At 39.6% G+C, this 107,264-nt stretch overlaps 2 protein-coding genes and 1 long non-coding RNA gene across 5 annotated transcripts; 2 read left to right on the top strand and 1 right to left on the bottom strand.

Moving 5' to 3' along the window:
• Positions 1-3,434: 3,434 nt before the first annotated feature.
• pde1cb (phosphodiesterase 1C, calmodulin-dependent b) lies at positions 3,435-72,585 on the top strand. Of its 2 annotated transcripts, XM_088429117.1 has the most exons (17): positions 3,435-3,900; positions 7,610-7,636; positions 43,897-44,010; positions 45,362-45,544; positions 46,180-46,246; positions 48,144-48,260; positions 50,072-50,212; positions 54,120-54,220; positions 56,255-56,383; positions 58,459-58,560; positions 60,272-60,392; positions 61,382-61,463; positions 61,818-61,938; positions 64,982-65,157; positions 66,713-66,916; positions 67,839-67,901; positions 68,971-72,585. In XM_088429117.1, exons 1-17 carry the CDS (start codon positions 3,800-3,802, stop codon positions 68,988-68,990), a joined length of 1,869 nt encoding a protein of 622 aa, XP_088285243.1. In that variant the 5' UTR covers positions 3,435-3,799; the 3' UTR covers positions 68,991-72,585. The 2 variants fall into 2 exon arrangements, with proteins under 2 accessions (XP_088285243.1, XP_088285242.1); XM_088429116.1 differs by having other exon boundaries at positions 67,839-72,585.
• LOC148415073 (uncharacterized) lies at positions 59,028-64,332 on the bottom strand. The gene is made up of 3 exons (XR_015867426.1): positions 63,263-64,332; positions 61,846-62,004; positions 59,028-60,468 (listed from the first exon to the last, which is right to left on the bottom strand). It is a non-coding gene; the product is annotated as an uncharacterized LOC148415073 (long non-coding RNA).
• A 14,884-nt stretch (positions 72,586-87,469) lies between the features above and the next one.
• neurod6b (neuronal differentiation 6b) lies at positions 87,470-90,550 on the top strand. 2 transcript variants are annotated; one of them, XM_088429562.1, is made up of 2 exons: positions 87,470-87,633; positions 87,805-90,550. In XM_088429562.1, exon 2 carries the CDS (start codon positions 87,810-87,812, stop codon positions 88,842-88,844), a length of 1,035 nt encoding a protein of 344 aa, XP_088285688.1. In that variant the 5' UTR covers positions 87,470-87,633; positions 87,805-87,809; the 3' UTR covers positions 88,845-90,550. The 2 variants fall into 2 exon arrangements, with proteins under 2 accessions (XP_088285688.1, XP_088285687.1); XM_088429561.1 differs by having other exon boundaries at positions 87,802-90,550.
• Positions 90,551-107,264: the final 16,714 nt, after the last annotated feature.

The raw sequence follows: 107,264 nt of genomic DNA, 5'->3' as shown, positions 1-107,264 counted from the left end.
ACAGCTTAAATTTTATTTTAATATTTACAAATTTTGTCTTGCGAACTGGCACTTGTAAATTGAGTTGATCCCAGTCACCATGCACTGCTCAGATATTTCTCAATTTTGTGTTGGCATGCCAAAGCAAAAAAATTGTCTGATCGACAGCTCAAATCTCAAAACTCCTTCAATGAGTTCCTCATAGTCCATGGCACCCTTGTATATAAAGTGCTCAAAGGAGGACCGGACATATCGTAACAAACAACAAAAAGAAAAATTGAGACCTCCTCACACTGACCTAAATTCCCCACATTTTTTTTGTTGTTGCAATCACTGTCGACAGCGAGCACAGGAGGGATTGATGTGATTATCTGTCACAATGCCGTTTATGGTGGGGTTGCCCGCATGGGAGGCGGAGATGCTCTCATTGGATCAGTGTTATCTCGGTCAAATCAGCATCAACGCCACAGTCTGTATGCTATTTAATCCTGTTCGGCTCTGTGTTTAATACAAGACACTGCAAATGTATTATCTTCATGTTCAGATGACAACAGGCTGCAGATTGACATTTCAATGTCAGTTCATGTCATGCTGGCCGACTATAGAGGTTTACTGTTGCTGCGTTGACATCATTTAATCCTGTGCTGTTGGGCATATTAAAAGTTTTTATTTCCTTGATCTGCTTGGAAAATCAAAGCTCTGTCCATCTAGCAACAAGTGTGATGCAGTTAGGCTGACCTATGTTTCAGTGACAGTTTGAAAGTTGGAGAAAATTTGAGGATTTTAGACCTGTTGCTACTCATGGCTGTATGGTTATCAGCATGCTTATTGTTGATATTCTAATAACCAGTGTTACACATACACCAAAGCATATTAAATCATTACATCCTCTTTCGGAGTGATATCACCAAACAACGTTCTAGTGATATTACAATAGAGTAAACACCATGAATCAAAATACACATCTGGGCTGTGTCACACATTCAGATTTAGTGTTCAGATTCAGACATCAGTGAGAGACAGAGAGTACTTCGCTCAGCTTTACTTAAGCTTTCAGCACTCATCACTCCTCCTTTCAGGCAGGTAAAAGTAAAATGATCTAGGCAGGATAGACACATTTACTGGGCAGTAATTTTGCGACGAGATTTTGACCAGCTTGTTGGCCCAGAGGTTAATTAATGAGACTTGCAAATAATCTGCTGCCTGTCAAGCCATTTTATTTTTTTCAAGAGGCCAAATGTTCTGAGGAAGCCTGGCAATGCTTCAAAATAAAGGGTGTGATATCAAGTACTGTATGAAATGAACGGCCTTGGAATGCTTTTATTTTAAAGTTCCTCCCGGAAGCAAGGTTGTGAAAACGATCTGCTACTTGTTCATCTTTACCTCCCAGGGTGAGCAGCGTGCAATGTAAACAATGCTGTGTTCTTTTTCTTTTTGATTGACGTTCTTGCGGTTGATGAACAATAGCTCAGCGGTCCCCCAGTCGACCTCAATGGACACCCCAGGTGTAGAATAATGTGTGAAGGCCAGCAAACGTCACATGATGAATAACGTGTGCCTAAACATTTTGAGCATTTTCACCCACAAAATTAAAATCCATACTGAAACCAATATTGTGACAAAAACACTGTATTGGCCACACACAATCACAATCGCTTTATAATATGTGTCACCAACCTTTTTGAAACCATGAACTACTTCTTTGGTACTAAGTAATACAAAGGGCTACCAGTTTATGTGAGGACCCTGATAGTTATTGATTTCTCACAATAATTAAGAAACAGTGTAGTAAATGAAGTATATGGAGTGAATCACGTGTAGTATGTAATGTAAATGTCATATATGCAAAATCGTTAGAATTCCTAGAAAATCACAATGTCTATCATGTGATCCACGTGCCGGGGGCCAATCACATGTCTTATAGAAGTGCCAATCTCCCTCTTGAAATCGAGTTTGCAGTGTCCTGCAAGACACTCAAACTTGATTTCAAGAGGGGCGCTTGTTACACAGACCTGGACTTGCCAGTCTCATTGTAAAATACACTGTTATTTCAAGTGTAAACTGTCATTGTTTACATGTTTAATTATGTACAGATTTGGCTTTTATTTGACTTCCGGGCGCCGCTAATCTGACCGCGACTACGCGAGACTTCAAAGGATGAAAAGGGGTAACTGTTGAGTTACTGTACAGTGTAATTTTTTAAATTTAGGATTTGAGTAAATATGTGTACTGCAGTAGTTCTATATCTGTGGCAAGTGCATTTATAGTTACCTCATCTGTCTGGCATGCAGGAAACTGCCCCCAAAAAAAATATCTGCAATGCACTGAGGGCGCAATAGGTTTAACTAAAACTCTCTATTGGGTGCAACTGTGTCAGCTTTCATTTATAGTGATGCAGATTCACCATGCAGTTCTGTCTTAAGTGACCGTCACTAACGACTGTTGTTTGTCTAGCCATGCGTTCCCTAAACAAAACAAAACCATATTCTTGCATCCAAAACCACATTTTTGCCACTGGACTGTTTTTTACAGTAAAATTTGGTAACTTACAGTATCTATGAAATGTTTGTTGTTTACTTGGCCAACTAGGTGGAAAATCTATTCTCACCAACTCCTGTGCTAAATCAAAAGTAAGAGACATGGCTGCTAAGATAACGTGAGTGTGTTTAGTCTTCACGGGCAGTACAGGGCAGTATGGCGGGAATAGGAGGGCCTTCATCGTCACTCTGAAGTCATCGTGTCTCGCAAGCCCTTTTTATCTGCTCAGACGGGGCCGGTGCTGAGAGTGCAGAACAAGCTAGGAATTCTCAGAGATCGGTCAATAAAAGAAAATAACACAGGTTGATGTTTAGGTTGACTACCGGTAGGTAACACTGTAACATGGTTCAAAGCTCCCAAAAGTTAAATTTCAATGGCAAGGTCCCTTTAAATTAGGTTTAACAAACTTGATATTCATAGTTTAGGCAAAAATACCTTTTCATAGCATAACCTCCCTAAATATCAAAATTAATTGATTTTTTTTTTAACTCGTACAAACACGTCTTGTCAACCACCCAACCAGTATTCTGCCCCTTGTGCAGAACCTCAGCTTTCTGATTTTTAGCTAATTGTCACATAGTTCATTTTTAACTTAACAAATTATTCAAATTAATTATTTATTGCCCAGCCCTGCATTGCTGTAACGTTTTGCTCCCTCCAGTCACCATTTTATTCATTTATTTATTTATCTATTTTAGGGGGTTAAATTTTTCCCTTTGATTTGTTTTTGTCCTTTTAACATTTTCATAGTAATCCTGCTCATTCAATACCGTCATCCACACTTCACTTATCCCCCCGCCCCCCTCCTCTTCTGCCAGCGGATGAAACGGAACATGGGTTCTCTTTATCAGCCATGACTCCTCCCCTCTTTGACTGCCACTGTTTCTCCTCTCCCTCCCTGGTGTGTGTGAAGAGCTCGTCAGTAGTGTGCGTTAATCCCGGATTGCGCTGCCCTGCCGTCTGCATCCCGTCACTGCTCGGCGAGCATGGCACAGCTCCAGGACCCCTGTGCCCACAACGGAGACGACGAGTGAACCTCCCCGAGAGTTGGGAAAGCGCATGAGACTCTCTCGCTGAAAAGAGGACAAAAGAGATTAAAAGAGGGGACAGAAGCATGCCGGCCGGCGTATTGCATCCGTGGGCTCAAATGTGAATGAAGAAACCTCAGGTCACACCTTGCCATCTCTCTCTGTCTTGCACGTGAGGGATTAAAGTTTTTCTTCTTCTCGGCTGATCCCTCGTTGGCACGGGTGTCATCACTTGGTGAGTGCGTGTGTGTGACATGGAGTCTCCCACCAAAGAGATTGAGGAGTTTGAAAGCACAGCCCTCAAGTACCTTCAGCCAGAACAAATTGAGAAGATTTGGCTTAGGCTCAGAGGACTGTGAGTATAAGCACTTTTACTCTTGTCAACAAGTGCATGTGAGTGTGTCAGTGACGTATGAATGATGCTGGACTGGGCTCACGAATCATAATAATTGGAATGAGAAGTGCGTTTAGGGTGTCGCAACAAAGGAAGATTTGAGAGTGAAACATGAAAAAGGTTCTGTGTTTTTGCTTGGTTTTTGATGTGAAAACACTTAGACCAAAGGATTTCTCAAATTTGCAGATGTGTATAAAGGTTGAGATTCAATTTCATACTCCCTGTTCCACCTCTGAGGCCAGGAAATTTGCGGCATACCTTCCCACACATGCCATGCTCAAGACATTGACTTTGCTCCCTTTTTTATGTTAGTGCACAATTTATGTTTGTAGTCAATGTTTAAGGACAAAAACAGTTGCTTTCAACACAAAGGAGCAACAAGTGACTTTGCTTTCTGGTACGTATTCCTTTATAGACAACATCCATCCGAACTTAAAAGCTGGTAAATCTTTCAATGTTGATGACTTTTACACGCCCAGTCTTCCCTCGTCCTTAACTTTATTCACTTTCTTTTTTTGATTACACATAAAATAGAAGACTTCAGAATGTGGACATTTTTACGAAATATTTTAAAATCAGTGCCTATTTGCCAACGAATCAAAACCTTCTCTGAACTTTCATGACTCCCAGAACGTGTGGTGTTGTGCACCCAAAACGGAGTGGCAATTAGCTTTATGGACGTTGAATGCTTCTCATTGCATTGTTACGTTGCCATTATCATAAAAGTCGGTTATCATACTTTTTCATTCCCGTTCTGAGGAATATTCCTTATTTCCCCTCTCTCTCTTGTTGTCCCCTAGAGCAACCTCCATTATCTCCTGCCACAATGAGTTTTCTTCGGCCAAGTTCCATTTTGTCACCGTCCTAAATTTGCCATCACAACAGTCTATCCCGTCCAGATATTTGACATTTGACGGTCAGCTCCAATGACTCTCCGTGTTGATTCTCTGAGTGTTCCATAAGCCCCTCAGACGTTAGTCGCTGTCTGAAATAAAGTAAATTACATCTGTTGACGACACCGGTGGACATAATGCATATGCGAATAGAAGTGTTGTTAAACCATATAAATTGAGACAAGAGTCCAGAACAAGACCACTGAGAGATGCAGCTTGATGGCTTTCTATTTTTAGTCACAGCTCATCTTAATATAGCAATGTTCCCCAATGTTTTGAGTGTGAGACAAGAACAAGTTTAAAGATGATTGATTTCAAGAGCAAAGAAGACTTAAATTAAAGGAGGCATATGATGTATTCTCCTTCAATTTAAAGCCAATAACAAGCTTTTTGTCAAAATAAACCAAGAATTGAGAAATACATCTTAAGAGCAGTGTACTCTATTATTTAACCCTATATCTTGTACATTGTACAATGTGAAAGAACAAAGCAAGCACCGCTAACGACGGTGTCAAGCTTCTGAGTACCTAAGATAGAAAAGTGCTATAAAAGTGAAAGTCCATATACCAACTATTTTTTTTTTCTGATGAAAGGAGGAACTTTATTCTTTCATTTGGTGGACTGGTGCAAATATAATCAATGAACACAATATCTTGGTGGGGGTTGAAATTGTACAAGCATTTTAAATATAGTATAGTTTGCAGTGAATGGGGTTTTAATCAATTTAAAATATAAATACAAAGTAAAACTGTGCTTCAAAATATGAGTTCTCTACCATTTTTCAATTATGTATTCCCAATGAAATATTTGTTTCCAGCCAAGTACCCTATCAGCACAAATCATTTTGGATTGGGAAGGGGGCAGGGGATTAAAACAGAATGCTGCACCATGCGTGTCTGATTTAATTAACTTTGGAGCTGCATTTGTAGTGGTCTCGCTATGTGTATTTTCTTTAACAGCTCCAAAATATTGATTGTGTCAGTTTTATTTCTGACTCTTCTGCTGGAAAATTACACGACTAATGAGTGTGTATCTATATCATACTTAACAAAATTAAGGCATACAAGGTTTTGCAAAGGAACTACGCAAACACAACCTAGCAATAATTTGCTTCATCTTCCAAATGATTTAATTTGAAAATTAAGAAATACTGTTTCTTTCATTGAATTAAATAGCACTAAGTTAGATTTGCTGACACTTTCCAAAACCCTGTTAAAATACCCCCAGATGTGTCTTCACATGTCAAAGGTACCCCCATTTGTGAACCACTGCTATGAAATATTTTTCTATTTCTATTTCTATTTTCTATCTTTCTTTGGTGTCCAAGAAAATACAAGCAATTTCAAGGTCAATTTTACTTCAAATCTCTCCTTTGAGACCAAAGGCTCATCTCAACACTTGTGTTGGTGGGGCTGTTTTTGACATATCTATGGTGATGTGGTGACATTTACTGTATGCGCTGTCAGCTGCCATACAACTGCGTGATTGGCCCGCCTGTCACGGCACTGAGGGTCCCACGGGGTGCACCAATCACCCTTAGATGGACAGTGAGTGCATTGACACTTCCTGTCCTTGCAGCGCAGTCAATTATGCAGCATCAAGCCTTGTGACATCCCCGACGAGCATGTTGGGCTTTACTACCACACCGAACTATGCCCTTCTTTGACAAGTTGCCCCTTTGTGATTTCGCGTTGTTTCCAATGAATTTCCATAAATAAATTAAATGTCCGCTACGGACCGACCTCACAGTCGCTTCCCCAGATTAAAGGAAATCAATGAATTATTTAATCACTTTATCAAGAGTTCATCACGGAAGGCTCCCTTAAGGAATAGGCGACTTTGGCTCAAGGTGGGAGACCAACTGATGGCAACATTAATGATTTGCAAACATTATCTTAAAAAAAATACCCCCAAAACGTAGTCGTGACATAACATGAAATGTCTAAGCACGGCCATCGTGGATTTGAACCCACATTTTGCAACTCGATGAAAGGGTCGAAGAATAAGATCGAGGTCATTTTTATTTCTGTCACAACTCAAGCAAGCATTGGCGCCATGAACACGACAGGCACTTTTGTGCATATCATTTTAATCACTGGACATAAGCCAGACAAAAGACAGTGTCTTTCTATGGACTTCCTTAACTCGAGAATGGAATTCTTCCTAGAAGGAAAGAGAAACAAATCAAACTAAGTGCTGTCAATTGTGCCTGAGCAGCATATTAATCCAAGCCCACGTGTTTTCGGACTGAAGTGGGAACCCCTCAACTCGTTGATGACGAGTGCCTTGCTGTAAGTGCGAGTACGGATTCGGCTTTTAGAGGCACGCTGTAGGCACCTAGCGGAGGCGTGGGTGTTTGTTTCAGGCCAAATGTTAGCGTAAGTGATAGGTGGTGTGTGGGGGCTTGCCGTTGTATAAAGGTAGGCAGGATGTCAGAGGGTGGAGTGTATGTGTGCATGTGTTTGTGTTAGCGAATGCTCATGTTTTATTCATGCAAGTCTCCTAAATTATCTGCCTAAGTAATTGCACTGTTGAGTTTACTGCGTCTACTTGACAGCTTATGCTAGTTCTGTTATATAAATATATTAATCTCAATAAATGTCATGCAGAATTGCTTTTGTATTCTTAACATTAACCTCTTTTGAAGTCTGTATTTTCAGTAAATGTGTGGTTATTGCATTGTCTTATGGATATTTTTTTCATTTGCCTTAAGTAGAAGTTCACTTTGAAACACTTTTCAGCCATTCCAAATGTAACTTGGTGTTTATCTCTGGCAGGCGGAAGTACAAGAAGACGTCCCAGAGGTAAGATTTGACAATGGAACATTGGAATGCCATCTTTGCTTTCCTGGTGAATTTCCATGCATCACTTCCATCATTTTGTTGAAGGATTATTGGGGCTACAAAAGAAAATTAATTATGGGGAAAAAACAAGTGTAAAAATGCATTGTTATGGGAATCAGGTATTTTTAATTGCAACAAACTTGTAATGTTGTTGTTCCGAATAAAAAGCAGTAACTTTTTTTTATTTTTTTTATTTTTAATATGGGATTGGGACACAGGACCCTAAGCAGGGAAGCCCAGACTTCCCTCTCTTCAAAAACCTTGTCTAACTTTTACAGGGGATTCTGATAGGGATAGTTTCAGGTCGGCCAGGAAACATCCCCAGTGTGTCCAGGATAGCCGTAGGTTCTCTTCCAGGTGAGATCTGTCCAGAATCCCTCATAAAGGGGGCATCTAGGGAGCATCTTCACCAAATGATGGGACAATATCATTAGGGTCCTCGAATGTGGAGGAGCAGTCGGGAGTACGCTGTGCTTCTCATCAAATTTGTAAGGTAGCGCGAAGATACCCTGCAGAAGAAATTATTAAGTATCTGGAACATGTTCATTGGTCATGGTCAGGTTACGGTGGGAACAAAAGTCGTCCCTAAAAATGAGCTTTGTCTTTCTTCTTAGCTCATTCTTCATCATGACAGATGAAGACAGAGTTTCCATCAATCTCTCTGTGGACTTTGTGCTCCATCATTCACTCACTTTTGAACAAGACCACAAGCTACTCCTCCTCACTGAGCAGGATCTCTACTATGACCCAGAAAAACACGCCTACTGATCACACTGGGCTCAGAGTTGGAGATGATGATTCTCATCCCATCCACTTTACATTAGCATTGAACTCTGCAAATGCGAGTTGAGGATCGTGGCTTGATAAAGCCAATAGAACTAAATCATATGCAAGAAGCAGAGACTCATATACTGTGGTCACTAAATGTAACTTCCTTCCCTTTCTGTCTGAGAATGCGTGGCAAAGGGCAAGCCTGGAAGGGTCCAACCCTCACTTTACACAAATCAGACTTACTTAGAGAACTGGAGACCATGTCGTTGGACAGCCCATCCTTTTCCTTTAGATCCTCCATATATAACTCAATAGCTATAGCATCTATAGCTCTATAATCTATAGCTTCAAATCGTCATTCTGGTGGTTGGAATCTCAGTTAATCAGAATAAGAAATAAACCTGCTTTTGCTGATATGCCCTTTGAAGTTTTCATGTACGGTCCATGTAGGGAGAACAGTGGACCCCCGAGTTGCAGCATCCCTGGCTTCCATTTTTTTCATGTTGCGATGTGGAATACTGAGTTTTTTCGTCCCCTCTTTACGGTATATTTCCGGTCCAAGTTTGCTAGTGATGTTAAAGAGAGAAGTAAGAAGATGATATATTTGGAAACGAAGCTGGAGATAATCAAGAAATACGAAGTTACCCTAGCCTAGGGTACCCTTACTAGGGAATATGGGCATAACAAGCGCCACTCTATATTTTTTAATTCATGATATTTTCTGATTGTGTGCATTTCTGTTATATATGCGTCGCACTTTTCTATTTTGGTACCAATTATTAATATGTATGTACAATTTAGAGGTTTTTACCTCGGGTTCTAAACGCATTAGCTATTTAACATAGGTTTGGATTGCCCGCCATACGGTGATTTCGCCTTACGAGCCCAACCAAGGAACGGATTAATCTCGTAACATGGGGGCCCAGTGTATTAAAAAGTATTCTTCCTTGTATTGCTCTTTAAATCATGTTCCTGAAACTACTATAAACTATATTTTTTTAAGAGCAAAAGGATTTATAAAATGAATGAAGACAATGTTTTATTTATGTGTGTGTCTGTGTCTGTGTGTGTGTTTTTGCTGCTAATACAATTTCAATGTCACAGATATTTACTTAAAAATCATAACTTACACGCATATGATGTGTTATTATATGCACAAAGCTGCTTTGTGGATTCCATCTTTTGCGGAGGAGGCATTTGGAACCCAAATGTACCTAAAAGATTAACCAGGAATTAATGTATAATAACGGATAGGGAGAAAATGTAGCCCAAAAAAAAATGGTTGTCCGACCAGTCTGTCTTCCCCTATCGATGGCCAATGTCAAAAGTCCTTTGCCAAATTTTCATCTCAGCGCAGCCCTGTCTATAATTACAAGTGCACTTTGAATGAAAGTGGCAATGGCATCTGTCCTGTGGCCTGTGTTTGTACTCTGGTGTTTATTGGCTCTCCCCTTTCTTGTTCTGCGCTCCTCTAAGTGGATGTTCCCTTCATAGATTAGGCCTTGGGGCTATGCTGTTACCAGCGTCAAATACATCTATCTGATCATTCAGATTCACTATGTTTTATCCCCTCGTCTCCATTCATTTCCCCCTGTGATGGATTGCTCCTTGTTGGGCAGACATTAAGAGACTTTATGTAACTCTTAAGTTGCAGACAACCTCGCCCATCCCTGACAAATAACCCTCATGCCACGTTATTGACACTTGTATGAAGCATTCTTTTATCTGTTGGAGATGCCCAAGGGAAATCAGACCCTCTATTAAATAGGTGTAAATATATTGGGTTACAAGCATAATTGTGAAGTTGTTGATTAGAATGAGTGAGTAATGGATAGTTAAGTATCATTTATAAGGGCTGTGTCTGTATTGATCTCAAACATGCCGTTGGTGGTCATTATTCTTTTCAGGCCTCTTAAGTGATTACTTGCTCGGATCAAATTGCATAGATTGAGCAATCTGGAGGACTTTTAGTTGTGATGTTTCAATCTGTTGTGTCAAAGTAGCAGCAAACTTTGATAAATTTAAAAATATCCCAAAATAATACCATATACAAAGGCTGTTGCAAAGGTAGTTCATAGTGAAGAAATTGGATAATGAACAGTCTTTATTATTGTCTCATAATGCTCAGGACAGTCTTTTTGTCCTACATCCAACCCTCCTGTACCCCAACAAAATGCCCAAGTGGCTTGAAAGCTTATACATATGAATATATGTTTCCAAATAACAGTTTTGCATGCAAACATTGATGGACAAGGCAGAATACACAGATTGAGCAATTTACAAATCTGTACCAACCTTAAAACAAAAGATCAGGGCCTCCAAATATGGTCCCAAACTTAGTGTGCAATTCCTGGATCTCATAAGTGGACGTGGCACCCAAAAGTTGAAGCGCCATAACTGAAAAACTGCTAGAGTAGAAGATTCAAACTTCAGATTCTTTCACATCGTAAGGCGGGGGTGCCCAAACCTTTTTGCCCGAGATCTCATTTTTCAGAAATCATTTTGTCTTCTAGGAATTCCACTCAGCCTCATGCTGCTTTCAGGTGTGGAAGGCAAAAAAAACGCATGTTTTGAATTGTGTCAATGTAGTTCGCACAACATGGCGCTGTAGCGCGTTGGGCTACGCGAAGGATGCGTATGGTGCGACGCGAGACAAAAAGTGACATAAAATGTCGCTGGTTTCGCCAGGTTACAAGAAGTTACAACATTTAACAACTGGTTTGCGGACACCCAGAGCAACCTCTTCTACAAAATGGCGGTCAGTGTGTGTGCATGTCTGCCAGGGGCACCGGGCCACTGCTTACGTCACTACAATGCTGGTCTGCTATTGGTCGTCACGTCACTCTTTTATTTACGAGGTTATTTAATGTTTTTACCTGGGGTTTTACAGACATTAGCTAATTAACATAGGTTTTGGATTACCCGCCATATAGCGAATTCACGTTACAATCCCAGCCGCGGAACAGATTAAACTTGTAAACTGGGGGCTCACTGTATTTACTTCCGTTTTTAACAGCTGTTGAACTGTAGTTACAGTGCCAATATAGGGACAAAGCAGCATTAACATAACAGTATTTAGCACAGTATCAGCCACTTGCCAAAGGCGAATGATTGTAATCAATAGATTTTTTGGATTCAGTCCGAACACCGCATGATGCTAAAGAATAATGAAATACCTCATTGACACATTAGCAGTTAGCATTTATTGTCACAGTCATCCAGACATGATCACACATTTGTTCTTGACACTCGACAAAAAAGTCTGACCAATAAAATGCCTTACCGTAGTTAAGGCAGACACATCAGAAGGGATAATTAATTGACTTGCAGCACTGAATCATGATGCACAGACTGTTTATTTTGTTCTGGCCATAGTTTTTAATTAAGTTTTAATAAAGATCAATTTTACTTAAAATAAAAATCCCCTTACTAGACCGTAAATAGTTTGGGTTTTGTGTGTGTGTGTGTGCGTGTGTGTGTGTGTGTGTGTGGGGGGGGGGGGGGGGGGGGGAGGATAGCATTTCTGTTCATTTTAGTAGAGAGTTGAGTCAGTGTTGAGTTACAAAGCATGGTCACGGAACAAATTAAACACGTACCCCAAATCACACCTGGTCACTGCAGGTGGTATTGGTTACCATCTGACAAAGCATAACCACCTGTATAAAATTACATTGCTGCTGTGCTTGAGGTCCAAATTGAATCTGCTGCTGGCTGCCATCTGTAGAATGCGTTGGCACAAAGTGCATTAAGCGAGAAAACAGGACATTGCAAGCAGTCCATAATGGTAGCTGCAAACAAAGGTTCGCGAGGCACCACTCTGATGCCGTTTTCAACGCGAGCCCCAGGATTGCTCGCTCAGTTAGGAGTAATTGAGAGATGCGGTACTGGTCGGCGCAGTCTGTGGTCTCCCTCTCTCTCTCTCTCGCTCATGGTGACGGGAGGGGCGGGTGGGTGAGTTCCTGTGTGGAGGAGCGGCATGATTGACAGCTCCACATGTGTCCGTGTAATTACGGCCGGGCTAATTGGCAGAGAGGAACACTAGGACATTGTCATTACTGACACACCAGGACAGCCTCTCATGCAGATGGAGAAAGAGAAGGAGAGAGAGAGGGCACTTCTTGCAGTGATGGAAAGAAAGAGAATTTATGCGGGGGTATATGTGGGTTGGGCGTTGGTGGAACAGAAACTGTTTACCGGTTGCTATTTTGGATTGCGTTTGATCACATAATCCCATTTATTGTCATATACAGTAGGATTATTCACAGTTTTCAAAGATCAGAGTAATTTAGTAGTATTTTTTTTTTTTTTTACTTGCGTTAACCCTCTGGACTCTGCAAGCCAATCCCTTTTTTGTTGTTGGTTTTTCTCATCACTTTAGCTTTGTTAATGCAAATGTAATGAAACTTTTGAAGGATTTATTTTTATTTGTTTGTAGGTTCCAAAGGTAGATTTTTAAAATATCAATACAATGCCATTTAAATGAACTTTTACCTTCCGGCGTGATCGAGAGTTATGGCTAATTAAAATCTATGGTAACCACTGTACATGCGACCGGCTCTGGCAAAAGGGTCCTAGTGTCAAAAAAAGAAAAGTTATTCCTGTATTCTTCACTTAATCCCTTTAAAATGGTATGCAACACATGGATTTACCTCAAAATGTAACAAAGTTACTGCAATGTAAATGATGCTAGGTTGAAATCCAAACTTTTCAGAGAAAAAAACCCCACACATTTTGGTACATACCTGTACATCTTTCAAAGATCCATAGAAACCAGTACCATAGGAAAAAGACTGACAACAAACTTTCAGAAACTGTTGAGACCACTGGAAAGTAAATTCCAATTGAAAGTAAGGATAGCGTTCAAGATTGTAAGCCTTTAAAAGCTCAAGACTTTTGACCTCTTAATGGATGAAATACAGCAAAAAAACAGTGTTTAGGACTCAACCCAAAACAACTTTTAAGACCATATTAAACATGAATTTCATTTCCTAAGGCGCACATGTGTGTGTGTGTGTGTGTGTGTGTGTGTGTGTGTCTGCATGTGTGCATGTATTTTTTAATGTCATATTTCCCAAATATGGGTATTTTATTCAGGAATTTTGTGTCACAACATTTTGTGCGGTTTAGTGCCGCCTATGATGAGTTGAAATTATATGAAAATCTCAAACAAATTTGGACACAAAAAGGAAATGAAAATGCTTTGATAGGAACACCTTAAATCACTTCAACAACACGCTGCATGGATTATTGGGTGGCGTAGGACCAATCAAGATTACATTTTCGTCTTCAAAACCATCACTAAAGGACGTTGCATGAAATAACTGCATTATTGCATTATTTACATTAACATTATTACCTGACATTATTGCATTTTAGGCATTACAAAACAGTTCCACTGAATCTAGTAATATGCTGTCAATTTCAGTTGGTGGGAGTTATTATGATCACATGTAAACACAACAGTGGAGCGCTGCCCTCACGTTCTTGACATACTGTAACTTGCTCAGATCAGATAAAAACATGTGAGCAATGATGCACATTGTCTCCTAATCCCTTAATTTCCTACACTTCGACCACAATTTTCACTTTTAAAGATTCAAAGTGATTTTATTGTCACATGTATAGCACGATACCACACACCATCTGGGAAATTGTGTTTTAGACAAGCGTCTCTTTTTTTGGAGACAGCCAAACAGCTGCTCTAGCTAGCTACGTAGTTGGATAAAAAACATGTTAGAAATGAGGCACTTTGTCTAGTAATCCCTTATTTTCCTAAACTTAAACTAGAATTTTAATCTTTGAGTAGCTGCAAGCACTAGCTATAAATATATAGCTATAAAGTTGGAGAAACACACGTTAGCAATGATGCTCTTTGTCTACTAATTGCATATTTTCCCACACTCCAACTGTGTTTTTATTCTTTTGGTAGCTGTGTAATGAAAATAGAAACCTTAAGGATTTTTTCCCTCATGGATTCTGCCACACTGCATTATGTTTATGAAAAATTAAACATTTTCAGATAATATTCTTAGATTTCCAAAAGATGTTTTATGCCAGACTGCATTCCAGTGGTGCTAACATAAGACACAATTTTGATAATGAGAGTTGGAGATTCATTTTCTAACCATAAGAAGATGTTGCCTGAAATTGTTATGATAACAAAATTGGTTTTCATGTACCGTGAATACTTTTAAAAACACATGACCACATGGCTCAGGTTGCAAATGTAACATGACTAAACCCTAAAAACAGCTGAGCGCTGATTGGTTGTTTCCTAAATCCTGAGCACGTGTGATGTCATTTTCAGTCAACAGCAAGTGGCAAAATGTTTTTTAAAGTAAAATAGTAAAATATTTTCATAGGTATAAGATGTACATGAAAAATAACTTATTCATCAAAAATAACTGTCAAGTTCATCCAATAGACATTTGTAGAAAAACACAGCTCAAAGAAGAAGCAGAGACACCTAATCACTTTACCTGCGCCAAGAGAACGGAACGGGCTCCAACCGGTAAAGAGCCCCACCGTCCTCAGTTCCCCTTTGCTTTTTATTCGACACAATCACATGTCAAAATGAAACATTTTTGCCCACTTATCAGCTCCCGACAGCGCTCTTCATGCGTCATCCAGGGCCTATTTGGCTGGGTTCTGTCCTCACCTTACAGTCGTAGATCTCGACAAGGGCCTCCTCGCCCTTAATGTTACTGAAATTCGACACCACCCAAACTTTTCCATTTCAAGCATCCTCTAATATGTTTAACAAAATACACAATCTCCCACTGCAAACAGTTTTAATATGTTGGAGCAAAATGTACAATCAATATACTGTATAATTATTCCTACAATAACTTTTACTGCTCAAAATGATTGTGTTAAGTAATAAGCAAAGTTTACTTTATGAAGTTGAAGTTCCCTCTGCTGTCTGCAGAATAGCTTTATTAGCAGTATAAGGAAAAAAAAAACTTGCAAAAAAAAAATAACACTCCTATTTAATGCTGATTTACAACCTGCTTCTGAACTGCTTGTTAAGAATACATATTATACATATTATACATATAAAGACGAAAAAAAGGCAACACAAAAATACACACACACGTAGCAAAAACCGGCAATGAACAAGCTGAATGGATCAAGAAATTAAACAGTGACTTGTGGATAAAAAATTGTTTTTTAATTATCTCCCCGGCATTATTATTGGGATAGTGTGTTTTTTTTCCCCCACCAGTCGGTGTTGGTTTCTTTTGAATGCAGTGTGTAATGTTGCACAGCAGGTGGCCTGATCATGAATATGCTTTTAATAAATGTTTTGATAGTCCAACCATTTTGCAAGTTATTTTATTTTATTTTTTTCTGCTCAACCTCCTTTGGGCTGCAGATAGAACTTTTTTTTTTTTTTAATTTCCTGAGCTAGTCGTGACTCTGCTCTGGCATTTCCAGTCGGCTTCACTCAATCTTTGTAATTATGAGTTTGCGCGGGCAGTGTTATATTGAGAATTGGAGGTGTGTGTTTCAGCATGTGATTTGTCTGTGACATTTGAGCCGACGCGATTGCATCCGTGTCAAGTGGTGTTGAAACAAATGAAGTCAAATGCCCTTCAAAATCAAATTGCAAGTCACATTTTCATTTTGATAGATTTATTTCTAGTACAAGTCTAGTTGTGCACATACTTTGATTAGAAACAATCTAATGATGAATCAAATATGAAAGTTTGGAGTAAACAAGTGCATTTGCTCAACATTTTGTTTTTTCAATTCTGATCTTCACTACGTAATCAAGAAAAAAAATACTCATACGTATCTTTTATAGCTCACTATTGCAGATAACACCAGCTGACAGCAACTCTAATGAGGATAAGAGGCGATAGAAAATGGATTAATGGACATTTTTTTCTAATAATTGAATATCATTTAATGAGTTTTTTTTTTTTTTTCTTTAGACTGAGAAAAGTTATTTGTGGTGAACCAGTAGTACTTTTTTCAGCCAAGTACTGCCTAACCAGTTCAAATCAATTTAGCATAACTTGCTTTATATCCCAATTAATTTGCTCTTAATGTGAAAATATAGTACTGATCCTGTTAAGGATTTAAAAAGCATTAAATTAGGCTCTGGCCTTCCTGCGTAGATTTTACATCTTTTCAATGACAAGCTATTTTTTAAATATCTATTAACAATTATGTGTTGTGTACTGAGCATTTCTATGCCACAAAAAAACAGTACAAAAAATTTTGATATTTTAACTGGTTTCAGACCATAAAAATTAGCATGTACAATAGTAACTGAGCATGCATTCTTACACTGCTGCACATTGCTCTCCTGAAAAACCACTCTTGTGCAAGGTTACTCCTTAAAAAAATATATATATATTAATAACATTTTCTTCAAAGATGGATCGTTTCACTCTTCGGTATGGCGATTAACATAAAAATAGCAACAAGAAAGCACAATGAATAAATCAAGACTTTGACAGAGATGAACGTGACTGGGGGAGCAGAAAAGCGACTCACTGGGGAGAATTGAACTCTGACTAATATCAGTCATCATGGAGAAAATTTTGCAGGCATTGGCTGCCTTAGAGAGCAGCCCATTATATGCTATTACCCAATGCCTCTTGTGTCTCCTGGACATTCGTCAGTCACTGCAAGCCCATCGGCTATTTACTATTGACTATTTGCACACTGTCTTGATTTCGTTGTCGTGTTCGGACAAGCTGCCAACTCCAGAAAAGGGATTGATTGTTGTAAAACAAATGATTGCCTGACTTGAGTTACTTTGTCCCTTGAAGGAGCCATAACATTAAAAGTAAACTTTTTGGAGCTTTTAACTATTTTCCAATGTTGATTTCTCACCCAGCACACTCAATGTGTTCATTTTTCTTCGTTGATGCATTTCTAAGCATTCCTTGCTTATTCGGCACTCTCACACTGGCCCCACCCATGCGCATGAAAACGGCTTGAAATACGCTCATGACGACAGGAGCCATTTGTACCTCCCCTACACCTCTCCATATCTCCTGTGCAAGAGAAAATACACACCGACTTTATCCACGTGTTTTCGTTTTGTAGCATCCATACTTGCCTCTACATCACAGCTCGGCCTCTAAGAGGTAACTGTCTCCAACAGAAAGTTTCTGTAGGCTCTTTTTAGCTTTCTTCAAAAAAGCCAGTGTAACCAAAAATCCAATTGAATGTCATTTTTCCCAATGAACCATTTGTATTTTTCTTTCGGAGCTCCACGATTACATTTTAACTGGATGGTAGGTTTAGGTAATGTTTCTACCTATAACAACCTGTAACAGGAAAAGTTAGCGTCTACATCCTTGTAAATGGGATATCAAAGCACAACTTGATGCCATTGGAAATCAGTTTCAATTATGAAAGAGACCAATGTGTCTTTTATTGTACCACTGTGCAAATAGTATGTAAGGAGCAATCAAAGAAAGAAACAAGAAAGCTAAAGACTTCAATTTCACCTATGACTGACATCCTTTCTGCACTCACACAAATAAATTATTGTAGTGCTTGGTTCTTGCACTAGTTCAATTTTAATGTTCTATTTTATCTTTACTTCACAAGAAATAGTCTTACGGCAGCCTTTATTTTACCCTTAATGCCCTATTGTGGAGAAAATGGGTTTTCTCATGGTTTTACGGGAATGATTAGACCTCCTGGCTGTTGTTTCTTTTGTCTTCTATTTCTTTTTCCTTTTATTTATTCCCCTGTTGCCTCATCTTCTCTCTCCTACCACCTGATGACTACTGGGGTAATTGCCCTGTTCACACCAATCTTAAAACTCCAGCTAATTATATGTTTTTTTTTCCCCCTTGGTCCCCATTTATTCCTCTTTCCATCATTTTATTTCCCCGTATTTTTCACACTCCATACAAGTGTAAGTAAAAAAAAAAAAATGTAGCTGTGCCACACTACCACAGCTTGTGGTTCGGAACCAAAAACGAACAACATTTGCAGAAATATTCTCAGAAGGTTTTGCCATCAGTAATAATCTCATTTGTTTGTTGACTCTAATAAATATACAATCAATGGCAATATTGATATAAAGCCTTTACTTCAAAGTGGATTTTGGACAGCAGTATTATTTATGATAGGTATTAGCACCTATACCTATACATTTTTATAATTATTTTGTCCCTGTTACGCTTTGACATGGTGTAGTGCACAGGTGGACCCTAATGCAGGGAAATTGGAAGCAAGGTGAACTCCAAAAAAACAGATGTTTAATAAGAAAAGATCAAGGTAGCAGAAAGAAATACTAACAACCAAAAATCCACAAATATACTCACTACCAACAACTAGATTTCAGGCTCAGGAAAACAAAGGAATTTAACTCACTAAAAACCACAGGGACTGGAAAATTACAGGGTCGATGACAGAAACACTGAGACAACAACCGTAGACGTAGACATAAGGCGGCACGACATTGATACGACAACAAACTGGAACAAAACTGGGGCTTACTGTAAATACATTGTACACTAAGTAGGAAAACACGCAACAGCTGGACAGGAGCAAGAGGCAGAGGAAGCTGATTGGACAACAAATGGGGGCGCGTACACAAGGACGACATTTGGAACAAACACCGCCAAAGACAGACATGAGGGAAACGCAACAAGAACCCATAACCCAACAAACACCAACAGAACGTGACCGTCCCACTCCAATTTGACCATCGTACATCAACATTATCAATATCTTTATGTAGCATGTTGGAGACAATTATCATTGAAGCAAATATATTTTGTCCCAGACCTAATTTGGACAGCATTGGTGTGAACACCTAACACATCGCGATACTGTATCATTAATGATACCAATCATACATTACATAGCAGTATTGCTATGTAGTACCCAGTGAATCCACCATCTTCACTCACTCAAGTGCTCGTGTAAGTATGCACAAGTATTTGCATTCCCTCCCGCTGCTGATTGCTTCCATGAAGATCATTCTCCCTTCTTTAGCCAAACACAGAAACCATTATTGAGCAAAGGGTATACCGCTTTTGCCGTGATTGATTCCGAGGCTTTCAAATGTTCGTCCCGGAGTTTAGGGCACAGCCGTGGATAATAAAACATCACAGGCCGCTCTTGATGCCGGTCCATCTCTCTGAGCTTCCCCTTCCTGCCGCCCGCAGCAGATAATATTGCAGATTTATGGTGGAGATTGTCTCCTTAATCTGGTTGTTTATATCCACCAACTCCTGCTTCTCCATCCCTTTACCACTGTGGGTTCCCACTGGCTGTTTGTCCACAGTTTATTACCCCAGGAACACATGCAGGTAGAAGGAGATGTTTAATTAGGACCTATTTTATTTTTAGTTTTCATTATTATTATTATAAACTTATATAATATTATATAATAACATTATTATTATTATTAAGAACAAGAAGAAGGAGAAGCAGAGGTATGTGTCACAATTTGATATATCATGTGGGGAAAAAGATCGGAGCTTTTGTTTAGTATGCTGAATGTGTGTAGTTGTGTATGTAATGCCCGACAGCCATCTGCTTGCATGTGTTTTTCCATTCAGCTGTCAGCTCACCTCATTCTTCTCCAGCTAACTCAGTGTTTTCAGTCATTGTCAGAGTCGCGGATTCATTTATAGGGTATTCAAATAACTCTGCTTCAGCACCTTCAAAATTGGATGAAATTCAATAATGCATTTTTTTGCAATAATCTGATAGAAATCTTAGAGAGTCTGCTTCATTCATTGTTTTCGTTTGTGTATCAGAAAGAAAGAAATGTCCCATACCTTTTTTGGTCTTTCGTAAAAACAACACCCCCCTTGCATATTAACGACTTTTAAATATCAATTACAGCTGAATGTTGTCCGGTAAATTAAGAGCTTTGCCTTTGGGCTCATGCTTCTTCTTTACCACGAGAGACCGGTACAGGGTCAGCATCACAGAAGACGTTACACCTATCTGTCTGTTGATCACCCGCTCCATCATGCACTCACTAGTGAACAAGACCCCAAGACACTTAAACTCCTCCACTTGGAACAGGATCCCATCCCCGACCAGGAGAGGGCACCACCATTTTCTGACTGAGCACCATAGTCTCAGATTTGGAGGTATTGATCATCCTAACCGCTTCACACTCAGCTGCAAACTACTTCTGTGACTCACAAAAAGGCCCTATAGTACTTCTTTAACTTGACACCATCCCTTAAAGCTGGCCTTATAACACCTACAACAGCCTTGAAGAGTTATTATTTTTTTTTTCCCCCAAGAAAATACAGTACAAAAGTACCTGATTCAATCAAAGTGACTATAGCTTTAGCAGTCAAAATGTAATTTTGGGTGATTTGAAACCCACTTTATTCCAATTTTTGCCAATTGGATTAACCAAAATGGGTCTTATTTGACAGCTAATTAGATATATATTAGTAATCAGGTGAGAAACTCAGCGCCATTTCACTCTGGTGCCGACGGCAGGCTGCTAAAAGTACCAGAATCACTCAAAGTGAGTATGGACCTCGCAGTTAAAATGTCATTTTTGGTTATTTCAATGTATTCAAAATTTTCGGATTTTTCAAAATGGTTCTCAGCTAAAAGCTAGCACGGTATATTAGAGGGTGAGAAAAGCAGAAGTTTTTCTCATGCAAGTATATGAGAATGATCGCCATTTAAAAGCTTTTAAGGTAGAATTGAAAGCTGAAATATTGGGATTGCGCCCACGAAACCAACTTTAGCGTCCTCATCACGTCCCACTCTCTTGCTGCGTTTAGACCTAACATGAAATACCGCGTCATTACGCACATTCGGTAGGCTTTCAGTTGAAGCTACTGCCCTTCTTGCCACTGCTGCAGGATTTGCTCGCTTGCTATTTCTTGATCTTATTGTTGTCTTAAACTTGCGTTTGCCCCCTGGTGGTAGGATGATTGAGAGTGCTTGATTTGACTCCTACGGGAGCCGGCTTTTTAAATGTTAATATCGCCAAGGATCAGCTTAAATAATCGTGGCAGCCAATATCGTGATTGCAATTAAAATTCGATTAATTGTGCAGTCCTACGACAGACTGATGATTATAATTTTCAGCTAGAAAAAGAGGCGGACCATCTGACGGAAGGGGGGAGAGGGCACTGACGATTGGCAGACCAGCTTGTAAAATGCCCACATCTGCCGAACACCTTAAAGCTTCAAGTCCGATCAGCTACCTCAAGAATAGAAGCGCAGACCATTGTCTCACTGTTATTGTCCACTTTAACAATAAAGTCCCCCAGCAGAACGAGGGAGTCCTCAGAGGGAACACTTTCCAGCACACTCTCCAAGGACTCCAAAAAGGGTGGGTACTCTGAGCTGTTGTTTGGTGCACAGACACAAGCGCAAGTTAAGGCATAGTGCCCCAGACAACTTACTGTAGCTCCGAGAATCATTGGGACACGCAAACCCTTCCACCGCGGTAAGGTGCCGGCTCATGGAGGGGCTTCAGTTTAGTCAAACTTGTCATCTTGACCATATGTCATCACCTTAACTCCGATTTCCAACCTTAACCATGAATTCTCCATCCGCCAACCCCTAAACCCGTAATCCTCTTTTCCTCATCACAACTATGACCTATGCCAATCCGAACTCCTGATTCCTATTCTAATCAGATAAACCACAACCATGCCAGGAAACCCAATCCACTAACACCATTCATCCATTTTCTAGAGCCTCTTATCCTCACTAGGGTCGCAGGCATGTTGGTGCCTATCACAGCTATCTGTAGGCAGTAGGCAGGGGACACCCTGAACTGGTTGCCAGTCCATCACAGGGCACAGACGAACAAACAATCATTCACGCACCCTATCACACCTAAGGACAATTTAGAATGTCCATTGCTATGTATGTTTTTGGAGTGTTGGAGAAAGTTGGAGTGCCCGGAGAGAGCTCATGCAGGCTCGAGGAGAATGTGCAAACTCCAGACTGGAAGGCTGGAGCAAGGTGGTTTTGAACTCAAGACTCTGAATTGTGAGGCGGACGTGCTAACCACTCTTCCTCTGAGCCGCAACCCCAAACACCATACTTCTAACCTAAATATATGTAACCCATGCCAATCGTTAATTAAAGCAGAAGGAAAGGGGGGGGCGTGAGGGGGTTACTCCAAGCAGCACAGGTTTCATGACATTGCACTATATTGGGTTTGAGAGTTAGGATAACTACCTGGTAGTTATTCTACACATTTGAGTTCACCCACCGAACACGAAAAACGCCAGCAAAAACATCGCAATACAACAGGAATTTACCTTAGCCTGTGGTTTGCTTCTATTGCGAATGGCCCGCTGCATGTTTGGTGTTGTTGTCTGTTATTAATGCTCATGTGCTGGGATCGCTGTCCTTGCATTCTACTTGAGTGGTAAGAGTTGTGCTCTCATTTTCTTTATGTCCGCGGAAGCCTGGGGTAACAAACCAATGTTGAAATATTCACACAGGTTTTGTAGCTTCCACCCTATTGTGCACTAAAACCAATGCTGAATTGTATTTGTATTGGCTTACTCTCTCACTCCCTTGAAGTATGCTTCCCAAGTATTGTCGTCTGTGACACGGTTGTGCACGTGCTGCATTCATGCAAACCCAGTAAACACAACTCTAAATTCTGCAAAATGCGTCTTTCAGTCTTAAATTAAACTTGTATGTCAAGGCACCACTATATGAAATTGTCATTCATGGTTGGAGATGCTTGTTTTGCACAAGTGATTTGGGCTATGTAGCACAATTGATTAGCCCGCTCTCCCACCAGCACTTTACTTCCATTTGGACCTAGATATTAAATCAGAGCGGTATCAAGCAGTCTCAACAGTGTTCTCGTCCCTCGCGCGCCATTCCTGGAGTGTAAAATGAAGCTGAATCACGACATTGCGACATTAATTTTGGAGTTCTCTGTCGTGGACACTGCTTTACAAGGTGCTTTACAAGGCCTAACGTTCATGATTTGAGGAAAGGTCCTCTACTTGGCGATGAAGCAATTATACTCAGCAGAATCTAAATATCTTGAGGAGAACGTGACAAATTGAGCCCACTTGCCACTGGCTCATTAGTCAAGTTTAATTTAGTTGCAGTATTTCAATTTCTGGAGTTAATCTATCTTTCTTTTCCTGAATATATGAAGCTCTGAACAATAGATCTTCTTAGCACTCTAATTAACGCTCATTTTCATTAGCGGTATTGACTGAGTTGTTGATGATGAAATGATTGCAGATTACTTTTCTGACCATGAACAAAACCATAGATTGACACAGCTCCTTTATGATAAAGTACAGCAAACTCACTAGAAACAGCTTCGTCAAAAATAAAAAAGTTTTGTACAAAAAAAAACCAAATTTGGGTTGCTTGTCTTAAACAACCCCAAAAATGAGCTTGTATTATCACAAAGCAACCCCAAATTGAGTTGCTTTGTACAAAAAGCCCTAAAAGTTAGGTTAGTTGTTTGGGAAGCCAAAGTCAGGACCCTTTTCACCCATTTTGCGTTTATTTTGACACAACCATGTCAAGCTTAGCTACAGTATAACCTTTACATAAAGAAGTTAGACTGGTAGTCACACGCTAAGTAACTTATTGGATAAACTGTAAACTTTAAAGCTGTTTTCATGGATATATTTTTTAGATTACTTGTTAAGAACAAACACTGCTTTTATCATGCCACTTGCTTTTTTTGTAATCCTTTGTTATTGTTTGCACAATATAATTATTGTTTTCACGATGTATTAGTTTTGATTTGACCAAGAGAGTTTTTATTGCATTTTTCTCCTTGAGTTGGTTTAAAAAGTATTAACTATCGAATCACCTCTGCTGACTGGCCAGAACAAAAATGGATGCACATTTTTCGACTATTGTATGGCTGTAGTCACATTAGCTTACTGGTTGTAGTCTTAATGTCATTCAATTTGTTTTCACTGACTATACTTTAGATCTAGATCAGACAATTACTAGATGGTGGTATGGTGAGTATGAGTTGTGCTGTCCTTATTTGTCAGAGATTGAAGGACGGACGATTGGTGACCTCACTCACCATAGTGCACCACTCTTCAGCTTTTATCGATTGATTGATTAGCGTGTGTGTGTGCCGTATGTGAGGCCACGCATGCGACAAATTCAGTGGCCTCCTCCCCGTCTTTCGTGTCTATGTGCAATTGCAATTAGCCACCTGAATCATCTCCTCTGTGTCATTTCCAACGGTTATATCTGCTATCAATGTTGCTCAGCCTAAGAGGATCGGCCTCTACTATATGCTCGTGCAATGGCCGATGCACATGTTATCTTATCATTGGCCGCTCCCCGCTACCTGGATTACTGTTGTAATAATCTGATAGACTCACAGAATTATACACTATCTTTTATTACATCTCCAGGATCAGCATCAAACCGATAATCTCATTGATGGCAACGGTTTTATCTTAGGTACCCACGGGCGAGTGGCCAGCATCCTTCACAAATGTGGTTATCTATAAGTAGCCTTTCAGGTTATGTACCCTAACCTTCACATATCATTGCTTTCCAGGTTTGCCTGTAGCGACACCTTTCTACTTAGCGCGTAATTTTAATTAATTCAACAGTTTTTGCAATGTGATTTCTTGCATGAGCACTATGAAGGCACAATGCAAAGTGTATGTGTGCCTCAATACTAAGAAGGCAAAGACAAGCACTACTTTGTGCCTAAACCTATTAATTCAGAACATAAATTAATCACGGAAAGGTGGCAGCATTGTATAGGTATCGGACACTCTTCGGAATAAACTGCATTTTAAATAGTAATGCACAGGTGTGAAACTTCAGTCCTCGAGGGCCGTTGTCCTTCTTGTTTTCTAACTCTCGTTCTCAAACACACTTGATTCAAACGATTAGTTCATTTTCAAGATCATGCAAAGCTTGCTAATGAGCTAATTATTTGAATCAAGTGTGTTGGGGAGAGACAACGAGAAAACATGCAGGATATTGGCCCTTGAGGACTGGAGCTTGACACCTATGTACAGTAGTTGTGTATGATACAAATGGCCTGGTTAAGGTTTTATTTTTAGGTTCTTCCCAGTAGTTCTTCCTCCTGACAACAGGCTACTTGATCTTAATCAGCTCCAAGGTAAACTATATATATATATATATATTTTTATGTTGTTTTTGTCGTCTGACTTGTGACTTGACTTGCAATCTCATGAAATGTTTGCGGGTAAGAATGTATTATGCACCTAATTAATGCAACGTGAAAAGCAAAACTGAGAAGGGGTGATGAGAAAAGACCCCATGCTTAGATAACTTGATAGCATGTTAAAAAGGGGCTTGGGCTATCGGCGATCCATTTAACTTGACACAAGTCTGGCTGGAACTGCGTTAAGTGCAGAGTATCTACCATTGAACAGCAAAATAGCAGGGCAATGTTTGGATGTCATTTCAACAAAAAGAAGTGTCTTCTGTGGTGTCAAAAACCTTACTGATTAGACAGGTAATCGGGAATCACATGCCCGTACTTGTTAATCAGGTCAGTGATGTTTGTGGGCAACATATGCGAGTAAATCAGCTTTTGAAGTTAAGCATTTAGTGCCTTTTTTTTAATTTTATACACTGTAAGTTGATGTTGATGGCATCAAAAGCAACTTAATATCAGTCTTTGGCATCTGATCAAAGCAGCAGCTTCCATCTCCACCCTGCCCCGTCTCTTCGATGCAACGCAGTATTTTCCTCATCTGAGAAATCAGTCTTGTTATTTTCATTGGCGGATTCCTGATCTGAGGTCTTTTCTGGCTTAAATAAATATCCACGAAAGCCCATTTTCGTCAGAATAGCCCATTTTAACAATGACAACAATGATCTAGTACATCATTCATTGGGGTAAGCAATGGCCATGAAAACGATTTGACATCCTTCGTGATTTGGGGCAAACTGATTTGGCAAATACAAGACGAGACACAAAAATTAGAACACCAGCTATTTATCAAACTTTACAATGTTGCTCCCTTTACCCATCAAGATCTCAAGTTGGGATCTCCAGAAGTACACTTTAAGAAAGCAGACTTTTTTGAAGCTTAAAGACAAACAGAAGAGGTCATGTTATAGCTTGACTTTTGCTTTTTTATGGGTTGCAAAGGCAACAACATATGCCAGTACTTCCAACGCATAGTTTCAAAACTGAACCATTTCAAGCCATTTATTCTTAAGGGTGATGTTAGATTGAATTTATGAATGATTTGCGAGCGGCGCATCAGTTCTCTGGGTACACGTGCACACAATCAGCCTTGATGAAAGTTGGCAGTTGGTTAGTCCTGTCTTTCATTGACATTATTTGAGTGTCACTCTTGAAAGCAGAATGCAATCAATAGTTAGCCTGATGAACCTTTTTGTATAAATCAACTGTTCACTTCTCACTTCTCAAATCATTTTTATGGTCATGCTTTTCGGTTTAAAGAGCCAGTTTCCAAATGTCGGATTTCTTGGCTAATACTGTCAAAAAAATTCTACTCAAACTGATTCATGCTGCTGCCATTGTTTTCGCTCAATTAATTGACTCAGACGTGTGTTCTTTACTGCCGCTAAGCTTTTAGTTACAGCATCATTCTACGCAGCATTTTTATCTTTGTCACAGTTGGAGATGGCATGCCCTAATGTGCCTGACAGATTGTGATGGCAGAGAGAGAGGGGAAAAAAAATGTTGAAATCATTATTACAGCATCAGTTTGGCAGCGACCACACCTGTTGTTGGCATCCTGTGTTGTGCTTGCAAATCAACATCCAAGAGCTACAAATGACACTGCATTATAAAACCATCTTTTAAATGATCCTGTCAAAATCATTACATCATATTGCACCGTGATCAAATTTGTCAGTGATGGATTTTTGAAGAGGGCAGCATCTGATTTCCTGCAAATACCAAGGTGTCTTGTAATGCGAGTGAACTGACATCAAGTTTTCTGACATATGAATCAAAATTTATCTGACTTATGTATTTATTGTTTTTTGCTTTGAATGGCAAACACGAACTAAACATAGGCGAGTGTTACTGTGGCAGATGATTCAGCTCAACTCACAACGAGCTGCAGATTAGGACTGTCACAAGCTAACCTTTTTAGAATTGAAATTTCCCTTGATTAGAATATTGATTTTTTTTTTCCTAACTGTTTCCAGTCTTCCCAAATATGTTTTTAAAATTGTCAAATATAATTTCAAGGCATACCGGCAATGTTTTTGTGGACCAATTTTTGTGGTCTTACCAAATGATTCTTATTTTATGGTTGATGTAAAAAAAAAGACATCAAGCTGCCACGCGCAGTTGGAGAGTAAAGTCAAATTTAACAATGAAAAAATAAAAAACAATCCTTTGTTCAAAATGAACAAAAAAAAACAACTTTATAAGAGTAACATAGCCTTGCTCAGTTTTCTCGAGCCACATGGGCTAACAATTAACATTTACAGCACCGGTCCCCAACCACCAACTGGTACCGGGCCACATAGACCACACTCAAAATAATAATGTTTTAATTCAGTTCATTCATTTGTGCTTTGGCTTGAGCTTTGTTTTATTGGCACCGCCTCTGGCATATACAGTGGGCCCCCGTGTAAACGACATTAATCCATTCTGCGGTTGGGGTCGTAAGGCGATGGGCAATCCAAATCTATGTTAAATGGCTAATGCGTTTAGAAGACCAGGTAAAAACATCAACATTGTACATACATATTAAAAATTGGTACCAAAATAGTATCGTAAGTGCTACGTTTATATAATACACACGTAAACAATCAAAAACATCATAAATAAAAAATATAGAAAGGATTTATTTCCCTTTGAGTGCCGCTTGTTATGCTCATATTCCCTAATAAGGGTTATCTCCAGTATCAGTTTCATATACAGTAAATCATCTTCTTATTTCTCTTTTTTTTACATCACTAGCAATCTTGGGACCCATGGCTAACACTTTCAACTTTGAAGCAGAAAAATGCAATATAAATAAGGTTTTGTAACCACTCAAAACCGAACAAAGCTTTACCGTTCCGACATTTTGAAACAAGTGAGGCCGACCAATAGCAGACCACCATCTCCGTGAGGAAACGCCGACCAATAGCAGACCAGCATTGTTGTGACGCGTTGCATGGAAACAGTTAGACTGCAATAGTAAATAAGTGCAATTACCTAACAACGCCAGCAGATGGATGCAAAATAACACAAATACAGCTAAGCCCCTAGGGTCGTGACAGTTGTTTTTGTCACAAAGCTGGAAAAATGTCATAAAGAGGGTATGAAAAAACTCAGTATTCAAGGTCGCAACATGAAAATATTGTAAATCAGGGACGTTGTAACACGGGGGGTCCACTTTATGTTGTATGTGTGTGTGTGTGTGTGTGTGTGTGCGTGTGCGTGTGTGTGTGTGTGTGTGTGTGTGTGTGTATATTACAAAAATCGGATGGTCTTTTTTCGTGCATTCCATTCATTTTGAACGGGTAAAGTATTTTGAGAAATTTACGAGCATGATCAAGGTACGAATTAAGCTCGTCTCAAGGCAGGCAGCACTGTTTAACAATTTGGCTTGCAGCGCTTGCATCATGACACATATTTGACTTTGGATAACTGCCTGCCTCCTCGCCCCCGTTCCACCTGCTTTTTTGGACTTGATTCATGAAGTCGTTTCAACCATTGTTCCCATGACTGTGCGCATTGTGGACCGGCGATTTTGAGAGTGTCCGGCCTTTCACCTCTTACGAAGATAGAGGTCACTTGCGAGTTGCAGGTGGCTGATTGGGTTCATCTCATTATACAAGTACAATGTGGTTGGCTTCAGTCCAAAAGGAACACTATCATGGTGAATCGGTGTTGGAAATATGTAGCTTTATATCACAGCAAGTGATATGCTTTTGGCAGGATAGTGATGTGGCATATTTGTGGTTTGTCATTCATAAATTTGCACACTCACTGAATTCTTGGAACTCCTGTTGTCTTTTAACAGCTGAAAAATGTGCCTATTGTGTGTATTTCTATTCAAGGTAAGGCCATGTTTAACATTGCTTTGGTGGTTTTGTGACATCCACAAAGCCAAGGAATTATATTGAATAAGAAATTTTATTCAGACTTGTCTAATGGAACAAAAAATATGTTTGGATGGGCGTAAGTTCCTTGCATAATTTTCAGATATGCTCATTGTGTGCAGTTTGTAGCCTGAAAACCATACGCCTTGATTGTTTTACACAAAAAAAGTTGTTTTGGAGGAGAGGAGGGGTGTATCAGCAAAATATATTTTGTTGTGTTGTACATAGCTCCTCTATTTGATGACGGCTAATTGTTGGTGATTCCATTAGAATTGAGTGCAAACGCCTTTCAAATGAGAGCAGTGCTTCTTTTGTGTTGCATTCTCATCTCTGAGGAACACTAAGAGTCCTCATAGCCACTGTGTTCAAATGATTTTCTCAAGGTCATCACGTGGCCGTTTTGAGAATGCGAAACCAATTTTTACGCTCTGATATGCCACCTTTGGAATTTCTAGCAGTGAAATGCATTTTCTCGAAATTGGATTTTTGTCACACTCTTGGTTGTGAATGGGTGGCAAACTGGTACTAAACCGGCCTAAGGGGCTGACATTAAAAACGGGAGTGTTGATAAGAATCACATATAACTTCTATTAATTATATTTTGCTTAGATTGTTTATGGTAATACTGCATATAAATTGTCCCTGTAGTTTAATGCCATAGTTTTTATAAAATTATTTTGATGTGTGGGTTGGCATTGGTGAAATGTTTCTTGAGACTTGAGCGCATCAACAGAGACAGAGACGTTTCGAGTTGCTCAGCTCATGTATTTTAATTGTAGCATTTCGAACTCCTTGCTCCCCAAAATGTTGAGGCAACCCAGAAGCTGATTTCATGGCGTTGTATTTGGGAGCGCCTCAAACGTGCACCGGTGGGGTGAAGATCCAAGATTAAGGGGCTACTACAGTCTAGCTTACATCGAGGGACGGGTGGGCGTAGCCTTTGCTGAAGTCTTGTTGACTTAGGAAAACAAGTTTGTAACAGCTGGACTTCAATGTAAATAATTTTTCTACATATTTGTGTCATCTCTTCATGATTCCAGTTTGAATTGAGTGTCTGTTTTGTTTAAGGAGTACTGTAACATGGTTGTAATGGTTTTTCAGTGTTTTCATTGAATGCTTTCAACAAAGTGCTTTATCAACATATGCATATTTATATCTGGAGGCGGTTGGGGGGGGGGAGCTTTGGGCGGACCAACTCAGCAGTGAAGTCGAGTGTTGTTGATATGACTTTATTTTCATCCCACTCGAAACATAAAGCATCAAGTGGACATTTGTGATGATGGTAATAATTCTGACCCGCAAATAGTGTATTTGTGACATGAGCCTAGTCATGTTTTTTCCCCAAAGTCATGTTTTTTCCCCAAAATCGCCAAAAATATTACAAATTTGGAGGAGAAAGTCCAGGGCAAAATGTTTACTTCCTGTTAATAGTTTCTACTACAGCACAGTTTAGTGCAGCAGCAGCAAACAGGTTGAATATGGACAAAACGTACACAAGATGGACATATGCCCATTACTTTCAGTTTGTCACAGATGAAGACAAAAAAATATAATAGTTAGGTGCACTTTGTGCGTGACATCTAAAGAGCTTTCCCCCTTACAAAATAGCACCAGTAATTTGACAAACCATTTCGAGCGGTGCCATAGGAACATGAAGTTGGCAAAAATAAGACACGCGGAGGATTGAGAGTGGGGATAAAAAAAAGCAGGCAAAATGATTGTTCTCTCACTCAGGGTTGCCACTTCCACCTCAAGTGGTTAGGAGAGTCATGGCTGAGTGTGTTGTGCATAGATTATATGCTGCCGCTTTCCACAGTGGATTCGCCAGCATTTTACTAGCAATAATGACAAGGTAAGATAACACTATTTTCTCTGTACAATTGCTAGTCTCTAAATAGTTGTAGGCAATGTCCATTAAGATAAAGCATACAAAAATTCATGTTAAATAAATCAAGCACAATAACGATAATTGGCTAGCTGCTAACGTTAGCCAATTTTTAAAACGTCTTTCCCTAGCCTAGCTGACTAAACTTGAAAGTGAACATTAATATACACAATGGAATGCAACTATTTCTGCCTAAAGCATAGCCCTATGCTGTGAAGATAAGTAAAACTGATTAAAACACAAAAAAAAATCTTGTATCTTGTCATGTTTTTAAGGGGTTACAATAGAATACAGAATAAATGATCTGTACTGTTTGTAGACTTAAGCCAGCCCTCCACTAGATGTATAATGAGTGACATTTAGAATATTCCCAGTTATGTTTGCGATAGTAATATAAAAGTAATGCAATATTAGTGTAATGCAATCCATTTGAAATACCCTAATATTGTAAAGTAACAAATTACTTTGCAATGACAGTAGTACATAATAAATAATCTATTACAGCCTTGAAGTAACCTGCCAAATATCATATCAGTCACCATCCTGATAAAATTTGTCTTTGCCACGCCACACTCTCGCTGTTCATTCATGTCATATTCTGTGAGCTTGCATAATTTGCACACCAATGTGCATTTGGCATTATATTTTCAAACTTGGACACATATCATAGGAGAGTGTTTGATAGGACAGCTTGCGACCGTAGGTAATGCCCTTTTGACACAAATCATGAGGCGGGATTTGGGAGATATTAGATGATATTTGTATTTTGTGCTGTGACTTTTCTTTTTTTCTCCGTTTTAAATCATCCCTTACAATAATGCATTTGATGTGCTGTTTTGCTGACCATGAAAACAAAACATATAGATGATTCATTCATGATTTCATTCCGGGTACATATGGTACAGTAATGATATGACGTGGATAATATGATAAAAGACTTATAAATATAGTATTTTCATCACCCGGTATGTTCATCATCTTTTCCCAGTTTGATGAGTTGAAGGGACAGAAAGTGTTTTTGCTAGGTCAATTAGTGCAGTCGGTTTGTTTTGTGTCAGGCCACTGAACTGAACTGATTACACTCTGAGCTATTCTCTCAGTTCTATTCATCATTTCCTGTGATTTGACAGTCTGTTGCGTTTGAATGGACTCCAGTTGTTCTCCACTGGCTTTGCCAACCAGGTAAAGATGCCAGTGAAAATGAAATGAAAAATGAAATCGGTCCTGTTTTTGTAAGTACGTACTCTACTGGCTGTAGCAAATGTTTTCGAGATTGCTGGAGCTGGAAAATGTCACAATTATAATATCAAAGGCAGTGTTTCCTGTGTAATAACACCGATAGAAGGGTTATGACAATAGCGTTGATCCTTGTTCAATTCAGGGGCTTCACATTTGCAGGCACTGATGCAAGTGCATCATTGCATCAAACGGCTGCAGGTCTTTAGGTTGAAACGAATTTGGGTACCCATGCAACCTAAATTCTCAATAGTACACCTAAAATAAACAAACAAAAAATGGTTTGCATCAGCATTTGCAAGGCCTTTCAAGGGAAGTGAAAGGTATTCATTTGTTTTAGATTGTTATTGAGTCTATTATAAAATATTTTTCTGAATAATAAAGGTGTCAGTTTTATGATCTTTATGATGAACAGATTATTAATTTAACGTTTACCAGTCAGTACGACCTACGATGACAGGTAGTAAATGTGTTCTAAAAGAGAGAATCCTATAAAGTTATTGTTGATCAGAATCTTATAGTATGCCATTAAGGTTGCAAAAGGGCACACATGAGAAGGATCAGCACAATGTCCAGAATTGTATTTAGCTATATCATTACTGTATTTTAAGTAGAATTATATAGAGTAGTAGTTATCTCAATAAAAGTGCATTGCAAATTCTTTTGTTACATTTTTTTTTTTTGGGGGGGGGGGGGGGGCAACACAGTCATTTACATTCATTTCAAAATGCTCAGAGTGTAAGTCTATACATTTATTAGTGGTTCTCTGTTAACTGCCATTATTGCTCTATTACTGTTTTTGTTGTTGTTGTTGTTTTATTCCCTACCTTATTATTTGCTCCATCATGGAACGTAGTCTGCTCGGGAAAGTGGGCAGGATAAGAATTTCATTGTATGGTATTGCTATGCATATGACAATAAAACTCTTGAATCCTGAATCTTTCCAGGGGGAACATTATTTCCCTAATGTTGAGAGAACATGCCAACGAATGTATAAAACTCGTTGCTCAAAGTGCCACTGTCGGCATTGCATCAAACTATGGTGACTTTAAATCCACTTTAGTCAACATCATCAAATATGTTTTCCTGACGTCAATAGTATCCCCCCCCCCCCCCCACACACACACACACACACAAACGCTCATCGCTATTGTTATTATGCCAGACCATGACGCAGTCCCACTGCTCCATTAAGCTCGCTGTTGCATTTTCTTTGCAGAACAAATAAGTTTTTCCTCAACCGTCAAAATGCTCTCAGGGATTAATATGAAAACATAGTTGAGGATTTGCAGACATGCGTTCATACGCATGCAACAGAAAAAGGAAAAGCTATGAAAAATAATTGTAATAACATTACACAAATTGTAATGAAACACACAAATAACCTTCCCTATTTTGTAACTGATGGCTGTTTTGTTCTCTTCAACCTCTCTGGATATTAAACCCAAACATCGTTGGAGCGCCATCACAATTTATGGTGCTTTCTTTCACATGGAAATGGCTTGCATGATGATAAAAGCCCCATATGCCAGATGAATGCTTGGACCTTTAAGAACGATGACTCGGCTGCTGTTAAATCAAACACTGACATGTCCCATTGCTTTTTATCAACTTGTGCAGCCAAGAACTCCACAAAAGTTCATTTTCTTGCAGCTTTGTCAGCAGATGTTTGTCACACTAGATGAGCTGTTCATACCGGATTGTCCTTGTGTCCGTCCAATATGAGAAAAAAAATCATCATCATCATCATTGTAGTGACAAATATTTATTTTTCTTTAAACTAAATTACCATGATTCCCCAAATATAAGATGCACCTGTGTGTAATTTTGGGGTCAAATTCTAGTATTTTCTATGTTACCATGTATTATACGCACCCACAGTTTGGCAACAATGTTAAAACCATAACAAAACAGAATAAATCTCATCTTTTGTAAACTTTTCTTGTGTTCATGTCCACAAGTTATATATTTGTTGCATGTTAACTCTAGCATGTTTCAGATATCCCACATTGTGAGCGGTCAGTGAATACCTCGCCAAAGTAGTGTTGAATACACTCAAAGCAGTTGTTTTTCCTTTTTCTTGCGATACGGTTCAAATTCATTTTACCATGTTCTCTAATCGGCGCATGCTTAGGTGAATCAGCTGGAAACATAATAACCTTTTCCTCTCGGTTTTCGTAATATTCCTGTGCGTGAACAAGGATGGACTCGGACATTAGTTCAGTCTACCCTCTTCTTTTTTTTAAAATAATGCTGTAACAACCTCAGCTAACGAACTGCTGGGAGCTGCAACAGGCACTTGATGCTAACAGCCAACTGGCATCACCTTTCTCTATCTTGTCCCATTATGGTAATTATTTTAAGTAAGAATACGGCTGATAAAAAATACACATCTCTTCGTCAAAATTGGACTTATGTGGCTGACAGATCAAGGCTCCTCGAAAGGTGTCGAACAGAATAAAAAAAACAATCATAAAAATGTTTTCTGTAAAATCACCATTTAAAGGACGCATCCATACGGAAAAAAAGTCTTACATTTGAGGAATTAGGCACACATATCATTATCTTATATCATTATCTGTTACCACAATGCCTTTATGGATTTCACCAGAGGAGCAGGTAGCCACTTTGAAGGTAAACTGACCTTTGTTAATAATAATGACAGTGATGGTAATATTGACCTCCATTTTTTTCTTTGCACATTTCAAGACCTTCAAAGTCACTGTAAATCAATAAAACAGAATTATATTATTTATCGATGATGAAAAACGGTGCATGGGACAAAGCCCTGGTCCACACCTGAAGTGACTTAGTGGACGGTTGAGCAAAAAAGACTAACTGGATGAACTAGTTAGTCTTTGAGCTATGAATCAATCCAGTGTAGACAATGGCAGCAGTTCAGATGTTTTTGAGCTGTGTATCGAGTGGTCTCTCAATTTTTAAAAACTCAGCTTGTTAGCAGTAACTCTATCTACATATTTCATACACACATAATTCTCTCAAATTTCTAATAAGACTGAGAAACCCTGAATTAAGAGATGGCTTTGCGTGTCCACATCCTCTTGATGAATCTAGGACCTCACCTTAAACGTATTGATGCTTTCTTGAGTTGGTAGGGCCCACAAAGGTGTCTGTAATTACTAGGGATGAACATTATAGATTAAAGTATTGACCACAACCATTTATGTGTTAATTGCTTGTTGATCAATGGCCAACAGTTCATTTTGTTACATTGTTAGAAGACAAATAATTTTCACTTTAAAGGGAACAGGGCCTGGCATTAATAAGCATTCATTTGGCTTTTTATAAGACTTAAGTGTCCCCGTCTTTTAACTTTTTTAGGTGCGTCTGATTGAGACTTTGACACGAGTGGGCCGCATTCAGCCGAGCACTGATCTTTTTTAAGGATTCTTCTGTAGCCCGCTGCGCTCGTCACATCTGTCACGCGCCACCTCCCACGGGAAAGGCTTTGTTTAGAAGCGCGTATCGGAAATTTTCAAGGAGTCGCCATTATTGTTCAATGAAGCCCACACAAAAAAGTCATTTAATCAGAGTGGTGGAAAGATTTTAGTCCACACAGCAGCTGGTTCCCTCCCAAGCTCAAGTGTGGGTGTCACTTTATCATGTTTATTTACGTAACACAACATTGAGGTATTCCCATTAGGGCTGCTTTTATTTTTGTGCCGTTCACACAGCACCTTGAGATTAAATCACATCTGCTGGTTCTCCGCGTCTGTCGAGTCACAAATCATGATGTAGCTGCAGGACCTCAACTCAGACATCATGTTTTTTCCAGTCCTTATTCCGCTTATCTTCTCACAAAACAGCCCCGCATGTTCCCCGAGCGCACAAGCTAATCTACACGGGTGATTACATTGACCCCAGGACATTGATTACACGCCGTCCAGGCGGGAATGTCATCGGAAAATGCAAGCGGTGACCAATTGCTAAACCCCAACATTCTGATCCCTCACCTCCTTTTCTTTCCGCTGTTGAAAATACTGCTGTCGGAGCTGAAAATGGCCTATTGTTATGAATGACTTTGGACATTTTCTTTTTTTTTTCTTGCTGAGATTTTCTTTTCTTTGCGAGTGACGGTGAAAACTTCTCTTAACTTTAAATTTTCAATAGATGGTATGGATTCAGCCAAGCCTTTTTTTTGGGACCCGACCCAATCACAGTAATGCATTTGATTGTCTAGGTTCCTCCCTCTGTGCTCACTACATATTGTGACAAAATTCTCATCACACATCACTACGTCTGTGAATTAACATAAGAACTTGTGTGATACAGTACACTTACTTGTAAGGTAGGTCTGGCTGGAGCTGCAGAGAATATCCAACTTTGAACAGAAAAATAACAGTTAACTTGATATTGTGTTTATATAGAAGATATTGCACAATAATGCTACATAGGACCGAAGCAGGAAATGAATCAGCACGTCACCCCATACAAAACAGTAATAGATTTGTAAGCAATAAAACCTAATCTGTGGAACAGTGTTTCACAAAGGACACTAGTAGTATAATGCAGCTAAAGATTAAACCCTGTTTTCACAAACGGCAGATTTAGTAACATGTTATGATGTTTTCTTTTTTGAAGAGGATAAAGAATAAAGTAATCCCCCCCACTGCAAAATAAGTGGTTTTTCACCCCACCCCGGAATTTTCATACATGCCTTATGTGGGTACCTGAAATTTTTAAATGTGAAAGCTATTTATACTTTAAATATTCAAGACAAATATTACTGCTGTGCACATCTTTAATTAAATCTTAAATTATTAGAGAGAGCCACGGTTATATTAGGAGTAGATGCAACTCCTGCCCTCATTGGTCGACGGTCTCACAGGGAGCGAATCACATGTCTTGTAGGAGTGCCCGTTTCCCTTATAAAACTCATACACACAGGTTAGGTTGACGCAAAGGGAGAGGATGAAAGACCAGTCCATCATTGAAAAAAGACTTGAGAACCACCACAATGTTGAAGCTAATTTGTTAGCTAAAATATGGCGTGTTTGATGGTGCACTAGCTCGCAAACTTTCCTAATTTAAATCGTTGGATTAAATAGGCATTAAATCGGTTTCACCATCACCGTTTAACTCTCTTGAGGCAAATTTTTGCACGCAGCTTGACACGATCAAGCAATGTGTCCTTTCCTGGATAACTGGTATGTCAGCTCACCCCTAAGTCAAGGTACCACTATATAAACATTTTATTAGAAAAAATCAGTTTTACAGTGAGGAACACTGAGGTCTTGTGAGATTTGTGAAACACTGCACATATGTTGGCCGTGTGTTTGTGAGCATCTGGCATGTGACGCGTGATTAGAGCGCATCTTCAGAGGGTCAAGCGCTTCCAGGCCGCTGTGCCTGACCTCAGCTGTCACAGCAATATTCAACAAACACACTCTCAAATGTGCACATATACAGTGTGCACACACAGGTATACTCTCTTACACACGCACGGTTGCACGCGCAAAAATTACACAAATATTTAAGACCACATGCGCTTGTCACCGCTTGGTTAAACTACTGCAAGGGTCAACCCGTGTCATGATTAATACTGTGGTAAGTGCAAAAACTCCAGTGTGGATCTGGATGTGCGACTTGAGCTGGGAGTTTGGAACGGTGCGTTGCTCAAGAGCACTTTGACAATAGTCAGCAAGTAGACTCGTTCTCTAACAACCAGTTGCCTTTTTTTTGGGGGGGGGGGGCGGCGCCCGCAGTACTTAAACCCGTGACGTCACAGATGAGCGCTACCACCACCCCTTGATCTCACACCACTCTCATTTTCTAACTTGGCTCAAAGCCCAGCAGTCACTTTAGGCCACTGTAGCTATATTTTTCTGTCCAGGCCTATTAACCAGCCTGAGAAGTAGGTGAAATGAGACAGTTTTGTATCCTTTGATAATTGTGACAATTACTCAGAAATCCTGGTACCAATGCTGTAAAACAGATTGGATTTTGTAATCTAATACAAGCATTTTTTTCTTCTCCTGATAATAAATATCCTGATTAAATTGTTTTTACTTGACACGCAGTGTTCCCATTGATTGAGCAAACATATTTCAAAAAGGCTACATGATAAAAGTAATAAAATATTATTTTAAAAAATGCTTTAGAAAATGAATATACATATATTGAAATATTCTGGATTCTCTTTGTAGTAAACAAATTCCAGACCAATTTTTTTTTTATTTTTGTTAAATACAGTGATACACCGGCTAAAAACGACCTACCCTGGCACATTTTCTTATTGGTTATATAGTGACTGTGATTTTTGCTTTTTGTCGATATGAACAGGGAAGCGCTGTGGCACACAGCTGCTCTTAATAACCATCATTAGTTCACCCAAATCACATGTACCGCCACTCCCTTCATCCAATCACTGCCTCACAACTCTTAAAATAGCCGTATAGCACAACACAGCAACAGGCAGCTGTGGACAGACATGATGAGATTTGTAGCTAATTAGTAAAGAACACCAGAATCTAGCATTAATATCAGCTTTAAAGGTGTCTGAGTTTGGCTCAACTAATCTAATTGTGATCATTCTAGGTAAGTATTGCAACTGTTGCTGTGCTATTTCATAGTTTTTGAATGCCATCTTCACATGATATTTTTTTTAATTTATATAAACACAAGCGATAAATTTATTTGCATTACAATAAACAATAAACAATTTTTTTACTGATTATACATGTTTTGGTCCATGCAAGCTAAAATAAAGCAAATGCACCACAGGGAAAAAAAAAAAAAAAAAAAAATATATATATATATATATATATATATATATATATATATATATATATATATATATATATATATATATATATACAGGCCAACTCCTGTTTTAGGTATATATATATATATATATATATATATATATATATATATATATATATATATATATATATAAATATATACAGGCCAACTCCTGTTTTAGGTATATATATATATATATATATATATATATATATATATATATATATATATACAGGCCAACTCCTGTTTTAGGTATATATATATATATATATATATATATATAAGACACTATATATATATATATATATATATATATATATATATATATATATATATATATATATATATATATAATATAATGTGTATATGTGTGTTTATACACTAAATTGACTTTTGGACAGGTGCTTTACCTAAAAAAAAAAAAAAAAAAACAACAACTCTGGGTGGCTTGCAGGATGATTCACCTTAAAGCGGGACATAACTTGGTGACACAAGCGCCAAGCTCGAACTCAGGTGTTGTCTATTAAAGGGCCAATAAGGGCTTCTAAAGCACAACTTTGTGTCTTCAGAAGATGATTCATCAGTCAGTTTGTTTCTGCCTCAAGCTTAACAAGATGGAATATTGAGATGATAAACTGGAATTCTCAGGGTCCATCAGATATTTCAAGGTTATTTTTTTCAGCCAGTTGTGATAACAGATAACAGATAAGAATTGGCTGCCACTATCGAACAGAGGCGGCCAACTCCTGTTTTAGGTGGTTGTTATTGCACAGCGGACAGTAAAGTGCTATCAAGTCCTGAGATTTTATGCAGTGTTCAACATGTGTATATGAATATGTTGATTGACAGTTGTAATTCTTTAGATAGCTGAGCTGAAGGAATTGTTGCATGCAGAAACCTTCAATTAGTAGAGAAAATATGTCTACTGTCAGGGCACCAGATCAATGGCAGCATCTGAAACCTTTCTGCTTAATAATTCAACAACATGCGTGCCTGCATAGGCTTTCACTATGAGCGATCACATGACCCTCCAGCTAAGTGGCAATGGCAGCAGCAGGTGGTTCCCAGCAAGAGGCTGCAGTAAATAAATCAAGTTTGTATCTCTGTTTGTATTTGCCAGTTTGTATACCCTGTGAGTAGCATATAGTTAAACATGAAACACAGAAGGCTTCGAATAGGTAATCAGTTGAACAATCATCCATCTTCTATAGCTGCTTATACTCATAGGGGTCACTAGCTTGCTGGTGCCTATCCCAGCTGGCTTCGGGCAGTGGGCTGGGGTCACCCTGGAGTGGTTGCCAGCCAGTTGCAAGCCACACAGGGAAGAACGAGAATTCACACACTCAATCACACCTAAGGGCAGTTTTAGTATGTCCAATACACCTGCCATGCATGTTTTTGGGGTGTGGGAGGTATCCAGAGTGCAAGGAGAGAACCCACGCAAGCTTGGAAAGAAAATGCAAACTCCACACTGGAGGCCGGAGCCAGCGGGAATTGAACTCGGGACACTGAATTGTGAGGCGGTTGTGCAAACCACTCTTTCACTCAGCCCCCCTGTTGGATAATCAATTTCCCCAAAATTTCAATAACAGGCTGACAGCCCAAATGTTGTATAATGTTTACAGGGAAAACAAAGCACATAATGAATGATCTGACCAAAAGAAAAAATAATAACAAAATACACTGCTCAATGAAAAAGTAATGTGACCCCTGTGTCATTGTTGACAGCTGTGGAAGGGCAATGACACTTTCAAGAGGTTAACGATGGTCGTTCCCATCAAGTATGAAAGTCATCTTCCTGCATCTCCCATTTGCAGATGGAAGGCAACTATTTTTAATGTTGTTAATTACCCCATCATTAGTAGGGACATCATTTAAAAATAGACTGGCTGAATTTGACTTTTCCCAATTCGTATTGCCTATTTCTGAAATTACAGTGGTACCTTGTGACACCTAGACCCGACTCAAGAGTTTTTTTTTCCAGATATGAGCTATCAATCGAAAGATTTTTTTTTTTCCTTTGACTTGTCCTGTATGAATTTGAGACGCAATCACAATAATGTTGTAGGTCAGGGGTCACAAACCTTTTTATCACCAAGGACCGCTCAATGCGAGAGATTTTTATTGTGAATCAAGCTCACTTGTTACAATACACCAAACAAAGGCTATCACTCTCTTTTCCCTCTCTTCAAAATCACACATTGCTATAACTCAATTACTCAGGTAAGGCCCATATGCAAGAATTAGATATCTTTAAAAAATGTACACAAATTACATTGATTACATCAATCATAACTGAATTAATAATACAACTCATTTCAATGCAAAATGTCAGACGCAAGTGAGTAATTATAAATGCAAAATATTTGCATATGCTCAAAAAAATATACCAAAGGGAAATACCTGGCACAAACAAAAATGCTAACGAGCTAAACGCATACAGGGCAGCACTACATAACATGCTAACATTAGCCAGCATTTTATCCACAGTAACAAGTTGTTGGCTCAACAAACAAACACATTTTGAGCATATTATCATAAATGACAACATTCTTAAAAAGAAAGTACAACGTTACAGTCACTCGTAGAACGGATTTCATAGAGAGACAGAACAACATGTGTGTCATGGAAAGTGACTGCGCTCAACTCAATGTAATATCAACAGCGGCCAGAGGTGCCACCAAAAAACAAAGATCAAGCCAAACATCGCACATGTAAAGCACAGATCTATAACTTTTAAAGGTTAAACTAAATCAGTTCCAAAAGGTGCTGCCCATGCGGACCAGTACCAGTTGATCCACAGACCGATACCGAGCCACAGAACAGCGTTTGGGGACTTCTGTTGTAAGTGATTCTTCACTTCACAACATGCACCGGTATAACACATCCGATATAATTTGAATATTCTTCGGCATAATGTGGTTTATTGTGTCACATAAAACAAAGAGAATTACACTTATGTTTTGAAAGTATAATAGGGAGGAAATTGTATTCGGCTCAATTTATTTTGTTTTCCACAATCTCACCTCATGCCTGCATTCATGCAAATAACACTACATCTAACTTAATGTGAGTCCTATACTTAAATGAATGTTTACAAGACTACAAGTGAGTGATTGAAGCAGATGTCTTTGTTAATTTATGCTTCATTAGCCAGCCATCGTTAACAAGCCTGAAAGAGGTCTGTTGGTCAATAAGTAGTTGGGTGGGAACTCCCTCATTAATTTTCCATTCAGTTGTTTAAAAAAAAAAAAAAAAAAAGGTACAGGTCTTCCTTTGCAGTCACTGTGTTTTTATTTTTTTTATGGTAGAAAAAGAATATTTCCTGGGAGTGATTGATCTTTCAAACCATCTGTTTTCTCCGTCTAGAAAATGTGTTTTCATCCTCAAAAGATCTTTGAGTCTTTCTATTTGGAGCTGTAGACAGTGTAACGTGAAGAGTTAGTCTCTCCGTAGAGTGCCATGTGCCATCTCAGTGTTTGCATGGTTTTCCCAACGTATGTATCATTGCATTCCTCAGTGCACCTGACTGCATACACAAGATTGCTTTTCTGAGTATGGGAAGGGCGGTTTTTAGGATGGACCAGATTTAAACTCCTACACGAAGGCTCCTTTTGTCTCCAATGTGGACGTCATAGTCCAAAAAGTCAGCTTGCTGTCCATCACGTCCACCACGAACATGATGTTATTGTCCACAAAATTGTGTTTGTTGTAATACAGATGATTTATTGCTTGTGTTTATTCGAAATATAAATGAGGAGTACCTTGAGAAAAAAAGAACGCCATTCAGTCCTAGTCTTGAATCAGCAGTGAACATTTTAGTATTTGTTTGTAAACAATATCATTCCAACTGGAAAATCGTGTTTTTTATTTTTTCTACAGTTGCCTGTTTAGGTGGTTCTCGACCTTTTTTGATGATATAGCCCCTGTGAAATATTTTTGGCAGCCAAGTACTCCCTAAGCAGTATAAAGTATTTTGAGACTAAAAAAAGAAAAGAAAAAAATTGTATTGTGCCCTACATGTTTGATTACGCTTTGGAACTAAATCTGTCGCGGTATCTCTAGGTGCATTTTATTGAGCAACTCCAGAAGATTGATTTTACAAGGTCATCTGTTTCATTTCTGGGCCACTTACTGGTAAATTGTGTCACTAATGACACTGCACATCCATGTACAACTTAACAAAACAGAGGCATGCAACGTTTTAATTTACTTTTAATTTAGTAGATTCATGTTCCAATTAGTTTGCCCTTAATTTGACAAGCGCAATGTACTGTTCCTGTCATGCCTTTAAAAAGCTTCATATTAGATTTGCTGATACCTGCAAAAACCCTGTTTAAATCTCATGCACCCCCCTCAAGTGCCCCTATGTGAGAAACACTGGTCCATTTAATTAAATCTGCGGTATCTCCGTGATGTACGGTATTATTGGTCATTCCCATGATGACAAACAAGTAGCAGAGGCAAACCAGATGACTCTAATATTAGCCAGTTCATGGATAATGTCAAAATGGCTGATGAGTTAATCCAGTTTGTTTACTGGTTTGTTGAATGTCTGTTTTAGATTAAGATGTCTGGTTAAACAGCTGGAGAGAGGAGAGGCTTCCCTTGCTGACCTCAAGAAGAACCTCGAGTATGCTGCGTCAGTGCTGGAGTCGGTCTACATTGAGGAGACCAGGTAAGCTTTGGAATCCTTTGGCGTATCACCGTGCATCTTTATGCTGGGTTAGGGTTACAATGAAATGGTATAAAAATATCATATTTAAAAAAAAAAAAATACCATGTTTGTTGTGAGGGCAGTGTAAGCTGAATTTATCATGCTGAAACTATAAAAATAATAACATTTACAGATGGTAGAAACGTTTTTGAGGAAAACATTAGAAAGATACAGATGATAGAAATAGGCAAAAAATAGAATATTGCTAAAATAGGTTTTTTTTTAATAAATGTTAGAAATTTGTGAAAAATAAGGACAAAAGATACACTTTTTTTTTCACAATGTGACATATTTTGGACAATATTAGACAAAAGTGTTCATGAAAATTATTGGGCTAAAACACGTTTTATGAATGTTGGAACAAAAATGTTGTAAAGTAAATCAATCATATACACCCTACAAATATTTTACCAATATAATAAAGGTACACTTTACAAGTTAAAAATGTTTAAAAAAAAATAAAACTATAAAACTATTGACTATATTCCACACATGGTACATAAAAATAATCAATAAACTTTAGATAGTACAGTATATGACCAAAACATTATTATTATTATTATTATTATTTATTACTGTTTGTTACCATTGTCAGAACACAGTAGTAGTAGTAGTAGTTGTAGAAATACAGTAGTAGCCACAATTACACTTTCCAGCCCAATATTTGGCTCAATAAAACGTTCTGGCTTGTGTTGTACAAAACAATACATAAATTTGACCCAAATATATGGTTGGTCCTTTTTTGACTCATAATTGTATTGTTTTTAATTTGCAACTTGAAATAGTAATACTGACATTTTAATGGCTTTGCTGTGTAGGGGTTTTGTTGTTGTTTTTTTTGTTTTTGTTTGTAAAGGTTTCATCCCTGATGTGGGGCAATCATAGTAGATTATAGAATGTGCCAGTGTATGCCAATGGTTGCCTGCAGGTCCAGAGTACCAGATATGTCCAAGATTATGGAATTATGTAAACCTCTCTGTCATGTGGATCCAAGCAGATTAGGGCCTCTGATAACACGACCACCCTGGCCGGGCCCGCAGATAATGCGACTGTAGGACTGCACCTGTGATGCGGTTGCTGTATTTGGCCTTGCCAAATTTCGCTTCGTTCAGACTTTTTGACTGTATGCCTCAAGAAAAACACTGGCAAGAATGCAGTCACACACAATTGGATTTGAAGAGAACATCATGGCGTTTTAAAACGACACGTTACATAAGATGTGATGAAATTTGATGGACATCACGAGGATTTGACTGATCCCCTTGTCAGACCGCCGCCAGCTGGATTTTACCCTTCCCCCTTCTCCTTTCAGGCGCTTGGTGGACACAGAGGATGAGCTCAGCGACATCCAGTCCGAATCAGTTCCGTCGGAAGTGCGCGACTGGCTGGCCTCCACCTTCACTCGCCAGATGGGCCTGATGCTGCGGCGCAATGAGGAGAAACCTCGTTTCCGGAGCATCGTCCATGCAGTTCAGGCAGGAATATTTGTTGAGAGGTAAATTGATTATTGCCACTCCCAGTTCAAAATGTATGTAAAAATAAATAAAGCAAAGAGAAACCACACATTGAATACTTAAAACACCTAAACTTCATCTTCTTTTGCCTGCTTAGTCATATACTAACAGCGAAAAACGCCATTGACATGCTAACAGTTAGCATCGAAAGTTGCAATTTTAGAATCATCAGATGAATAAGCAATGGTGGAGCAACACATTTAGACTAACAATCATGCATAGTGTACTTATTTATTTAAAATGTTCCCTCATTTTGAGGTGTACATACTGTGTTTACTTATTTACAATACACCAACCATATTTAGTATTCTTTTCATTGCATTGGCGCTCCTTGATAAGATTTCCACTTACACAAGCCAGTAATTTTTTTTTATGCTACTCATTGGTTTGAGAGTGATTATTTTGATGACTTCAGTGTTTGAGACTTATGTTTGTATTGTGATCTATGTTATATGTTCTATACATTAAGTCAAGCCGCATGCATCTTTAAAAAAAAAAAAAAAGAAACAGTGGCCATAACTACATTTTATGTTGTTCTGTAAAAGTGTCCATGTGAACTGTTGTTTGGTGCTATTTGTGTTTACGCACAGCGGTGTCTTTTATCTCATCTAAACAGGATGTACAGACGTACCTCCAACTTGGTGGGACTCAGCTATCCCCCGTCCGTTATATCTGTGCTTAAGGTATTAACACATGCCCTCCAAAACCAAGCACAAGCAGTTTGAGGAAAACCACATTTTGCACACAGTATTCCTACAAGGCTGGCATTAAGTAGACTTCATATTGTCACTGTCGGGCAGAAAACCCATTCACATGTGTCCAAATATGTTCAATTAACTTTTTTGTCTCAATATTTGTTATAATCAGTGTTGGGTGAGTTATTTCAAAACTGTAATGCATTATTTATTACTTATTACTGTCATTCCAAAGTAATTAGTTACATTATACTGCATTATTACTGTATTTGAAATGTAAGGTATTAAACTACTATTGCATTACTTTTACATTACTTTCAGAAACATACCAGGAAATATGCATTTGGCATTCTAAACGTAGCTCATTACGCTCAATACATATCCAGTGGACCTTAAACTAAACTTAAGTAAACGTTGATGCTCAAAATGATCCCAAATATTATGGCTCCTTTGGACTTATAAATGATGCCTAAATCGCTGGAAATATAAAATCAAAATGTACAAATAAACGAGCGATATAAATTCTCTGCATAACAATGATACACCAGCGCCATCTTAAGACAACCAAATAACTGCATATATGTTATCATGTCAACGGCTTCAATTGATATTATAAATTTAATAGATTTAGGACCATTTCTTTTTTCTTTTTTTTCTTATTTTTTTGGGCGTGTCACTGGCATTTGTACCGAGTAAAATGTTTTGTGTGTAATGTCTTACACTACCACGTTATAGCAAAAAGTCATGCATTACAGTAATGTAATTGTTTTTTTGAATTCATTACTCCCAACACTAGTTATAACAAACATTTACCATGGTATATATATTTTTATTGCAATAAAATCAAGTTTTTGAGAGCTGCACACCACAGTTGCCCATTAAGGCAGATAACGCGAGAGGGGAAAAAACATTTACCAGGTTTGACAGATTTGTGGGCGGCTCAGTGGTTCGCATGTCCACCTCATAGTTCAAAGACCCGTTTTCAATTCCAGATGATTCCGGCCTTCCTGTGTTGAGTTTTCATGTTCTCCCTGTGCCTGCATGGGGTTTCTTCGGGCATTCTGGCTTCCTCCTACATTCCAAAAACATGCATGATAGGTGCATTGCACACTTTAAATTGTTATTAGATGTGATGGGGTGTGTGAAAGGTTGTTTGTCTTGGTGTGCCCAGCTAGGTATCATTAAATTATTCTACATGGTGTGTAGCACTTCTCCGGAGGCGGCCATGTTTGTTATAGCTTCGGACAATGGTGAATGCAGCACCTGCACCACCTCCTGCTGTCCGTAGTGAAAAATGGTCTAAATCTTACACATTATCCCTTTAAGACACATTTGAGTAGGCCAGTTTTGTTCAAATCGATCTCTTTAATGCTTTGATTCAGAAGGAAGAAACAATCAGGCATCAGCACCTCCTCACCTTAGTTGGCTCATCATTTTAGTATTGCATCACTCATGGCTTAACTACAGACTTTTAAAAAGGAGTTTGGGAAGATCATCTTACTATGGTTGTTTGCTTTTGTGAAATAGTAAAAGCTGCTCGTGGTTTCGGCGTGAGCACAGTCATATGAACGGCTGGGACTGAAAATACAGCTTACCATTTTCAGCAACTATCACAAGATACTATCCACTTGTTAGCAAATGAAATTAGTTACTGAACATATTATGGAATAGTGTACAACAACATACAATAAGATAGCAATGTAAGGTCAAATACATACTTGGGCAAAGCGGTGTTGCATAACTCAAGCAAGACGACTTGAAAGTAATTTTGGAAATGCCGTGATTCTGTCCGACAGCGATTTAATACTAACTCCATTAATCCCAGATTTAAAATTTGTGTAAAAAAACAGTACATCAGTTTTTTGTTTTGTTTCTTCTCACACAGAATGTTGACAAGTGGTCATTTGATGTGTTTGCACTGAACGAGGCCAGCAGCGATCACGCGCTCAAATTTATTTTCTACGAGTTGCTCACCAGATATGACCTCATCAGTCGTTTCAAGGTAAATACACTGGACTATCCGTTATTTGTCGTATTTTAGAAAAGAAAGAAAAGAGAGAAAAAAAAACAAAACACAACAATCCTAAAAATAAAGACAATGCCTTTTTGTTTACATAATAATGATCATTAAATAATAATTTAGTTTGAAATCGTCTTCATTTGAATTAACCTAAAATATCAGAGTAAAAGTATGAGAAAAGATATCCGCCCAAAATATCAGGAGGCATACAGAAAACATTGGACAAAAATACCCACTTTTTTGTAACTAAACATAATTAAACATTTGGTCTAAAGATGTTCAATGCCATTCTTTCTCTAGACAACTTTTGTTGCTGTAAAAACAAAACGAGACGTCGCTTTCTCTGTAGAGTGCAGACTGTATTATGCTGGGGCTTGGATGCACTACTTCAGATCTGTGAAGCTCATTTTTTACCTTCACTAATAGCTGAAAGACACTGCACTCCAAGTAGTGACAGTACCTGTGTGTAAATGATTGAGGCAATGAAGCTTGCATGAATATGTAATCACAGTCCAAATGATGCACAATCCATTTCATGGCGCCAGACTTAGTTGCTTTGGGGCAACGGTCTGTTACACGATGTGCATGTACTAGTCATATAAATCAGGAAATGCATTTTTCAATGTCACCCACCAACATAACATTTGGTCGGTCTGACTGTCAAGTAGACTAGACGCAGACGACAAAAAACAAAAACAAAAACAACAATGCTACAGTAAGTCTGGCCCATTTGCGGACATCCTTCAAAGTGCAGGAGTACCTCTGCTTACGAACCTCTCTTTTTATGAAAAATTCTAGTTAAAAAATATTGCCACTTGTTACGAGAGAAAATACATCATATACATACGTCATCACAACCCACGATAACTATTCGTTACAGGTTTTGATGCATTTTTCTATTTTATTAATTTGCCGGCTTGAGAGACATACTAATGAGAGACACTAGTTATTTGCACCGTTGTTTTCACTTTCATCCTTACACGCTTCATCCAACCCAAGATTTCCCACCGTAGAACATAAAATTGACATTAGCCACAGCTAACATTGTACATATTCACATAAGAACACATACATAACTCTATGGGCAGTTGCGTTTGACGTTAGCGTCGTTAGCACGTCAGCGAGAGGGCTGAGCAACCTCACACGGAAAGCACTTTGAATGACCGCAAATTAAAGTAAACTCACATGCTCAAAATTCAGAAATAAATGTTATTGCTCATGTGGACTTGTAAATGATGCCTAAATCACGGAAAATGTAAAAATAAAAACGTGCAACTAAAATGACCTGAAAAGGTCTCTGTACTCACCATCTTCACACCAGCGACCTCTCAAGGCAAACCAATGAACTGCATTCATATTCATATTGTCCACTGCTACAATTGATGATTAAAGGGTCAAGTAGGGTGTTTTTATTATAATTTAAATGATCTACTTTGAATTTCATGATTTAAAGAGTTAGGAGTATTTTGGAGGGGGACTTGGAACATGAACGAACTTGACTTGGAATTTGGCTCTACTTACAAAAAAATTGCATTACAAAATAACTTCTTTTTGTGAGTAGAGGTGCCATTGTAGACTGCACCCAGAGATCTTCTGAGTTTGCAATATTGGGGTCCTGATGTGACCACCCAATCCTCATTCATTTGCAACCTTTTGAAGGAACGAAGAAGATAAAAAATCAGACCCTAACACCAGTTTTGACACTTTTTTTTTTTTTTTTTTTTAATGTCAGCACACTTGAAAAGCTGGTTCACAACCGGAGTTAACTTTTTTTTGTTGTTGTTATTCTCCAGATCCCAATTTCTGCAGTGGTGTCATTTGTTGAGGCCTTGGAAGTGGGATACAGCAAACATAAAAACCCCTATCACAACTTGATACATGCTGCTGATGTAACACAGACTGTTCATTACTTACTGCTCAAGACCGGCATGGTGGTGAGTATGCCTTATGCATATCGTACCTTTTGTTTTCATTTCAAAAACATCACAATAAAGGACAATTGTGAAAATTCACGATTGGTGGGGAAGAAAAGCAAAAGTCTGTGGATAGTTTTCAAAGTGATTTATGCATAAAATGGCTTCAAAGCACCATAGAGAGAAAGGATCAATGTGACATCACACTTTTGGCAGTGAGACACTTTATTGTGACCAAATGTAGACAAGTTGTAACAGCAAATTATTAATAGTTTCTAATGAATGCGGACGCTTTCGGCATGTTGTTTACAACAAACAGCCATGAAAAGAGTACACAAACTGAACACCAACTGTAGCGGGTTTCTGATCCAGATTGCCAGGACGTGCATCTTCAGTCTGCGTTCTATCCTTGTATTTTTTAAAGCTCTGCGTCACAAAAGTGCTCGCTCAAGATGGACATTCCATCAGGGACTCGCCTTTTCTCATGGTTGAAGCAAATTGGCGTTGGATGTCCTCTTGCCCGTAAATACTCGGTAGAGTCTGTTCTAGAGCACCCATTCACCTATCAATTTTCTCTCCTTCCATTATTTGAAAATATTAAACAGGCCACAGTGAAGCTTACTGGTGGCTGCTGATACCGAAACATCACACCCCCAAGTTCAACCAACCAATCAAGCATTAGTTAGCACAACACGCCACGACTTGAGCTACCCGGGTAGCTAGCCGAAGACCCTAGTCGCAAGTAGGCACTTGGACGGCTCCTGGTAGACGCTTCGGAGAACCCTCCAGACCCAGAACGTTTTTTGGTTTGAACAGAAAGGGGAACTCAAGCTACTATGATACAGTGGAAGAGTTCCTGCGCTGTGAAAGCAGCTAATGAATAAAACCTTTGCCACCAAGATTCAACAAGATAGCGCCAGAGTAATACGCAAGTGCCTTGAGATACAAGTGACCAGACCTAAACGTTTTTTAAGACACAAACTGTAATTCATTCTCCTTTTTATCTTTTGTGATTTCAGAGCTTGAGATAGGATTGCTGTACACTGGCAGAGAGCTCAACTAACCTGATTTCACAATTGTTAGGACTGCAAAATGTGACCTATTTTTCAAAAATAAGGCTTCTAGCTGTTTAATGCCTATCCTGGTTGAACTTTACTGTCATGCTAAGTGTCGTTAAATATATATTCTATAAGCAAACAAGCAATTCATTCAACACAATTGGCACTGCAAAATAAGTAGATAGTGTAAAAGTATGTATTTATCCTAGTATGAGTTCCAAAAAAATAGATCTCTTAAAAAAAAGAACTCCATCAATTTAAAAAAAGGTCCTTTTCATCGCAATGAAATAATATCATTGACTCTTTTTTTCCAAACAAGAAAAACTGCTCCAGCCTCTTTTCATGCCTGAATTCCTTCCAGCCACCCCCTGCTTACACAGTATTTTTCTTTAATCACCCTAATAAGATGGCCGTGACAGGCGGCGACATGCTGCCTTTTCTGCTGGCCATGCCTCGCACAGGAAACCACATTACTGTTGTGATCACGGGGCTCCTGGGAGAGCCGCGCAAGAGCATTTATCATTCCGCACGCCCTCCAGACTCCATTAAATCAACAATCAACAGGTCATTCATAAAGCAAGCCCACGAGCAAATACATCAGGGGACGTATTGGCCGTCTTGCTCCCTCTTCTTCTTAATGCCTTTCCCATTCCCCACTGTTGATTAGTCGACAATATCGAGCTGAATTCTCTCTGCATACTTAAGTGCGCTACGCTGAAATGCCCACTCACAGAAGTGTGTGTGTGTTTGTGTGTGTGCCCTTGATTTTTTTGCTGCATGGTGGGGACCAAATCCATGGTTTTGAAGTCTTTGTGCGGACCGCTTTGGACTTGCGTGGACCATTTTGATGGACCCCACAAGTTCAGACCTCCTTTTGAGGGTCGAGACTCACTTTTAGAGTATAGTTTTGAATCATCATGCCTATGTTTGTTTGTGTGTGCTTAACAAAAATGCCCGCATTGAATCTTAATAAAACCTCACACGTGCACGCTCACTCATCAAGGTAGAGTCAGGAATGGCAAAGTCAGACAAAGTGTATTCAATGACAACAACAAAATAAGCACTTGCAAAAAGCACATGGTGTAAATACCAAACTGATAATATTTAAAACTGTTCTTAAAGGGATAGTGTGTAAGATTTGGACCGGTTTTCTATACAGCCAGCAGAAGGTGCTCAAGGTGCTGCATTTACCATTGTCTGTAACTATAACAAACACGGCCACCTCCAGACAAGTGCCACCCCCCATGTAATATAATTTAATGATAACTAGACCTATGATTATATTTAAAACATACTGTTGGTCGTTACAAACACACCCATTTGCAAGTTTTAGAAATTTACAATTATTTAATTTATTCCTTTGTAATAAAAAACGGTCTAAATATCACACACAAAGTCCCTTTAAAGAAGTCCAAAGTAAACTAGACTTAGTTAACCATTTTCAGAAGTAAAAAATTCATCTTAAACTGAGCCGTGATGGGCAATTACCTGAGCTTGAGTAAATGTGGTCAGCAAGAGGAAAATGCTATATATATAAATTGTACATGAAATGTCATTTATCAAATTAAGTATAAACAATAAAAACTATGAATTATGTTACCAGTGAAAATGGCTAAATACTGTAAGTTTGGTTCCCTTTTTAACTCTTTCAGTATTAAGCATTATCAAAAAAAATCAACCCCGAGAGTGCCAGCCAATTTCGAGCAATTTCACTCATCTTTCAAGGCAGGTTGAATATTGCATGCTAGGTCTATGCAAACATGGGTAATACCATGTAAAAGATTTAATTCCATTCTTTACTTGGAGTATGATTCTACATTAATCCACTCATTAGTAATCAATGTTTGGAAATAGATAATATGCGTGACACCATGTGATTTTGGACAAATAAGGAGAAAATTTGCTTCTTGTGAAAAGAAGTAGGTTTTCTCATTGTTGTTGTTTTTTAACAGTGACTTTGACATTAATATTCTTTGGTTTGGTGGCATCTGAAACTTATCAACAGTCCTTAAAATATGAACAAAAACAATGCAAATGGCAAAATAACTGTTAGCATATGTATGTAAACAACAAAATTTACTATTTACAATGAATGTGTGCATGCATGTGTGGTTTTTAAACCCGATACTTGTTTTTTGTGTGACAGTTTGTGACACGTTATGCTGGATGCTAACTGATATTGCAAAATTTGCAAATCCATCTTGTTTCACCTACATCACAGGCCACTTGAGAGCAATTTGTTTGTTTTCTGATCGATTTACAGAAGCATTATGTTACACGTTAGCTAGCAAGTTAACGCTTACCTCAGAGGTTTCCACAAGGTTACGGGATGGTGTTCTACTGATATCAGTGGATCGGAATCCACTCATCTGACGAATCCAGCTCAGCTTCTCTAAATTTGCCATCCAAAGACGTTGAATCTTTGAAATTCTGCCACAAAACAATGCCCTGGCTATTTGGCTCTCACTCATGCACTTTCTCAGAATCTACTCCATCAGCTTTGTCCCCCCACGTAGCTGACAAGAATTCGTCCGTGGCACTGAAAGAGCTAAGGGCCCAGTCTGTCAACAAAATATAAAAATGACTTTTAGTATTGCTTTTGTCATCTGTAAACATTTCTTTTTTGCTCTTCTGACCTTTCCTTCTGTCTTCCCCAACACTCATTTGTTTCCATTCATCACAAACGCTAATGTATATCCTCCCACACATCTCCATAATGCAACCTTCCTTGCTTTTCCATTGAATGCCGTCCCATTTCTCATCGCTTAATTCCTGTCATTTATTCCCTCTTCCTTGCATTCCTTATGGCTGCCCTTTTCATTGTATCACCACCTACCCAAACCCACCCACCCCACCCCCTCCCATCCCAGCACTGGTTAACTGAGCTGGAGATTTTTGCCATGATCTTCGCAGCGGCTGTGCACGACTACGAGCACACGGGAACTACAAACAACTTCCACATTCAGACAAGGTAATGGATCATAAAATCAAAAGCGCTCAGCTCTTGGCTCGGAGATCGATGCCCTCATTTACCAAGGCCTTTACACACACGGGTGCTGGTGCAGCAGTAATATCAGAGGAAGGACAAGAGACCAAATAAGCACCCGCAGTCCATAAAATAAAGACTTTCACTGTGTAAAGGGGTAGGGAAAGGGCGTCCTTGCTTCTTTAACATTAATGCTCAATTTCGTATTTTTTCTTTGATGGAAATGTTCATCCAACTGGTGATTGATGAAAACCCCCACCTCGCAGGATTGGAAATAAGCAGAATCGTTGAGTCAAAAGACTGAAAAGTTACTGTATCATGAGGATGAGTTCAAAGTATGAGCATGACATTAATTGTCAGAAACGATATTAACGATAAGCACTGTTTCACAGCACAGAAATGTACATCATCTCAAAGTAACCCACAAAGTCAGTCAACAGCCACGCAGTGTCCTGAAGCAATGGCACGGAAATGATGCATTCATTTCTCATGGCAGTTATTGTTGATAACCACAAACTCCGATAGAAATGAAGTGACAAAATATGACCCCGTCGAGCTAGACAGATGCTGTGTACCATGAGGTGATGGAACATGCAATATGTGCTCGAGCAAGAAGTGTTCATCCTGCCAATTGGTCTTGCTCTCTACAAATAAAAAAATACAGAGGAAATAGGCCACACTTGTCCAGATGTGCAGTCATGCTGTACTAGCACGCTGCGTATGCAAAATCACTGGTTGTCAAGTGGGGTATGTGAAAGCACACTCATTGGGTACGGGGAATTTTAACAAGGGTTTCTGCGGGTATCAACATATCCAATATAATGTGTTTAAATTCTATAATAGGAACAGTGCAATTTTCTTTTCAAATTAAAAACAAATTGTTACGAGGCTATTTATTGCATGGTGGTGACTGCTTTGCAAAATGTTTTAAGCATTTTTTGTTAGGTTTAAGCACTTGTCCCTCTTTCGTATGTCAAAAAGAAATGTCTCTATGGCTTTTTTAATTGGAAAAAAAAGGCTGTTACACAAATCCGCATAGTGTAGTTTTATTCACCTACGAGCATGTCAAACCACTAGGTGGCAGTTGTCACCAAATTCTGCCCAATCAGAAAGAACCTCCTTCTCTTAACATGTCCGGCATTCGAAATAGAGTAGAGTGACGACGTTTATGATTGCTACCTGCAAACGCAGAGAATTTGGCAAATCTCCACTTTGTCCGGTGTTTTTGAGACCTTTGGTTTAAAAAAATAGATGAATAAATACCTTGGCGCGTATAGACGATAGGGCAAACCAGAAACATTGACCACCCTTTTGTAAGAACGTGACTATGCCTGCGTCATTAGTGACATAATTTTTTGGCATATAGCGATATCGCTACAAATCAAAAGATACTTTCTGCTGATTAGGGGTTACTTTGTTAAATAAAAATATTTAACGGGGTGCATTATGGAAAAATGGTTGAACCACTGTGCTAAAAGACCAGCATCTAAACAGGTCCTACCATTGATGCAGTTGTACCGCCCAACAGTTAATCATTCATTAAGCAACTAAAGAAATTAATCAACCAAGCAACACAAATCAAACATCGTGGAGAACAGATTAGCAATCACTTAATGACACAACTCTGCATTCCAGTAACTTCCTGAAAAGAAGCACAATGATCACTGACTTGCACAGTAGAAATGAACCAATGAACGCAAGATAAAAGCCTGAAAGTGGGGGAAACCGCAATGTCAAATTGTGAAGTAATTTCTATTTAGGCAGAAAAGTAGTGAGGCTTGAATTAAATTCTATTATGTTTTCACACAATTTAACCCCATTGATATGAACATTAGACTGATCTAATTCCTTAGGTGATGAAATTCCCTAGCAGCCAAAATGGAAAAATTTTGAAATGAGTTGCAAATATCATCAAAGCCATCTCTCTAATTATGCTGATTAAAATGAGACGCGGCAACATTAGTCGGTCACCGACGGTCATAAACACTTTAATGGACTATTTGCTTGGCCTCCTCCCAGGTCCGACACGGCCATCCTGTACAACGACCGCTCGGTGTTGGAGAGCCACCATGTGAGCGCGGCCTACCGCCTGCTGCAGGACGACGATGAGATGAACATCTTGTACAACCTCTCCAAGGATGACTGGAGGTCAGAGCATAGGAGAGGCAGCTGAAATAAAATGTAGTGCTCGCTTGGCTTACGTGTCACAACTTCAAGCTTTTTCCCGCTTGACTTACGTGTCACAACTTAAATCTTTTTTCCTAGTGACGAACCGTTGCTCAATAATTAATTACTTTTTTTGGCATTGTATTATGAGCAAGTTTCAGACGCTCGCAAAGTACTCCAAAAAATACCTCCAGACTCTCATAGAAAGACTAAAGCAGTGGTTCTCAAAGTGGGGTGCGTGGACCCTCAGGGGTAAATGGCATGACTGCTGGGGGTCCGTGAAATAATTTGGGTGTTTTGGAGCTGATTTAGTTTATCTTTTAACAATTACAGATTTGTGCCTTGTTTGGCTTAGTCTTTGTTTTTTGGCACCGCCTCTGGTTGCTGTTGTGCTGTAGTGCATTTTGTGGTGGGGAAGGACGGTGTGGAGCAGTTGCTGTTGGTGCGCATGCCTTGTTCTTCTCTTTGTGAGATCTGGCCCAAGAGTTCTTTCAGTTGTGTGTTTGAAAATGCTGTATTGACTAACAAATCCTTGTAGATGGCAATGTTGCATAGATTTGAGATCAGCAGAGCCTTTACGTTGAACATAAAGCATATTAGCGGGTAGCTCTGGACTTGTCGTTGAAAGGGCAAGAAAAAATGGAAGTCAAATAATTTCACACTCAAGCAGAATGTGTCTAGCTAGGTGTGGTATACATTGGATTCATGAAGTGAAGAGCGGACCACATACACTATCAAATAAAATAATATAAAATTCCCTGATGTTCAATTTGACCTATGCGGGGATTCAAAGTTGCTAACAATGCATTTTTTTTTGTTGTTTATGTGTGAATAAATTATTTAGCTTTCAAAGTACCCTTTCTTAGTCTTGTATATATTTTATAGTTTGAGATGACTTTGCAAGAATTTGAAAACAAATGCATAATCACAATTTTCCCATTTGAGTTGGAACGTGTCCATAGCGTGTGGTCATCGGAGTGAGCTCATTGGCTGGCTGTCAAGTGTGATATATGGGATCCTGGAAGTTAATTTATGTTTTAAACTAAAATGGTTCACCTTTCAATGTGCTGATACACTGCCTGAACTCCTGTGCACTCCTTTCCGATATGTTTGAATGAGATAAGTAAATTTGGTTTTGTAAACATATGACAGCGATAAAGCACTATATTTGCTCGTTATCTGCGATTTCGATTTTTCACTTGGAGTTATCTGCAAAAGTGCATTGAGTAAACCATTTGAATTAGTCAGATCATTCCTTGGCCAATGTAAATACTGATTGCGAATATGGACATATATATATTGGTACAATTCCGAGATCAAATGAGGTGTCACAAAGGAAAAAAAAAAAAGAAAATATAACATCAACGTCTGTTCTCTGCTTTCTGTGTTTCACACAAAGCTTGGTTTCTTTTGTTTGGCGAGATTTTGGGTAGAAATGAACCTACATATGTTCTGCTGATTAGTTAGGAATCAAAAAGCCGGAAACTATTTTTTTTTCCCAATACATACATTATAGTTTATACTATATATACTACAGTGTACTACTTACTATACATTATAGTGATATCTAATTTATCACCAGAATGTGACAAAAATTGTTGTTGTTTTTATCAGGTGGCTGAAGCTGATTAAAGACATTTGACTTAGGTTCACTGAGGAGTAATTGATTTGAAATGAGGCAAAACTGGTCACAATAGTCATTACACACACAAGTTACTGCCGCACCAAAAATAATACGAAGCAGCGATACAATAGTTCAGGCTCGTGACCTCCATGTACACATTACACATTCATCGTGCACTCACGTTCTGTTCTGTCGTAAATGACAAGTGCTTTCAAGGTCCAGCAGTTCTGCACACAGTGAAACTGTGATAATATATTAAAGAAGACAGCAGCAATTCAATTTTCATAGTATGAGCCCGGACTTGTCAAAGAAAGACATTTATAAATAGCTCTCAAAGTCTGTGCTGGCTGCCTTTTCTCTACAGCAAGCTTTTAATTCCCTGCCCCCCACTCAGGTGTGTGACACTTAATTTTGTTTTGTCATTTTTTCGTAGAGAACTGCGTGCGCTGGTGGTGGAGATGGTGCTGGCAACTGACATGTCCTGCCACTTCCAGCAAGTGAAGGCTATGAAGAACTCCCTGCAACAGCCTGAGGGGTCAGTTGACTTTCTACCAATTTAGGTCAGATTCTTGTAATACTCCCAAGTTTGCGCTTGGCTGTAGCGCATACCTTTCCATTTTTTTTTCAGGGCAGTTAGTGTGTTCTTTGGCGAATTGTAACACATGTCCCTTTTTTTGTTTGTTTGTTTTTTTAAACAATGAGACTGAGCAGGGGCTTCTCGCTGATGGATTGCCTTTAGCTATTGTAGATGTCATCTGATTCTTACAGTACTCACTGGCAAGTTTAGATTTTCTTTAACCATCCGAGAGCTGATCATTGGCTGAGCCATTGCCAGTTTGGATATTGTCCACTCCATTCGATAAGTTCTTTTTCTTTTTCTTCTTTGTCTTTCTGGTTTTGACTGCCATTTCAAAGCATTCATTATAGCTTAAAAATGTATGATTTTCCCCCCTTCCCTCTTTTATCCATTTCTTGTTTTAAAAAATGGTCTTCATCAAAGCATTGTCTTGAACGACTCATTTTACTTAATTTTTCAGGACAAATGTACAGCCAGGACCACTTGTTGTTACATCACTTTAATTCACAGCCAACAGCCTCCTTTTGAGCATATTCAGTAAGCATGCCATTAGTGTTTGAGAACTTAACTGCTTGATTTTGGAGCTTGTATCTTTATAAACAAGGTTGTTCATACTCTGCGGCGTGTCAATTGCGCAAGACATTTATTTGCACTTTATGAGAACGTTTATCTCTTAGCTGGAGTCAAGTCATCGTTTGAGCCGCTGAGACATCCCTGCATGTGTAGCAGGTGTGATGATAAGAAAAGTTCAAGGGCTGTGGAGGCATGGGGTGAACCTATTGACCTTCAAGGTGTCATTTCCGAAAGCGCTCTGAAAGCAGCGATAGTAGATAGGAGGCAGCTTGAGATCAGCTTGGGTGTACGTGTGATAGAGAACCACACAAAAGCTCCAAGACTGCTGACTGGAGGTGATCCTTTCATCACACACACACACACACACACACATAAATGTACGAGAGCGATTGCGCCGCGTAATGCTGAATGGACTGTAATGTAATTCGAGGCCGGCTGATGCGCTCTTGACGCAAATGGGATGAGGAGGGGAAACGAGAGCCCCCGTCTCACCCCCGTGTTTAACCTTCCCTGTGTGTTTTTATATACCTCCTTTCCATTTTTGTGTCAATGTGAATCCGTTTATCATGCGTGACAGGGTTTAAACGCTATCGGGCACCAGTAATGCTCGATAATGTGAAATGATCTTCACAGCGTATTTTAGTGAAACAAACAATTAGTCTTAAGCGGGCAGTCACATTGAATGGGAAATAAATTTGCATTTAAGACGTTTTTTTCTTTTTTGTGCCATGCCACATCGAAGACATGTCTTCAAAATAGCAGGTCAAAGCAATACTTTGGTGTCTTTAAAAAAAATAAAAATAAAAAGCTGAAGGTGGTGTGCAACTAAAAAGTGTGTTAAATGACCTACAACAAATTTGGCATTTAAATTACAGAACGCACTTTAATATTGTTTCTTGGTCCTGTTCCGGCACAAGGTGTTCCATTTTCATCTCTTAAGGGTCATTATCTATCATATCCCTAATTGGTTGTCTCGTCTCTCAATGTATCTGCTGCGTTTACTTCCTTTAGATTTTTATTTTCTTTTTTACCTAATCCACCTGCATATTGGCACACTGGTATATTAATGTGTCTCTCCATTTATTTTTGTCCGTAGCATTGATAAGCCCAAAGCTCTGTCCTTGTTGCTGCACACTGCCGATATCAGCCACCCAGCCAAAAGTTGGGACCTCCACCACCGTTGGACCACCTCTCTGCTGGAGGAGTTCTTCAGACAGGTGACCATTCATGGAACAGCTACACCTTTTTTCACAGCGTAGGTGCAGTTCTCATTCACGCGGAGTAAGTGGAGCACTAAAAAAGACAAAGAAAAAGCAAACGTGCCACAATTAGTCTTTTGACACTGAGCTGAAGCGTTATGAGGTTATGAAATGTCAATGACATTTTTGTACCTGTCCCATGAAACCTATTCCATTAAGATGCAAAACATCTTAGTTTTGAAAAAGTTCCTTTTTATTTGGATCTTTTACAGATAGTTTTTTGTCTCTCAGGATGCCTTTAAGGTTAATACCACTGGAGGGTGCCTCAATATTTTTTTGCAATAACCTAATTTTTCATTCACACAGTAGCTGGCAGCTAAATAAGCTTTATTTCTTTGTGTGAGAGTGTGAACAAATGCAAGACTTTACCATTATAATGATTTTGTAAACTATTGCATGTCTTTACCATTATTATGATTTAATTATGCGTTTGATGAGTACTTGTAGTTTGAAGGGCAACACATGGAAATTGTAGGACGCACATGGTTTCTGCCGAACCTTTTCATGTCATTACCGTTATGCATGCAAGTTTGTGTTAGCTGTTATGCAAGAAGTGCTTTTTGGAGGGCCACCATTATTGGCTCTGTCAGTAAGGATAAGAAAAAAGGCAATAGCTCTCGAGGTCAAAAGAACAGTGTGCCTTCATTCCAGGAAACTTAAACAGACACCAGTCATGCACTTCCTTCTATTATCAAATGCTCATGATGTCAATACAGCTTCTTTTGTGGTTGCGGTCACTTTCGGCAAGGTTCTTTTGCCTTGAGGGACATGCTTTGTCAATAAACAGCTTCTGCGATCCCTGCCTACCCCCACCTCTATATCTTGTGTTTTCAAAAAAAGAAAACGGAACATGTTGGTTTCCCAAAGGCAGTCGACGGGCCAAGCAGGTCATCGAGTCCATTGAGCGGTGCTTTGGAGAGCGCGGTTTTGACTCTTGTGTTTCCCAGGGGGACAAAGAGGCGGAACTCGGCCTTTCCTTCTCACCGCTCTGTGACCGAAAGTCAACAATGGTGGCGCAGTCCCAGATCGGTGAGTCAGAATAGCACCTACGTAACATATGGAAAGTTCACCTAGCAACGATGCATGGCTTTTGTTGTCCAAGCAAGGATGGGGAAAAAGAATCTGAAAGTGGCCTCTGGTGTATTTAAGCCAAACCGCAAATTAATCCCCAGGTCGGTCATCCACTTAACAAATGAATGCACCGCCTAATAAATTCCCTATTGACGAGGGAAACAATAACAAGTGATTTCATTGTAATGACATACCGTAATATAGAAAACTACATTTTATACAATGCATAGCAGATTATACTGAAATTGTGAGGCGCATATGGAAGACTTGCTCACCACTAACTTGCGGATGTACTGACGTGTGCTTGCGCAGGTTTCATTGACTTCATTGTGGTACCCACCTTCACCGTACTGAGCGACATGATGGAGCGCATCGTCACGCCGCTCATCGATGAGGCATCGCACTCGGGTCTTGCTGGCTTCCGGCGCTCCAGGTGGGCTTTGTGCCAAAAGAGGGACACCATATTCGGGGGCCATCATGCAATAGCAGCTAATCTAGTCTAACAAAAAATATGTACAAATTGCATCATGCGTAGTCCATTTCTGTTGTGTGGAATTGTTTGTACCTTTCTATAAGGCCAACAACTGCATAGCTTCGTCAAGAAGCCTATATTTATCTGGGTTAGATTTGATGTTGGGACATTTTTAAGGATCGCATAGCTTTTATCCAGATCCGGAATCCATCAGGGGTGGATTGGAATTTTGCGTGATTGCAATGACTATCACTGGACTCAGGCTGGAACCTCATAAAGTGACAATTGGGTACTTTTTTTTTTTTTTTTTTATGAATCCGTTGTATTGGTCCCTACACACATTCATCTGTTGTCTTTACCGATTATTGACTGATCTAAAGTGTGGAAAATGGCTTGATCTCCTTAATAATTCAATGCTCATGATTGAACAAACATGCCATTTTTGGGGTCAACTGAAAATAGACTATTTTGGAGGTACAAGGCTTCGGCCAGATGCCAACACTATGTGGGTGGCTCAATCCAGACCCCGCAATAAAGTTCATGACTGTGGATGGCCTCTTAGCTTCATTCGAAACCTGCATTTACGGTATCGGGGATGGACATGTATTTTAGTTTAATTAAAATAACTGTTAATTGCTGCATAGTTTTATCCAGAATAACTGAATTTATTTCGGTTGGAGAATAGATTTGAGGTATGACTTTATAGAAGAGAGACAGCATATAGCATTAGCTTTATTCAGCGCAAGCATGAGATTTCTGAGGGACTGAAATAACTGTGGGCTGCCACCTGGATGTAACCTGAACCCTTATTAGATTAGACTTTTTTAAAGGAATTTTAGTCAAAGCTTCCACTCTTATGTGTTGAATTTGATTTAATAAGCAATGCAAATGACTATGTTGTCAGCTTCAACAAAGGCCTGCATTTATCTGCAAAATAGTAGATTTTAATGAATATGCCGACAACAGCATAGCTTTTATCCAAATCCTGCATTTAGCCGGGTTAAATATAATTAGTGTCAAGAACTGCATCCAGAGGAGTCCAGAGCCACCGTTTTAAAAGATAAATGTATCCAACGACTAACTATCCAGAGAGTGCAAATGAAAAAGTTTATCTGTGTGAAGTGCGTATTAAGGCTCCCTTCAGCCTGCACATCAATATCAGCCTGCTTATCAGTGCGCTCAGCGGCCGCCATTAGCATCACTCAGCAGGCAGGAGGTACAGTGGGGGGTTTCATTGGAGCTAACCGAGCATAAATATCACACAGCCGTGCCGATTTTTGCTCACCTGACGGGCTGAAGCGAGTCACACATCTTCATCTTCCATCACCGCGCTTATTGCCGCCTTCAGTTATCTGTAACCGTCTGGCCGTTATCGCTCGCCTCTCATCGCTCAGACGGACACGTCGAGTCCAAAGTGAATCATCTCAACACATGCCGGATGGATTGCTTTGCCTCGCGCGTCTTCACATGTTCCCTTTCCCTAAAGGATGACTGCCGCTGACTTCAGTGACGTCCTGTCTTCTCTAATCCCATCACAGAGTTGTCACAAGATTGGAGGCCACATTTTCTAATCTATTCTATTGATGTTGGGGGGGATCTGGCTAAACTGATTTAATCTCACAAGTTAATAGGAAATTATCCAAGTTGGACACTGTACAGAACTTAACACACACAAACACAAATTTACTTGGTGAAGCAGCACGGGGCTTATAGATTATTATTTGCTGCGATCATTTTTCCACATGGACTGTTACTGCTGAGGCCTTAGGAGTAAAGAGTGCCTATAACGAATGGGGAAAACTCGGGATCAATTCACAATTAAAGAAGCCAGTTAACAAGCTAAGTTGAAATATCCTACTACCACTTCTCATAAATAACTTTAGTCTTGCCACCTTTTATTTTTTTAACTCACTCCCTTCACTAGACTCAGCTCCAAATTTTTAAGTCACAAGTAGGGCTGTACAATTAATCGAATTTTATTCACGATCACGATATTGGCTGCCACGATTAATTAAGCTGATCCTCTGCAATATTAACATTTATAAAGCCGGCTATACATGTCAAATCAAGCACTTTGTCATTCTACCACCAGGATGCAATGTTTCCCACATGTCTGCATGACCAAAGCCTCTGCTTTACTCACTCGAATATATTATTTACCAGCGTGAAATGGTGTTGTTTCTCACCTGATTCCTAATATACACAGTGCTCGGTGTCAATTGAGACCCAAAATTGGAATACATTGCCAATGAAATGACCAAAAATGACATTTTGACTGCTAATTGATTAAAAGCTGCCTAAAAATAAAGAATGTGCTTGTTTCTAAGTAGGCTTCATATTTTTCATTGGTTTGCACTTAGCAAGAAAGTTAGCTGTGTTGCCCATTGTGCCAAGTTTTTGCCATGTCTTGGTTAAAATTCTTTAAATTATTTTTAACTTTATTTATTTATTTTAGTGTATTATTATTTGTAAGTATCAAGCATTCAAACTTTGCTTGTATGGTTTACTGCTTGCTTAATAAAGGGTAATAAATGTTTGACCAAATGATGAATAATCGAGATTTCAATTTTGGGCAAAACAATCGTGATTATTATTTTGGCCATAATTGTGCAGCCCTAGTCACAAGCATGGTCATAGATAGCTACAGATGCCATACTGTAGATTGTGAGGGTGCTGACCTCAAGTGGACAAAAATTCACCCGCACATCATTCACCTATTATGTAGTATTACTGTTGGCACCGACCTTTTAAATTATTGCGGTACTGTACCAATTTTTTTTTTTTTTTAAATAGACAGTTTATTTTCACATTTTTCCATTTGTAAACAGGGGTTTCAATTAAAACCAACAGTGTGCACTGTAGGAAAATGCCCATGTCCACCCAAATGTCAAAAACACTTGTATGACCATTTACCTCAGCCCAACGTTAAACATTGCAAAATATGAATAGCACTAGGACTGGAAAAAATAATGATCTGAGCTTCATTCCCTGTATTTGCACGCAGCCTGAACAGTATTAGCTCGGAGGAGGCCAAGAGGCACAGCGTGAAGAGCATGGCCTCCGACAGCTGCTCGTCAGGCCATAGTCCCCTACTGGCTGTGGACATGAAGAACTTCAAGGCACTGTGGAATGAGGAGGTCTACCAGAACAGGGAGCGCTGGAAAGCCCAGGCCACCAAAGGTGCACCACTTCATTCATTTAAAAAAAAAAAAAGAATTAAAAATTGCTATGCTAATACTTAATAATCAGTAGGCAATGTCTTCTGCCTTAAGATCGGACTTCCTGGTCTTACGAGTTTTTCAACAAGCAAGCGATCATTTGCGTCGTTCTCAAACTTTTTAGTTGAAAAATACCTCGTACAGCTAACACCATTATGACTCCCATTACACATATAGTAACATAAGTCTAACTTGTCATCATAAACAATTCCATGCTTGTATCTATTACTGTAAGCTATTGAAAAACATTATTCACACTTTGGACATTAACAATGTGATTTAGCATAGGAAGCTAAAACCGCACATACTGTAAATAATATGCCAGTTTAAATGTAGAGTTTTGCTTATAAAAGTAGAAAAATATTTAGCAAATTATGCAAATTAAGATCACGTCACGCTAAGCTACCCAGCAAAGTCAGTCAGTCTACGAGTCATTTGCGTCACACGTGTATAAGGCAGAAAAAAGTGGCCGAATTGAACGCGAACTGAGCTCCAGAAAGGAGCTTTCATCAGGCTTCAATCTTAAGGATAATGTATGCGCATTTTTAGTAGTGCTCAAATGACGCTTTTGTGGGCTATTTGTGGCCATTTAGAGCCATTTACAGAAGGGAAGTTTCTGTAACGGCTAGTGGCCTCTGCTGGCAGAAACAAGCACTGCAGTTGCTAAGAAAAAACCTTTTCCTTTGAATTGCACACACAAACGCTCAAATGAATCCTATTACGACCTAAAGATTAATTAACTACAAATAAAAATGCTTATATTAATTTTAATCAATTAGCAGTGAAAATATTATTTTCAATCATTTCAAATTGAATTTATCCCAATTATGGGTTTCATTTGATAGCTAGCACTGTTTTTATTAGGAATCCGGTGACAACTCAACGCCATTTCACACTAGTATATAATATATTTGAGTGAGAAAAGCTGAGGCTTTTGTGATGAAAACATGTGGGAAACATTGCCCCCTGGTAGTAGGATAACAAAGTGCTTGATTTGACAAGTAAGACAGCCAGCTTTTTAAATGAAAATATTGCCAAGGATCAGCTTAGTCAATTCTGGCAGTCAATATTGAGGTCGTGATTAAAATTCGATTCATTGTGCAGCCCTACATGCGTGATAGCAGATTGACTGACTTTGCCTAGTAGCTTGGTGTGGCGTCATCCTAATTTGCATATCCAGATCCACGAATGCAAAGGATGAGATCCACTAATCCAAAGGAGAGAATCATGCAAAGACGTGAAGAGGTGTCTCGCGTGGTCATAGTCGAGTGTTGTATTCAAAATACCTTGCACTCGCAAGTTTTTAATTTGTAAACCTGTCACAATTTAAAGTTGTAGTCTTACGAAAAGAATTGAAACTCAACATAATCTAAAGTTGGACCCACACCAATGATTAAACACGCAAACGTCTTTTTGACAGCCATCTTACTCCATATACAAGCTAAATTTTTAATGATTGAATGCAAATGTGAGGTGCTGAACTAAATGGCTGCGTCGTGCCCCACGTGTAACCTCAGAGGCAGAGGAACGAGCCAAAAGGGAGGCGGAGGAGCAAGCTCAGCAGGAAGACGCCATGGAGCCTCAGGAGGACCAGCCCGATTCGACCGAGCCCAAAGACGACCAACAGGAAGCGGGAGACCAGAAGGCGGAGTCAAAGCATGACATCGATGATCCGCCGCCACCTGGGGGCGCCGCGCATAAGAGTCCCTCGCTGCAAAACGGTATGCTTGTCTTTAGATTCGATGAAGCAGCAGGTGGCCCGCTGTAGCCGAGGTTGTTTTTTGTGTGTGTGTGTGTGTATGATTGTGATCAACGTTAAGTGCAACAGGGTCAGCAACTGCCATGTTTGTCAATGGCCCTTTTTTTTTTTACTGCATGCTCCATACGGTTTCGAATCTTTACCTTTAAACTGCGAGACAGCCGTGGTAACCAGTCTGCCAGCGTGCTGCCCCTTGGCCAATCTAAAGTGTTGAAAATTGCTAGCATTTACGATGCATTGCTAACATTAGAACAAAATTCCCGATACAAAATGCTCATAACTCCAAAATCAGGACTTTGTCACCATTTCATATTGGGTCTTAATCCAAATTAGGACTGTAACAGGTGAATAGTTTTACAATTGATTATTCCATCTATTATTACTTTACAAACAAGTGGATAGGATGTTATTTTGTATGAAAGTGTTATGAGAAATAAATCCTATTTCTCTCTATTACTGTTTATTTACTAATGATTGTTCTTTCTTTGGCATAGCTTATTCATCAAAAAGGCCCAAACAACAATTAAACAATATCACACTGAAGGGATTGACGTCACACCAACGACCCTTTTGAAACAAATTCACTTAATGGCTCGGTCATTGTTTTCCGAAGTAAAAGCCGATGTATGCAAATGTCTGATTCTAATTAAACATAAATGATAAATAGTATGGTTTCACGAAAGATTACAAAAATCAGTGAATAATTACTCTTGTGAGGCTGAAATCAGAAGACTGGGTAATTTTCCATTAAACAATGGCTTAAAACATACTCAATTGATAAATTGGTTGTCAATTATCACGGATTCGTAGTCAAGTATTCAATTAGTTTTGACAGCCGTAATCCAAATAATGTATTTAGTAACAATAGCTCTTTGATGGTTTAGGAGAGTTGTCTGAAGGCGCGGACTCTCCGGGAAGTGAAGAGACCAAAAACACGGCGATTGATGGTGAGTGCACATCAACAACCTTCACACATCCTTATTGTGCTGTACTTTGGTGTTGCGCTGAAATTCTTCTCTTCTCAGAAGTTGCAAAAGATCCTCTTCCCCGCCTTCATCCCGCATAATCCTTACTGTCGAATTAAATAGTTACACATTGTCTGTTTGACCAAACCAAACGCAAATAACTTTGAGACTCCATTAGCCTAAAGCTAACACAAGATGCAAACGTCCATCAGAAGGAAACTAGCGTTAAAAAATGATAAAATACCGATGGGACCAAAAAAAAAATCTCAGGGCCTGTAACCTAATCTATAGAAGTGGGAATTTTTTTTAACTAGTTTTCCAAGTATCCTAGACTAATAAACCAGTAATATATGCCGGAATTTTAATTTGGGTTTTTTTGGAGAAAGGGTTAAAGTCGCACACATTCCGTCACATATGACAGAGTGATGATCAAGTGGACAAAATTTTGCATACATGTATGTATGCATATATGTACATGCATGAGGCCAAAGCTGTATGGCATAGGTGTCAAACTCAAGGCCCGGGGCCCACGTCCGGCCCGTAACATCATTTTATTTGGCCCGCCAAAGCAAATCATGTAAATTTCCATGACCCTTGCTAAACTTGAGTTCCGAAATTTCAACTTGTCGTGTATAACAAATAATAAAGTTGAGATTTTGCAATTTGTTTTTGTTTATTTGTCACAGTAACCTCAACAAATTCTGATTTCAAAACTACAACGTTATCAATTTGTTGTGTACTGCAATAATACTATGAGACTATTTAAAATGGACTTGGTTTCCTCATCATGTCGGCCCAATTAGAAAAATTGTAGTTAAAAAATGGTCCGTGACAAAAATGAGTTTGACACCCCAGATCTATGGCGTGCCGAATTTGGAAAGCGATCCCTGTTCTTCAAAGCATATTATTGGATGGATGATAGGAAATAAGAAACAAATTGTGTTGAATGTGTAGGTTCCTGTAAATTTCTATCTTTTAACATTTGTTAAGCGCCATAACGCATAAATAAATAATATTCTGCGTCATAATTTCCCTTTTATCTTTGACGCAGCCGAGGTGGCTATGGAATGACAACGGGGACGTGAAGCGCCGAAGTTGGGGGGGTACTTATCTGTTGGACTTTGCCGCCACCTGCAGAAACACAAGAAACCAACAAACTGACACCGCTTTCCTTAAGCGTCTCATTTTTTACTTTTTATTTTTAAATTCCGCCACACTTGTTTCGTCTCCTTTTAGGCTCTTAGCTTTTATTGTGTTGTTCTCTATAGTTTCAGGCTCTGTGAAATGTATATTTAAACTGCAAAGAGGAAAATGTTCATATTCTTTGTGTGTGTGTGCGCTGTTATTTTTTTGTTTGTTGTTTGTTTTTTACGTAAATAGCCCTTTGCTAACACAATCCCGCGTAAGATACTGTCACATAAAATGTGTGTGTTTTTATTTAAAACAACATATCACGCGCTTATTAGCGTTTTGGTTCTTCTCGATGCCTTCTCTTGTGTTTTGGGGCCATTGCAAAATGTCTTTTAACTGTCCCCCCCCCCCCCACCCCACCGCCAGCCCACCCGCCGCTCCGCAAATGGCAAGATGCAAAATTGCTGAATGTGCATATGTAAAATAACAAACCTTTGCTTTAGCTGTTACTGTAGATGTATACTTGCAGTTAAGAGCGAGACAAATGGGCAGTATTTGCATTCCCTTATTAAGATAACTGTGCACTTGTGCAATATTATTTTGGTATGAATCCATAGTGCCAAGATGTTGGCATGTGATGTGCTTCTTTTTGACAACTAGATATAAAAAGGGAGAATTTAACTCAAACTTTTGTAGGAGTAAGAACCTTGTGGATTTTCTTTGAGCCCTTTTTCCGTTTGACTTTGTTTTTATAATAGGGCAACGCCACTTTCTGTGAAATGTTACTTTTCTCTACTGACCTGTGTGCCTCTTACTGTTCATGTAAATGCACCCGTCATTGGTCCTGCAACCTGTTGACAAAGTTTGATGTGCTCTTGTGTGCCGTAACAGCTCTTTCTCTTTGCCTTTTCTCTTTGGCCTGTGCTTTTAATTTCTTGTACTTTTTATGACTCCGTGACCCTGTTTTTGTTTTTCAAAATGTATTTTCCTTCTTTTAAATTGCTGTTATTTAAAAAAAAAAAAAGGTTTTTTTTCCCCACATTCATTTTTTTCATGTTTAAAAAGACCATGCCACTTTATATTTGTTATTGTTGTTTTTAGTTTTACAATTCTATTATTTTTTTCCCATTTTTCAGATTGTTAATTGTCTTTACTCATTGCTCAGTATATTTAGAACTATCAGAGCATTTTGTCCCTAAAATTTTAGATACCGCAGCTCAGTTTTTCCTCTTTTTTTTTTTTTTTTTTTTAATCACTTACACATGTGTGACCAGTACATTTTAGGTTGCTTAATATTTTTTGTTGCTAACAAACTTCTGCATATCTGCGCTTTTCCACCTTGGGTACTCAAATCGCTTTACATTAACTAGTCATTTACCTACTGCTGTCGCAGCATCAGGAGCAACTGGGGATTCAGAGTCTTGCTCAAGGACACTTCAACGTGGTCTTGACGGTCGGGGGATTGAACCCGGAGCCTCTCAGCTGGGAGACGACCACTCTACCACTGAGCCATGGCGCCTCTGCCTCCACTTTTATTATTTACCTATTAGTGGAAAGAAAACAAAACAAAACAAAAAATAACGGCCAAACATAAGTGCCCTTTTTAAGAATGCCGCTTTACTTTGCTGGCTTCGTTGCCTCATCAGCAAGCAATTGTAGACACAAAACGTATTTGACAAATTTCAAAACTATTACTATTTAAAAAATATATTAAATTGATTGCATTATTGAAGAGTCATAAATGCTTTCACAATTGAATAACATTCACATGAAATTAACACAAAAAAATACATACACATATATATATATATATATATATATATATATATATATATATATATATATATATATATATATATATATATATCTATATATCTATATTGTTTTTATTTATTTATTTTTTTTTTATTAATAACCCAAATTATTTCATGGACCCCCTGCAGTCAGGCCATGACCCCCGTGGGTCCGCGGACCCCACTTTAAGAACAGCTTTTGAATTGGGTTTTTATTTTTATGTTGTCTATTTTTTCTGTTTAAATCTTTCGTTTCATACTTTGTTGTTTTTTTAATACCACACAGTTAGTCTGAGTACAGTGGGTTGCTTTGTTGTAATTTTATGGGGGGGTTTTTGTTCATTGAAAAACATTTTACTTCCTTTAATAATAACACATTTTTACTTTTTTTTTTAAACATCAATGTCCTAGGTCCACTTAAGTAATAGTGGATGTTTTGAATGTCTTGTGGGGGGGGGGTCTCTTTTTTGTCTTTTTTTTTTTTAACTCATTTTGTTCAATTCTACTGTATAGTTGGTTTGCATTGTCCATTTCTTAAAAAGTGTGTACTGTACGTCAGTTTTCCCCTCATTTTTTCCACACTCTTTTACATATTTTCTTTTTTTCACATTCCTCTGACCTCTTTGTAAACTTCCTCATGCTGTAAAGTGTTTATTTTTCATTTATTTATTTTATTTGGGGGGGGGGAAATAACTTGTGTAAGTGTGTTTCTATCATTTCTTCCATGTGTTTAGAACACTCGCTTGTGACATGGTCAAGTAGCCAGTTTGTGCTTTTACATGCTCTTGCTGTATAGCATATTTAGCAGGCGTCGTCGACATCGTAGCCTGGCGTCTTCTCCATGTGGTGTTTTGTAACGATTTGTCTTCATTTGCCTCCCCCACTTCCACTCCAGTCTGGACGACTGATCTCAAACATCTCGAGGTCAGGTGGATGTAAAAAAAGACGAGGTTTAAAAAAAAAAAAAAAAAAAAAAGGAACAATGCCGGAAATACTTTGCGTATTTCTGAACTCCTCACTGTGACCTGCTCTGATTAAGACTGCGCAGGAATGACTGTGAGCGCGCGTGTGTTTATAGAGATGTGGTGGACTGCTTGAAATTTCAGTATTTACAACCCTTAGTTTATACACTTTGTAGGGACGTTTTGTTTTCTTCTCTAGACTGTTGACCATAGACTGTATTTTCTTTTTTTTAATGTTTGTCAATGCAACACAAAATCCAGCAGACAAAGTTGCCTTGAAATTAGACTGCCCCGATTTATTGGTTTGATTTGGACGGTTCTTTGCTTTGACTTGCAAGCACAAATTTGAGAGATGAGCACTGCATTATATTAGGGAACTGTCAAACTAAACAAAAAAGACATTGCCTGAGGAAAGGTCTGCTTAGCTTAATGCTAACATATATTGGGAATGTCATTGAGAGGCTAATGGCTAGCATCAATAAATCTAGCTTTAGAAGCGATGAATGGTTGAACACAAATGGTGGAGCAAGAAATGTGGACTGATAATCATATGCAGTCTAATCATAAAAAAGAAAACTACATATAGCAGGATTGTTTGATTATTGGATGCCAAGAAAATTACTGGAAGCTAACCAGTCCACCAAATCTCTCAATGAGAGTGAGTGAGTGTGAATGTGTGCATGCAGTTGTGTGTGTCACTGTTTCATTGCGGCCGCGTGTGTGTGCCACCATGCTATGTGACTGCACAGCTGTATCAATAAAGTGGACTCAAAGGGCTCAGATCCTGTCAGCATGTCTTCATTTGTAACAATTGCCTCTCTCAGATGGACCTGTGATGAGTCCACTGCTACTGCCCTCACTGGAAATGTCTTTTCATCAGATTTTGATCCGATTTTACAATTTATGACTGGTTTTCCAATTTGATTCACTCAATGCCAGGAACATATTTTCACATTTTTTTTATGAGTATGGACATTACATTTCATATAGTTATGTATTAAATTGATACGTAAGCACATTAAGGACATTCATTTCCAGATACTTAAGTATTAAATCAATATTTAAATATTTGAAGAAAAAAAACGTCAAAATACGTCCCTGGCATTGAATGAGTTAAGATAAAACTGAACCAGTGAAGCCTTGGGATCATATGAATTGTCAAACGTTTGAGATACAAGCCATCTAAAGGCAATTACAGATAGAAATAAAACATTATTTTTAAAAAAAAGTTTTCATGGTCTTCAAATACAATTTCTTTTAGAGATAAGTAACAATTTGAGAACATTTTTTTTTTCTTTTTAGTATTTAACAGCTTGCTAATGTTTGCTAAGTCTGGTTTGGCATGTATTAGCTGTGTTTCTTTTACACTCCACTAGGTGTCACTGTTGTGCATAAAACCACACGCGTGCCCTCAGGCCTGCAGGCAATTCTTATAGTAGTACAGTACAAAACGTGTGATTACATGGCACAGTGCAGTCCGATGGAGTTCCTAGCACGCATGTGAAGAGAGAACACTTATATTAACTTGTGGTTCTTAAAATGCACATTTTGGTTCGTTGTATGCCACTGTAATATTAGGCAGTTTGAACATACCAATGTCTAAAGGGATTCTACCTATTTTTTTTACCCATTTTTACAATTATTTTTTTTCTATTTTCAAGTATTTGTTTTATATGTACATTGAATGCTAATGACAGGAAAATGAAGCCTCGTGAAATACTTGTGGCATGCTATTTTTCCCCCTCTGCAGTTTTAATGATGCAGTCTGACGCTAGCCTGTTTTTAAACCAAAGAAAAAATCAAAAGTGGTTCAAGAACCTTCATTTAACCCATTACTAATTACTGGTGACATGTGGTTTAATTTACAACAGTGACATCTAGCGGATGAAAGAAACTATACTAGTACAGTACATGTCAAAGCAAACATGTCCAACATCAGCAGGCAGTTGTCATTTCCACTTAGAAGAACACTTAGAAGAAAAAAACGTGTCCAAATTATTCAAAATTATCCCCCAAAAAGTTCAGAAACAAGATTGCCGTTAGATGGTTTGCATCTCAAAAATGTTTGAAGGTCTTATTGTTTCTGAAAAATATTTCATCAAACTTTAGGCAAAATATTCACTTTTGTTTTACTGATAGGATCCCTTTGAATATGGAAACACGAAAAGAGCTGTTGCTAAGGATTAGATTGTAACTGAACATAAAAATCATAGTAAATAATATCTAATTTTACAAAAATTAGAGAATAGAAAGTTTGAGTTGGCTTTTTTATTTGTCTTGCAACTACAAACTTGAAATAAAAGTGGTGGCTTGCGTCAGTGCCAAGAAAATGCTATATTTTAGGTCAAACACAAAGCAAACTGTATCCACCTATTTTAAACGCTGTAGTGAAATGTGATAATTTTGCGTACAGCTAGAGGGAGCCAACGTAGCATCGCCACACCTAGCCAATCACCCGTGAAGAAGCCACACGAGATAAGAAGACCCACTCGGTAACAATCCATAGTGGTCCGTATGCATATTCATGTTGATGTTCGAAGATGGCGGAGGGCGACAAGCAGAAGGCCAATGTTAATTCAATTACACGCCAGCTGTTCCCCTAAAAGCTCGTGTTTGCGCTGGAACACACGTCTTCTATTAGGCCACGAGCCCCTGCAGCAGTCCAAGGCAGCCTGGATGCCACCACTTCTTCTTCCCTTCCTCTTCTTCTTCGGGCTTGCGGCTGATTTACGGAGCCTTTGTTTTGCACCATTACTCTATTTAATAGTCAATCTGCTCGCAAGTGAGATGTGCAAATGAGCTTGTACGAGCCTTTCCAGACATGCTATGTGAGTGTGCGTGAGGAAATAAAGGCGTGCGCGCGCGCACACACGTACATGGACACTTAGTTTATATGGATGTGAGTTCACTCGCTTTATCCATTGCACGCTTAATAAAGCAAACACATATTTCACACTCGACGTTGCTGCTTTACATGTGCAATTGCGGTCCGATCACCCATCCGTGCCAGTGCGCGTGTGTAAGTGAGTGTGTGCGTGTGTAGTGCGTATTTGTGCTCCACCCTACCTCCTGTCCCGACTCGGGCGGAGCTCCAACGAGCATCTACCCGGTAGAGAGGACGGACGCTTGGCGAGGTCTCGTCCGCCAGGCTCTCCTTCTGTTGCACTTGTGCGCATGTGTGCTGGTCTTTCTCTTCATTTGCGAGACCGGCTTGACAATTCCTCGTTTCATTCGTCTTTTTTGGTGGCCAATTTCAAACATTTCGTGTGGGGCCTTAAGATACGAGTCCCCTTGAACTCAAAACATTTGTATTTCAAATCATCTTTTCCCAGTGTAATGAATGGAAATGCTATTCATAGACGTGATAAAAATATAAATATTGAGTAGTTGTCAAGACCGACAATAGATGACACAAAAAAGATGGCAAAAACTTGGTAAAGTCATTTCAAAAATTACAGGAAATTTCCTTAACATCAAAATGTTATTTACACTGAAATCGTCTATCCCAATGATTACAATTTACAATTGATTCCGCCGATTTTGTTAAACGCTCCCTTCACTCATAAGTCTGTCGACAAAACTGTGTCCATCTGTGACAAACCGACGGCCACCTGAGGTTAGTCTGATAGCTGGTTGTACTACTATTCATCTGCATGTGTCTAGTTTTGTTTTGTTTTTTTGCTGTACTAAGGCTTAAAATGTGTTACTTATTGCATTTTTTATTTTGTGTAACATATATTTTATTGTATTATTCATCTGCACGTGTCTAGTTTTTTTTTTTTCTGTACTGAGGCTTAAAATGTGTCACTTTATTTTATTTGTTTTATTGTATTTTGTATTCCTTATACAGTGGACCCCAGTGATACAACGTCCTTGTTTTATGTTGCGAAGTGGAATACTAAGTTTTTTTTCATCCCCTCTTTCTGACATTTTCCCTGTTAGATGACCAAAATAACTGTCATGACCTTAGGGGCTTGGCTGTATTTGTGTTGTATTGTCTCCATCTGCTGGCGTTTTTAGGTAACTGCACAAATTTACTATTGCCGTCTAACTGCTTTCATGCAACGCGTCACTACTATGTTCGTCTGCTATTGGCCGGCGTCTCCTCACGGAGATGGTGGTCTGCTATTGTTCGGCCTCACTTGTTTAAAATGGCTGAACGGTAAAGCTTTGCTCGATTGTGGGTAGGTACAAAACTATATTTATAGTGTATTTCACTGCTTAATTAAAAATTGAAAGGGTTAGCGATGGGTCCCAAGATTGCTAGTGATGTTAAAAAGAGAATTAAGAAGATGATTTATATGGAAACGATGCAGATAACCCTTATTAGGGAATATGGGCATAACAAGCGGCACTCAAAGGTAAATAAATCCTTTCTATATTTTTTATTTATGTTTTCTGATTGTATACATGTATTATTTATCCGTAGCGCTTACTATACTATTTTGGTACCAATTTTTAATATGTATGTAAAATTTTGATGTTTTTACCTGGGGGTTCTAAATGCATTAGCTATTTAACATAGGTTTGGATTGCCCGTCATACGACAAATTTGCCTTAACGGATTAATGTTGTAACACGGGGGCCCACTGTATTTTGTTATTATCATTATTATTTGAAATATGTATTTCTTTTTACTATGCTATATTTATTTATTTATTTATTTAGCACATTACTAAGTTAGCCGCCTGAAAGGTTCTGTGGATGTTTTAAATGCACAAAGCGAAATTCTCTGAGTTTTATGTTTGTGAAATTCAAGTAGGGGTTGGAATAAACTGCTTCAAGCCTCTTACTTTGAAGACTTGTTCACTTCTGCCAAAGTTCGTTAGTGAAGTGAGTTACTGCCTTGTTTCTCAAGTCTACACTCCAAGTTAGAGTAAAAAAGAAATCAGTTGAACAACAGCTCGTAAGTTGAAGAGGTGGGGGGGGGGGGGGGGGGGGAGGTGGAGTTCTTGTGTTGGCAGACAAGCATTTACTTCCTGGAAGCTTTTCAGGATGGAGTTGGGGGGGTGCATGCCAATTCCACTTCAGCACCACCCCCACGCCACGGAGGGGAAGCCCCCCCCCCCTCCAAACACACACACACATACACACACACAATGCAACTTTCTTTCATGCAGACTTCGTGTTGGAAGTCTGCATGGAAGTCACAGTAGATGTCTACAGATAGTATAAGACCTTGCTTCTTGTTCCTCAACAAACGTATCCACGCCAGGTTTCTCTGACCATGACTTGTAAAGTAGGTTGGGCAAAGATCCAGAGCCACTTTCAAGCCAGTAGATGTAGGCCTACTATCATTCATCCACTCATCCATCCATCCATCCATCCATCCATCCATCCATCCATCCATCCATCCATCCATCATCTACCGTTTCATCCCAAGTCATGGAGGCTGACTGAGAACCATGGTCTCAGATTTGGAGGCACTGATCTCCATGCCAGCCGCTTCACACTCGGCTGCGAACCGCTCCAGTGATAGTCGGACGTCACAACCTGAGGAAGCCAACAGCACCATCCGCAAAAAGTAGAGAGTCAATGCTGAAACTTGCAAAGTGGACCTCTTCAAAACTTCAGCTGCAACGAGAATTTCTGTAATGAAAACAATTGGCGCCAAAAGGGTAGCTTTGGTGGAGTCCAAGCCTCGCTGGAAACGAATTCCAATTACTGCCAGCAATGTGAACAAGACTCTCACATTGGTGCTACAGGAACTGGACAGCTCATATCATGGGGTTAGGAACCCTCATTCTCCCTAAGCACCCCACATCTGCTCTGTACCTCTCTCCAGACCAGACCCGTTGCACATGCTTTTTATTTCATGGTTTTCACACTTGACGTATGTATTACCATTAGAAAACCATGCCACAATGGCTGTGTACTTGGGATGTTTTTTTAAGTTAGTTTTGTGTTTTGCTTCTGTTGACTATAGCATGTTTTCTGTTTGTTGGTATGTTAGTATATTTGTGGTTATTTGAAGCACAAATGAACACAATGGTGCATGGATTTGCAGGCCGTAAGGGGACAAAAAGCAACAATTCCACAAGTCAAAGACACATTGAGTTGTGAATGAAATGGATACAAAGCTGCCTTGCTTTAATATGTTACTATCTGCAATATTTAATCATAGATATCAAATCACGCTTATAGGTCTTTCACCTATCCAGCTATTTTCTAGAGCCCCTTTTTCTCACTAGGTGCACTGGCTTGCTGGTGCCTGTCCCAGCTGTCTACAGGCAGTAAGTGGGAGACACCCTTAACTGGTGGACAGCCAATCACAAGGCACAGAGGGAAGAACAACCATTCACGCATCCAATCACGCCTAAGGATAATTTAGTGCGCCCAATACACTTGCCATGCATGTTTTTTGGAGTTCGGGAGGAAGCCCGAGTCCCCGGAGAGAACCCACACGGGCTCTGGGAGAGCACCCTTGGAGCCGCACAGGATGCCCGGGCGACCTGGAATTGAATCCCGGACCTCTCAATCCTTTGACGTACATGCGCTAACCTCTCCTCACGATGACGCAGGATACTGTATAGCTTTCAATTGACACTAATCCAGTATACAGTGTTCATATTTGTATTCAATTATTTAGTTCTTTTAAAACAATACAAATGAATTGAATACAAATTATCTGTATTGGTTATAGTCAATAAAAGCAATTTAACATAAACTGGAGAAAATTTGTTGGGTTGTTTTGAAGACGGAAGCGGCTTCCCATGTGTCAAGTGGCGTGTAACTGCCGTTATCAAGCTGTCACATGACTTCATTAAAGGCCTCTGAAGAGAGTGCGCTTGACTAAAAGATCACTTAATGTCACACGTTTTAGTCGAAAAAGTGGAGGAAGAGGACGCTGATGAAAAGCAGAGGAAGAAGGGGATCATCACATCCACACAGAGAGTGTCGATTAGGTGAGGAAGAACCTGTCAATCATCTCAGTGTCGTGTCTAAAACAAAAAAAAAATTGAAATTAAAAAAGAACATTTAGTTGAGAGCGCTTTGTTCTCAATGTGGTGGAATCTTCAACTTCCACTGTTATTTGATTACCACACTGCAATGTTATTTTATCCGCCCCCCCACTTTAAAGGGACAGTGTGTAAGAGTTAGACATTTTTCATTAAAAAAAAAGACATCAATTAAATGATTGTAAATTTGAATGTAAAGTTAAATGTGTTCTTAATGACCAACTATGTTTTAAATATAATCATTGGTCTAGTTATCGTTAAATTATTACATGGGGGGAGCACTTCTCTGGAGGCAGCCATGTTTGTTATGGCTACGGGCAATGATAAATGCAGCACCTGCAGCACCTCCTGCTGTCCTTCGTGAGAAACGGTGGAAATCTTCTACACTATCCCTTTTGGCACAGTTGACCTTACACTCACACTTTTTAAAGAAACCTTAGCGTGGTTCATGCTATTTCTAGGTCATTCACAGTTGAGGTTTATGGTAGTACTGGAACAAAACAGAATTGCATTTCAAAATGTCCAACCAATCTGTATAATTACATCAAACGGAAGTCTACAATTCCCCTCCATGAGTCATCACCTTACTGTGGTGGAGGGGTCTGCATGTCCCAGCGATCTAAGAATGATGTTGTCTGGGGTTTGATGCCCCTGGTAGGGTCATCCATGGAAAAACAGGTCCTAGGTGAGAGACCAAACAAAGCATGGCTCATTAACCCCTATGATAAATAAATATTTTGGACACAAGCCTCCCACCGAAAGGACAACTTGGGTCCCCTTCAGATGGGCTCAGCACCTGTGGGAGGGGCATGCATTGTGAGCTGGGCGGCGACCAAGGAAGGGGCCCTTGGCGCTCCGATCCCCAGCTGGAGAAGTCACGTCTCTGGCCTGGAAAGAGCCTGAACTTGGGCACGAGGTGTAAAAAAATCTGACTAGATATTGCCTCCACACACAGGTTGGGCTCTGGTAGCTATCCTGTGTCACATGGATGGGCCGTGTTTGTACATAGTGCCGGTGTGATCATTTTCATGCCCGTGTCCTACATCACTTTGTGCTCGCACCAATGCTGAGCCTCGCAAATGTTGTTTACTTGTGTATCATCGTTTAAAACCCTGGATTGTTTTTTCTTAATCTCCTGTGTAGAACAACCAATATTAGTGTCGTACTGAAGATCAAAGAGATGAGCTCAGACATCTCAATGAAAAGATTTTATGATTGACGCCTGAGTTGGAAGCAGGAGATTAGCAAGAACGAAATGCCAGACATTTCCGTAAGAATTAGCAGCATTCATTTGTATGCTGCCTGAAGAAAAACTGTTTTATAGTCTTTTGTTTTGTTTTTTATATTCATGTTATTGCGGTATGTTTCAAGTACAGTAATATGAAATGTTTATTTTTGTTGTTTATTTGGGGAAAGCTGGAACAGGTTAATGGCACTTTTTTGCATTTTAATTGGAAAAGATGATTTCACATGCAAGCGAGACTACAGAATTACACTCTTATCTCAGGGCACCACTGTTTTTGTACACAAGCTATTAAAAAGTACATTTTGTGTAATGTCTTCTCTAAGCTCTGCATGTGTTTATTACACATTTATGTTGTTGTCACTGCAATTCATCATCGACTTTATGGAATCCGTACATTAAACTCATTACCAAAACTCACTTAAATATGAGAAGATGACACGTTTTAGTAAAAAAAAAAAAAAAAAAGAAAAAAGTATTTATCTTGTCGCTCGACGAAGCGACAGATTGAGCGCGTGCGAACAGATTGCTTTCGCTTTGGGGGGAGAAAAAAAAAGGATGGCGCGCCCCCGGCAACATCTCACACGTCTTGCAACAAACATCTTTACATTCTACATTTTCAACAACACATCCATTATGCATGACGCCAGCCTGCCACACACCCACGGATATACCTGAACTGCCATCTACTTCATTGTCATATAGAAACGGTGCATGCGTGTGCGTGTGTGTGTGTGTGTGTGTGTGTGTGTGTGTGTGTGCGAGCGTTTGTGAGTGGGAGGTGTGGCCAGCCCGAGTGCCGCAGCATATGGAGCTTCTAATTGGCTAGAACAGCACAGCTGGATGACACCACAGCAGTGCAAGCCCTGACCCTGTGCTAATCATTCCCACAATCCTTGGCGCTCCTCCTCCTCGCCGCGACCACCACCGCACCAGCGGGTGGGCGGCTGGGTGTCGGGGTTCAGCAAAGCCACCGCTGCAGAAAAAGAGTTCAGTACTTCACAACTGGAACTGTTCACATTCAAATTCCTCTTTCTTTCGTGTGGCAGAAATTCAGACTACGCTCATGTAACTTTGCAATGTCGCAATAGCTTTAGCATCGATGCTAACTATGATGTATTGAGAGTTGTGCAGCACTTGCACAATTGGCAATATACAGAAATGTTCCGGCTTCTAGTATGTTCACCCATCTGTGATTTTTTTTTTTCTTTGACGGCTCCTCCAGGATTGGTCACCCTCCACTCAGATTTGAAGCACCCATTGGCACTAGCACACCCAGCACCAATCTTCTGGATGTTGTGCTGGTCCCTCCGTTTTTGTCTTGATCTAGCCCAGAAATAGTCATTGAAAACTGGGTTGTCTTATAGCACGTCCGATATGGTCCAAATTTAGTTCCAAAAATTGCAATTTTATCGACTGTGGCCAAACTTTTGCTCAAAAAGAGTCAAAGTTTAAATTTCTGTGGTGTTTACACTTCAGCGCGGTCCAAATTTTCTCTAAAAGTAGTTGAAAATCAAGGTCATTAATCGAGGTCCAAATTTACTTTTGTTACAAAAGACCCAGGTCATGAAACGCTTCTCTGGGAAAAATTTGGTCTCTAATTACGAAAGAAAATTCAGGATACGAAAGGCAACGTTGTTGGCGTCAATTCACACTTTTCATCTTTACATGCTTCTTCCACACTTCCCACCAACAGTTAATGACATATAACTACCAAACATAAAATAACATTAGCTACGGCTAACGTTGTATATATTCACATGAAAACACATACGAAACATACCACTTAGGGCTGTCGCATCTGACGTTGGCACCGTTTGCATGTCATTAGCACTTGTGCTTGTGGGCTGAATGACATCACGCAGGAAGCCCTTCGCATGACCACAAACTAAACTTAAGTAAACTTACATGCTCAAAATTATTAAAAAAATAAATACTATCGCTCACTTGTACTTTTATATGATGCCTATCACACTGGGAATTAAAAAACAAGTACAAATAAAACCAACTAAAAATGTCTCTCGCCGCACAAGCAAATCAGCACCATCTCAAGGCAAACAAAAGAACTGCATTCATATACGACTGCTACAATTAATATGATTAATTAAATGTCAGGGGTGTTTTTTCATCATTATTATTCTATACAGAATGTATTTTGAATTCCATGATTATTATGCACTAATTCTAATATGTATCAGTTACCATTTTTTGTGTATTTTTATCATTTTTTAATATTATTTAAAGGGTTTAGGAGCATTTGGGGGAGATTGGAACGGATTAAGCTACTTACACGAAAAAAGCAGCTCTGCTTACCAACAATTCACTTTACAACGTGACTTCCGGAACAAATTAATTTCGGAAGTAGAAGTACCACCGTACTTTGGAACGCTACTATAAGTGTTTACACAAATCCTGTCTATCATTTTAAACTGTCCTGTTGTTTAACGGATAGAAATGAAAATGTTGTATTTAAATCTGATTATTGGATCATTAAATCGCCCCTAACTTTAGACTCCTACATCCCAACATTTACACTTTTTCTCATGCCACTCCCCTTTATCCGCCGTGCACTATGATATGCCATTATGCGCGATCCAGCGCTCGAAGTGTCTCAAAACAGAAAACACATTTTTTTCTCTTCTTTTTTCTTGGCATTTTCGCTGACTTGATAACTCGACCGCGGCGCTTCACGCTCTGCGCCGCCTCCCCTCGGCGCTGACATCCATTGAGTAAAACGCGGCGTAAAAGCTGATAATGTGATAATTAAAAGCGCTGACAGGCGGGTATGCGTCTTTGACAAGCGCCACCCCCTCCCCGCATGTGACACCTCCTTATAGCGGCGCCGTCACTTTTTTGGTGATTGACGGCCGTCGACCTGGCGCACACCAAGACAGTCTGCAGGCGAAAAAAAGATCAGTCTCTCACGCTCTCTTCCCCCCTCTTCTTGAGCACACCGTGATTTATTACCTGAATAGACAAGAGAACTAATTAGCGGAGTAATTAATTAATATAAATTTGCATATTTGCATTTGCAATTAGTGCAGTGGACTGATTAGTCTGAGACGGGGAGTTGGACTCATCGGATGCTTCTGAAACACACGCACACGTATGCGCACGCACACACACATCCATTGTATTGATATGAAGGTATGTCTTTTGTTCTCTTGTCTTGTAATGTCCAATACAGCAAGATTGATACTGGGCTTTAATTGATTCTCCTTGTAACAAGGTCATTGGCTGGCATACGTGTGTGCTGTTGTGTGTGTGCGCGTGTGTGTGTGTGTGTGTGTTCCGCATAACTGAAGCGCGCATGCAGCCATATCAAGTGCCAGCTGTGCCCCCGGTGTGGTGTTGGCAGCCTGCCACCAGGCTTTTTTTTTTCTTTTAAATATATTTCTATCCGCAGGGTGCACTTAATGTTTGGAGTCCCGAGGAGATCCGGTAGCAAACACGCTCCTTCATCATCATCAGCTTACCTCATGCTGAAATCTACTCTACAGATTTTTAGCTGAAATTCTTGCCCAAATGAGTGAAGCACTATCACACATACTACGTGGAGGAAAGGAGTTCCATCGTGTTGATTGGAGCTTCGGAATCTGATCGAATGGTCATGACGTGGGTTCCTCAAGAGTCAATCCTCGGTCCTCTTTTGTTCACTCTGTGTGTTAGCTTTGGGCCAAATGCTTCAAAGATGTCAATGTTGCTATCATGCTCATGTGGATGACGCATAGCTTTATTCATCAATTTTCCTCAAACGGCAGCAGTTTACTTCACGTTTTGAGTGTTCCACCATACTTTTAACTCACTCAATCCCAAAGACAGTTTTACTTTTGTTTGATTTGTTTTTAATCAAGACTCCATATATTTATTCCAAACTACCCGTTTGTAATTTTTTATTCCTGTTTTTCTTTTTTTTTTCAAGTATTAGGCTAAAGAAGGGCACAAAAATTGATGGTACTAAATGATTTGAAGGGATAGTGTGTAAGATTTTAGACGTTTTTTTATTACGGACAGAAGGGGATGCTGCAGGTGCTGCCTTTACCATCGTCTATAGCTATAACAAACATGGCCGCCTCCGGAGAAGTGTCACGCCCCATGTAATATAATTTCATGATAACTAGACCAATGAGGAGTTTTAAAACATACTGTGGATCTTTGAGAACACATTCATTTGCAAGTTTTTGAAAATTACATTTTTTTTTTATTGTATTCCTTCTTAATGAAAATCTTACACACTGTCCTAATCAGTTACTGTACTACTATCATTCCTAAAGTAAGCAATCCCTTTAATACTCAGTGTTGGGAGTAATGTATTACAAAACTAATGTAATTACTGAAAGGCATTACTTTTTGTATGTGGTAGTGTAAGATTCAGTTTTATTGTTATATGCCTAGTAACACTACACAATGAAATTCATATTCTGTTCACTTCCCGGAGCAGACTTATATTCCACAATACAGCAAATAATAAAGTAGGCAAAAAAAAAAAAACATAACAGTAAAACAGCAATAAATAAGTAACTGTACAAGTAACTGTAAAAAAAAAAAAAGACACAATACTGTCTCCCTTTGTCATTCTGTCTTGCATAGCAGACTGAAGAAGTATAATGATTCATTGCAAATCTATAGATTGAAGCCGAAATCATTTTTAATTAAATAAAATCGTTTTGAATTTTGAACATTTTTTTAATCAAGAATCCATCCTGAAAGGAATCAAGGACCCAACAATCGGAATTGAAACATTAGACAGCCAAAGATAGCCACCTCTGTTTAATTACCTTAAATAATTGATAACCTCGGTACGTAATGCATTCAGCATAGTATTGAAATTGTTTAGCACTGGCCGTTTTTACACTGTTCCTTTAGTCAAACGCTTGAAAAATAATACAGTAAACAAGTACCTGGAATTGAATGTCTGGATTCATAACAAAACAACAACAACAACAAAAACATAAAAAGATGTCTTTGGGGTGAAAGTTAGTGATAGTTTTCTAAACATTTATGATTTAGTTATTCTAGAAAGCTATTCTATTTTAGGCTTTCTGTCACAATCTGCCAAACACATTGTAGATTATCCTGCATGCTTTTATGGGAAAATGTGCACCTCGCTCAGAGTAGAGTATATAAGGATTTACAAGGTCTATCAACGGCTCCATTTGAATTGTTTATGTATAAGCAACAAGGAGTGAACAGAAGGACCACCTTCATGGCATTCTTCTTTTGGTTTTACTTTCCCTCGTAAACCTGCCTTCAACTTACTGTGTGACATCATATAAATGCGGTACTGTGAGTTTATCAGGCGCACAGACTGAAACGTTACAGCACAATCCATGTTGTTCTTTTACTACAATTAGTATTTGTAAATAAGACGTTTTTGTTTGTTTGGTTTTTAAGAGTCCAGACATTCAATCCCAGGAGCTTTTTCATTCTTTTTTTTTTTTCAATGTATCGCTGAAAGAAGATCTAAAATGGCTAGTAGTAAATGAATGGCGTACTAAAGTAACTGATTACTTAAGTATCTTATTACCTAAAGTAAACAATTTTTTGAAGTGATAAGTACAAAATCCTTGATTACTTACTGTAGGTAATAAGTACTAAAGTAATCAATTACTTTGGGTATATAGTTAAAGTAATCATTTACTTTAGATACTTAAGTACTATGGTGATTATTACTAATTATACGAGCCATTTTTTTCCCTTTGGCAAAACACTTTACGTTTTTGGAAAACTAATAAGTAGCTGGGATTAAATGTCAGTGAAATATGAGAAAGTCTTTGGGATTGAATGGGTTACTAAACAATGTAATGTACATGTAGGCACCACGTAAGATGTGAATATACGTTATTTTATTTATTACATTTGCAATATTATATTTATTATATAAAGATATACTGTATGATATAAATACATCGATGTGAATATTTTTGTGACTTGAGAGCACAAACTTCAAATACAAGCAGTGTATGATGACAGTGCTCAGTTCTCTTCACATTATCATTTCAGTTTACTGTCAAACTAAAAGTGAAACGGCACCTTCTATCCCTAAAACAACAGTGTGTATTTAAAACAACCCTACATCTTAGCCTTGCCTAGCTTAATACTGTGTTTTTTGAAGTACTAAAACCGTTCAAACGGATTCTTAAAACCTATTGATCCATTTTTGGCACTAATAGGCTTTGTTTTTGCCATGTGACTTGTAATTGCAATAAAATAAGGATTGGCATTTTTCTTTTCAGGCACTTTGATCACTTGTTTATTTTTTTTTCAGTTTTAGACTAACTTGTGGGCAGCTCAGGGTGGTTAGCATGTCCGCCTCACAGTTCAGAGTCCTGAGTTTAATTTCAACTGGCTTAGGTCTTCCTGTGTGGAGTTTGCATGTCCTCCCCGAGCCCGCGTGGGTACTCTTTGAGAACTCTGGCTTCCTCCCAAAGTTCAAAAACATGCATGGCAGATGTAATGGAAACTTTAAATTATCCTTAGGGGTGATTGGATGTGGGGATGGTTATTCGTCCCAGTGTGCTCTGCGATTGGCTGGCAACCGATTCAGGGTGTCCCTCTGTCTAACAGTTGTTGGAAGTTGGTTTAAATTGTTTGTTTTTTTTGTTCATGTTAAAATATGTTATTTTTGCAAAATATAATTGAAAAGCATTGCTGTAAATCTACATGAAGTTCTGGTATGGAAAGTGAGATTGTAAATCAGCACACATGGTCATGCTGTACCTCCCCGAAAAGTGGGCAGCCATATCATGTGTGATGCGACCAAATGAAAAAGCTGGAAGCACCAGTGCAACCAGTGGAGACGATAGTGGCCTTTTAAAAAGAAAACCAATAAAAGATCAAATTCTCAGTTGACCCTGAGAATTAGCTGCACTTTTGTTTTCATATCAAATTGAAACAAAGGCACCGTACTATATGCATGAAAGTTTAACATCTGAGTCATGTTGATACTGTTAAAAAAAAATTAAAACTTTTAAAGACATGCAAGTGACACAAAGAACTCGGTTAGCTTTGTTTTCAAATTGCAAAACAAAGATGTTTAATGTCTAAGATAATAATACTACTACTAATAATGAAGTCCAATATCCAGATGTCAGGGAACACTAAATGGAAAGACCAAAATATTAGGAAGAGCTCTCACGCTTTAAAGCAGGAAAAGTGTATTTGTAATGAACGTGGGAAGAATGACATTCCAAGGTGCTTCACTCTTCTGTAAAAGTTGATTTTTCACATTGCCACGCATGGGCAAACATATACCTGCTATAGTGTACCTGTTGACAAGGCACACCCCCGTGAAATCTTGATTTGCAAGCCTCATGCTAGTTATCTTCTCTCTCCCGCTCTGCGCCATTCAGGAGGGTCCCCAGGGACCCGCCGAGCACGTGGTCCGGGCTGCCATGAGACGTCAGCGGCAGATGGCACCACCACCACCATGCATACCGGCTGCTGGCACCAGTGGCAGACAGTCCTGCAAGAAGAAGACGAGGGGGAGGAGGAGGAGGAAGAGCGGAGAAGAGAGGAAGGCTGAGTGCGTTCTGGTCATTATTGTTGTCATCTTTTGGGGGGGCGTAGGAGCGATAGGAGGTCTGGGAACATGCAGGCTGCACGCTGACCCCCCCTCCCCGCATGGTGAGTTGTCTTTTTGTGTAAAACTCGTGCTTTTCCTTAATCTTAAAAGAGAGAGAAAGAGAGTTGGAGTGTCTTTCGGGGTGCAAAGATGCCTGCCAATAAGTTTCCTCCCGGGTGGAATTACAGGGATGATTAAGTAAAAACCTTCAAAGCAGTTTTGTTTCTTAGCAGGAACTATGTTGACGCTGCCGTTCGACGACCCGCACGCGATGTGTGAGCCCGCACGCTTCGGCGCCGGGTACCCCCGCGGAGGCGCCCCGGAGGAGCGAGCCTCCCCCCCTCGCCCGCCCCATCCCCTCCACGACGAGGACGAAGACGACGACGAGCCGTGCAGGTCGGCGGGCGACGACGCCGCCTCCTCGGACCGGGACTACGAGCAGGACGACGGCGGCGGCGGCGGCCTCCTGCTGCACAAGAAGCGCGGGCCCCGCAAGAAGAAGGCCCCCAAGGAGCCACACGACCGCTCCAGGCTGCGGCGGCAAGAGGCCAACGCCCGCGAGAGGAGCCGCATGCACGGCCTCAACGCAGCCCTGGAGAGCCTCCGCAAAGTGGTGCCATGCTACTCCAAAACGCAAAAGCTGTCCAAAATCGAGACCCTGCGCCTGGCCAAAAACTACATCTGGGCTTTGTCCGAGACTCTCAGCGCCGGCAAGAGACCCGACCTGCTGACGTTTGTGCAGACCCTCTGCAAAGGATTATCGCAGCCCACCACCAACCTGGTGGCGGGCTGCCTGCAGCTCAACGCCCGGAACTTCCTCACAGACCACAACGGGGAGGTGGTGTTCTCCGGGCGGCCCCCTTACGAGCCTCTGTACTCCTCGTCCGCCTACCCGGGCTCGGAGCTGAGCGGACCCGCCGGACACGGCGGCTCCGGCCCGTCGGAGCCGGCCAAGCCCTTCCGCCACTACGGCTACTCGGGCGCCTACGAGCCGTCGTCCTACGCGTCCCCGGAGGCCGGCAGCCCGCATTTCGAGAGCCAGCTGAGTCCGCCCGTCAACCTCAACGGCATTTTCGCCTTCAAGCACGACGAGCCGCCGGACTACGGCAAAGGGGGGCACCACTACGGGGTGCGCTACTGTGGCGCCAGCGGACGCGCGGCCCTGGCGCACGGCTCCATGTACAGAGTGGCCCCCGAGGGCCGCTACCCGTACGACCTGCACGTCCGCGGCCAGTCCTTCCAGGCGCAGGGGGAGCTCAATTACCACAATTAAGCTGCACAAAAATCCCATTTTCTACAGCTACACACATGCGATTCTTCTTTCCCCGTCGGAAAAAAAAAAACTTTATCAAAAGTCTGCACTTTTGACTCTGAAGCACAACAAACTGTGATTTACAGACAGAAGTTCATTCGACTGTCCAAAAAAAAAAAAACATAATTCGTATAATGTCGTGGGGATCATAATATTATAAATTTTGATTGAGCAATAAAATTGCAATAAGGCTATGCAAGGCAATCGTTCAAATTAACATGACGGCGGTCAAAACATGACATCGAAATTGTTCATAAAATTCATATTACATGTGCGTGAATGTTGAGTAAATTGTCTTTTAATAAGGTGGATGTAAATCATGATCTTGTATTTATTGATTTATTTATTTGAGCCGATTTATTGACAGTGGATAATATATTGACATAATTATTGTACATTTCAAAACAGTGTTATGTGACAGATTTTATGTTATTGTTGACGTTCATTGAGGGAGAGTTGATTACTATTATTATTATTATTGTTATTATCATGTGTCACATGCCTTAAAACGGGACCACCATTAATATGCAATGACACGGATTTTTCGATGGACTTTGTACGCATTGTGTCACAAATTGTCATTTTAGGTGGGGGTGGCAATTCGTTATGGATCGAAACCTAAATTCGTGAAGTAATATTTGTGTTCTGTGAAGAGCTTGTATCATTGACCACAGTGAATGAATAAATTAATTATAGGGGGAACTCAAATATTGTTGATTTATTGAATTACCGCGGGGGAGATCCAAGTATTTGTTTTCTTATAAAAGCCACTTTTGGGCGAATTGCGCACTTGTAGAAAGGGGCTTGTTCCCTGCGCTTGGATGAGTTGGAGTTGCTGGATTGAGGCCAGGCTGCACAGACTGTGCAGGTCTTCCTATGCTGCACTTCTCTTCATAACAAAAAGGTAATAATCGTCACGTTACATTAAAAAAAGACTAGACTTAAACACATGACACAAATTTAGCCGAACATCTGACTATATTGACCTTGATTTTTAAAACAGTCACTAAACTCTTATATATAGTGTAAAAAAAAAAAAAAAAAGGAATTGAGTAGTTACAACGTTACAATGTATTTTACGACAGTTAGGCAAACTAAACACACTACAGAAAATAACTTTTCTGCGAGTTTTGGGGGTGGCGAAAATATACCGTGACATCTGTCAATAGTATTTGATGTATGTGGTAATATTTTATTGTATTGTTTCATTCAAATGTCCATTTTATGCGTCCTTTTAACTTCATTCCTGCAATCATTTAAAACCAAATTGTGTATTTATTCAGCTTAAATTGTGTGACATTCTTATTTTTATAGTAGAGCTAATTACACTGACAAATATGCATCAGTCACAAATGCTTGTAAAACAAAATCATGTTATCTGTATAAAGCCACATGCTTAATCATCTTTTGAATTTTAAACCTGTAACAAAATATATTTAATATAGATTTAAATTGTATACACCAATAATTAGGTTGAAAACAGCTCGGTTTAAATGTGAAATATTTTTCCCCAGAAATTAAAGAACGCAACAACAAAGATGTCACAATCGGTATTGTACTCATTGGTGTGGATGTTATTTCTTGGCATATTTTCTGTTTCACGTTTTTGGCGAGTGTTATAATCAAATACATGTAAGTGTCATTTTAACAATAAAGTTAAATTATGATTCTTTTTTTGTTAGAATGCAACAAGAGAAATGTTTAAAAAAAAAAAAAGTTTCCTTCCGCCCATTTCTCTGTCATTAAAACCGGCGGTCCCTCAGGGGTCCTGAAAGCACCTCTTTAGCTCCCCGACAAACACTCGCCTCTGACTGCATGCACATTTGTCCCATTCAGTGTCTTCCCCTCTGGCTTGTTACTGTGTTTGGACAGCAGAAGTGGAGTTTGAGTCCTTAGGTGAGGCTGGTGAAGTGGGTGGGTGCGGGGGTGGGGGGCGTCGACACCCACATGGTCCATGAGCAGGCAAGCGACAGTTTAACACGGGGTCAAACGTGTACACCCCCCCCCCCCCCCCCCCCCCCCCCCCAATAGGTTCCCATGCTCATTATACACGCAGCATCTGGCCCACTTGTGTGGGCGCTACGCAAAGACAAACACACTCCATATATTGTTTGCGTACATTAATGCCGTTGAACACTTTTGAAATGAATTTACTGGGTGAAAGAATACCAGAAGAAGCTGAGAAGGCATGGTGCAAATAATGGTACGAAAGAGAGAGTAAAGCTAGAATGAAGGAATACAGAATGAAAGGAAAATAAGAAGACAACGGGAAAGATGTGATGAGATGGAGAGCTTAAATGCTGCAGGAGGCCTAAAGTCTATCAGTGCCATTTGGGCCAGAAGAGAACCCGAAAAAGCAAGCGAATAACTAGAAACACATACTGGAGGTTTTTTTTTTTTTTTTTTTTTACCATATAAACTCTTTTGAATTAAAATTACTATTCATGAACAGCAGAAAACTGACTAACAAGAAACTAAGCAGAAAAAACGGCGTTGGTCAATATTTAATTTAATTCAAATAATTTTTAGAAACAAGGAGTACAGTTTTACCTTGACATTTTTCCACTTGCTGCCAACTATAAATGACAGGTGCTCAAGGCTTAGGTATATAATCGCCTGTTTTCTGGATCTTGTCGTGTGACCTGAGCCCCGAGTTATTATTTCATTCTCACTTGACTAGTAATATTAGTTTTTCAAGGGATAATTGTACAAGGAGAATCAGGGCCCCAAGTTCAAATCCTCCTGGCTCTGGACTTCCTGTATGGAGTTGACATATTCTTCCCGAGCCTGTGTGGGTTCTCTCCGGGCACTTCGGCTTCCTCCCACACTCCAAAAATATGCATGATATATTTGACATACTGACTTTTCCTTAGGTGTCTTGTGTGCCTTGCAATCAGCTGGGATAGGCACCAGCTAGCCTGCGTCCCTTGTGAGGATATGCGGCTATGGCTGGATGGACGCATGGATGGATGACTTCTCAAGAGACAAACACGTCGAGCTATGCCCGATGTCAAATACTGAATGCTATATAAACAGCAATACTGTAGCATGGAACATTTTTTTGTTGTTGTTGTTCACCAGTCTTCCTACTCTCATATGTTGACAAATGGCGTTCCTCATACTATCAACAAGGGTCCTCAAAATTCCATGCCATTCCTAAGCCCCAGATGGCGATGGTGGCGGGACGGGGACACGTTTTCCCCATTAAATTCCTAATAATCATTTGGAATTGTGGATGGGAGGGGGAGTTGTGTGCCCATGTGTTTGTGTGTGTGTGTGTGTGTGTGTGTGTGTGTGTGTGTGTGTGTGTGTGTGGTGGATGTCTTGGAAGTGAAGATGGGGCTGTTGGGTGAGGGGAGTAGAGGGATTTGGTGGTTTAATTAGACAGATTTAGGGAGATGAACCCCCCCATGCCACCAGCACCCCCCTCACAATGTGTGGATGCATGTGTGAACGAATTAAACATATGAGTGTGTGTGTTTGTATGTGTGTGTGTGTGTGTGTGCGTCAGGTCATAGTTGCGCAGTGTAGAGAAGGTTCGACACCAGGCCAGGATCTCATTAAGGTGTCAGATTGGCGGATCAGCCCTTCTGGCATCCGACCCGAAGGCCATTGAGTAAGCACCTTCGCCGGGTTGGCAACGCTGGCTTGGGCCTGTTGGATGCTGATGGGCATTTATGATCATATTTGGTCATATCAGATGGTTCATGAGGCTGAAGGGTGGTGCTGGGAGAGGTGAGTGGAAGGTGAAGCTATGTGTCAGTTGTGCACGTGTGCTGCTGTTTGAAGGGGGGGGGTCATGACAATCAGCACACGAACAGTATTCGCACTAGGGTATTGCATTTTTAAAACGTGTTGAAAGTACAGTATTACCGCTGAACTCATATGCATTTCTAGGTCTTCTTTAACTTATAGCTAGCCCAATAGTTATGGCAAAATGAAGCTTCATGAAGCACTGGCTGAATATTTCCAGCCAATTGGTTTGCGCATGGTTCAAGGCTTCATGTTGCTTCATTTGCTATAGGGCGCCCTTTGTCGTCAAGAAAACCAAGCAGTAAAATAAAGGGTGAAATAAAACTGCAAGCTTAACAGACAAGTATCAATATTGCACGTTCAGTAGTGTGTGTAGCGCAAATAAGGCATACGTAACAAATAAAGCACAATATTTATAAGTAGAAAAAAGCATGAGGTTAAAATGTTCAAACCCATGAATTAGAGATTAGAACCCCATTTGAACATACATGTGCACAAGTGTTCTCGAGTGTTATGAAGTGACAATATGTTCAAATCTGCACCTAAACGTGATTTTTTTTTAGTTCCACACCCATCTTTGCTTGAGATACGCTCCAAAGCCCGTGTCATTTGGCTCATGGGTATAGTTAAAATGGAGTTTTGGCTTATTTTCTTCTGAGATTCAGCCTATTCATTTGTGTCCACTGTTGCATCTGTTTTGTCTGCAGTGAATTTCATCCCACCCAAAAACACGAGACATCATCGGAAAGGAAGTATGTCTTCCAAATAGCACACTTTGGGGCATAGCTCAAATCAGTCATAAGGCATAGACCAAAAACAAATGTCCACTACAATGGACGCAAATGAAAAGATTGGTTCTTAGGAGGATATACTGTAGCTGTCAATGGCAGTAAATTAGTTCACTCACTGTCACTGACAGCTCAGTAAACACAGATCCATGATATCTATAACAGTCAATGGCTGAGATTGCTGTCCACCCTGTCGTTTTGGGGTTACTGCTTTCCTTCTGATGTTTGCAGAATTTAAGTGACACTACAACCAGCATTGATTTACTTTCCCCCAGGGGAGGACAAATCAATGAAGGGTTGCAGAAGAAAGATTTACATTTGTTTCATCTATGCCTCGATTACCTGAACCAATTATCCTCCGGTTTTTATATTATAGGCTTTTGCAAGTCCAAGCCGACATGGTGAATGGCAGATATTAAATGTTTTTAGATATTAGAACAATAAAATAAAGTTATGTGAAGGCCCTCCATGTCCTCATCAAATACTAATATTACATGTCCACCCTGTCATTGTTCACCTTGTTGTCTGCTTGCAGTGAATTTCAAAAGAAAATACAGTGCAGTCATTTCACTAATATGCATTTGTAATAGCATCATTCCCATTTGCTATAATGAATATGAAGTTCAATTTATTTATGTATTTATTTATTTATTTTGGGGTGGTGGGGGGCCTACAACCCTTTATGGACAAAAATTGTAAAAATGTGATAATAGCAAAAATAACCACGCTGTATATTTATATTTTTATCAAATTGAAATAGGAATATTTATGTTATGATTAGAGTATTATAACTTTTGAAGACATTTGCATTATGGGAGTCCAGGGTAAGCCAATCACCGAAGTCATTAAAAGGCTTGCAAATGTCAGTTGGCCGCTAATGCTACGTGTTAGTATTCGTGTGTCAACGGGAAAATTTCTATTGCACGAGTTGCTGTTGAAAGGATTAATGCAAAAATTGATAAATTGATAAAACATCAGGTTTTCAATATGTTCAAAATTGACAATATTTTTCTAAATTTGAGTGGCAGTAAATGAGACCAACATGGGCTAAAATTGACACCTATAAAATTGACACCTCTCATTTGCAAGGATCTAGAAGGGACAACAGCATGGCATATTGAAAGCTGTCATGGCAATGTTTTGACAATATTTTAGCCTCCTAGGGTTTTTATTTTCATGCTTTTGGGTAGCCTTCAAATCAAAAATGTCAAAAAGCCTGATTTGAGTCAAAATTTCCCCGAGGAGTTAAAGGCACTTGATGTTCATATCGTCTTTGTGATTAAATTGCTGCAGAGTGAATTTGAATTCTGTTAGTAAAAAGAAAACAGCAGCATCGAACCATGTCAGTCCAGTAACTTAAAGTGTGTTAAATAAGTTCCATTCACAGCAGTTATGATCAGCTTTCGCTACTGTATGTGGACATGTTTTCGAGTCGTTGCGCAGAGTGATAAGATATGGGGAATGAGAATAAGTAAAGAAGAAAAACTGCATTGTCACTGCCAGATCCATTTCCATTTTGGAAATGAGGAATGGCCGACATTAAACATGTAAGAACAAGTATAGGAACTTTCCTGGACTAATCATAGCAGGAGTCATTAGCTCCATAATTAACTCCGTATTAGCACAGAGAAAGAATCCATTCGTAACATCCACTCTGCTTTTGTGCTCCAGTGACGTATCGTTCCATAATCACACCACCCTCGGATTAAGAAGAATCTCCGTCGCCCATTCAATATATCAATTGGATCTATCACATGGCATGTCAGCAATGAAAGTACAGGGCAGTACAAGGGGTGGCATGGACTAGCATGTAGCGCAACAAACGTCCCGTGTACAAGATGTCTCCTCTGCCGCCTCCTTTTAGTATTCATCTCCAATGTGCGCCATCGCCAATCTGTCCCATACTGCCTTTCAAGCATTTCCTGTGGGACTCATGCTGTGTTCACCCACACGCGCACACACACACACGCTCAAACACACACACACACACACACACACACACACACACACACACGCACACGGAACGCAGAGGGAAAGTGAGCTGTCTGCTGAGGGTTGGATTGTTGGTGCCGGTCCAAAAATGTGTCACCGGGGACACGCGCGGCCTGCTGGAGGCTGGGATTCTGTCGCTAATGGGCCCCGCAGCCGTCAGCACCACCTGGGGATACATGCATGCGAGACGCCATGCGTGGATGGAGGGATGGTCGGAGGGATGGGCGGGGGGGCTCGAGGAGGGATAGAAAGAAAACAAACGGGAGGCTTACGAGATGTTTATCTCCTGTAACAGTCAAAAGTTTGGAAACATTCAAATCCAATCATAATTATAGACTACTACTTAAAACTTGATGTCCGTAACGTCATCGACAGTGAACAACTTTTAATCAATTTATTTTGTAAACTAAATATAATGTCAATTATAAACAGATTGTTACATTTTGTCCCTACAGTGGCCATTTTTGGGAAAAAAAGTAGGCACCTTTTGCCCAGATAACAGATCATTTTCTCAGTAAGTTTTATGAAGTGCATAAATATTGTATGACCCATTTTCAAGCGTTAATAACTTTGAATTTCCTCACTGCTTAACTAATTCACTTACAGTCCAGTAAAAATTGAGGTTTTCAATGGCAGTGAATGAGTAAATGTGTTTCGGTCAATTTGAGTTTAAAGGTGTTTCCTGAGTTTTGACTGGTTATCTATCACTAGCTAGCATAGCTACATATACATCTACCTATCCAGCTATCCATCTCCCTACCATCTACCTATCTATCATCCATCCATCATTAACAGTATTGATCCATCAGCAAGTCATCTGTCCATCCGGTCATCCATTGACAAGCTATCAATTAGCATCTATTGTCATTTGTATCTGTCATTCATCGACTATCTACTGTATATATATGTCTATCCATTGGTTCAGTCTTTCATTCTTCTGTTTGTAGTATATAGTATCTTCTGTTCCATCCATCGTCCCGTCATCCATCCATCCGTAGAAGTACAAGCGTGTATTACGTATGGCACGGAGATAGCTAGTGTACAATTAAATGAGGATCCTTATAAAGGAAGACTTTGCAAAAGTCCATTCGACATCAAGGGAGTTGCTTGCATGCAATATGTTGTTTGAACTTGTGGAACTAATGCATTTAGCAGGAAAAGTCAATGTTGCTTCGTGGCTGCCATGAAAGGCGGCTTATAAAAACAAGAAGAAAAAAAGAAGAAGAAGTGAAGGCATAAACAGGCGGGGCAGGTGTTGACGATGCAAATGAAACGGATGACAGATGGCGAGCCTCGCGATTGCTCACTGTGCAGATAATGGATGGAGGTAATCAAATTCCTCCGAGGCTTTGGGACTTTTCTTCGCAACTTGCCCATCAATTGCACCATCAAACGCTGCCGCCGTCGTCAAATGAAGCCCCCCCACCACCATCAAACCCCAAAACCCCCACCACCTTAAAAGATGCCCTACAAAGAACTTACAAGGTGTTTTCTCATCAACGAGAATTTAGTAGCAAATTCTACAAAAACTTCACATAACCGCAGCTCTTTGAGCTTTGAGTACACCACAAATGTCAGAAATTCAGCACTTCTGTCAAAATTAAGAAATAAAATACACCAAATCATGCAGAACTACGTCTTGTATATTCAAAATGAACATATAGTTTGGTCTATTAGCTTAATGCTTACTAGCATCTATAATGTGGTGCTATAACCGTGCAAGCAACGGTTTGAAAACAAACGGTGCAGTAACACATTAAGACAGACAATATAAACAGTCATACAGACTTCATCCTCTGTATGGAGCAACTATAAGTGCCGTACTGTCTTGTACTGCCCCCAGGTGGCCATTGTGGGCATACCATTAAAGAGCAGCACAATGGTCAATCAATTGTTGCAGTGTGAACAAAAACCATTTCTTTGTATTTGAGCAATCACTTTGTGTTCATATAGTGAAATATGAAGTGCTATTGTTTCTTAGTACTATACACAGTGCACAGTTTCTTAGTACTGTGCAATACATAGTAAAATAATTCTTGTAATTCGTGTTTTGGGGTGAAGACTGGAAAAGATGAATGGCATTTCCATTTCCTTCAATGTGTAAAATGATTTGTGGAACAAGTGTTCTTGAGTAATACGCTTGACCGTGGAAAGACTTCAAATACCCTCAAGGAGTTACTGCATACAAAATCATATTTTGAATGCCTTTAACCCCTACTTTTAAACTCTAAGCCTAGTTTAAAACCGTAATTTGAAACCCAAATTTGTTAATAGCCCTTCTGCAAAACCACTGGCATCTTAAGGCAGATGAAATATTTTGTGTGAATTCCTAATATACGTACACTGGGTCTGTGTTCAGGTGTCATCTGCATGTTGGCATCGTTTATGCGCGTAAACAAGTGTGCGCCTTATTAATACGACGCTGCAGCTGTTGACGGGAAGCAACACTCCCACGGTAGATCTTCAGGGGAGTGTCTGCTTACCCCCCCCAAACAAACTTTTTCATGTTCTCTGATCTGATGCTATAAATTATTTCATCATTCATTTTCTTTGTGCCAAACGTGCGAATGTGAGCGGTGCTTTGATCACTTGTCTGTACTCATCTACTGTAGTTGAATGGAGTCATTTCATGTATATATCAAAAACATTTTAGATTTAAAACACTCCTACTTTTTATTTTAATTTGATAAATAAATTCCACTCCCAAATTTGAATAACAGTGTTACCTCATTTTTCACAGTTGCTGGGGACCGAAAACAAAGGAGGACCCACTACCGCCTAGGAATTTTCATGCATGTATGTGTATGTGGGTACCAGAATTTTTTAAATGTAAGAAGTGTTTATATTTTAGGTATTTGAAACAGATTACTAAAGATTATTAAACCTTACACAGTAACTGTACTCTTATCCCTTCCCCTTTCCATCCCTTGGTCATATTTGGTCCTCGGACATTGACAATTTACCTGACAATTAAAAAAGCCAGTTATGGAATTTTGTTCAATTTCATTTGTGGAAATGCCTTTTAAAAATGCTGTCTTTAGAAAAATTCTCAGTGTTTTTCTTGCATCAGTGACAAGTAAAATAATACGCAATCAGGTAACAGAAAGCAAAAAGTGAAAATGAAACACTTTGGAAGCTTGAGAAGAACAAAACAGATGTGTTGAAGGTAAACAAACGAACACTCCAAGTAAAAGTGGATTTTTCTCCCGAAATGGACTAAGTTCAGTGGTTGCAACATGAAGATGGTAACGAATGTTACAAATGTTTCATTCATTTTACTATGACATTTGTTAATATCTGTTTTTGGTTTTTGCTCATGTCTTGGAAATGCAGTTTGAACCTTTGACTTTTGTCAAAAAGTGTGGCATTAGTGTGGCATTAGTGAAACAGTATAATCTGAGACGTCATCATGGAACAAAACACGCAGTCAAAGAATATGCACATGAAACAAAGGCTACAGAAGGTGGAAGCATTAAAACAAAGTACTACATCTCGGCAGGCTCTTTTCAGAAAAGCCAAATCAAAGTGAGGCTGCTGTCAAGGCCAGTTTTACTGTGGCAGAAGAGCTCGCGAAATCAGCCCAACCATTTACAGAAGGGGACTTTATGCTTAAAGTTTGTGATCCAGTTTGCCCAGACAAAAGGCAACTCTTTAAACGACTGCCTGAGCAGAAACGGGGTTGATGAGCATGTCATTCAATCTAAAAGACCAGCACTGCGAAAAGGGAAAAGAGTATCACATATTCCCAGTCCAGTTGAGAGCACGACACTTTTGATATTGCCCAGTTATCAATTTTCATCTACGGAATGGACTCCAGCCAGAGCGTGACTGGAGTATCATTACGTCCTATGCATGGCAAAACTAAAGGACAGGACCTGTATCAAGACACCAACCCGGGGTCTACAAGGGGAACCAAAGACACGAATCGTGTATGGTATGCAAAGACCAAAGGTGATCCTCCCAGGTGGGTTCATATGGACAGTGTTTGACTACCCCTGTGAAAAAGGTAAGCCCCTGAAGTTCAAGTCCACCTAGATATGAATAAATTACAATCATTTTTATTTCAATTATGTTTAAAAAGTATTTCACTTGAGTGCCTGAGAGAAAATTCCTGATATATATTTGTTGAAGAAATATGTAGCCTACTTTTGCCCTTTCCCTCAGAAAATATACTGATGTTGCTTTGGATAATACTGTCAGGATCTCGGGGCATGTTGGTGAGAAATTTGGGAAAGGTGGAACCAATAATTGCTGGGGCTGATAGGTTTGAGCCTCAAAAGATCATTTAATGAAAAAACTGAACAGGATGGGGATTGCGCAAAAATAAAAAGTACAACAGAAACACTCAGAACAAAACCAAACTTACAGGCAGGTGGGGGCAAAACGGGGAAAATGAGGACCAGGAGCAGAGTAACAGCAAATCAGCTTGGGCGAGGCAGCAGGGAGGTAACACCGCAACAAGGACCAGGCTGTGCGGAAAATAAACAATGACCCGACAAGAAGCGAAAGCAAACTGGGAACTTAAATAGACTACACACTTAACGAGAAGACACGACACAGCTGGGGGAGAGACGAAAGGCAGGGGGAGCTGATTGGATGACCAGGAGGGCAGGTAAACAGCCAGGTGGACAAGATCAAACTAATGAGACAATGACAGCAAAAGGAGATGCAAGGGGAAACAAAAGTTGAAACTAGAACTTAGGAACATGAACAAAACCCAAAGAAAACAACAAACCCCAACCACACATGACAAGTACAGCCTCATTCTTTTAATGTGCATGTCATCAGGGTTTTTATATATAGCAAATTTGTCTTTTGTGCCTGTTAAAAATTAAAAATGACTAATAGAGCAATCAGACAATATTGCTTTATCTGAACCAGTCATTCAGTAATATATTTCTTACATTTTCACTTGGTCCAAATAAGTTGACTAGACTATGTGCAGACTCTTTCATGTTTTTAAAGAAGATTCAATCAGTCCGGCCCTCGGCTTGTAGCTAAACCCTGACATTCTACATTAATTTTAAATTCTTAAACCAGTTTGAAACCTAAAGCCTGAGTTGAAATCTAACTTTGAAACACAGTTTGAACTCCTGACCTTGATTTGTCGCAATGTGAAATTTATCATTTGGCTTGGAACGTCTTAAAACCACAATTTGAAACCAAATGTAAAATTCACTACAACAACACAGCTTAACACGAAGCTTAATAGTAAATAATAGGCTATGATTTCCAACAATCTCTTGAGATCAGTTTAGCTGACAACTCTACATTTCCATTTTTCACAGGCGTCCTCATCCTCAGCGCCGTGACAGGCGCCTGACGTTCAGGTGAAGTCTGAAGGTCGGTTTAATGGCCCGTTTGCGCGTTTCCGCTCGTCTCGCTCGGCCGAAAGCCTCCAAACAAACGAGTCGCGGACGGCACCATAAAGGAGTCAAACGCGTCATTAAAAACAACTTCCACCGAGCGTGAAATCTGTGACGTTCCGCGGCCATCTCGGGCGCAACGGACCGCGTTCACACTTTTCGCAGCCACGCTCGCAGCTTCCACTGCGCCGCAGCGTCACGCCGAGTATCGCAGGGGCAAAGAGAGAAAAGTTGTTAGGTGATGCTATTTTCTTCTGAAATATGTCTACATTTTGTGTGCGTGAACGTGTTAATTGCAAGTGCCAAATCTCACGACGGCCGTACACCATATTGCTCATGTTCAAGGTGCAAAAAAAAAAAAAAGTGCAGGCGTTCCTTTTGTACTGGCTGTGTCAAGGATGCCATTAATGGAGCACTGGCGGCTCGTTGACAGTAAGTCTTGCCAAGCTGCTGTGTAGTAATTCACTCACCTCAGAGAAAGCATCCCCGATGACCATCAATGCAGATTGGCTCAAAACGTTACCCTTATAGATTGATGCTTTTCACCAAAGGATCATTTAGACACACGTTTTTCCATCACTGTTCATAAGTTAATTTTCGACTATGTGCCTTTTGTATACATATTTAACCTCTAAACTGAGAATCAAGCACCTGACAACGGTCCCAAATGGTTTTGGAATGACAGTTCATTTGTTTCAAGGATGCCAGGTTTCATTAGACTTCATTTGTGATGCATACAGAACAATCGTCACACTTTGGGCCACACATGTTTTGTGGACTGCTTGGTGAAAATGAATTCTGTGAAGCATGCATGTTCAATTTACATTGCACATTTACTGTTGAAGTAGTCATATCAAGAATTAAAGAAACCTAAGTGTATGTAAGTGAGGCAACTAGTAGTCCTTGAGTATTGCAGGTTCTTGGAAAATAACCGTTGCCTTCATTTTTTTTATATTTTGCCATGCCAGGAAAGCTGCAAGAACATAACGTAAAATGGCAGTAATGCGCTATGTAGGTCAACTTCAAAATAAACAAACCAACTATGACAGGGATGTCAAGCAACAGCCTTTGAAGGCTTTTATTTTGAAGGTGCCCCTCACTACTTGAATCGTCCCCATGGATTCCTTTATCCCAAATTACTGCCATCACATTTCTAGCTATGGGCATGAACACAGCAACATTAAAAATTGCCAAGATGCTAAGAAACCATTCATCTGTTACTTTTGTCATCGTACGATGCGGCACAAGTCTAACAATGGGTCCTAAAGTGAGGACGAGCGGCATGATGCATTCAAATGAGGTTGGAGATTTCAAACTAAGATTAAAAAAAAAATGCCATTGCTGCATTAAACATGAAAAACTCCAATTATAATAATAAAAATAGTAATTGTTATGGCTATAGTAGTAAACCACTAAAGCAGAAAATGCTCCACAGAATTTGAAAATTGCTCCACAAAAATTAAGTCAATGATTCGCAAAACTGCTCTGCAAGAAAAAAAAGTTTGTCTAGTGAACCTTTTTATTGACAGTCTGATATTACAACTTATACAAACCCCCGCCATAGCATGGCCTGCAGAGGCCTGCACTAGCGTTTATCTTGCCTCAAGTCTCCCCCAATATTCCACTTGATCAAAACAAAAGCCATGTCCCTATGTTTTTGTGCGAGCACAACATAGACAAGGCATGACAAAAGGAAGGCAGGGGCCGAGCGCGGGCCCCTCGCCGCGGTGCCCGCTCACAGCTGACGGAGCATGGCTGTCCTTGGGCGGTGGCTGCCAGGATGCCAGTCTGTTCCGTCACACCTTGCTGCCTTTAAAGATTGCCCTGCAGAGACACAGAGGAGCAGGGGAGCCGGGGGGGGGGGGGCTTACCCATGAGGTGGGATGGGATGGTGTTGGGCGGCGAGGGGGGCTAAGGTTTTTAACAGGCTGGCAGCCCAAGAGAGTTTATGAGGCAGGATGTGTGCCAAGAAGGACGTGGCAAAAGGGACAGCGGGAAATGCGGGGGTCACCGTGTGTCACATTGAGATTCGTGGGCATGAATATGTAGGGGGGGGGGTGCAAAGAGTAGTCGGGGGTGGCAGCTGGGCCTCCAATTGGGGTGCCTGGCCAACAAACGGCCACGTCAAATCAATTCATCCGGCTCACGTGTTAAGAAAACGAGTGGCGCGTGCACGCCATTACACGCCACGCGCGCCGCTCCCTCAGTAATGCGCGCAAATGGCGCTGGATGGCAGAATGTAAATGAGCTGGTTATTACACAGCAACGTTCATCAAGCTGAGCTGGAAAGACTTCAATGGCCCTGATGAATATGCATGCAAATTTGTTAATTAAGTTAATTATTCTGCTGAAAATTCATTTGTCTTCCCAAGGACGTTTCCGCGATGATTTTTTAACACGTTGCCATTAGTTATGCACGCCGCCATGGAAAATCACTCGGTGGCTCACCTTTTGCAAAGTTATGCCCCCCCCCTCAAAAAAAAAAAAAGATGTAGAGTAGCTATGAAGGAGGAAGCAGGTAGTAGAGGACATCATGTCAGGGCGCGTGGAATGTGGTCGCAAGAAGACAGCAGCTGGTGCAGCCTGAGGACAAGGAGGGCTAAGCCAAAAAAGGCCCAGTCTGCAGAATAACTGGATGTGAGCTGGGGGCGCCAGTGCCTGGAAAATGTTTGTACACACATAAACAGATAATTGCTCACGAAGAACAGTAAAGCTCGAAAAGCAGCACAAACGCATCTGGGGTTGTTGCGGTCGGTGCATTATGCTATTTTCTGTCACGTACATTAGATTGTTAGACTAACGCGGCATGCGAGCTCACTTGCCAAAGTTATTTCAAACTTGTTACATTATTTAAAAAAAAAATGGAGATTTGAAGTCTTCCAGATCCACGGTAATCTGCACACGTGGGTCGAATCAGCATAATTGGACTCTTGTCATTCGTTGAAGTTGCTTGTTTTTTGAAAACATTCAAATACGGCCTTGAAAAATGATGCCATTAAGCTAATATTATGTTGCTTGACATGATTTCTATGCATTCTGCTACATTATGTTACATTATTCTGTTGTGCCAGTGTTTCTCAAATAGTGGGGTGGGCCGTTGTGGGGCGCGAGGCAATGCCAAGGGGGGGCACTGATGACCCCAGGGAAAAGGATTTGTTTTTACCATGTGAAGTGTAATTGTGATAAAATAACGATTGGCAGCTTTTTTTTCCAGGCACTTTGATGCACAAGTTTTTTTTCTGGTTAGACAGCTGCTTTTAACCTGTATAAATGGAGTAAAAAAAAAAAAAAAATAGGCATCTAGGCATGAAACTGTGTTACATTGTTTGATAAATTGTTTTAATGCAGACATGAAATGTGTGTCTGTGTGCGTTTGCGCATGCGTGTTTATACCGTATGTGTGTGTGTGTGCATGTGTGTATGTGTGTGCATGCATTGCATTGAGGACCATCCTCTTAAAGTTACTAATTATGTCTGCCAACAGGTTTAATTTAATACATCATCAAAGTATGATGTTCATGGTACCTCAACAAAGCATTGTTGTGCTACCGATATTTAAACAGCACTTTTGATTTGTGTTTTATTGTGACATTAAATTGGAGCCATTTCCGGTACCTGACGGCGACGAGACTGCAACTCCACAATCATTACGCGCGGTTACTTGGGTACATAAAATATTCAAAGAAAATATTTTGGTCAAACAGACCTTGTATCATTCTAACTATGTGCTTACAGACACCTACATAAGAATGATACAACTTTCTGGTCATCAACACACTAAACCAGGCATGTCCAAACCCGGTCCTCGAGGGCCACCTATCCTGCATGTTTTTGATGTTTCCGTCATCCAATGCAGCTGATTCAAATGATCAGGTTTGTTGTCAGGCTTTCGCTGAGCTTGCTGATGAGCTGATCATTTGAATCAGGTGTGTTTGGAGGACAGAAACCTCCAAAACATGCCGGATAGGCGGCCCTCGAGGACTGGGTTTGGACATGCCTGCACTAAACAATCTCACACACTGTGTGCACAAGGCACCATAGTTCCTACAGTGTCGCAACCCTCCTCAAAGCAGCCCTTGCACATCCACTTAACTGATACATGAGCAAATCTGGTATTTTCCTTAAAAAAAAAAAAGAAACAAACAATGCTGCATTTGAAGGGTGACACACGATGTTGTTACCATATGTGGATATGTTATGTCTGTATGAAAATTGCAGCTGTGTATGCTATTAGCTAAAAATTAGGTGTGTATATGCACGTGTGTGGTGAATCACTGTTTAAGTTACACGTTGGCTCAGCAATGGCTGATGCCGATTTCACTCCAGTATCTGCACGAGGTCCACCACTTTTTGCCGGCTGCTGCAGCCAGTCGGGCAAAATCACAAGACCCCACGAAGTGCGGCAGCCGCCGCAGTGGGTACCTCTGGAAGATTCCTCATACCCAATCCTGTTTATCATCAGGGGAAGTGATTGAAAGTACAAGTGGCACTGTATAAAAAAAAAACTTTTTGATAGGCCTTCACTTGGTACAAACCACAAATACGGCCAAATGCACAGATTCGCCTACAGGTTTGAAAAATGATTGACCAGAAAAAGCAAAACAAAATTCGATTTTTTTGTTTATTTATTTATTTATTTTAAATTATGACAGGCTCTTAAATTACTGTTGACCCCTGTGCTCCAGGTCAGGCAAACCAGTTGGTAAAGGCAGGTCTGATCTTACACTAAATTATGTTTCACTGTTGTGTTAGGTTATGAAAAAAGGAAAAATGTGAGAAAAAAATATGTTAAAAAAAAATGCTCTCAATGATATTTCTTGGGGCAAGCACCCCAAGAAAGAGAACATTTTTCGCACCACCCCCATAACGTGTTGACTATAAATACGATTATTATCTATAAAAAATGTTATAAGCATACCTAAACTTGTATCCTTTTTAACATTAACAAAAGAAAAAAAGCCATATAAATCAACTTTCAACAACTGTTAATTCTTTTTTACAGCGTTTGTACAAGTTATAGCTCAGTCTAAAACAAAAAAAAACAAGGGCATCAAAATGCCTGAAACAAAAAAAAAAAAGATGAAAATTCTTATTTTATTGCTATTACATTTCACATGACAAATACAATGCCTTTTCCCTGGGGTCATCCGCGCCACCAGCAGGATTCCAACGAAGGACGCTATGTTCCAAAGATAAAAACCAACTGAGCCGCATGATGAGTTTCAGCAAACCTACAATCATTACATATTTTGGAACAGGGCATCTGTGCTGCTTTTTTTTCGTGCTTGTGTCTTGTTTGATTCTTTTTTCTTGTTGCATCTTTTTTCTTGCGGGCATCTTTGTTCTTGCGTGCGTTTTTGTTCTTGTATACGTCTTTTTTCTTGTGTGCGTCTTTTTTCTTGTGTGTCTTTTTTCTTGTTTACATCTTTTCTCTTTGCATCTTTTTTCTTGTTTGTGTCTTTTTCTTGCGTGTGTCCTTTTTCTTGTTTGCTTCTTTTTTCTTGTTTACATCTTTTTTCTTGTGTCTGTCTTTATTCTTGTTTGCTTTTTTCCTTGGGTCTGTCTTTTTTATTGTTTGTGTCTTTTTTCTGCGTGTCTTTTTTGTTGTTTGCATCTTTTTTTCTTGTATCTTTTTATTGTTTGCTTCTTATTTCTTGCATGCATCTTTTTTCTTGCGTGCGTCTTTTTTCTTGTGTATCAGTGGATTATTTGTGGGGTTTTTTGTGTGTGTCTGTGTGTAAGCCGTGTTGGTAGCGGAAACATTTTGGTGTTGTAAATAAACATTTTTGTACAGTTTTGAAATGTGTTTATGTGTTGTTGCAGTCTTTTGCATTGTTGGGTTAATTGTTTGTTTGTTCTTCCATCAGTTGACAAAAAAAAAATGTAAGATGTCCACCTATACACAAAAATACTTAGTAAAAAGCGCAAGATGGGAACTATCTATGCATACTCCTCTGAAGATATTTGTGACGCAGGGGACTCCGCCCACCACCACACACACCTGGCTTCAGAGGGGGTGAAGCAAACAGAACCAAGCAAAGCACCAGAACGTGGTAACTTCGGGCTGTGTAGTGTTCAGGGATGACGATCTGGAGGGGAAAATGCGAAGAACTTGCCTGGGGGCTGCAAGCATTTATGACACCTGTGAAGCCAAAGCCCTCTTCCACCCACCCACGGTCCCTTCCTTTTGTGGCTATGCGCTTGGGTTGTGGTAATGAAAATATAAGACACGGGGTAGTTAAAAGTGAGGAACAATGTAGGTACAAGTTGAAAAAAAATAAGTTAAGAAAAACATAAAAACAATAGCCAGATGGGGGCATTTTCTATGCAGGATGCTGTGTTTGATTCATCACATAACCAGTCTTACAAGAGGCGCCTAAGCCTACCGGCCATGTCCAGATGTTTGATTCGTTAATTAAGTCTCCATGGTAGTTAATCGCTTAAGGTTTTGTTTTGGGTTTTTTTCGTGACAACAGAAGGAA

The sequence above is a fragment of the Hippichthys cyanospilos genome, chromosome 12 (genome assembly GCF_059441005.1).
Source record: "Hippichthys cyanospilos isolate Australia breed blue-spotted pipefish chromosome 12, RoL_Hcya_1.0, whole genome shotgun sequence".
Lineage (NCBI taxonomy): Eukaryota > Metazoa > Chordata > Actinopteri > Syngnathiformes > Syngnathidae > Hippichthys > Hippichthys cyanospilos.
This window is presented reverse-complemented; position numbering and strand designations above follow the sequence as displayed.

Excerpts from the sequence above, each read along its gene's own strand:
- pde1cb (XM_088429116.1), top strand. The coding sequence starts at position 3,800 with ATGGAGTCTCCCACCAAAGAGATTGAGGAGTTTGAAAGCACAGCCCTC. Across the intron at positions 7,637-43,896 it reads TACAAGAAGACGTCCCAGAG|ATTAAGATGTCTGGTTAAAC; the intron begins GTAAGATTTGAC and ends TGTCTGTTTTAG. Across the intron at positions 65,158-66,712 it reads GAAAGCCCAGGCCACCAAAG|AGGCAGAGGAACGAGCCAAA; the intron begins GTGCACCACTTC and ends GTGTAACCTCAG.
- neurod6b (XM_088429562.1), top strand. The coding sequence starts at position 87,810 with ATGTTGACGCTGCCGTTCGACGACCCGCACGCGATGTGTGAGCCCGCA.